We start from the raw sequence: 144,179 nt of genomic DNA, 5'->3' as shown, positions 1-144,179 counted from the left end.
ACAAATGAGCATTACATGGAGGGAACTGAGTGAGATGTGGAAGATTTATTGTGATATAAGAAAATGATTGTGCTGGTACTGATGTCAAATCAATGAACGGGAGGGGAAATAGTGACGTTGAAAACAAACCTCATTCACACATGTAAAGTACTTGATTTAAACAAATTTAAATATCTTGTTCTCCTCATCATGACAACAGTTCAAGTGACAGAAGATATCCTACTCATTAATTTAATGTCACTCTCCATTCTGTTTACTAACAGGAACTCACAGCACTGTGGCCTTGTTAATGGTGACGGCAATGGCTACCTTGTTTTATTTTTCACTTCTGCGATAGGAATTTGTCACTTTATTGACTGTCCTGTTGACCCTTAGACAATTGGGCTCTGGGTTTATTGCTCGTATGGTGCAACATATTCCCTACTACGCAACTGTATCGTACGTACCAGGGAAGGTTTCAGGGTTTTGTCCTTGGTCTGGACTAAGTTAGCTAATGTCCGTCAAGGTATCAATGGGGACACTCCAACTGGCCTCTGCCATCATCAGTTGGAGAAGGGGGGAAATTAGCCCACGTTTTAGCTCTTGAATTCTGACTCCTGCTGGCTACTTGCCTCAGTGTCAACGAGAACACACTGTCTCCATGGTCAGACTGCCTGCTGATGAGCACTGCTGAGGGTTACACATGAAGAATAGTTAATTAACTGAGGTACAAACATTTGTGGAACAGTCCCTTAGCACCACTGAAGAGGAAGGGAGAAAGTTCATCAACAATGATAAGCTTAATTTGGAGGCAGTTTCGCCAGCACCTAGGCTTGGGGGCAGGGTTAAGCAAAATGCGAATTCGGGGGAACCATAGATTTGAGCCAGGGAAGTGGGGTGGAAATTTTCGGAGATGGGAAGAGAAAAGAATTAGGACACTAAAAGATTTGTTTCTTGGAGGTCAGTTTGCAGGATTGATCAAGCGAAGAGCGAACTATGGGCTGGAGCAGGGAACCGGTGGAGGTGGGGGAGAGGGGTGCACAAACCACATTCATATGTTTTGGTCCTGTCCAAAGCTGGAGGATTACTGGAAGGAGGTTTTCGGGGTAATCTCTAAAGTGGTGCACGTGAAACAGGACCCGGGTCCTCAGGAGGCCATATTAGGGGTGTCGGGCCAGCTGGGGATGGAAACAGGTGTGAAGGCAGATGTTGTAGCCTTTGCCTCTTTGATCACCCGAAGGCAGATCCTGCTGGGATGGAGATCAACCTCTCCACCCTGTGCCCTGGTGTGGCGGGGGGACCTGTTGGAATTCTTGACTCTTGAGCCGGTCAAATTTGAACTGAGGGGAAGGATGGAGAGGTTCTACAATTCATGGGCATTATTCATTATGCACTTTCGAGAATTGGATTACATCAAACATTCGGGGGGGGGGGGTTGGGAGAGTTGGGGGGGAGGGGTATGTGTTAATGGTGACTATGGGTGATTCCTGATTCATTTTTGTTATTTGTTTATGTTAACATGCGGGCTAATATTTGGGGGTTTGGTGGGAGGATGGGATTGTTGTTATTGATATGGGGATTGACATTGCATTTGTTACTGCTTATTGGTTATTGTTTGTGGGTGTGAATTTGGGAGAAAATGTGTGAAAGGAGGAGAATAAAAATATTTTTAAAAAACAAAACAAAAATAAGCCTTTTGAGCTCCAGGGAGTGGGCCTTGTAACAAAATATGAAAACATTTTCTTTAGTCAATTACATTGCAAATTATTGTAATGACTGAATGTCCACAGTGAGATGAGCTTGTTTATGTGTGTGATAATATATAAGTGATATTCAACTCAGTGGTGTTAATGATCTCTTATTTACTGACTTGCTTTTCTCTCTGCGTACCGAATCAGAGTGGTCTGGTATAGTTTGCTTGCAGCATGTTTGGTAAGATATTTTAAGTCTGATGTTTCTTTAATGTGTTACTGTGTGAGTGAGGTGTTTGAATAGACGAGGAGACATCATCCACTGACTAGAGTGCAGCAACTCTTCACAAAGGGGCCAAAGATTATTCTGGTTATTCCTTTTTGCCTAGCTGGAAGATAAGGCCAGTCATTGGTAACTTCATTTCAAATGTTTAAGAGCCATAGATTAACTTGCCACTTACAGACCACAGGCAAGCTTATTGGCGGTAAGTTATAGGAAGGATTGGTCTCAACAGATGAACTTACAATCTGAGGTTGTTGCTCCATGTCTACTCTTGTTGGATGACAATGTTGGGAGATCAGCGCCAGGCAAACTCAGTATTGAAATCTTATATAATCTCTCTCATATCATGCTGACAAGATCTTCAAGGATCCATCTTGTTAGAGCACTGTAAAACAATTGGGGGGGTTAATCTTCACCCCTGAGGCAGTGAACTACTGGAATTGCTTTTTACAGAATTTTCTCGGTGTTAATTTTCACCAGAGGAATCCTCCAAAGGAGAGAACATGGGTCAATAATGATCTATGCTTCTCTCCATTTGTTTCCTGGCAGCCAAATTTCCAGTACTTCCTGTTTCCTTATTTTCTATGCTGAAGTGCTGCTGTTGCCTTTTGGTATAAGTTAGTGATTGTTGTACTTCCAGATTCTGCCGGAGATTCTCCCAGCGATATATACTTGCAATCCTGGTGATCACGAGATGCAAAAGATCTCTCAAACAGAATCCATGTTGAGCACTTACTAAAAACAAGACCAACAACAGTGCATTTGTGACTTACTCAGCACTACAATGTTTGTTTCAAGATGCATTTTGGCTGGATAGGCTCTTAGCCAAGCCTGATATAACAGATCCATCTTTTCCGCCCAGTCTATATACATTTGGGGACGATTGGAAGAATTGTTAATCTCCCGTTGCACTTGGCGAAGGTTCTGTTCAAGCTTGAGATACCCAGTGGTTATTGGGGCTACCTTCAAACAGCCTGCCTTCACCTCCCAGGAATGACACACAAGGCATCATCCGCCACTGATTTTGACTTCTATTCTGAAACACCGTCACAACTAGTTTGCAAAGAAAAGCTGCAACAACCTCTTTCAAATTGACATTCTGGTCAAGTTAATAAATTGAGGTTCATCCAGGAAGAGGCCTGTCAGGTTAGTTTGAGCAGGTCCATCAGAGAATCACTTGCTGCTCTGCTTAACAAACACAATGGTGTCTACGGTAATCCCCTCAGCGGTCAGGCACTGTGTGTGTTTTGCCTGATGAAAACTATTATCGAAGATTGATTTAACTGATGCAATGACAGCCACTGGTGCAGACAAGCCAGCAGGTATCAGTACAAGTCTCAAGCCCGGGTTAGCGGATGGGAAAGATTAGTGACAGGAAAGGCATCCAGCTGTGAACCATTTGCCAATCCAAAAAAAGATGGTTGATAAGAAAGATAATCAAATATGGGTGTGCTGACCCCATATAACATGGAAAAGCTGAAAACGAATGTCTTTGCTGAATGGTAGCGACCTTCACCGGCAGGCTGAAGGAAGATATAAATAATTATACCAGGAAGATTAACCGCCCATCCTCCATCTGTATTCTGCCCTACCCCACTGCCACCCCCCCCCCCCCCCCGCCCCCCAAACACCCCACCCACCCCCCACCCCTTCCACTGTCAATACGTTATGAGTTTACAATAGGGTACTCGCTTAACTTCACTTATTATTTTTGGGAGAATTTGACCAATCCCTAATTCTGTGGACCACTTCTGTATGTTGTGAAACTGGTCTCAGGAGAGAGGGGGCAGAGATTAAAAATCTGTTAAGACGTCTTGTCTTCTAATCATAGAGCGAATGAGCTTGTAGAGAGACAGTTAGTTCAAACCATTAAGTACAGAAGGATTTAGAGCAGGGGTAGACCGTACAGTCCCTTGAGCCTGCTCCATGATTCAGTGTAATAATAGCTGGTCTTCTATTTCAACTCCACTTTCCCACAAGCCTCCCATATCCCTTCATTCCTTTGGAGATCAAAATCTGTCTGTCTCAGCCTTAAATATAGTCAATGAAGCAGCATTCACAACCCTCTGGGGTAGAGAATTCCATAGATTCACAACCCTTTGAGTGAATGGATTTCTCCTCATCTCAGTCCTAGATGATCAACTTCCTATCCTAAGACTGCCCCCATGTTCTAGATTCACGAGTCGGGGAAAACAACCTCTCAATATCTGCCCTCTCAAGTGCCTTCAGATTCCCAGAGAATAAAGGTCCAATTTACTCACCTGTCATCACAGGGGAACGTCTCATCCCAGGAACCAATCAAATAAACCTTCACTCTACTGCCTCCAAGGCAACCCTCAGACATGAGGACTAAAGCTGCACACAGTACCCCCGGTGTGGTCTCTCCAAAGCCCTTACAATTGTAGAAAGACTGCCTTATTCCTGTACACCAATCCTCCTATAATAAAGGCCAACATGTCAATTTCCTTCCTCCCTCTCTTCTTAGGCAGCCGTCAGGATGGGAAAGAGGGAGTTCAGTAAGTTCTGAGGTTGCTGGACAAGTGCAATACATGATCTGCAGACTCTGCCTCATGTGGTTGGTGGTGCTTAAAAGGTTACGTAGATGGGTTGTTTCAAGATTTGTGTGTTCTCTCCAAAGCCTCCACTTGGCCTCTGCACCTTCCTGATTGAAGTCTTTATGTTCAGCGACTTCCCAAGTGAGCCTCCTCCATTTTGATTGGTCACAAGTCAGAGCCTCCCATGAGTCGGGGGATGTTTGATCTCTTCAGGGATGCTATGAGGCCGTCACTAAAGCATTTCCTTGTCCTCCAGGGAGTCCTCTGCCATGACTGAGGTCCGAGTAAAATAGTTCTTTCTGGACTTTGCTTTCAAACATACAAACAACAGGTCCCACATGTGGAGCTTGTTTTGAGTGATTTGAATGATCTTGATCCTGGGCAGATTGGTTTAGGAGAGGATGCTGCTGTTGCACCACCTTTCGTGTCAACAGATTTGCAGGATCTTGTGAAGGCACCGCCGGTGGTACTTCTCCAGTTCATTAGATGCCTGCTGTAGATTGACCAAGTCTTCAAAGCATATGAAGCACGGGGATTACTGCTGTCTGGTAGACTATGAATTTAATCTTGGGTTTTGATCCTGGCCCTTAGATACTCTTTTCCCCTGTCCGCCAACGGCTGAGCTGGCACATTGGAAGCATAAATAAAATTATCATTGACGTCTACCTTCGGTAAGAGGAGACTTGCAAGAAATGGAAAATGGTCCACTTTTCCCAGGATCTCACTGTTGATCTTAACCGATTTGGGGGAATTGTTGTGCTGGTTGGAAGAGGAGTTTAGTTTTCTGGGTGTTTAGTCAAAGACCCATTGTCTCACATGCTTCGGAGAAGGAATTAACAATGACCTGGAACTCAGTTACTGAGTGAGAGCACACACAAGCATCACCTACGCACTGAAACTTCACGAATGAGGTTGGAGTGGTTTTGGTTTTGGATTGAAGGTGGTGTAGGTTGACCAGTTTCCCATCTGTTCTGTAGATTATCTCCACACCTCTTGGTAATTTGCTGGAGGTGAGGTGCAAAACTGCAGTGAAGAATTTGGAGAAGAGGGTTGGTGCCCATTACAGTCTTGTTTGACCCCAGCCTTCACTGAGATCAGGTTTTGAGTGATTTGAATGATCTTGATCCTGGGCAGATTGGTTTAGGAGAGGATGCTGCTGTTGCACCACCTTTCGTGTCAACAGATTTGCAGGATCTTGTGAAGGCACCGCCGGTGGTACTTCTCCAGTTCATTAGATGCCTGCTGTAGATTGACCAAGTCTTCAAAGCATATGAAGCACGGGGATTACTGCTGTCTGGTAGACTATGAATTTAATCTTGGGTTTTGATCCTGGCCCTTAGATACTCTTTTCCCCTGTCCGCCAACGGCTGAGCTGGCACATTGGAAGCATAAATAAAATTATCATTGACGTCTACCTTCGGTAAGAGGAGACTTGCAAGAAATGGAAAATGGTCCACTTTTCCCAGGATCTCACTGTTGATCTTAACCGATTTGGGGGAATTGTTGTGCTGGTTGGAAGAGGAGTTTAGTTTTCTGGGTGTTTAGTCAAAGACCCATTGTCTCACATGCTTCGGAGAAGGAATTAACAATGACCTGGAACTCAGTTACTGAGTGAGAGCACACACAAGCATCACCTACGCACTGAAACTTCACGAATGAGGTTGGAGTGGTTTTGGTTTTGGATTGAAGGTGGTGTAGGTTGACCAGTTTCCCATCTGTTCTGTAGATTATCTCCACACCTCTTGGTAATTTGCTGGAGGTGAGGTGCAAAACTGCAGTGAAGAATTTGGAGAAGAGGGTTGGTGCCCATTACAGTCTTGTTTGACCCCAGCCTTCACTGAGATCAGGTTTGCAGTGGCTCCATTGGTGAGGATCACAGCTTGCATGTCATCCTGGAGGAGGAGGATGGTGACACATTCCTGAGGCCAGCCGAATTTGAAGAGAATAGTCCATAAGGTTTAGTGGTTGACAGAGCCAAAGGCTTTCATGAAGGCACAAAAAGATTGGTACTGTAAACTGTAAAAGGTTTGGTGAGGTTCCTTGCATTTTTCTTGAAACTACCACACAGTGAAAATCATGTCTGCTGTACCTATCGCTGGGCGATCCACACTGCAACTCTATAAGGCCACTGGGAGATGCCGAGTGAGGACGATCCTTGTATTGTTCTTCTCTTTGGCAAACAGAAGGAGGTGTTTTCATAGTTGCCACAATCAGATTTGTCCCCCTTCTTGAAGCGATTATTATATGGTCACAATCTGACCATTCCCGAGATCCCCGACATGCATTCTTTTTCCCAGATGAGGGGTATGAGGTTGCCTTCCTAATTGGCTGCTGTAACTTTATATTAACTTTCTTTGTTCCTTGCCCAAGTCATTCTGAGTATCAACATTTATAAATTTTACATCTTTTTTAAAAATATTGTACTTTCCTATTCTCATGACTAAAGTGAAACACCTCACACTTCCCCACATTGTACTCCATCTGTTGTCTTGTTGCTCATTCACTTAACCTGTCTATATCCCTCTGCTTCATAAACATAAAATACTGCTGATGCTGTAAATCTGAAATAAAAACAGAAAATGCTTGAAAACTCAGCAGGTGTGGCAGTATCTGAGGAGAGAGAAACAGTTGGCATTTTGACGCAAATATGAATCTTCTTCAGAACTTAATTTCCCTTTGCAGACATTTTGTGTCCTCCTCATAGCTTACATTCCCGACTAGTTTTGTATTGTCAGCAAACTTGGAACCATTACTCTCTGTCTCTTTGTTTAAGCCATCAATCTCGATTATCAAAAGCTGAGGCCCCAGCATTAGTCTTGCAGCAATCTCCTTGTCACAGCCTGACAACTTGAAAATGCCGCATTTATCCCTACTCCCTCCTTCCTGTCCATTAGACAATCCTCCATCCATGTTACCCCCAACTCGGTGAGCCTTTCTCTTGACCTTTTGTGTGGCATCTTATCAAATGCTTTTTGGAAATTCAAATATGCTACATCCACTGGCTCCCTTTTTATCAATCCTACTAGTTACATCCTCAAAAATCTCTATTAAGTTGTGATGAAGACGGTGTTGGAGAGCTATCCTGCCTCAGAAAGTAGAGAAATATCCAGCTGAGACTATCCAAGTAGGAAAGATGAAGAGGAAAATAGAAGAGGTCAAGAGCCTTCACTGAAATGGGTGTGAGTAAAGTTCCAATTGAGCAAAATATCTGCAGTTATTGTGAGAAGATATGCATCCATTTTACCAGACTTGCTGATGCTACACCACTGCCTTCGGCGGGAACGGAAGATCTCGCCGGGGCCAACGGTGGGCCGCCTCTGTCACTGGAAAATCCACCACGAGGGGGCCGGAAAATCCCGGTCTCTGTCAGCACTCGGTGCGCAGGATCTGTCACAAGAATATTAGTCACTGGGCGAGTTATCAGAGGAGTACCCAGACCAGAAGGGAAAAGAAACCTGGAAATGAAGGGTAGAAGTAAACCTTGTCTCAACTGGCCTTGTAAATCTTAAAATGGAACTCCAGCAATTCTGGTTCCAGTATGATTGATTTTTACTGGGATTTGAAAAGTGAACTGGTTGTTCCGACTGAAAGGAACCAGACCCCAACCAAGACTAAACAAGAATAGATAAACAGTCTAATTCAATATGATACATTAGCATTGCCTCCAGCTGAGGTGGACACTGAGGAATCAATTGGCCTATCTTCTCTTCTATCTCTTTTTATCGAATTAGTATTTAGAACAAAGTTTTTCAAAATCTGGTAATGATGTGATTAATTTGCAATGCTGACTGTCACCACACTGTGACTTCATGTCCCTCAAACTACAGTGAGCAGGTTAGAATCCGCAATACTGGAGACCTCCCGAGATGTGAAGCAAATAGGTAGGGGTAGCTTTCAAAAAGTGGAAGATGGGAAAGGTGCAGAACAGCCACAGACTGAACGATATAACAGGCCCAAGGCACTGAATGGCCTTCTTTTGTTACCTGGTAGGAATTGTGCAGTCAGAATGAGCGAGAGGACATTTGTAAAATCTTTCCACACCTGTAGGCAAGGACATCAACTCTCTGGGAGTTTTGCCTGTGTGCTCGGGGCAATGTGCAGAGCTCCCAAATGTGCTTTTGAAACAACAACAACAAATAAAATTGGGTCTCATTCTAGAATTAAATTGAACCCAGGAAATAACTTGCAAGGATTGTCGTCAATTAAACTAGGGCAGTCCCAATCAGCGGTGAACCACTCCAATGGTGATGCACTCACAATGGAATAGCACACTGGAGAGGATTTGGAGGGACGGGGAGTAAATTGGAAATGAAAGAACAAGATGAATGTACAGTGGCTTTAGCGGATCTGTACTTAAGGACCTGCTACCATTTTGAGAAAGTTCTGGTAAGTGAGCGTGCAGACTGTTGAGAAAGTCCATCTATGAACTGTTGTCCTGGTTTCTCACAACTGGTCGTCTCTCCCTTGTTTAGATCCCTCTAGCTGAGATGGAGGCTGTTTCTCTAACGTCTGATATTCAGTCTGAGAAATCGTGGTCGTTAGCACTGACGGATGACTCTTTGCCTGATGATGCTAACGTATTACTAAATACGCTGGAAAGCAATGTACATACTTCACACCTGTATTCCACTTATAACAGGGTTCGAAATACTCATCCATTTTACATTATGTTATCCATTTCTAATGTGAGTGAAAGCACAGGACTGCACTGAACTCTGACTGACCTGCATCTCAGTATTTTGCAGTTCTAGGGACTGGGGCAATTAGCACATTGCTCTCAAGCAGTTTGAAGTCAGCTCCAGAAATATCCGAGACACAACACGTGGTTAAAAGCCTCCTTTGAATCGTTTTATACAACATCACATAAAATCACCAGCTGAAATTCTAACCATGCTGTAATCCTACTTTGTAAATTTCAAATTCTACAATACGTGGATACAGAACTCAAAGCTGGCTGGATGTAGAAAGTTATCTGCTGTATGCTGTAAGTGCCATTGCAGTACAAAGGGATTTGTGCAAATTTATGGATGCCTTTGTTCCTGATGATTTGGTTGGCTCACCATCAGAATGCGTTTCAGACACCCACTACAAAGCTCCATATGTATCCTAACCAGTTACACCCTGACCATAAAAGAGTGAAAGGTTTTTTTAAGTTACGACTTATATTTGATATTTAGGTTGATATATGTTCAATTAATATGTGCCTGCGCAGGAGCTGGCTTTAGCATTGCCTCTGTGTTGGTGTTATTCATAGAATCCCTACAGCGCAGAAGGAGGCCATTCAGCCCATCGAGTCTGTACTGACCGGCCAAAAGAGCACCCCACCTAGGCCCAATGCTCCGCCCTATACCTGCAACCCCAGCCTAGACAATAAGGAACAATTTACCATGGCCAATCCACCTAGCCTCCACATCTTTGGGCTGTGGGAGAAAACCAGAGCACCTGGAGGAAACCCAGGCAGACATGGGGAGAAAGTCCAATCTACACACAGAGGGTCACCCGTGGTCGGAATTGAACACGGGTCGCTGGCGCTGTGAGGCAGCAATGCCAGCCGCTGTTATGAGCACAGTGACTCCGATACAAGTAAGCCAACCTGAGCTGCCACTGTTCGCTCAGTTATTGCACTGTACATGTCTGGCACTGAGATACTCAGATCTTCATAGACCTGAATTGATTGTTACCAGCTCTGTTTCATCAGGGATGACTCTGCATAGTAACACAGCCATTTTCTTAGAACTATTAAGCAAAATTGTTCAAAGGAAATTGAAAAAAAAAGTTTCTGAATATCCCTATGATTTTTGTCTGCCGATTTTGCTGTCTTTGGGGGATTAATCTTTAGGACTCCAGAACATCCTGCTCTGTGCTGGATTGCTGAACTCAGTATTGTGGGCACTCTAATTGGACTCGGTATTCCCCGGAGCCAAGTAGCCGCTCCTGCCCCTTGACCCCTGCTAGAAATGCTCATTCTTGCTGGGGACTGGATTGTTCTGTGAGGGACTGGATTGTCCAATAGCTGCAGAACAGGCCAGTGTTTCTTGTACAAATTTGAACAAGAGAAACCAAGCCAATCCCAGGACCTGTGGAATTGCCCTGCACAAGTCATCACTTTCAGGAGAAGGAGGATAAAACCCAGGATTTTCACAGTAACTTCATTGTACTGTTAATGGCAGCCTACTTGTGACACTAATAAAGATTATTTTTATTAAGAGAGAACGATGTTAGCTCACTGAACTGGCTTGAGGGGCAGTATAAGATGAATTGATCCTTATTTGAAAAATAAGACTAATGTAGTCTGGTGTAGATGTTCCAGAGAATCATAGAATTCCTACAGTGCAGAATGAGGCCATTTGGCCCATCAGGTCTGCACCGACCCTCCGAAAAAGTACCCTACCCAGGTCCACTCCCTATCCTCTTAACCCCACCTATGATTTTGGACACTAAGGGGAAACTTAGCATGGCTAATCCACCTAACCTGCACATTGTTGGAATGTGGAAAGAAACCGGAGGTCCCGGAGGAAATCCACGCAGACACGGGGAGAATGTGTAAACTCCACACAGTCACCCAAGATCGGAATCGAACCTGGGTTCCTTGCTCTGTGAGGCAAGAGTGCTAACCACTGTGCCACCAGCTAACCACTGTGCCACCGTTAAGCCAATAAAATGAATTGGTCATGCGGCTATCGTGAGGCATCCAAGGGACGTAGCTATGAGCAGATTAAGGCATGCACGGTTTGATTCAAGAGGTGGCTTTTCAGCACCAATGTAGAAGATTTCCTCTCATAGTGTATTGTAAATATGTTCACAATTTTAATACACAAAGCAATTCTTTCCACTTAGTTATTTGAATGGACTGCAGTTAACACTCACCCAATGAAATGTTCAGGAGAAAAGGGAAGTGACTCTATTCATCTGAGAACAGGTGCTGTTAGCGATAGGTTCTTCTATCTGATTCTAAAGGAAGACTTTTGAGAGACAGCTATGTTGTTACTCAAATACCGATCAATGATCACTTTGTCCAATCCCACTGACTATTGTGCTCCCTCTGACAGTTCTCCGCCCACAACAGGTTCGACAGTGGATTACTGAACATTCTTAAAACAAATTCTCCCGTCTCCTTTCTGGACTCTGGTCCCACAGGTGATGATCACCGTCCACCACTTCATTTACTGAACAATGATAACAAGCATCAGCCAACACTTCAAGAACAAAGGGCGTTAAAGTTGTCCCCATTCAGCATCCATCAGGAGCCTCTGAACAGCAATCAGGAGAAAGAGCTCTTTCATAGTTACAGAGGCGCAGGTGTGACAGGCACATGGTGCCCCATAGTTGGGTTCAGCTAGTCTCACCTCAGGTCAAGGTTTTTCTATGTTTGCCATGGTTCAACTGTTACCTGGAAAAACTGACCTTGGTATTTTGGGTCCAGCAACTTGGGATACTTAAAACACTTATTCAAAGAAACTTGTATCTTTTTTAAGTATATTCTGAGTTTGTCACTTCATGTTAACCACAGGAAAACATTGTTTAAAAATGACAACACCTGAGCCCCTGGATGGTAAGGCATTGATTAGACTCTACAGTGGAGACACCATTGTGTCAGGAGTTGACTGGTGTCCTCGTATTCCAAATTCATAAAGGAGGCTAAGGAACTCTATACTATCGACAGCTAACATGACGCTGGACATTTTAAACTAAAGGCAAAATGTTACGGGTGATGATCTGTGAGCATCAAATTCTATTAATGTGATATTATTATGCATTCACTTTGGTGGGAAGAGTATTTCTAGCCCTGATTTATATATAAAACCATCTGCTCCTCTCCACTGCCCAAGCATTCGACATTTCCAAGCTGATGTGTAGACTATTGCTTTCATCTGTCGCGCAAACAGTTCCTTTTTCTCAAGCCAACATTTCTGGATCTTGTATCTGTCTTCTGTTAGATCTGGCTGTGCTTCTTGTTGGTGTCATCTCATCGTTGACTATGTCTCTGTGGTACAGTGGCAAAGAAATGCTGTTGTGCTATGTTGTAGCCAGTGCCTATGACAATGAGTTCTATTCCTATCATGCCTCATGCAAGAGCACGTGACTAAAGCCAGCGTTGGTTCGAGTAGCCAATTTGTCCTGAATTAATGGATTGCGTTAAGCAGGGAAATGGTCCCTATTTACAGCTGCAATTTTTCCTGATAGTCACATGGCACAGATGTGCATTGGCAGGTTCAGGTGAATAAAGATTACACTGCCTAAAGGGTTGAAAGTATTTGAAATTTGCACACTGTTTCCACAAGCGTGGAATGATAATGGAATGCGTTTTTCTAATTCCTGTGTATTTTCTGTTTTTTCTATTTTTTGTAAACAATATTCGAGGTTAAACTTCTCAGCCTAGCTGAAGGGCAGGACAATTCTTTTTGAAAAGGTGGGAGAAGTTAATGCCACCTTTTTGTTACCATTCTTAGTCATTCTCATCAATTTTCCCAAATGTGGCTGCTGCTTCAGTTCATTGCTGAGGCGTAACCTTACAGCAGAAACAAATTTCTGTACCTGCTGGGAGTAGGTATAAATGGGCTGGGTAAGAACATAAAGCTTGGTTGTGGTACTTCCCTGTGATAGCCTATCCACTTGCAGCTTTGTTCTTGGACATTTGAGTGAACCTGATATCTGAGGACAACCAGCGCCTGTGGAAACCAACCCCTGCCAGGAGTCAGACCTCGAGGATTGGGGAGAATTGGCTAAGTGAAAAGTTGTTCATTTAGGAGAATCCCAGAATAACGTCACACAGGTGAAACATGACTTGATAACAGAAGGGAAACCTTTGAAGTGAATAATGCACGGGTTAAGTTGAGGATGTATGGGATAGCTGTTATGGTAGGAGTTTCGACATGAGTATGTGGCTTACCCTGGAGTTGGTTTTGGGACCAAGAGGTAGCACAAAAGAACATCATCTAACTGACAGGAATTTATGAGGTTAGCACCATCTATTATATGGAATGAGGTAGCACTAGGTAGCACATCTGGATGAACGAGCACCAGTGAATGGAAGTCACCCTCTAAGTCCCTGATGATAAGCAGTTTTCCAGTTCTTCTTTGACCAGTCTGTACAGAGCCTGAGTCAGGTATTTTGTTGAAAGCTTCTTCTTAAATTCCCCAAGCTGCTACTGGTACCAGCACATTCTGTCTCATTCAATTCCAACTTTCTCTTTACCCTTTCTAGTCAAAGGCCAATCGGTGGGTGGAAACAAGTTGAATATAAAGTGTTAACTTCTTCATCTAAACCGTTTGATTGGATTGCAGCCTGCACTTCAGTCCTTGACTCGGACTCATGCAGCTCCCATTTTATGTTGAAGAAACATCAATTAAAAAAAGAAAGGCGCAGATGGAGGTAGGAATTTGTCTTGGGTAGTTGGACAAAACTTAACCTGACCGACATTAACTTCAATAGAACTGAATGTCTGGCAGAGTAAGTCAATAACAGGCAAGGCAAGTTTCTAGCCCATAGTTCTTATTTTCAAATGTAATTCTTTCCCCCCCCCAGATTTTCATTTACAGTTTATTTTTAATAATTGTGCTTTGCTGTCAAGCATACCTTTCTGAATTTGTGTGACAGCTAGCTAGCTTGCTGTTTGAGGAACGTTTGAGGACTCTGGGTCTGTACTTGTTGGAGTTTAGAAGGATGAGAGGGGATCTTATTGAAACTTACAAGATATTCGAGGCCTGGATAGAGTGGACATGGAGAGGATGTTTCCACTTGTAGGAAAAACTAGAACCAGAGGACACCATCTCAGATTAAAGGGACGATCCTTTAAAACAGAGATGAGGAGGATTTTTTTCAGCCAGAGGGTGGTGAATCTGTGGAACTCTTGCCGCAGAAGGCTGTGGAGGCCAATTCACTGAGTGTCTTTAAGGCAGAGATAGATAGGTTCTTGATTAATAAGGGGATCAGGGGTTATGGGGAGAAGGCAGGAGAATGGGGATGAGAAAAATATCAGCCATGATTTAATGGCAGACCAGACTGGATGGGCCAAGTGGCCTAATTCTGCTCCTATGTCTTATGGTCTTATGCTCTTATCAGTAGCTTGAAGAGGTTGCTGGTCAGATGGCTAATAGCTTGTAGTCATTCATCTGGAGACACTGGATGAAGAATACTGCAGAGAGATTAAGATGTTTGCATGAAGCAGTCGACTGATGGAATTGGCATTGTCATGGTTTGTGTACTACACAGAATGCCCAATATTGTGACCTATCAATCTGCGACACACCGCTGTGTGTTTTGTGTTGTCGCGTAATGATATTGTAATCCATTGCCTTATCGCAAAGTGATGTAATGTGTCTCGCTGTTTTGAATTCTCCTTTTGTTGCATTTCTGTTGCTGTTATTGTAGGATGTTTTTGTGACGTCGGTGACCTCCTTGCATGAGTGTGTTTCACATTATCAACAGCTCAGCTTCCTTCAGTTCTCCTTCTTTCCCTTGTCCCACAAATCTAATGGTGCCTTTTCTGTCCTGCAGGGTGAGGACAACCAAGAACAGCAGACTAAGGAGGAGTTCCCAGAGAAGAACCTTCTCACTGTGAGGAAGCCTTTTGTTGGCCGGACACACTCACTACCCAATGATAGCTACATGTTTCAACCTGTCGACCCTGCTCCCTTGGAGGGTCTACAGAGGTCAGAGAACAATCATAAGTTACAGTCAGGTATGCCTCATCCACAAGTACAGTTTGAATCAGTTTTGGTTGGCTATCAACCATTTGTTTGATCTGGTCAATGCAGCACTCGCTATTGTCATTATATCTGGCAAAGGGAACTCAAAGTTGAAAATCATCGCATTTTCTATATCTGTCCAAACAAACTCACCCGAGCACAAAGTCCCATTTTGACATGATGGCAATTGAACCGAAAAGGAATTTTCCCCTGATTAAATCTGTCTTTTTCTCCATGCAGCTATGGCTGGCTTGTGTTCAGGTACTGCCCTTAGTGCCAACATGGTCATCTTCACCGCTGGGGTTACAACACAATTAATAGTCAATCAGTATCCTCTGTCAACCACAAAAGCAAAATACCGCCAATGCTGGAATTCTGAAATAAAAACAAAATTTGCTGGAAATAGTCAGCAGGTCAGGCAGCCTGTGAAAAGAGACAGAGTTAACATTTTCAGGTAAATGACCTTTCATCAGAACGGTGGCACAGTGGTTGGCACTGCTGCCTCACAGCACCTGCTACCCGGGTTCAATTCCAGCCTTGGGTCACTGTCTGTGCGGAGTCTACACGTTCTCCCCGTGTCTGCGTGGGTTTCCTCCGGGTGCTCCGGTTTCCTCCCACAGTCCAAAGATGTGCAGGTTAAGCGGATTGGCCATGCTAAATTGCCCCTTAGTGTCCAAAGATGTGCAGATTAGGTGGTGTTACGGGGATAGGATGGGGGAGTGGGCTACATGGGGTGCTCTTTTAGGGGGTCAGTGCAGGCTCGAATAGCCTCCTTCTGCAAGAATTCTATGGTTCTAGAAGAGTTCAGATGAAAGGTCAACAAAGATCATCATTACTCTTGTTCTCTCTCCACTGATGCTGCACGGCCTGCTGAATATTTCAGAGTTATTCTTGTGTGGCCGACATGGGTTCTGCTGATGTGTGCTACTATAACAGCTCTCACCAGTAAAAAGGCAGACCCAAAACAAAGTATTGTTCCCTTCAACAGCTTCCCAATTTCTATTCGGGAAAAAATGAATAGAAGGGATTGACTGCAAACTGGGAACTCATCTCAGGGCTCAGAGAGCATTCTAATCTCCAGTTATAATCATTGCTCATCTTGACCTCTGAACTGTTTGATTGGATTCCAGTCTGTCCTTGTTCATTCATTCTCATTCAAAGTATCAAACTCTTCAACTAGTTTCCAGCCTGAAACTCACTCCCATGAATCCATTGCAATTTTCTGTATATAAGACTCTGGGCCTTCAGATTAAATTGTAGCTTTTAGCTCACATTCATTACTATCATTATCCTACCTATATGAATTCCTTGATTAAATATCAATCAATAATTATTTCCCCCTGTGTCTAGGTTTAAGCCCCACTTAATGTAAACTGATCTGACACTTCAGTGCAATGCTGAGGGCATGCTGCATTGCCATAGGTGCTGTTTCTTGGGTGAGCCGTTAAACTGAGTTAAGCAATCTCAGTTGAAGCCACACTATCAAAAACAGACTTACTGGTTAATTATCAAGTTGCTGGTTGTGAGGGGCAGCACAGTGGCGCAGTGGTTAGCACTGCTGCTTCACGGCACAGCAGACCCAGGTTCGCTCAGGTCACTGTCCATGTGAAGTTTGCACATTCTCCCCATGTCTGCATGTGTCTCACCCCAACAACCCAAAAAGATGTGCTGGGTAGGTGAATTGGTCACGCTAAATTGCCCCTTAATCGGAAAAAAAAGAATTGGATACTCTAAATATAAAACAAAAGGTTGCTGGTTGGCGACGCTTACTTTGGCCAATTTGCTGCCTAACTTGTTTACAAATTAATAATGATTGCAATTCAAAAATAATAGGCAGCACTTTGGGATATTCTGCGAATGAGAAAGATGCAATATGAGTGCGAGTTATTTTGTTTGTTAATTTGAAAGGAATGACAGGAAAATATCTTGTGCACAGGTAAGGTTAGCAAATAACTGTTTGTTGGTTCAAAACATGGCATATAACTGTTTACTGCATATTGTTCCCCAGGTTCAACCACATCAGTTCAATCCCAGCCCACAGGTACCTCTGGCCACCTCCAGGTTCCTATCGAGCTTGTCCTCCCAGTCAGCCGTCAGAACAGTTTTGATCCTGAGAATATCCCGAAGATTCCTCCCCCGAGGAATCACAGTGCTCACAGAATGCTACGTAGGCAGGTAGGTGTCAGCGCCAGCAGGCACAGTTTCCTGTACCAGTCTTGGCATAAACTTTGATTTGCAGGTTCCCTGCAGGGTGTTTTCTATCTGCAGTATTTGCTTGTTTATACATTGCTAGAAATATGGCCATGTCTTTACACCGGCACTTATTCGTACTGTTTTTGACAGTGCTTTCATCCTAAAAGGCAAAACTAGAAGAGAATGGCTCTCAGTGAGAATTAATATTTGACTGGAAGTTTGGATTTCTCACCCTCTAACTGTTGCTGTGAATCAAACCTATGCAGCACTTTGCAATCTATGCCTGATCTTTCTTTGTGACTGTCATCTATACATTCCATTCTTTTTTGCCAATATTATGTACCCTTCCCATCATGTGTGCTCATCCTATCCTATGTCGTCTATTATCAACCAAGCCTACATAGAAACATGCAAATAGGAGCAGGGGTAGGCCATATAGCCCCTCGAGGCTGCCTCACCATTTAATATATCATTCTGATCCTTGACTTCAACTCCACAATGCCCATGTACCTTGATTCCCTCAGAGTCTAAATATCAATCAATTCCAGTCTTGGTTATACCCAAGGACTGAGCGTCTCTGGGTGGAGAATTCCAAAGATTCAAAACCCCTTGAGTGAAGAAACCTCTCATCTCAGCCCTAAATGGCCGTTCTCTTACCCTGAGCCTGTGGCCTGGATTTTCATCGACTCAGGGTTACTTGGGAGCCCTTTAAAAGTGACAGGCATATCCCGATTCCGGGAATCCCGCCCCATTCCCAGGCTGTTTGATTTTTGGAAGTGCCCTTAAAGGGTGCAAGCTGGTTCCTGTCAGAAGACCAAATCCAGCACTTGCAACCTAGCTGGCTCCATCTTCTACTCCTCTACAGTTTTCATGCTGATTCAACAAGCATAATGGTTGTCTGGGCCTCTGTGTCTAACCTGACACGCCCTCTCAGAATCTTACAATTTTCAATAAGATCACCTCTCATTCTTCTAAACTCTAGAGAACACAGGCCCAACCTGCACCATTTAACAGAATTCTGTTTTGGTGAGGCTTCCTACCAAAGTGTATAACTCCACATTTCCCAACATTACGCTCCCGCTGCCACCTTCTTGCCCATTTACTTAACTGATCTATATCCCTGTGCGACACTTTGTGTACTTCTCAAAGCTTGATATTGTCAGTAAACTTGGATACGATACCCTCAATATATCTCAGTCATTAAAATTAAATTGTAAACAACTGACACCCCAACACAGATCCTTGCAGCACCACTGGTAACAGCCTGTCAACTTGAAAATGGCAGGTGGGATTCTCTGTCTGTTCACACCAGCTGGATTTTCCTGTCCCGCTGCAGCGAATGGGGGATTGGGCTGAGCACCAAATTCTCCGTCCACGTTAGCAGCAGTAGTGGGGCGGATTTGCAATGGAGAATCCTAGCCGACTTATTGATTCATACTCTGTTGTCTGTCTTTAAACTGGTCCTCTATCCATGCTACACAGCCCCCAACACCATGAGCTGTTTTCTTGTGCACCTACCTTCTGTGTAACACCTTATCAAGTACCCTTTGATAATCCAAACATACTACATCCCCTGCTTTGACAAAGAGTCATTGGACTCGAAACATCAGCTCTTTTCTCTCCCTACACATGCTGCCAGACCTGCTGGGGTTTTCCAGCATTTTTTCTTTCGTTTCAGATTCCAGCAGCCACAATTTGTTTTTTTTTTACTACATCCCCTGGTTGCCTTTTATCTGCATGACTAGTTACATCCTCAAAGAACTCGAAAAGATTTGTTAAACACAATTTCCCTTTCATAAAACCATGTTGACTCTGGCTATTTATATTATGATTTTCTAACTGCCCTGTCACCACTTCCTTAACAATGGATTTCAGTATTTTCCCAACGATCAATATCAGGCTAATTGGTCCATTCCCAGCTTTGTTTTTACCTCCCCCCCCCTTTCTTGAATAGCAATTTTAATTTGCTACTTTCCAATCCACTGGGGCTGTTCCAGAATTATGGAGTCTTGGAATATCACAACTTATGCTTCTACCATCTATGCAACCACCCCGTTCCCTGCTATTTCTGGATATCTTTAATATCTTATATTATGACGAGAAATGTAAAATATTTGTTTGATGTATCTGCCATTTCCTTCTTCCCCATTATAACTTATCCTGCTTTCGCCTCAAAGAGACCCATATTTACTTTTGCTACTTCATTTCTAGATACTTATAAAAGTTCTTCTGATCTATTTTTATACTTGTGCCGAGTTTACTCGCCTTTTTTCTTTCCCCCATTAATTTTTGGTTACCCTTTACTGGTGCTTTAAAACTCTTCCAATCCTCAGGTTCACTAATGTTCTTGTTAATATTGTAAGCCTTTTCTTTTAATCTAATACTATCCTAACCACTTTACTTAGCCACGGTGGATTATTTTTCTTGTGGAATTCTTATTTATCACTGGAATGTAGACTTGTTGAGAATTCTGAAACATGTCTTTAAATAATTTCCATTGCTCATTTACCATTAGAGCTTTTAATCTAATTTTTTGATCTACCTTAGCCAGATTGTTCCCTCGTACCAATGTAATTTACTTTAATTTCAGTTCAATACACTAGTTTCAGATTAAATACATCACTCTCAAACTCAATGAGAAATTCTCTCATATTATGATCACTCTTTTCCAGAGGATTTCTTACTATCGGATTACTAATTAACCCTTTCTCATTACACAAAATAAGTTCTACAATAACCTGTCCCCTGATTGGTCCCATGACATATTGCTCCAGAAAACTTTACAAATGCATTGCATGAATTTACTCTCCATACAATTTTTGCCAATTTAATTTATTCCATGTGCATAAAGATTAAAGCCCCGCTACAATGACTTTGTTCAAAGCTCTTCCAAGACAGGACACTTTTCAGGCTAAGAATTACACAAATAACAAATTTAAGGTTAAAAGTTGGGTTTGAAATGGGGCTCAGCTGCGCTTGCTAGAAACTACATATATTCATACACGGGGATTTGTCCTGTGCATGCAAAAAGAACCTGTCCTAGCATTGTACCTTTACGAATTGAACAAAAACTTGTGGAACATTAGTTCCCTGGTGCAGTCACCATGGCACTGATGAGGCTGTCAAGCTGAGCATTTGAATTGGTCTAATGGAACTTGAGGTGACAAATATGATTAATAATAATAACCTTTTATTGTCACAAGTATCAATTTACTGTGAAAAGCCCCTAGTCGCCACATTCCAGTGCCAGTTCAGGTAAGCTGGTACGGGAATTGAACCCACGCTACTGGCCTTGTTCTGCATTACAAACCAGCTGACTAGCCCACTGAGCTAAAGCAGACTAACCAAGAAGCATCACACAAACATCACACTGTTTCACCTGCTCCCAATTGGTGGTACCACATCACAAAACAAAAGATCGCCCATGCTACGAACTGAAGGAAAAACAGAAAATGTTGGAAATAGGTCAGTTCTGATGAAAGGTCATCGACCTGAAACATTAACTCTGCATCTCTTTCCATAGATTCTGCCTGAGTATTTTCAGAATTTATTTACTAACCATATACTTAGAATCCCTATAGTGCAGAAGGGGGCCATTTGGCACACCGAGTCTACACCGACCCTCTGAAAGAGCGCCGCCCCTGACTTGCGGTGTCCAGCCAGTTCCATTATAAATAAAACTTGATTTATGACCTGAAAAGTCCTATTAACAACTGATTTATTTTTTGGAAAAAGATTATTTGTCGCCGTAGAAATGCCGTAACAATTTTTGTGTATGATGTAGTCAAAAGAACTCGAGTTACATTTTGTATTATTTGCTTTATTATTTCTGAATTCTTCATTTCTGTCTGATATTATCCCCCACCACCCCCTTCTCTTTTACGTTTTGACGGCACGCAGTTGAGTTTTTTTTATCACCGGTCTCTCAGTAATAACCCTGTTCATCACAGAAACTCTTGTTGCTAATCCATTCCTCACCAATCCCCTCCCTCACACAACCATACTGCCATCATGCACACGTTGTTCACTAAAGTGTGTTCACAATGAATGTGTTTACGTGTGGAGCCTCTTTCCCTTGTGCATTGAAGCAGGGTTTCCTGCATCTTACGTTCATCCACTTTCCTCAGTACAAATAATCACAAGTCTGATGTTTGACAGGCTTTTTTAGATTATTAGACTCCGATTTTGATGCAGAAAATGTTTATTTTTGAACATTTTTTAAAAATATTTCAATTTAAAGTAAGGGGTCATAATCAAAAAAATATAATTTGTACACAAATGCTCTAATTATGTTGAACAAAGGGCAAAATTGGTGAGGAAATGGAGCAACGGGCCATGAAAAATTTAGAATGAGGGCAACTGACTTTATGTGATAATGTAGAATATCTCAATCAGATGTCCATGTTATACGTCTCCCCATTGAGTTTATAATAATAATAATAATCTTTATTGTCACAAGTAGGCTTACATTAACACTGCAATGAAGTTACCGTGAAAAGCCCCCAGTCGCCACATACCGGCGCCTGTTTGGGTACACAGATTCCTTCAGTTCTCTGCCTGAAGGCAGGACCGGCCCCCGGTGCTGTAATCTCCACCACGGCTGGGGCAAAGGGGCAGGTCCTAAATCTACCCTAGCTAGAACAAGGATCGAACCCCATGAATGCAATCCACACATACCAACTGCACCCCTCCTCTGAGTTACCGTGGCAACATGCACCTTTAATTGCATGTCGTAGTCTGCAGCTATGAATAGTATAATAGAGGCTGCAATTTTCTTTCCATTACATGACTGGCCAGGAACCTTTAAGAGATATATAGGGCTCCAGAATCGATTTTGCCTGCTTCGTACATTTGCCAAGAATTAAATGTGCACCTCATTTGAATTAATGACGAAGCTTCTTTGGAAAAGTATCTCATTTGAAGTGCTCTGGCAATTAATCCAGTGGTATTGAGTGTATGGAAAGTTCTCCTGCGCTAACTAAACGGATTATTGCTGTAGTATTTGGCATGAAGGCATGGAGACCGAGAATGTCTGGACTTCATGTCCCAGTCTCTGCTGAGCTTGATGGCCTCAGTTAAGGTGATGGTAAGGGATTTATACTCGGCCTCAGTAGAGAGGCGAAGAACACTTCAATTAGGCTTACCAGTCCTGATCACAACACACATATTATGTGAGGACAAGATTGCAATTGTCTGCATTTGTATCTCTCCTCATCCAGGAATAACCTATCAAAGCTCACTGCTTGGTCAGTCACATGGAGAATAGTCTCTTCAGTGAAGGACTGTTGAATCCTAGTCTGTAAAGAACATCTTTGGTCGAGGTTAAGAGATAAGTGAGCGAAGGCAAAAGACATTGACAAAGACTAAAAATTGATATGGATATTTTGATATTCTCATACCATTATTAATTGGTTGTACATTATTGGTTATACACATTTTACGTTAAAATCAAGCATGAATCGAGTCAAACCTTTTAGGGCTTCCCTTCCTTTTCTACACTGACCTCACCCACAACTCTTCCTGAACCCAACTGGAACTCTGTGTCCAAGCTGGTAGTTTAGAATGGAACCCCAGAATAGGCATACCTTGCACTTGGAAGCAATGGAGCATAAATACAACCTGAGAGGCCTGAACCAGCAATGAAACATTTTCCGAACAGCAGCAAACCTGACTGACACACCTAAGGATGATGGCCAGTACCTGTAAAAGAAAGCTACTTACTTTTTTCCAGCTTCCATCTTGTTTTCTCTCTTAGATCCTCAAATTTGCAAACAGTCTTCTAGGTGCCACTCAAAATGGACACCATTTTGGTGTCTCTGCGTCCCCTCGGGCATACCCTGTAAAATTTCTTATCAACGTAAAGTAGTGAACCCGTCGTGTAATAGGCCCTTGTCTTTTTTTGTCCATTTTGTAACATAGAAGAGCAAAATCAGCAACTTTACCTTCCTAATTCGGCCCTTTAACCATTTTAACTTGGAGACATTGGGGGGATCATAGACCAACTCAAATGGGCAAGAACTGGAGTGCTGGTTGAACAGGACCAGTTGTTCTTTAGTGACCTGAAGTTTACAAGGTCGGCCAGGACAGAGCTGAGGTATTCTAATATGGCTGTGCTAAAGACATGTATGAGGATTTCAGCCACCAATGTGCTGAAGCAGAGGTGAAAAGGGTGATATTATGAATGCAGAAATAGGTGCTTTTTGGGAGGGAAAGAATTAGTAGCCTGACAGCAAAGAGAGAATGAAGGGGTCAAGAGACCGGGATTCGCCATTTCGGATTTGCTTCACGACCCCTGCCAGCGAGAATGGAGAATTTGGCGCTCGGCCAAGTCTCCATTCACTGCAGCGAAGCTGGAGAGTCCCCCCCCGGTGTGAAGGAACAGAGAATCCCATCTGTATTGTCAGTGTACATATGGAACCTCAAGAGGTATGTCAAGGGTCAGCATGTAGATAAGGAAGAGGAGGGAGCCAAGGACAAATCCCTCAGGGATTACACAGGAAATGATGAAGGGGTGAGAAGAGAAAGTGTTGCTTGAGATGCTGTGATTACAATTAGATCGTCCCACAAGGCTGGGCAAAAGTGGGGAAGCATTGGAGGAGGTGGTGTGGTCAACCATCGACGGTTGCATTGTTATTGAAAAAGATGAGGAGAGAAAGTGGACCACAGCCAGTCACAGATGATTGCTGAGATTCATATATTGAACTGCAGGAAGGCCAGTCATTTATTTGAGAGGTGACAACAGGGACTGGGACTTCTAACCCATACTCATGCACACAGTATTGGGTAGTGGAGACAGGAAAACTCTGTGAATAGCATAGTCTTAGCAATTACAGTAGCACTGGATGGCAAACAAAACTGTGGAAACTGGGGTAGTTTAATGATTAGGCCTCTCTAACTCTCCAAATAAGTCTCCTCAGTTGGAAAAGGTTCCAGCAAAGTATTCATTTGCAAGTATCTGTTCTGTTCGATCTTGCACACACCAGTCTGCCATTACGTGAAGGTAAAGTTACCCCAACATCAGCGCAGGAAGTGGCTGCTGAATCTGGCGCTCCTCTCACAGTCCAGGTGCAATCTACCCAACATCTGGCAGCCTCAATTATTCTTATAGGTTAAAAGCTCCCTGACATCTGGATGTGAGGAGAAATGTGTTATCATGGTATGAATACCAAACTAAAGTTACTATACTTTTCTAACATTAGCAAACTTAAAATCCCTCAATGTTAGTTAATTTTGTCAGAGGAATCTCCATTGTAGAATTGTGTACTGTCTGTATTTAATCATTACTGACTTTTTAGTGCTTAACCAGAACTGACAAGCACATGTGAAGTTAGATAAAGCTGTGTTGGGCACTGAATCGTTTGCTTTTTCATGAATTTGCACAAAGAGCATTAGTTGACATATTTTAAAATAATTTACTAAAGCACCAAATAGATCTATCAATTGTGAGCATGCTAACCTTTCTTTGGCTTATTCTTTTCCTCCCACACTTTTAACACCCAATTTAGGTTGCTGTAACAAATGACTCTCTGGATCCACTCTATATGGAGTCCAAGGAAAATTTGCAGATACAGCCTAATGAACCAACACCCTTGAATGTGTCTGTACCCCATGTCTCTGTTGTGCAACCATCTGTGGTGTTAGTGCCTGCCTCACCCAGCGCACCAACCAAGCATAGTGTTCACATCCAACAGCACAGCAGTAACCAATGCAACATTACTAACTATGTGACAATTTCACCACGTCACGCTCGGAACCCTTTCAGGGAGCTCCCTGACTCAGCAGACCAGGAAGTCTCTCAAATCAACAGTGGCAGCAAGAGAGCTTCCAAACCGCCCATGTGCCCGACACTACCCACGAAAATGTGCAGCAGCACAGGAAACCTCACGATGAAAGACGTCAAAAAGTTCTACAGTGTCGACACTCAAGGATTCTTGGCCAAGCCCACATCGTGGTTAGATGATCCTCGGAGACATTCGATTGAGATCTGCTCGTCCGTTGCCGCAGTTCCACAGCACCATTTCACCTCATCGTCCTGTTGGGCCATTGGTCAGACAGCGACGGAACTGGACAGTCAGCAAGCGGCACGGCAGAAGCAGAAAATGAGTCCCCCATGCATTTCTATAGACCCGCCAGAGGACCAGCATACAACGATGCAAGGCACTCATGGGCAAACGTCCTCCAGTGACATGTGTTTGAGAAGGCGTGCTCCATCCTGTGACTCAGCTCCTCACAAGGAGTCCGTGGACCTTGTGGACCCACTACCTACAGAAAGCACGCCCACCTCTCCTTCTCCAGCGAAGGATTTGCTGACTCTGTCCAGTTTTTCCTTGGATCAGCCCGAGGAGGACCACTGAACTAAATCGTTGAATGGTTTTTTGTTGCCAAAAAGACAATTTTTTCATCTTTTCCTAACATTAATGAAGAATCCTGCATTCTGACTGGCACTGGAGGTCAATACCCCACCAATCTCGCCCGAATCGAACAGGGTTATTGGAGCCCCCACAATGCTGCTCTGCCTTGCACTCAAGCAGATGACTGGCTGACCATTCATCCAGGCAATCCTGAACAGTGGAGCGTCACTTTTGTTTTAATGTGAAAGGTTTTTCCCTTTGGAAATTGGGAGGTAATCTGCCCAGTGGTAATACCAGAAAATGCCAGAATTTGCTTTGTAATTCAGCTTGGGGCAATAAGGGATGGGCAAATGCCAGCCATGCCAGTGACATCCGCGTCCCCAGAAATATTATTTTTTTAAACATTATTAATTGACACCCGTTTTATCAGAATTCAATTGAGTTAGCCTGGACATTTTCCTTGATCTCCAAAAGGCACAAAGCAAAGATTCAGCCATTAATATATTTAGGGAAGAAAAAGTAATATTTATAAATAAAATAAACTGCAATATTTACTCAATCTGTGTGGTTAACTGAAATTATTGATTGCCTGGCATCGAAAAATGGCACTCCACTGTAACTGTGACTCTGTGAGGTCATCTGAAATTCTAAAAGATAGCGTAACCAAGACATGATTTTAATGTTGTAGCGATTGTATGAGTTGCACTTCTGTTGCAGGATATTGCTGTTTCTGCTGTTTGTTTCCTGACCTGTTATCTTTACTTATTTATTTGTCAAATAGTTTGCTCCTCAGGTCATTGGTCAAACTATAACCACTCACATAAGTTAGGCTTGGTGAATAGGTCCCACTTTTCCACTTGTTTTCAAATTCCAAACCACCTGTGACTTCCTGAAGGCGCAAGAACGCTCCCCAGATTCTGAGGAATAATTCCGCAAACGCTGCCCTTAGTTAATGTTGCCCCAGAAACTAACTGAACGTGCTTCACTTCCGATCATATGGATTTCTACTGTGATGTAAGAGTCCATGAATGGTGCCATGATATGGCCAACAATAAATAACAACTCGAACCTGTGTAAAATATATTGAAAGCTTCCAGTCAGTTATTCACTTCAAAATGTCATAACCTATACTCTTAAGCAAAGGTTTTTTTGTTAAGTTTCAGGGGAATCAGTAAATTTTCTGGCCAGGCATTTTCCACATACTGGAAAATGTATCTCCAACTGCCATGCATCATTACATTTTGTTATTTTCCATGTCATTGTTATAGCAACTCAAAGATAAAGGGGATTGGGGTTGCTGAGGATGGTGGTGGTGATGCAGTGGCAGGTGGAATCCCAGAGCTTAATATTGACCAATGACAACCATTGGCCAGCTGCTTCCTAAAACTCCCCAGTACTTCTAAACAAAATGTTATTGCTTGAATTTGACCTTCTTCGACGAGGGACTACGCTATAGGAACTGGTATCTCTTTCGGGCAGCTCCCCCTACATATCTCCAGGTGTGATATGGAACCCTGAATATTTACACCCCTAAGACCAAATCAGAATTTTTATTTCTTTCCATCAAAACGGGGGCCAATGTTGTTTGGGGATCTAATTAATTCCAAAAAGGAGATCAGTATTTTGATTAAGATAAATTTCTTGCCCATTTTGAGTAAGCACCCAGTGATTCCTGTTCTTTTTGTAAGTGTCCTATATGGTGGAAGATGTAGGGCGCCGGACAAACCTCTCTGAGATATACCTTGCTGAAGTGCTTTCCCACAGCAACTTCAGTTACACTGTTCATGGCCTGTGGAAAGCCTTGGGTGTTGATGCTGTCAGAGGAGACCAGGTAAAGAACATTGGGAACAGTAAATCTAAAGTTCCTTAACATTGGCTGCTTAGACCACAGTGAATGCACGTTCTGTAACAATCTGTCAAGGCCTACGTTCTGGGTCATCTCATCAAAAGCAGCCAAGGCTAGATGAAATGATGCCAAGTATTTTGTAGGAGTGTTAATTAATTCTGATAATACCGATGGCAAGGAGCAAATGGTTCTATTGATGTCCAATACATGGAGCAGTATTTTAAGCCACTTAATTTCTTGGGGCACATACCCAGTCATGGGCTTTCCAGTGCTATACGTGTGCAAGATCTTTGTTCGAGAGCATTCTACATTGTACCCTCGTCGCTCAATCACATTGATTCGGTTAGTTCAAAGCACACCAGCACTTTAACATTGCAGATTACTGTATGCAGACAGTCTGAGCGTTACAGCGATCTCTATCATTGCTAGTTTGTGTGTGCATGGGCGGGTGTGTGTATGTGAGTAAGTGTGGAAACATTTGTCAGAATACTGTAGGTTCTCCATCTACAGCCATTGCACATACTTTATAGGACCACTCTTGTTAAGATCTTACCAGCTAAAGATGATGTTTATTTAAATGTAAGTATTTGTAACACGTTCCTTGGGCTTGAGTAGAATTCACTCCAGCACAAGGAGGAAATTACTGATAATGTAAAACTTCAAAGGTTTAAAAATAGCCACTGCTGCAACCTATTTCTTCCTATCCTGCTATCTTCCATATAGAATACATTGCAGAGAAAATACTGATCAAAATAGACACAGTGCAGTGCAATGTTAATATTTATGTAGTATATATTATAGAGAAATTGTATTTAATAGTTGTTGAATTCTAAGCTGTATTCAGGTATATTTTGGACCATATAGTGGGTCTGTGTGATCAGGGCATCAAAACTGGTGGCTCTTCATTAATAAACTAAATTAAAGTAAATGGATTCTTAGGGCAGAAATTAGTTAAGTTAGGGATCACCTAGACACCCAGAAATGTGACGTATGCAATTTTGTTGATCTCATTTTTGATGCTTTGGGATGCTTTCCAAAGTTCTGGCACTGAGGATTGCCATCACAATTGAACACCTGGATAGATTAGAAAAAATGGTTAAAGTACGATTGTTCAGCATCAATTATCAGAGGCAGTTGCCTGTTATCAGCACCTACTTGAAAAGCAATTTTCTGTCTTTTGATTTCACTCACTTTGTAGCCAAGATGTTAAATTTAAACCTGGTCATGAGATTAGATCACCAGGCCAACGCAATCAGAACCTGATGAAATAAGCCCTCTGCTGCCCAAGAGGAGAGAGAGACTATTTCCTTTAGTGGGGAAGTCCAGAACAAGGGGGCATAACTTTAATATTGGATCTAGGCTGTTCAGGAATGATAACAGAAAGCAATTATTCACACAAAGACTAGTGGACATCTGGAACATACTCTTCCCCCAAAGAGCTGCTGAAGATTTTTCGTTGGACAAGGGTATTAAGGGTTACAGAACCAAGTTAGGTAAATGGAGTTAAGGCACAAATCCGCAATGATCTAGATAAAGGACTGGAGAGCCTCTAGGGGGTAAATGGTTGCACCCTGTTCCTATATTCCTAATGTGATCATTTTGGAAGAAAAGCAAAAAATAAGATTTAACGCAAGAACCTAGAAAGATAAATGACCATCTTATTGATCCAAATTTTAGTTACATCAAATCGTCACTGCTCAGCCCAGTCTCTCAACAGTTAGTCACATTACTTCAATTGGCTGAGGACCTTTTTCCCACCAAAATGCTACATGTAGAATCATCTTAATAATAACCGCAGGGTCCTGAAATCTTAAAAGCAGTGCTTTCATTTATAATGTACCTCTCACCATTAGTGAAATAAAAATGTTGCAGACCTCAGACTGTATGAGTTCTTTCCTTTATACTCAATGCATCCAAAATCATTGGATTTGCTCCATTCAGTAACTCCATAGTTTAAAAATGTGTCTCATAAAATCACCCTTGTTTTAAAGAAATGGAGGAAAATGTCTTGGCACAACTAAGTGTTGCTAGCTGATGGTTACTGACAATTTGCTAAATTCTCATGCAAACAGTTCTATAAAAGGGTACATGTTGAACACTGCTAGTTGGCTCCCGCTTACTGGAGTGTGAAGGATCTCCTGATTTTTTTTTTCATTTTATAGGCGCACGTTAATAGATTTTGCCAAAGATAGATCTAAGATAGAATAAAGTCCAGTGTGAAAATCACTATTGGTTATAATGCAGAAAGATGATGGATGAATCAATGAATGAGTGAGTGAATGATGACTTTAAACACTTTCTAACTTTTTTCCATCAAAGTTGCCCTAGAAAATATTACAGTTCTGTAACAGAAAACAGGAACAGGTTTTGAGCAACCCTGTTCTTTTTTTAACCACATTTTGTTCATTGTTAAAACACGCAGACAAAAATTTAAATCTACATTTGTTTTATTTTAACCTTTCAAACATTTGTACTGAGGTGAAAGCTGAAAAGGTCAGTCAAAAGAGTCAATCCCAGAGAAGGTGGCGTTCTGCTCTAAGATTTGTACATCTGTTTAAAAAAATAAACTTTTGAAAATTGTTGAAACTGCAAAGAGACTATTTTTGCAAAAAAAAAAGAAAAAAAAATGAAAAAGTTACTTCATGACAGAGCTGTTTTATTTTCCAAAAAAAAAATGCTTCCATTTCATAGAAAGGTCATTCAGAGGTGATAATTCTGGTTTCAGGCATCTATTTCCAGTTAGACATTAGAATAATCAATGTTGTCATTAGGGGTTTCAAGTCAAATGCACACTGCTATATATACTAAAAATAGTATTTTACCAAAAAGTGAGGAATGCTAATTGTGATGAAACTGTATTCCTTTATCAGCCAGCAGGGACAAGATTTAGAATATTCAGCACCTTAATTGTGTTTACAAATCATGTGACATTCAGGTCACACAGCTACGTTTTGGGAAGAAGGGAGTTTAAAATTTAAAACAATAAAAGAAGTATTACCTTTCAAATGACAGTGTTATATTTATCAAACGAAACCTAACTGCTGGAGTTCATTGTGAGTTGATAATTATAATCATTATCTAGTGAGTGATAGATTGTTTGGCCCAGCCCCTCCCCATCCTATCCTCCCAAAGTTGTTCAAGATCCAGCAATATTTTTCTAATTGGTTGAATTACATTTCCTTTATCAATTAAAATCTGTGGGAATCAATGTAATCAATTTCCTGTAAATTTCATTTCTGTACATGGAATAGTATCTGGTCTGTACATCTCTTTAGTCAAGTACATTCTGGAAAATTGAACATATTTAACAATATATATTTATATATTTGTCATTACCAACATGAACTGAAATCCTCTCAATGGTAAATGTGCAACTTTTGAGATGAATCAATAAACACACTTACGCAGAGGAAGATCTGTATTTGTATGATAGCCAATACAGGGTAGGTACAAAGTATCACTCCCTACTTCTGTTCCTGCTGGCTTGTAAGCGGGAGAGATCTCCAGCTTTGCAGCCTCTGAAAGCAATGTCTGAAAATGTCCAAATTCTCTCTGAATGGACCGACACCCAATGGCTTCTTCACTGTTTTTCCCAGCAGTTTTGAAAGAGATGAGGGGAACCTTCAAAAGCAAAGCAGAGAGGATGTGTGTTCAATGGCAAACGTGTCTTGTATTACCACAATTTTGCTCCATATTCTTGTGCAGAACATTAGTTCCTTTTAGATAAACTGTGTCCTGATTTTCTCAAATGTTTATGCAGTAGCCCTACTTTTATGTAGATTTGAAAATGAATTTTAAATTATGCTTTAAAATAAATAGAGAAGATTCTCAGTGTGTTGATGGTGCCCTCATTTGCTGTGTCTCTTGCTTTGAAACTTATTGAGATTGAAACCTAATTTTTTCAGCTCGGCTCCTCTCGGACTATTTCCCCAGACTCAACCAGGTTCCAAATTAATCAGGTGAAGAGAAATAAAAAGCAAACAAAGTTTGTTTTTCTCAACTGGACTGCAGGGGAACTAAAGGACAAGAGAATAACCATTCTTACCATTAATCAAGAATGCATGTGTTGCCTTCCTGGATGTTTCAAACATAATGGGCGGGATTCTCCGATCCCCCGCCGGGTCGGAGAATCCCCGGGGGGGCGGCATGAATCCCGTTCCGACGCCGGCTGCTGTATTCTCTGGCACCGGTTTGCAGGTGGGGATGGGGTTTATGCCGCGCCGGCAACGGTCCCCCAGCAATTCTCCGGGCCCAAATGGGCTGAGCGGCCACCCGTTTTCGGCCAGTCCCGCCAGCGTGAAATGGACATGGTCCATCACGGCGGGACCTGGCTTGTCGGCTGTCTAGTGACGGACGGACGGGGACGAGGAGGGATCCGGCCGGTGGGGGGGGGGGGGTGGCCACGGTGGCCTGGCACGCGATCTGCGGGCGGTCCTGTGCCGTGGGGGCACTCTATCCCTCCGCGCCGGCCTCTGTAGGGCTCCGCCATGGCCGGTGCGGAGACGAACCCCCCTTTGCGCATGGGCAGGAACACGCCGGCTCTGCGCATGTGCGGGACCACGGCGACCCTTCGGCGCCGGTTGGCATGGCGCCAACCCCTCCGCCGCCGGCCTCGCTCCCGGAAGTGCGGAGGATTCCGCAACTTCCGGGTGGCCCGAAGCCGGAGTGGTTTGCGCTATTCTTGGTGCCGGCGTCGGGCCGTCCCGCCAATTACGGGAGAATCCCACCCAATACACTTGACCACAATTCTATTTGTGAGCCAATCCAAATAAAGACATATATGGCCAGGAATTTGTGCCCGTGTTCGCACAAACGCAAATGGCAACATGGGCACAAAACCCCACAAGAGTCAAAAAATGAGAATCGCATCAGCAAGAACTCGCTTTCTGATTTTCCCCACCCCTCACCAGTGGCATGACAGGATTTCTTCTGCCCAGGAAGGTCGGGAACCTCATTTCTGTACGTGGGCTTCCCCATGTATTGTCCCCCCACATTAGAAATTCACCAATGGAGGTTTACAACAGGTCTTGCAAAATGTGAAAAAGGTGAAGAGGACCTGCTGGGATCGCATGGTTAAGCATAACCCACAGGGGGAGGGAAATGCCTGGGCAGTAGTCTGGCACCACCCTGTCAGTGCCAGGGACCAACGGCAAGACAGGGGTCTCCTCTGGGAAGTTTCATTAGCGGGAGAGGGTTCCCCTTATCTGTTGGGAGGGTATCCCCTTATTTGTGGGGCATGGCCCTTATGCATGTGGAGGGGGTCTCTGTACGTGGTGGGGAGTTAGTTCTTTGTTTTTTGTCAGACATCGGGTGCCATTTTTAGTGCATAATTGTACTTACAATTGTACAGACTTAGTTTCTGTGTGGAACACTGTGCAGCACAAATCCACCACCAGCCCTGATCCATCGCAATTTCTCTCACTCCAGACCAGGTGGTGCCCCACTCTTGTAGGTCCTCCTTAACATGTACTTTACTGGGTCTTGTTTTACCAACCCTATCTTCTTTTTCCATGCCATTGGTGACATTCTGCTGCCACCGTTACATAATCAGACAACCCATTTCTAATTACGTGTGGTTGAGGGATTAATATTGATCAGGACACTAGAAACATCTCCCCTACTCTTTTTCACATAGTGCTTTTGTGGGGGGGGGGGGGGGGGGGGGGGGGGGGTGGGGGGGGGTCTTTTACATAAGGGAGCAGATAGCATCTCGGTTCAATGTCTCATCCGAAAGATGCAATCTCTAACATTGCAGCGTGACCACTCAGGCAAGCCTGGCATCTTAAGATAATAAAAACAAAAAAGTGCTGGATAAACTCAGAAGGTCCGGCCACATCTGTGGGGAGAAACAGAGTTAATGTTTGGGGTCGAAATGACCCTTCTACAGAATTTTGCTTTTACCGCACCTTAAGAGTCTGTCTCAGGGCGGCACGTGGCGCAGTGAACAAAGAACAAAGAAAAGTACAGCACAGGAACAGGCCCTACGGCCCTCCAAGCCAGCGCCAGCCATGCTGCCCATCTAACTTAAAACCTTCTACACTTCCGGGGTCCGTATCCCTCTATTCCCATCCTATTCATGTATTTGTCAAGATGCCCCTTAAACGTCACTATCGTCCCTGCTTCCACCACCTCCTCCGGCAGCGAGTTACAGGCACCCACTACCCTCTGTGTAAAAAAACCTGCCTCGTACATCTCCTCTAGACCTTTCCCCTCGCACCTTAAACCTATGCTCCCTAGTAATTGACCCCTCTACCCTGGGAAAAAGTCTCTGACTATCCACTCTGTCTATGCCCCTCATAATTTTGTAGACCTCTATCAGGTCGCCCCTCAACCTCCATCGTTCCAGTGAGAACAAACCAAGTTTATTCAACCTCTCCTCATAGCTAATGCCCTCCATACCAGGCACTGTGGTTAGCACTGGGACTATGGCGCTGAGGATCCAGGTTCGAATCCCAGCCCTGGGTCATTGTCTGTGTGGAGTTTGCACATTCTCCCTGTGTCTGCGTGGGTTTCACCCCCACAACCCAAAAGATGTACTGGTTAGGTGGATTGGCCACGCTAAATTGCCCCTTAATTGGAAAAGAAAAATAATTGTGTACTCTAAATTTTAAAATAAAAGGAGTCTGTCTCATTCCATCTTGAATCTTATTCAGCTTTTCTATTCCATCACGAATGTCAGTATTCTGCCTTACATGTTTACCACATTTTCGTCAAAAGGTTCCTCCGGGTTTTCCTTTGGTTTATAAATGTGAATTCTACTTAAAACAATGAGACTCACCAGCTCAGACTCGTGCTTCTAATTATAGCCAAAACACTCCACAGCACCTACATTATGGATTCCATTATTTCAGAAACTTGGATCATATTTCCACTCCGATAAGAACAGATTCAGCCTCCTCCACCTTTTCACAGCTTCTATGATCTAAAACCTGGATAGAACCCCACTGTTTCTGATCAGCTATGCTCTCTGTATCCATCCACAGCTGTTACAACAGAGCTTCAAGTGGCTAAATTGGGCGTGCTCTGGTTATGACCCCAATATTTTATTTGAACTTGGAAAGACAATTCATTTCTGTGAGTCATAAGAAATCAGTTCTCTAAATATTTGGCACCTTTCTTTTGTAAACCTTCCTTTCCTTATCCAAGCTGCAGCTAGGGTTGCCAACTGTGATTAAATGTATTCCTGGAGGTTTCATCACACAGTTTGCCCCCACTCTCCAGCCATTAGTCAACCAACCCAACACATCCATCCTTGTGACGACGACCTTCCTCTGCCAATTGAAAAATAAGAAGTTTGATTACCCAATTGAAAGATCAGCCTTTTCTCCCACTTCCAGTACTTGTCTATATGGTAAAGAGAAAGTCCTGGAGATTGATCTTCAATTCCTGGAGTTGCAACATTAAATAAAATGCGTATGTGATTAGCCTCATGACTAAATGCAAGATTTAGTGTGGCATTTATATCTATCCCTATCCTATATATCCTATATATCTGTATAATCTATCTAGCTATCTATCTATCTATCTATATATCTCTCATTCTATCTATCTATCCATCTATCTATCTATATATTCTGGATCTTGTCTACATTTCCTTCCCAATATTAGTAAAGTGGCCATAGCCCCAGGTGACCATAGGCCCCTCCATTTTGAGGGGGAGAGCTGACTGGTGGTGATTTAACCTGACGATCATCTCACCTCAGGCGAGCGGCAAGGCTGAGAAAGTGGGAGCTTCCGGAAGAACCTCAGATGGTACGGGAATTGAACCAGCACTGTTAACCTCACTCTGCATCACGAACCAACTGTCCAGCAAACTGAGCAATGTATATTTATGGCTTCTGTACTTTTGATCAGTGCTTAACCAGCAACTCTTAGGCAATGTCTAACACACAACACTTTTCATTTGGTCTCTATTTATTTTACATTAAATGCCCAAAGCCAGTTTTAGTGGCAATCGGAATCCTGTGCTTAATATGAGAAAACATGGAAGTTGGATAAACTGCTCACCTGTCAGCCCTTAAATTCACCGGGCCTGAAGGACCAGGGCTACCTGTTCACTGATTAGTGGAGTGAGACCAATCAGGGAGCAGCCCTTTTTGCACAAATCAGCTTTTCGGCTTCTGAGGTTTTAGAAAACAGGAACTAAATGTTTCTACTTTTCAAGCTTTAGGAAAAGGAAGAGATAGGAGTGAGGGCGGTAGTGGCAAGGACAAGGAACAGGAGTACAGCCTCGGGATTGTGAGAGAGAGAAGGGTGATGGCAATGTCAGGAATGGGATGGATGGCACTGATCAGAGGGAAAAGAAGGATAGTAGTGAGGACAGGGAAACAAAGTTGGTAGTTTAAAGGGTATGAAGAGGAGATGGGCGTCAACTATAAGAGGCAGGCGATTTAGAGCAGGTGTACGGGGAAACCTTTTCACCCAGAGGGAGGTGGGAATCTGGAGCCACATTCCGACGCCTGTTCGGGGAGGCTGGTACAGGAATTGAACCGTGCTGCTGGCCTGCCTTGGTCTGCTTTTAAAGCCAGTGATTTAGCCCTGTGCTAAACCAGCCCCCCGCCTTTACCAGTTAGGTACCAGTGCAAACATGATGGGTCAAAGAGCCTTTGTTGTGCAGTAAAACTACCTGGCGGGATTCTCCGTCAGCCGACACCAAAATTGGGAAAGGCGAATGGGTGGAGAATTGGTTTTGACGGCATAATTGTGGAGGACGCCGGGTTTACGCCAAAATCACCATTCTCCGGTGCCTCGAAAGCAGCGTCAATGTATTCCACAGTAAACAGCGTTTGCATATCATTAGCGGGCCCGACCTGGCATTCTCCGGGGCCTCTGCGATTCTCTGTCTCCACTGGTGGAATTCCCGACAGCAAGGTTCACTTGTGCATTAAAAATCTGTAAACAGGTGCCGTGGCTGATGAGGGCGAGAGAGGAAGTAGGGCACGGAGAGGCTTGACCATGGGCTGCCGGTCCTAACACTGGCTGGGCTGGTTGGTGGTGGGGGGGGGGGGGGGGGGGGGGGGGAGCGGGGGGGGGGGGGGGCGAGGGGGGGGGGGAGAGGGGATGGTATGTTGGGACGGAGGGGTGCACGAGGCCACTAGGACATGCCCAGGCACACCCCCCTTGCTGCGGCCTGAAAGGCAGCCACCTTGTTGCACCCCCGACTGACCACCCACCTTGGCCCCTGGTTCTGCAGTGCCACTGTCATGGGGTATGCAACACACTATCATGTCTCACTTTCAGCCCCTGCAGACAATGGATATTGGAATACAACCAGCAATGGTGGCCTTCCTCCTAGTTGCCCCAGCCCTGGGGGAGGCACTCCAACTGGAGCTGCTCAAGGAGGAGGAAGCTACAGCAGCGGATACTGCCCCAGAGGATCAGGAGGCAGCCGCTGATAGAACATGGAACAGTACAGGCCCTTCGGCCCACGATGTTGTGCCAACCATTTATCCTAATCTACCTAACCTACATCCCTTCAATTTACTGCTGTCCATGTGCCTGTCCCAAGAGTCACTTAAATGTCCCCAATGAATCTGACTCCACCACCTCTGCTGGCAGTGCATTCCACGCACCCACCACTCTCTGTATAAAGAACATCTCCCCTATACCTTCCTCCAATCACCTTAAAATTGTGTCCCCCTCATAACAGCCATTTCCAACCTGGGGAAAAGTCTGTGGCTATACACTCTATCCATGCCTCGTATCACCTTGTACATCTCTATCAAATCACCTCTCTTCCTTGTTCGCTCCAGTGAGAAAAGCCCAAGCTCCCTCAACCTTTCTTCAGTATGTCAGGAATGCGAAGGTGACTGAACAGGTAGACGAGGGTAGAGCAGTTGATGTGGTGTATATGGATTTCAGTAAAGCGTTTGATAAGGTTCCCCACGGTCGTCTATTGCAGAAAATACGGAGGCTGGGGATTGAGGGTGAATTAGAGATGTGGATCAGAAATTGGCTAGTTGAAAGAAGACAGAGAGTGGTAGTTGATGGGAAATGTTCAGAATGGAGTTCAGTTACGAGTGGCGTACCACAAGGATCTGTTCTGGAGCCGTTGCTGTTTGTCATTTTTATAAATGACCTAGAGGAGGGCGCAGAAGGATGGGTGAGTAAATTTGCAGACGACACTAAAGTCGGTGGAGTTGTAGACAGTGCGGAAGGATGTTGCAGGTTACAGAGGGACATAGATAAGCTGCAGAGCTGGGCTGAGAGGTGGCAAATGGAGTTTAATGTGGAGAAGTGTGAGGTGATTCACTTTGGAAAGAATAACAGGAATGCGGAATATTTGGCTAATGGTAAAATTCTTGGTAGTGTGGATGAGCAGAGGGATCTTGGTGTCCATGTACATAGATCCCTGAAAGTTGCCACCCAGGTTGATAGGGTTGTGAAGAAGGCCTATGGTGTGTTGGCCTTTATTGGTAGAGGGATTGAGTTCCGGAGCCATGAGGTCATGTTGCAGTTGTACAAAACTCTAGTACGGCCGCATTTGGAGTATTGCGTACAGTTCTGGTCGCCTCATTATAGGAAGGACGTGGAAGCTTTGGAACGGGTGCAGAGGAGATTTACCAGGATGTTGCCTGGTATGGAGGGAAAATCTTATGAGGAAAGGCTGATGGACTTGAGGTTGTTTTCGTTAGAGAGAAGAAGGTTAAGAGGTGACTTAATAGAGGCATACAAAATGATCAGAGGGTTAGATAGGGTGGACAGCGAGAGCCTTCTCCCGCGGATGGAGGTGGCTAGCACGAGGGGACATAGCCTTAAATTGAGGGGTAATAGATATAGGACAGAGGTCAGAGGTGGGTTTTTTACGCAAAGAGTGGTGAGGCCGTGGAATGCCCTACCTGCAACAGTAGTGAACACGCCAACATTGAGGGCATTTAAAAATTTATTGGATAAGCATATGGATTATAAGGGCATAGTGTAGGTTAGATGGCCTTTAGATTTTTTCCATGTCGGTGCAACATCGAGGGCCGAAGGGCCTGTACTGCGCTGTATCGTTCTATAAGGCATGTCCTCCAGTCCAGGCAGCATCCTGGTAAATCTCCTCTGCATCCTCTCCAAAGCATCCACATCCTTCCTCTAATGAGGCGACCAGAACTTGACACAATATTCCAAGTGTGGTCTAACCAGGGTTTTATAAAGCTGCAGCAAAACATCGCGGCTGTTAAACTCAATCCCCCTGTTAATGAAAGCCAACAGACCATACGCCTTCTTAACAATCCTATCAACCTGGGAGGCAACTTAGAGGGATCTATGTATGTGGACCCCAAGATCCCTCTGTTCCTCCATAGTTCCAAGAATCCTGCCTTTAACCTTGCATTCGGCATTCAAATTCGACTTTCCAAAATGAATCACTTCACACTTATCTGGGTTGAACTCCATTCGCCACGTCTCAGCCCAGCTCTGCATCCTGTCAATGTCCTGTTGTAACCTGGAACAGCCCTCAACACTATTTACAACTCCACCAACCTTCATATCATCGGCAAACTTACTAACCCACCCTTCCACTTCCTCATCCAAGTCATTTATAAAAATCACAAAGAGCAGAGGTCCCAGAACAGATCCCTGCGGGACACCATTGGTCACCGACCTCCAGGTGAAATACTTTCCATCCACTACCACTCACTGTCTCCTTTCAGCCAGCCAATTCTGTATCCAGACAGCCAAATTTCACTGTATCCCATGCCCCCTAACTTTCTGAATGAGCCCACTATGGGGAACTTTATCAAATGCCTTACTGAAATCCATATACACCACATCCACTGCCCGACCTTCGTCAATGTGTCTCGTCACATCCTCAAAGAATTCAATGAGGCTCGTGAGGCATGACCTGCCCCTCACAAAGCCATGCTGACTATCTTTAATCAAACTATGTTTTTCTAAATAATCATAAATCGTACCTCTCAGAATCCTTTCCAGTATTTTGCTCACTACAGACATAAGACTGACTGGTCTGTACTTGCCAGCGATTTCCCTATTCCCTCTCTTGAACAGGGGAACAACATCCGCTTCCCTCCAATCATCCGGTATTACTCCAGTGAAGAGTGAGGACTCAAAGATCATCACCAACGGCGCAGCAATCTCCTCCCTTGCTTCCCCTAGTAACCTTCGGTATATCCCGCCTGGCCCAGTGGACTTTTCTATCCTGATACTTTTCAAAATTTCCTGCACATCATGCTTCTTAATATCAACCTGTTCAAGGCTATTAACCTGGTTCACGCTGTTCTCATGGGCAACAAGGTCCCTCTCTCTATTGAATACTGAAACAAAATATTCATCTAGGGCGTCCCCTAACTCCTCAGACTCTAGGCACAAGTTCCCTCCACTATCCCTGATCGGCCCTATTCTTACTCTGTTCATCCTCTTACTTCTCACATAAGTGCAGAACGCCTTGGGGTTTTCCCTAATTATTCCGACCAGGGCTTTTTCATGCCCCCTTCTAGCTCTCCTAAGTCCATTTTAGAGTTCCTTCCTGGCTACCTTGTAACCCTCTAGAGCCATGCCAGATCCTTGCTTCCACAACCTTACGTAAGCTTCCTTCTTCCTCTTGACTGGAAGCTCCACTTCTCTTGTCATCCAAGGCGCCTTCACCTTACCGTTCCTTCCTTGTCTCAGTGGGACAAAACTATCCAGAACTCGCAGCAAGTGCTGATGGCGAGCCGGCTGCCCAACAGGTCAAGGAGGAGGTGCAAAGGAGGCACTGCATGAGGCCTCCTGTGTACTGGCAGTGCCTGTCATTCGAAAACCTGACGGATCGAGCATGCTGTTGAAGACTCTAGCTGAGCAGGGGGACTGTACGGCATATCTGCCAGATCATGCTACAACTGGCACCGCAGGTAAACGAGGAGGACACCCTCTCCCGGTGACTGTCAAGGTGACGGTCGCCCTGAACCTTTATGCCATGGGTCCTTCCAGGAGCCAAATGGGGACCTGTCTGGTATCTCACAGAGCTCGGTGCACAAGTGCATGTGCGCCATCAATAAGACACTGTATGCCCAGCACAATACATCCACTTCAATGTGAAAATGAAAATGAAATGAAAATTACTTATTGTCACAAGTAGGCTTCAAATTAAGTTACTGTAAAAAGCCCCTAGTCGCCACATTCAAGCGCCTGTTCGGGGAGGCTGATCCCGAAATTGAATCGTGCTGCTGGCCTGCCTTGGTCTGCTTTCAAAGTCAGCGATTTAGCCCTGTGCTAAACAGCCCCTGCCCCTAAACTAGCCCCTAAACAGCCCCAATGTGGACGGAGTCCACCAAGATGTCCGCGCAGGGGGGTTAACTGTCATTGCCGACATGCCTCAGGACCAGGGAGTGATCGACGGGATGTATGTCCCCCTATGGGCACCTGCAGATGACAGACCACTCTACACACATGGCCAATGCACCTCCTGCTCCTGCACCCGGTTGAACTCCTCCAACCACACCTGAAGGTGCTGGGTGTTCACCGACAACCCCTCATGTAGTCCCTAGCTCTGCGACTGCATCTCCACAATCGACATCCAGAAGCCTGAAACCTTCTGGATGGCAGCCCGTCTCTGTGGTCGACCTGCTCTCTGAACATCTACCCCTTCGGGAGTTCCTAACTCCACCTGCTGTACTGGAGCATGTGTGTGTTACGTACCAGATATTGCCCCAGGAGCCTCTTCACTAACATGCCCAACCGAGGTGAGTGTCTCTGGGATGGTGAAGGCTGCTGGAGACAGCTGTGATGGGAAATCTGTGTCACAATGAGACTCAAGCTCCGGGGTGTCCTGAGATGCGGGTCGATGGCTCCCGACCATGTCGGTGCCATCCTTGTTGCTGCTCAGCACCTGGGGTTCTGACTGTGGCTCGGGTCGGGATACACCAGATGGGCCCACCCCATCACCAGCAGCTCCTGCAAGACACAAGACAAGATATATGATTAGACCGTGGGTGGGGGAGGAGTGGGGCTGGTGGAGGTGTGTTGGGGAGTGGGGTGGGTTTGGAAGTAGGGAGTACGGATGTTGGTGGAGCGAGGGTGGTGTGGGTGGTGTGGGTGTGAGGGTGGGTGTGAGGGTGATTTGGGTGTGATGGGGGAGTGGCTGGGCAGAGGGGTGGGTGGGGGGGTGACACAGTTGTACGGAGAACCGCAACTCAGCGGTTCGTCAATTCGTCCGTTGCCGACCTGCACCCTGGTGACTGCCCTTTCCTCGGGTCCGCTGACTATGTCCAGGACGCTCTGCTCCGCTGCGGTGAAGGGCCGCAGGTCTGGCAGTCCCCCTCCAGTCTAACCCCGCTCCCGGTGGTTATGGGCAGCCTTCTCCTGGTTTGGGGGGGGGGGGGAGGCAAAAGAGGAAACGCACAGTATGAGACAATCTGACGCGTGCAGCCCAGGGAGTGGGTAGCTGGTGGCTTCAATGTCCAGGGCACCCTGCCAATGTGGCTGGTATGGGCGTCGGCATGCACTGCCGGGTGGGGGTTCGGTCACCCCCCGGGTAGTGGGGGTGGGGGTTGTTGGATACGGGTGTGTGGGACAGGGGTTGGTGCCCTGAGGTGTCGTGCAGTTTCGTCCGGCACTGCTAGCCGGTCCGGAGAGTGTTGTTCAAAGCGCTTACAACCTCTGCTACACGTGCTCAGGCCTGGTGAACGGCAGCGACTGGCAGCCTCCTACCCGGGCTGGGGTACAGTGTTGCCAGCCTCTCCTCCATGGCGTCTAGCAGGGTCTCAAGCTCAGAGTCTGTAAAACATGGTGCCGCTCTCCTCGCTGCCACCTTGTTGGCTGGGGTGAGGTGTGTTGATAGTGAAGCGTGGATATACGGCTTCAGATTGTTGGCGTCCTGTGGGTCAATCATGAACCCAGCACCGTTTCCCATTGGAATCAATTGTGTTCCACGTAGCGCCAGTGTTAGATTCTCAACGGTCATTGAATCGGTCCAGGTGCGCCGCCAGTTTTGCCGTCGTAGAAGTCCACAAATCCTGCCCCGGCGTCAGGAAAGGAGAATCCCGTTGCCTCTCTTTATTTTTTGTGCAAGGTCTTGGAATTTTTGTGTACGGGAACCTCTGTGTCAGCAGTCTGGCTTTTGATGTGAAATGCAGTTTGGCTTTTTAATGTATTAGTAATAAGCTAATGCTCAAGATGGGAATATTTTTTAATACGCGTCTGAATGTGTTTATTATAGTTCATTAGTATGAAAAAGATCCCTCAACATTCCCTTGATATATTCAAATTCCAAAAGCAGTGAAGGGAGATTAGAAAGTAGAGGTATCCTGGGAAACAGCAACACCAGAGGTTTATTAGTTATAAGCCATAAGACCATAAGACATAGGAGCAGAATTAGGTCATTCAATCCATCGCGTCTGCTCCACCATTCAATCATGGCTGATATTCTTCTCATGCCCATTCCCCTATCTTTTCCCCATAACCCCTGATCTCCTTATTAATCAACAACCTATCTGTCTCTGTCTTAAAGACACTCAGTGATTTGACCTCCACAATCTTCCACAGAGTTCCACAGATTCACCACCCTCTGACTGAATAAATTTCTCCTCATCTCTGTTTTCAAGGATCATCCTTTTAGTCTGCGATTGTGCCCTCTGGTTCTAGTTTTTCCTACAAGTGGAAACACCCTCTCCACATCCACTCTATCCAGGCCTCACAGTATCCCGTAAGTTTCAATAAGATCCCCCCTCATCCTTCTAAACTCTAACGAGTACAGACCCAGAGTCCTCTACTGTTCCTCATATGACAAGCTCTTCATTCCAGGGATCATTCTTGTGAACCTCCTCTGGACCCTTTCCAAGGCCAGCACATCCTTCCTTAGATACCAGGCCCAAAACTGCTCACAATACTCCAAATGGGGTCTAACCAGAGCTTTATACAGCCTCAGAAGTGCATCCTTGCTTTTGTATTCTCACCCTTTCGACATGAATGCTAACATTGCATTTGCCTTCTTAACTGCTGACTGAACCTGCACATTGACCTTGAGAGAATCGTGAACAAGGACTCCCAAGTTCCTTTATGCTTCCCACATGTGGAATGAATCTTGGATGAAATTCCTAAGGGCCTAGATGGTTGAAGTGAAGATGTTTGGGAGCCTCACTGGGGGTTCACAAGGGAAGAGCTGGAAGAATGCAGACTTTGTAGGGTTAGACGAGGTACGAGGCCCTGGGGAGATTTTAACATAAAAACGAGCATTTTAAACTGGAGGTTGGTGGTCCAGGAGACATGGGGCGGAATTCTCCGACCCCCCCCGCAGGGTCGGGGAATCGCCCGGGGCCGGCGTAAATCCCGCACCTGCCATGGCTGGAATTCTCCGCCACCCGGGAATCGGCGGGAGCGGGAATCGCGCCCCACCAATCGGCGTGCCCCCCGCGGCTATTCTCCGGCCCGCGGTGGGCCGAAGTCCCACCGCTGTCAGGCCTCTCCCGCCGATGTGGTTTCAACCACCTCTGTGCCGGCGGGAGCAGGCAGCGCGAGCAGGCCCCGGGGTCCTGGGGGGGGCGCGGGACGATCTGACCCCGGGGGGTGCACCCACAGTGGCCTGGACTGCGATCGGGGCCCACCGATCGGCAGGCGGGCCTGTGCCGTGGGGGCACTCTTTTTCTTCAGCCGCCACAGCCTCCACCATGGTGGAGGCGGAAGAGACCCCTCCACCGCGCTTGCGGCGGTGGTGACGTCAGCGGCCGCTGACGCTCTGGCGCATGCGCGGGCTCACGCCGACCGGTGAAGGCCTTTTGGCCAGCCCCGACGCCGGGCGGCATGGCGCCAAAGGCCGTTGGCGCCAGTCGGCGGAGCGGGAGCCACTCCGGTGCAGGCCTAGCCCCTGAAGGTGCGGAAAAGTCTGCACCTTTGGGGAGGCTCAACGCCGGAGTGGTTGGCGCCACTCCGCTACACCGGGACCCCCCGCCCCGTCAGGTACGGGAGAATTTTGCCTATGATGGGCGGGATTCTCCTGTACCCAGCGGGGAGGGGGGTTCCCGGCGGGACAAAGTGGCATGAACCACTCCGGCGTCGGGCCGCCCCAAAAGTGTGGAATCCTCCGGACCTTCATGGGCTAGGCCGGCGCCGGAGTGGTTTGCGCCCCGCCGGCCGCGTGGAAGGCCTTTGGCGCTGCACCAGCTGTGGCTGAAGGGACTCCGCCGGCCAGCGCGGGTCCGCGCATGCGCAGGGGGTTCACCTTCGCGCCGGCCTTCATGGAGGCTTACACGGCCGACGCGTAGGAATAGAGTGCCCTCACGGCACAGGCCCGCCCGCAGCTTGGTGGGCCCCGATCGCGCCCCCCCCCCCCCCTCCCTCCAGGACCCCGGATCCCGCCCACGCAGCCAGGTCCCGCCGGTAAGGGACCTAATCCAATTTACGCCGGCGGGACCTGCATAGAATGAGCGGAACTCAGCCCCATATCGGGCCGGAGATTAGCCGGGGGGGGGGGGCGTTCGAGCATCCGTCGACCGGCTTGGCGCAATTCCAGCCCCCGCCAAATCTCCGACACCGGAGAATTCAGCAGCCGGCGGGGGCAGAATTCACGCTGCCCCCCAGCAATTCTCCGACCCGGCGGGGGCAGAATTCACAATTCTCCGACCCGGCGGGGGAGGTCGGAGAATCCCGTCCCTGAAATCAGCGAATTTGGTGCAGGTGAAGGGTCCATCGTCAAAGCTTTGGGTGACCTCAAGTTTACAGAGAGTGAAAGATGGGAAGCTCGTTTCCTGCTGTATGACAACTCAAAATTCAGAATTATTTTCCACTAGCTGGGGTTATCTGGAGTGGGAACTAACCTTGCACATTTTGAATCAGAAGCAGGAATACTAGAGGCAGGAATTCTATCAGTAAACCAAAGGATCTCTTCAGACCTGTCCTTAAGGAGGACTGTTTTCGTAAGCAGTTATTCGAAAAATATTTTCAGTGCTTGCCCCTCTGAGCTCCCTATGCTCTCCGAGCAGAAACCTAACCTTCTGAGGACCAAGAACTTTGTTATTCATCATGAATAAAATTTTGTTTACAATAAAAGGACTGTTCTCTAAATTATCAAAGTTACTTTCAGTCACTTTTGGAATAAAAATGATCACTTGCCTACCTCGTCCCACTCTCCGTCCCATCCCCGTAACCCCACCCAACCTTTGGACATTAAGGGGCAATTTTAGCATGACCAATCCACCTAATCTGCACATCTTTGGTCTGTGGGTGGAAACCGGTGCACCCGGAGGAAACAAACGCAGACATGGGGAGAATGTGCAAACTCCACAGTCACCCAAGGCTGGAATCAAACCCAGGTCCCTGCGCTGTGAGGCATCAGTGCTAACCACATATGGAGGCCGTGAAACGATCATCGATTGTTGTAAAAACCCATCAGGTTCACTCAACCTCATTGGGGAAGGAAATCTGCTGCCCTTACTTGATCTGTTCAACACGTGGTTCAAGACCCACAGCAAAGTGGTAAACTAACTGCCCTCTGAAATTCACTTTGAGGGGCAATTAGAGATAATGAACAAATGCTGGCCTTTCAGTGATGCCCACATCCCACAAAAGAATAATATAGAGGGAAAAAAGTGTTTGAGATTTAATTCACGGGAAATGACCTGGAAGCATCTGCTTGACTCAACTGTAGAGCTTCCTGCTTCCAATCTTCGAGACTCCCTCCAGCAAAGAAGCTGGACTGATGCTTGAAGTGGGGACTGTCCCTTGGTTCGAGATGTCAAGCCCCGTCTGCCTATTTGGGCAGATGCAAAAAATAATGTGGTACTGTATGTAAACTAATTGAAGATGAGCAGAGAAAGAGCGGCTAACCAACACCCAAAAGCAGACAATCACATGTCTCACTTGCTGTGTTTGCCCAGGAAACAGTGACTTCACTTCAAAAATAATTAACTGGCCCTGAATCGTTGGGACACCCTAAACACATGAAAGTTGTTCTGTAAATGCAAGTTTTTTGAAAATTTCAATCATTTTACTAACCAATAAACTGCTCATTCATCCATATTCAGGTTTTATTCTGCCAGGACCACTTATCTTCAGACCTAATCATATCCTTGGTCCAAGCATGGATTTAGTCTAGGTGGGAGTGACTGCCTTTGATATCAAAGTGACATTCAACCAAATGTGGAACCAAGGAATCTGAGTGAGGCTAAATTCAATCGGTATCAGGGACAATGAAACTCCAGTGGCCTACGTCATACCTGGGACAATGGAAGATGGTTAGAGCTATTAAAAGCCAATCACCTTAGCCCCAGAAAATTGTCAGAGTTCCTCAGAGTAATACCCTCGGCCCAACTATCTCCAGCTACTTCATTAATGTCTTTAATGACCCTCCATCATCATGTCAGAAGTGAAACACTTTGCTGATGATTGCATATCATCAATGACTCTATCCATGGTCCCTCAGATGGTGAAGCAGTCCATGCCTGCATGCAGTGGTGGCTGATAGAATTTGTAGCACACAAGTACCAGGCAATGACCATCTCCAGCCTGTGCTTGACAGTCAATGACATTATCATTGTCGATTCCATTACTACCAACATACTGGGGGTCAGATTGGCCAGAACCTTAACTGGACTTCCAGGTAAATGACATGTTACAATAGCAGATGAGAGGCAGGATATTCTATAGCAGGTGGCTCACCTCTTGACTTCTTAAATCCTCTGCACCACCAACATGGCACAAGTCAGGAGTGGGAGGAAGTTCGCACTATTTGCCTGGATGAGTGCAGCTGCAACAACAGTCAAGAAGTTCAACACCTATCCAGAGCAAAGCAGCCCCACTTAATCAGCATTCCATCCACTACCTTAAACATCTATCCCTTCACCACTGGCATACCATGGCTGCAGTGTGCTGTGTCTAAAAAAAGCACTGCAGCAACTCACTAAGACCTTTCCAGCAATACCTCCAAACCCAAAACCCTCTACCTCCTAGGAAAGCAATGCTGACGGATGGAATTACCATCAACTCCAAACTCGAGGAAATAAAACTTAAACCACCCTGACTCAGACATATATCACCTTTCCTTCATCTTCACTGGGTCACAATCCTGGAACTCCCTGCCTAACAACACTGAGGGAGCACCTTCACTTACACAGACTGCTGTACTTCAACAATAAGATGCACCACCACCTCAAGAGGCAGCTGGAAATGGCTCACAAGTGCTGACCGTGTCAGATTCACCCATAGAGAGTGAACAAAGTTTTTAAAAACTGGATTGCTGCAGCTAAACCCCTCATTCCATAACTAACTGATGCAGCCGGTCAGTTATATCTTGAAACTGTATATATACAGAATAAAATTCCGTGACAAATGAATACATGATTATGCACAGTGGAAGATGAATAGGCACATAGCATGTGTATCATGGATGGGTCAGTATTTATGAAATTGCCAATATGTCATTTAACAGAACATTGTGTCATAGTAAACATTTTTAACCTTTTTACCCGGTTGAGGATTACATTGGGTTGGCGGGGCTGTATGTGAATTCTATCACAAATGCACTATCAAGATATTTTGAGCTGATTCTCATCACTACACATTTGCCAAAGGGGTTATCAAACCGGCAGTGCCTCTTTAATGGAAACATTAATGAGTTAGCAGCACCATCTTGTGGGGGAATATATGTTGCTCATGTGTGAGGATACGAGAAATAAACTGACTTAATAGAATTGCAAAATCATATTGTTCTTGGTAGCAGGCAAGTTAATAGTAATGTGGCAAACCATGTTGGTAGAGCTTGTATAATCGGCACTGCACATAATATTAAAAATGTAATTAGTACTGAGATATAGAATCATAGAGGTGGACAGCACAGTAAAGGCCCCGGCCCATCATCTCCAGAACAGCTTGATAGGGACCTTAAGAGTTTCAGAAAACTTAATATGAAAATCTGTCAACCACAGAGCTGCAACAACAAAGCTAAGCTGTATAGCCCAAACAGTAGAACATAAGTCAAACAGCAATGATCAAATTCTAAATGCTCTGATCAGATCTCACTTTGAATGACATGTCCAGTTCTGGCCACTGTGGTGATATGCATCACTGTAAATACACAAGGGGTTAATGTAAATACACGTAGACTAGCTAGACGCTAGAGGGAGCACCAGAGACATGACACACAGGCATTCAACCAATAGGTCAGTAAGATAGGACACGACCAATGGGCATTCACGATACACACAGAGGTGACACTACCACAGGAGGGCATTACACCAACCCATATAAAAAGACACAGCACACATGATCTTCCTCTTTCCAGTGGAGACACTCAGTGTGTACACAGGGTTGATTTGAAACACATCACACCCACCACGTGGATTGTAGCAGACTGGTTCGTCAGTCTGAGTAGCTACAGCAGGATTAACAGTAGTGGCGAATCCAAGTAGGAGAATTGGTAACAGTTTAATAAATGTGTTAAAGCTATCTCCAAGTCAGGGCAGCACGGTGGAACAGTGGTTAGCATTGCTGCCTACGGCGCTGAGGACCCGGGTTCGAATCCCGGCCGTGGGTCACTGTCCGTGTGGAGTTTGCACATTCTTCCCGTGTTTGCGTGGGTTTCACCCAAAAGATGTGCAGGGTAGGCGGATTGGCCATGCTAAATTGCCCCTTAATTGGAAAAAATAATTGGGTACTCTAAATTTATTAAAAAAAGAAAAAAAAAGCTATCTCCAAGTCTGAACCTTCCTTTGTCAGAGTGCACATCAAGGAAGCAGCTTATGCTACGTCAAGAGCATAACAAAGCAGTCACAGGCATTCAAATCCAGTGCAGTGGAGATTGTGCCTAATCAAGGATTGAGTGATAAGGAAACTTGACCTTTACAGGTGATCTTACAGAGATATAGGTCAGCAAATGGTACAGAAAGGCTCACTATGGAACGTTACTTTAACCAGTGAGGGTAAGACAAAGGGACATAGGTTCAAATTAAGGCAGCTTTATGACTCATGCCAGAAGCTTATTTTCGCAGACGTGCTCTCGGACACTACAATGTGAGACAGAAACCCCACATGAGAAACATGCAGCAGTGGGGAAAGCACATTCATGAAAGAGGCTGGACTGAATGGCCTTCCTCATCTGGAAGCATCGTGTCATTTGAGGCACCATTACATCTCAGCCTCAGAGCCATTATTTAGAACAAACAGTAGGTTCCCCCTTACTGTTCTTTCGCTTATCAATCTTTCACTTTAATGTCATTAATAAAGTAGTGATAATACATTCAACATCCATTTAACGCTGCGAGTTTCACTTTAACATAATTGGCCACTGACTTCCTGTTCTATGCCTTGTGCACACATGACGTTTGTCCTAGTGTTTCGACTTTTGCCCTCAGTCGTAATCCCCTCTTTCCCAGGCTCCGGTTCCTACCCTCCATAAGGCGTAGGAGCAGAAGTAGGCCAATTGGCCGATTAAGTCTGCTCCGACATTCAATGAGATCCTGGCTGACCTAATATAATAATCCTCAACTCCACTTTCCCGCCTTATCCACATAAACCTTGATAACCAGCCTCACTCCTGATCGTAACCCCAGCCTCACTCATGACCGTGACACTAGCCTCGCTCCCGGCCATGACCCCGGCCTCGCTCCCGAACATAACCCCAGCCTCACTCCTGGCCATGACCCCAGCCTCACTCCTGGCCATGACCCCAGCCTCGCTCCCGTCAATGACCCCAGCCTCGCCCCCGGCCATGACCCCAGCCTCGCTCCTGGCCATGACCCCAGTCTCGCTCCCAGCCATGGCCCCAGACTCGCCCCCAGCCATGACCCCAGCCTCGCTCCCGGCCATGACCCCAGCCTCGCTCCTGGCCATGCCCCCAGCCTCACTCCCGGCCATGACCCCAGCCTCGCTCCTGGCCATGCCCCCAGCCTCACTCCCGGCCATGACCCCAGCCTCACTCCCGGCCATGACCCCAGCCTCGCTCCCGGCCATGACCCCAGCCTTGCTCCCGGCCATGACCCCAGCCTCTCTCCTGGCCATGACCCCAGCCTCGCTCCTGGCCATGCCCCCAGTCTCGCTCCTGCCCATGACCCCGGCCTCGCTCCCGGCCATGACCCCGGCCTCGCTCCCGGCCATGAGCTCAGCCTCACTCCCGGGCATGACCCCAGCGATGACCCCAGCCTCGCTCCAGGCCATGACCCAGCCTCGCTCCCGGCCATAACGCCAGCCTTGCTCCCGGCCATGACCCCAGCCTCACTCCCAGACATGACCCCAGCATTACTCCCAGACATGACCCCAGCCACACTCCCGAGCATGACCCCAGCATCGCTCCCGGTCATGACCCCAGCCCCGCTCCCGGTCATGACGCCAGCCTCGCTCCTGGCCATGACCCCAGCCTAGCTCCCGGCCATGACCCCAGCCTCGCTCCCAGCCATGACCCCAGCCTCGACCCCGGCCATGGCCTCAGCCTCGCTCCTGGTCATGACTTCAGCCTCGCCCCTGGTAATGACCTCATAGAACATAGAACATAGAACGATACAGCGCAGTACAGGCCCTTCGGCCCACGATGTTGCACCGACATGGGAAGTCAAAAACTAAAGGCCATCTAACCTACACTATGCCATTATCATCCATATGCTTATCCAATAAACTTTTAAATGCCCTCAATGTTGGCGAGTTCACTACTGTTGCAGGTAGGGCATTCCACGGCCTCACCACTCTTTGTGTATAAAACCTACCTCTGACCTCTGTCCTATATCTATTACCCCTCAATTTAAAGCTATGTCCCCTCGTGCTAGCCACCTCCATCCACGGGAGAAGGCTCTCACTGTCCACCCTATCTAACCCTCTGATCATTTTGTATGCCTCTATTAAGTCACCTCTTAACCTTCTTCTCTCTAATGAAAACAACCTCAAGTCCATCAGCCTTTCCTCATAAGATTTTCCCTCCATACCAGGCAACATCCTGGTAAATCTCCTCTGCTCCCGTTCCAAATCTTCCACGTCCTTCCTATAATGAGGCGACCAGAACTGTACGCAATACTCCAAATGCGGCCGTACCAGATTTTTGTACAGCTGCAACATGACCTCATGACTCCGGAACTCAATCCCTCTACCAATAAAGGCCAACACACTATAGGCCTTCTTCACAACCCTATCAACCTGGGTGGCAACTTTCAGGGATCTGTGTACATGGACACCGAGATCCCTCTGCTCATCCACACTGCCAAGAATTTTACCATTAGCCAAATATTCCGCATTCCTGTTATTCTTTCCAAAGTGAATCACCTCACACTTCTCTACATTAAACTCCATTTGCCACCTCTCAGCCCAGCTCTGCAGCTTATCTATGTCCCTCTGTAACCTGCAACATCCTTCCGCACTGTCTACAACTCCACCGACTTTAGTGTCGTCTGCAAATTTACTCACCCAACCTTCTGTGCCCTCCTCTAGGTCATTTATAAAAATGACAAACAGCAACGGCCCCAGAACAGATCCTTGTGGTACGCCACTCGTAACTGAACTCCATTCTGAACATTTGCCATCAACCACCACCCTCTGTCTTCTTTCAACTAGCCAATTTCTGATCCACATCTCTAAATCACCCTCAATCCCCAGCCTCCGTATTTTCTGCAGGACCTCAGCCTCGTCCCTGGCCATGACATCAGCATCGCCCTGGGCCATGACCACAGCCTCGTCCCTGGACATGACCTCAGCCTCGCCTCCGGCCATGACCACAGCCTCGTCCCTGGACATGACCTCAGCCTCGCCTCTGGCCATGACCTCAGCCTCGGTCCTGGCCATGACCTGAGACTTGCCCACAGCCATGACCACAGCCTCGTCCCTGGACATGACCTCAGCCTCAACCCCGGCCATGACCTCAGCCTCGCTCCTGGTCATGACCTCAGCCTCGTCCCTGGCCATGACATCAGCATCGCCCTGGGCCATGACCACAGCCTCGTCCCTGGACATGACCTCAGCCTCGCCTCCGACCATGACCTCAGCCTCGCTCCCGGCCATGACCTCAGCCTTGCTCCTGGTCATGACTTCAGCCTCGTCCCTGGTAATGACATCAGCCTCGCCTCCGACCATGACCCCGGCCTCTCTCCTGGCCATGAAACCAGCCTCGTTCCCGTCAATGACCCCGGCCTCGCTCCCGGCCATGATCCCAGCCTCTCTCCCGGCCATGACCTCAGCCTCGCTCCCGGCCATGATCCCAGCCTTGCTCCCGGCCATGACCTCAGCCTCGCTCCCGGCCATGACCTCAGCCTTGCTCCTGGTCATGACTTCAGCCTCGTCCCTGGTAATGACATCAGCCTCGCCTCCGACCATGACCCCGGCCTCTCTCCTGGCCATGAAACCAGCCTCGTTCCCGGCCATGACCCCAGCCTCGCTCCCGTCAATGACCCCGGCCTCGCTCCCGGCCATGATCCCAGCCTCTCTCCCGGCCATGACCTCAGCCTCGCTCCCGGCCATGATCACAGCCTTGCTCCCGGCCATGACCTCAGCCTCGCTCCCGGCCATGGCCCCAGCCTCGCTCCCGGCCATGACCCCAGCCTCGCTCCTGGCCATGACCCCAGCCTCGCTCCCGGCCATGGCCCCAGCCTCGCTCCCGGCCATGGCCCCAGCCTCGCTCCCGGCCATGACCCCAGCCTCGCTCCTGGCCATGACCCCAGCCTCGCTCCTGGCCATGACCCAGCCTCACTCCCGGACATGACCCCAGCCTCGCTCCTGGCCATGACCCCAGCCTCACTCCCGGCCGTGACCCCTGCCTCACTCCCGGCCATGACCCCAGACTCGCTCCTGGCCATGACCCCAGTTTCGCTCTCGTCCATGACCCCAGCCTCACTCCCGCCATGACCCCAGTCTCGCTCCCATCCATGACTCCAGTCTCGCTCCTGGCCATGACCCCAGTCTCACTCCTGGTAATGACCCAGCCATCCTCCGAGTCGTGCCCGCAGCCTCGCTCTCGTCTTGCTCTCAGACGCACTCCCCTTAGCTGCTGTTCCCACCCTCTGTTCCATAGAAACCTATAGAATCCCTACAGTGCAGAGGGTGGCCATTTGGCCCAAGGAGTCTGTACTGACCCTCCAAAAGAGCACCCCAATTTAGGCCCAATCCCCCGCCCTATCCCCGTAATCCCACCTAATCTTTAGACAGTAGTGGGCAATTTAGCATGGCCAATCCATATAACCTGCACTTCTTTGGACTGTGGGAGGAAAGCAAAGTACCCGGAGGAAACCCACGCAGATACGTGGAGAACGTGCAAACTCTACACATTCCCAAGATCGAAATTCAGCAGTGCTAACCACTATGCCACCGTGCCATTAAGGTGCCAGTATCTGTTGCCACCACAAGCGACTTTTTCAGATACTTATCTTCTTCTAGTTGCCTTTCATGCTTTGAACTCACACTGAAATCCTGGGGCTTCAGTTACTATCTGCACTGATCAACTTCTACCACTAGCTGGAATCCAGTCAATCAGAAACTCAGAGTGTATTTTTTTCAAATATTTATCTACCTTTACAGTAAAGTATATTGTATTTGAGGGCAGCACGGTGGCGCAGTGGGTTAGCCCTGCTGCCTCACGCCGCCGAGGTCCCAGGTTCGATCCCAGCTCTGGGTCACTGTCCGTGTGCAGTTTGCACTGTGTCTGTGTGGGTTTTGCCCCCACAATCCAAAAGATCTGCAGGGTAGGTGGATTGGCCACACTAAATTGCCCCTTAGTTGGAAAAAAATTAATTGGGTACTCTAAATTTATAAACCAAAAAAAGTATATTGTATTTATTTTATATCTTTACATTTCTTTATTTTCATTATGTATTCATTTATGAATATTGATGACGTTCTGGTGGCGGCCATGGAGGAGCAGATCGCACATTTGATAGCTCCTGTGACTGATTTTTGGACCTTTTTCCTCCATTTTTTTCTGGATTTTATGGGGTAAATCTGGGAAGAGTGAGACAGTGAGAAGAAATCCCTCTCCGGTGTATGGAGAATTGGACCAGAAGAAGCCGTGTGAGAAGACAAAGTCTTATAAGGAAGACGCAAGCAGAGCTAGCATCACGGGAAAGCACGGTGGAGAAGCAGGGCCAGGGGGAGACGGCACAGTGGTCGACAGGGCAGCTGGTGGAGTGTTTTGAAGGCTGCTTCGCCAAGCTGAAGAAGGACACGCTGGACCCAATGAAGGCTTTGATTGATCAAGTTTTGCGGAATCAAGAGACCCACGGAAGAGCGATCCAGGAGGTGGAGAGAAAGGTGTCCGAGCACGAGGAATACATAACCGTGCTGGAGACCAAGGTGGAGATGATGAATGATCGCCAGAAAAGAATGCAGGAGAAGCTGGAGGATCTGGAGAAGGTCCAGGAGGCAGAACCTCAGAATTGTCGGCCTCCCTGAAGGCAGTGAGGAATCGGATGCGAGGGCTTATGTGACGGACATGTTGGAGAAGTTGATGGAGGCTGAGGTGTTCCCTCGGCCCCTGGAATTGGATAGAGCGCACAGAACCCTCGCGAAGAGGCCCCGAGCGAACAAGCCGCCGAGGGCGATGGTGGTACGCTTTCACCGATTCCTGGATAAGGAACAGGTTCTGCGGTAGGCCAAGAAGGAACGGAGCAGTAAGTGGGAAAATTGTGAGTTGCGCATTTATCAGGACCTGGGCGTGGATCTGGCCAAGAGGCGAGCTGGGTTTAATCGGGCAAAAACAGCCCTTTTTAAGAAAGGGGTGAAGTTTGGGATGCTGTACCCAGCCCGTCTGTGGGTCACACATGGAAGCCCCCCGACCAGGCTGATTACATGGAATGTCAGAGGGCTGAATGGGCCGGTCAAGAGGGCTCGGGTGTTTGCGCATTTGAGGGGGCTGAAGGCGGATGTGGCAATGCTACAAGAGACACACCTAAAGATTACAGACCAGACGAGATTGAGAAAGGGGTGGGTTGGCCAAGTATTCCGCTCGGGGCTGGACTCAAAGACCAGGGGGGTAGCAATCTTGATCAACAAATGAGTGGCATCCGAGTCAGGGAGAATCGTGTCAGACAAGGGGGGTAGGTACATAATGGTGAGTGAGAAGCTGGAGGGGGTGCGGGTGGTACCCATGAACATATATGCTCCAAATTGGGATGATGTGGAATTTAGGTAAGATCCCAGACTTAGAATCACATAACTTGATCATGGGAGGAGACTTTAACAGTCATTGATCCGGAATTGGACCGGTCAAAATACAGGACAGGGAGGAGGATGGCTGTGGCAAAGGAATGGAAGCGGTTTATGGAACAGATCAGGGGAGTAGACCCATGGAGGTTTGCACGGCCAAGGGCGAAGGAGTTTCCCTTTGTCTCACATGTCCACAAGGTATACTCTCACATCGACTTTTTTGTTCTGATAATACCGCTAATACCGGAGGTGGTGGATGCTGAGTACTCGGCAATCGCAGTGTCGGATCACGCCCCGCACTGGGTGGATCTACGGGTTAGTGTGGAGAGAGGGCAACGCCTGCTGTGGAGACTGGATGTGGGGTTGCTAGCAGGTGAAGCGATCTGTGGGCGGGTTAACAAGTCCATCCAGAACACCTGGAAACAAATGTTACAGGGGAACTCTCTGCAGCTACGGTTTGAGAAGCTCTAAAGGCAGTGGTCAGAGGGAAATTAATCTTGATACGGGCCCACAGAGAAAAGGCAGAACCAGCTGAGAGGGATAGGTTAGCGGAGGAGATACTCCAGGTGGACAGGAGATACTCGGAGGGCCCGGACGTGGGGCTACTGAGGGAGCGGCGGAGGTTACAGGTGGAGTTTGGGCTGTTGACTACAGGGAAAGAGGTGGAACAGTTGGGGAAGGCAAGGGGGGGCGATTTATGAGTATGGGGAAAAGGCTAGCAGAATGTTGACGCACCAGCTCAGGAAAAGGGAGGCGGCCAGGGAGATAGGGAAAGTAAAGAGTAGAGGCGGGAATACTGTCCTGGACCCAGCGGGGGTGAACAAGGTGTTTAAGGACTTCTCTAGTAAATTATATGAGTCGGAACCCCCAGCTGGGGATGAGGCAGTTTTTGGATCAGTTGAGGTTTCTGAGGGTAGATGAGGATCTGGTAGAAGGGCTGGGAGCCCCAATTGAGATTGAGGAAATAATCGACGGGCTGGAGGGCATGCAGTCGGGCAACCCCATTTCTCAAAACTGTGCCCCACACCCCATTGCTGAAAACTGTGCCCTACCCCCACTCCCACCCCCCAAGTCCATCAGCTAATGGAAACAGCTCTTCTGTGTTTACCTTCCTGTCACAATCTGGCACTCCTCTATCAAATCTTCCCACAGTCTCCTTTGCTCAAAGGGGAACAACCCCAGCCTTTCCAATCTAACCTCCTTGTAGTGACAAGAACATAACACCCTCACTGGGGCCGAACCAGGGTTTTATAAAAGAGCGGACTCGAAACGTTAACTCTGTCTCCCTCTCCCCAGATCTGCCGTGTTTTTCCATCATTTTCTGTTTTTGTTTCAATGAAATTTCCCCACTTTTGTACAGATCACTACTTACAAAGCCTAAGATTCTAAACAGGGAGGCTACCAGCTACAGAGCCACAGTACAGGAATAATCATTCTATCGTTATAGAATGTGAGCAAAAATTAAGCATGCTTTGGGAATTCTTTTTTTATTATTATTTTTAATAAATTTAGAGTACCCAATTAATTTTTTCCAATTAAGAGGCAATTTAGCATGGCCAATCCACCTTCCCTGCACATCTTTGGGTTGTGGGGGTGAAACCCACACAGACATGGCGAGAATGTGCAAACTCCACACGGACAGTGACCCAGAGCCGGGATCGAACCTGGGACCTCGGCGCCGTGAGGCAGCAGGGCTAACCCACTGTGCCACCGTGCTGCCTTGTTTTGGGAATTCTAGTGTCAACATGAAATTAAACAATATCATTGGTTAGTCAGGCTACAGCAGCGAAGCCACTGGTTGGCTGCTCAGATCCTGCTGAAGGGTTCAGTTCCTTCCTGATGCTCTATACATTCCTGGTTTTTGTTCTTGGTTTTGCTTCTGAGCAGGATGAAATCACTCAAACCCAACTCTGCTGGATGAGACCTAACCCCAGACTCCAGTCGTAGCAGGAGACTCGCAGGGAGCTCAGTGGAAACACTTTAGGGGTGTCTTTAAAGCATCCCCGAATAGGCCAAGCAGCACCCCCAGCCACCCCCTGCATGCACACACACACTCTGACTCACGAGTGGACCAGGGTTGTGACTGACCAAAATGGCAAAGGTTCATTTGGGAAGGTCCCGAATACATCAAGATGCTTTGCCAGGAACATGCAGGGATGAAGTCAAATTCATGGAGAGAGTGCGCACAAACCTCCAAATAACTCACTTCCCCAACCCTTCTAGCACCACATGCCCCGCACATGGCAGAATCTGCAGATCTCGCATTGGAATCTTCAGCCATCTCAGAACCCATCGAACCGGAGGGGAAGCAACTCATCCTCAATCCTGAGGGACTGCCTAAGGAGATTACTTTGCTTCATAATACCATTAACGAGTAAGTGAGAAGGAATCCTGGAAGAGAAGTTGAGGCTGAAACTATAAATAGTGTGAAACCACAGCAATGCAATGTAAATGATCAAGAGACTGTGCGCTGTGTTGCCACATGCGGAGTCACTGCTGTATATAGAGCATGAAAAGATCAAGCACCAAGCATTACGCAGCAGGAATTCTGCTCTAATTAAGTTGTACGATCCCATTGTTTTTAGGAAAGCGCCATTAGTGCCTCAATGGGGAGTTTCCAGATGGCTGTATTACCTGACAAAAATACACAACTTGCTTCAACCAACATAATCAAAAACAGATTAACTTGTTATTCACACACTTGATATTTGCAGGACCTGGTTGTTCACAGATTGGCTGCTGCATTTGCATACAGAACCATGGTGATTGCACTTCAAACGCAATTCAGAGGTTGTAAAGGAAGTCCTGAGGATGTGCTGTACAAATGCAATTTTATTCTTGTAATCCTGGCGCTTTACAAGTCACATTGCAACATCAGCAAGAATGAAGCTGTTAGTATTCATTTTGCGCAATTTGTTTTAAGCTGCTCACTGAAAGCTTGAAAATAAACTGCAATTTAAATAATGTTTCTACACTCATTTTGGCTCTGAATGCAATATCATTGGTATAGGTGGCATAATGCTAATGGCGCTGGACCAGTAACCCCAGGCTAATCGGGAGGCAGTGGCCTGGTGGCATTGTCACTGGATTAGTAATCCTAAACCCCAGGGTATGCTCTGGGGTCCCGGGTTCGACAGCAGATAGTAAGATTTGAATTCAATAAAATGATATCTGGAATTGAGATGATGGCCATGAAAACATAATTTTTATTTTTTTTTAAATTTAGATTACCCAATTATTTTTTCCAATTAAGGGGCAATTTAGCATGGCCAATCCACCTATCTGCACATTTTTGGGTTGTGGGGGCAAAACCCACGCAGACACGGGGAGAATGTGCAAACTCCACACGGACAGTGACCCAGAGCCGGGATCGAACCTGGGACCTCAGCGCCGTGAGGCGGTTGTGCTAACCACTAGGCAACCGTGCTGCCCCTGGCCATGAAAACATAGCCAATTGTCGTAAAATCCCATCTGGCTCATTAATACCATTCAGGAAAGGAAATCAGCCATCCTTACCTCGTCTGGCGTACACATGACTCCAGAGCCACACATCAACTCCTAACTGTACCTCCACCCCCAAAATGGCCGAGCAAGCCACTCAGTTCAAGGGCAATTAGGGATGGGTAAAAAATGCTGGCCCAGCCAGCGACACCCACATCCCAAGAATGAATAAAAGAAAATGCTCTGGGGACATCCCACATGGCAGCAGCTGGTGGCATTTCATTTCAGTCAATAATGAAATCTGGAATATAAAGCTAGTCTCAATTATAGCGATGATGAAGCTATTGTGATCATCATACAAACCCATCCAGTTCATGAATGCCCTTTCAAGACTTGTTTGGTCTCCATGTGACTCCAGACGCACAGCCATGTGGTGACTCTTAACAACACCACCCCCCTCCACTCCGAACCCCCGAAATGGCTAGGAAATCCACTCAATTCTAGGAAAATTAGGGATGCACAACAAATTCTGGCCTAGCCAGTGACACTTACAACCTCAAAACATTTTTATGAAGACAGTAAAACAACAATGTTCCTTGCTATCAATGTTTACAGTTGTTTTGTGGTGAGGGGGTGGGGGGCACGGTTTTAAAATAAAGGGTTTCCCCATTTAGGACAAAGGTTAGGAGAATTTTCTTGTCAGATGATTGACTCTTCAGAGTTCTTTATCTGTAAGCAGAGTCTTTGAATATTTTTAAAGCAGATTTAAATAGATTCCCGATAAGCAAAGCCCCCCTATCAGGGTTATCAGGGGTAGGCAGGAATGTGCGGTTGAGGTTACAAACAGATCAGCCATGATCTTATTGAATGGCAGGGAGGGTTCGGTGGGCCGAGTGGCCTACACCATCTCCTTACTCGTATGTATGTTCATATGGGGTGTGCATGTTGAAGTGTCAGTAACACGATGCAGTAGCCGCCATCACTCAATAGCACAGAGTGCAGGGAAGGACACTAGTTCAAATCTCAGCTGATTTGGGTCACAGTCTGACTAAGTCAGCACGGGCTGACTAGGGCAGCACGGTAGCATGGTGGTTAGCATAAATGCTTCACAGCTCCACGGTCCCAGGTTCGGTTCCTGGCTGGGTCACTGTCTGTGCGGAGTCTGCACGTCCTCCCCGTGTGTGCGTGGGTTTCCTCCGGGTGCTCCGGTTTCCTCCCACAGTCCAAAGATGTGCGGGTTAGGTGGATTGGCCATGCTAAATTGCCCGTAGTGTCCTTAAAAAGTAAGGTTAAGGGGGAGGTTGTTGGGTTACGGGTATAGGGTGGATACGTGGGGTTGAGTAGGGTGATCATTGTTCGGCACAACATCGAGGGCTGAAGGGCCTGTTCTGTGCTGTACTGTTCTATGTTCTATGTTCTAAGTGGATTGGGAAAGCTTCAGCACAATCCAACCACATAGATTACGAATGCCAGGATCAAACAGGAAACACAATTGAGAAAACCACATCCACCGTTCTCATGTCAGTAACCTAGGGCAAGTTCAGTGTGGAAATCTACTGGATTAAGAATTGGCTCCATTCTTGTTGCCAAATAAAAGTGTTGACCAGCCTGGAGGTATGTTACTAATGGTGCTCTGGGATGTATAGTCAGAACATTTGCAGACAATGCCAAACTTCGTACAGGGTACAAGATTAAGACAGCAAAGGCATGGAATCCAATGCAAAGTAATTTAGATGTGCAAGAGGACTGAGTTACATGGTACTTAACCTAATTACAGCATTGCATACATCGCAGGGCTCAATGTGGAGGTCAGGAGAGAAAATAACAAAGTTATTTCTCTCCTCCCAATCAACCCAGTGTCCCAGCTATCCCCTATTTATACTCTTGTTTTAAAGTTTCCAATTAAGGGGCAATTTAGCATAGCCAATCCACCTACCCTTCACACCTTTGGGTTGCAGGGGTTAGACCCATGCAGACACGGGAACCCTATTTATACTCTTAATATGAACAAAAACTAGGGGGGCTGTCAGGTAATTTGTAATAGGTAATTTGGACATTCTGAATTCTCCCTCAGTGTAACAGGCGCCGGAATGTGCGGAGTCTGCATGTTCTCCCTGTATTTGCGTGGATTTCCTCCAGGTGCTCCGGTTTCCTCCCACAAGTACTGAAAGATGTGGATAGATAATTTGGACATTCTGAATTCTCCCTCTGTGTATACGAACAGGCGCCGGATGTGTGGCGATTAGGGGCTTTTCATAGTAACTTCATTGAAGTGTTAATGTAAGCCTACTTGTGACAATAAAGATTAGCATTATTATTACTGGTCTATTTATAATTATTCCAGTTTGACAGATTGCAGAGGACCAAGAGATATGAATGTTAACTTCTCGAATAGGGGGGACTTTTGGAGGTGGGATGGGGGGACTTTCGGAGGTGGGATGCGGTCCCGCTGTCATTGGCGGGGAGGATACAGACAGTGAAGATGACGGTGCTCCGTTTTCAGAGCCTGACAATTTTTATCTCAAAGGTGTTCTTTAAAAAAGTTAATGCGGGGGGCAGCACGGTGGCACAGTGGTTAGCATTGCTGCCAACAGCGCTGAGGACCTGGGTTCGAATCCCGGCCCTGGGTCACTGTTCGTGTGGAGTTTGCACATTCTCCCCGTGTCTGCATGGGTTTCACCCCCACAATCCAAAAGATGTGCAGGGTAGGTAGATTGGCCACGCTAAATTGCCCCTTAATTGGAAAAAATTATTGGGAACTCTAAATTTTTTTTAAAAAGTTAATGCGGTGATCTCATGTTTTGTGAGGGCAGGTAAAACACCGCCAGTGAAGAAGGTGTAGCTGGAGCCGGGTCGGGGGGGCGGCTGGCCTTTCCGAACTTTATAAATTATTATTGGGCGGCAAACATAGCAATGGTCAGGAAGTGGGTAGTGGAGGGAGGGGTCAGTTTGGGAGCAGGTGGAGATGGCCTCATGTCGGGTCACAAGTCCTGCCTACGGTGCTGAGGACATGGATTTGACTCTCAGCCCTGGATCACTGTCCATATGGAGTTTGCACATTCTCCCCGTGTCTGCGTGGGTTTCACCCCCACAACCCAAAGATGTGGTTAGGTTAGGTGTATTCTGGCAGCACGGTGGCACAGTGGTTAGCATTGCTGCCTACGGCGCTGAGGACCCGGGTTTGAATTCCGGCCCTGGGTCACTGTCCGTGTGGAGTTTGCACATTCTCCCCGTGTCTGCGTGGGTTTCACCCCCACAACCCAAAAGATGTGCAGGATAGGTAGATTGGCTACTCTAAATTGCCCCTTAATTGGAAAAAATAATTGGGTACTCTAAATTTATTTTTAAAAAAGGCTAGGTGTATTGGCCACGCTAAATTGTCCCTCAATTGGAAAAAACAATAATTGGGTATGCTAAATTTTATTTTATTTTTTTTAAATGTAGGGCCACAAGTTTAGGGGCACTGTTAACTCTGCCGTTCTCGCCGGCCAGGTACTCCACAAAGCTGGGTAGCAGTGGTGGAGTGGCAGCAGCACAGGGGGCTGGAGGGGGCGTCGGTGTTGGCACCGATATCATTCCAGGGAAGCTGGATGAGAGGTTCTGGAGCTGGCAGCGGGCGGGAATCGAGAGATCTGGAGATCCCTTTATCAATGAGGGCTTCCCGAGCTTGGAGGAGGAGCTTGAGCTGCCAGGTGGGAAATGGTTCCGGTTTTTGCAGGTGAGGGCCTTTTTTACTAAATGTATTTTATTACAAGCATGTATCAAAACAGGTTAAGATGAATAAACACCCCGGGAAACATGCTTCCCAACAATCAACTATACAGTCTGTACAGATTTTTCCCCTTTTTCACCCCCCCCTCCCCCGTGATCAACAGCCTCTCAAACACGGTCACAAACATCCACCACCTTTACTCAAACCCCCAAAGAGCCCCTTAGCACATACTTTATCTTCTGTAATCGCAGGAAGTCATACAGGTCACCCAACCAAGCCACTACTCCCGATGTCGACTGCCACTCCAGCAAAACTTGCCGCCGTGCAATCAAAGAGGCCAAGGCCAAGGCCAAATCATGGGCCTTCCTCCTCTCCATGAGTTCCGGCTTCTCTGAAACCCCAGACATCACCAAAAATCCACCTCCTCCTCCACTATCCTGGCTAAGACCGCGAACACTCCCGGCCACAATCGTCTCAATTTTTCGCAACCCCAAAACATGTGCGCGTGATTCGCTGGTCCCTGCCAACACCTCTCACACTCATCTGCTACCCCCTGAAAGAACCCACTCATTCTCGCCCGAGTCATATGCACCCTGTGCTCCATGTTAGACTGTATCAGGCTTGCATAAGAGGTCCCGTTTACCCTACTCACTCCATACTCCCCAATTGATCTCCCCTCCCAACTCCGCTTCCCATTTCTCCTTGATTTTCACCACCCACTCGCCTCCCTGTTCCCCCAGCCACTTGTATATATCCCCCAATTCTTCCCTCCCCTTCCACATCCGGAAGCAGCAGTCGCTCCAGTAGGGTGTATCCTGGCAACATAGGAAACCCCCTCCAGACCTTTCGCGCAAAGTCCCTAACCTGCAGATACCTGAACTCACTCCCCCTCGGTAGCTCTACCCTCTCCCTTAGCTTCTCCAGCCTGGCGAACCCCCAATTTGTTATGGGCTGGGGTTTACAGAACCCCAAAGTGTATCATGGAATTCACCTGACCCACAACTTTTAATAGATTGTGATATGGGGAGCACACGGCCCACTCTCCAGGTGTGGTACAGCAGAAATGGAAAAATATTTTTAGTGCAATACAATGTTTATTCTATGAACTCAAATTAACCTTTTTAAAACATACAGTGAACATCCTAGCAACCATTAATTCAAATACAAACCCCCAAAGAATACAACACTAAGTAATCCTTAAGCTGTCCTTTTAACATCCATAAGACTTAAAAAAGAACTTTTAACAGAAGCACATCAGGTTAAAGTCACTACTGAGAGCAGTTATTAGTTTTAAATCACCAAAGGATCGATTTACAGGTTTTAGATTACAGAGACTTTAAAGGTATTCTCACATGACAAAATACAGTTCCCTCACCTTGACCAGCCCCACTTCCCTCCACCTCCTGTATACACTATCCATCCCCCCCCCCCCCCCATTCAACCCCATGATTCTCGCACTTCGGTGTTAGCACCAACATCCCTTCCACTCTAAAATGTCTCCTCAGCTGATTCCATATCTTCACCATGGACTGCACCACGGGGCTCCCTGAATACCTACTCGGAGCCATTGGCAATGCTGTCGTCAACATGGCCCTCAATGTTTACCCCTTACAAGATTTCTACTCCATCCTAACCCACTCTTATCACTTCTCCTTCCCACCACCACCGCACTTTGTCCATATTCGCCGCCAATAATAATGAAGCAAGTCGACCTTCCTGCACCTTTTGCCCCAGAGGCTACAGGGTAAGGTGATGTCGAGAGTAGGAGTAGGGGAGGGGAAGGTTTCAGAGATCTACAAGGAACTTATGGAGTTGGAGGGAGCCCTGATTGGGGAGGTGAAGCAAAAGTGGGAAGAAAAGCTGGGTGGGGAGATGGAGGCCGGATTATGGGCAGAGGCCCTGAAGCGAGTCAATGCATCCTCGTCATGTGCCCGTGGACCTCAATTCAAGGTGGTCCACATAGCGCACAAGTGGCCCGGATGAGCAGGTTCTTTGAGGGGGTGGAAGATAGGTGTGGGCGTTGTTCGCGGGGACCTGTAAACTATGTCCATATGTTCTGAGCATGTCTGAGGCGGAGGAGTTTCTGGCAGGGGTTTGCTGATGTCATGTCAGAGGTATTAACGGTGAGGGTGGTATCGAGTCCAGAGGTGGCGATCCTTGGTGTCGGAGGATCTGGGAGCCCGGGGTGAGAGAGGCCGACGTTCTGGCCTTTGTCTCCCCGTTGGCCCGGAGACAGATGTTACTCGGATGAAGGGACTCAGAACCCCCGAAGTCAGGAGTATGTTAGCGACATTGCGGGGTTTCTCAGGCTTGAGAAAATCAAGTTTGCCGCGAGGGGATCGCTACAGGGGTTTGGCGCAGATGGCAGCAATTCATTGACTTCTTCGAGAAAAATTAAGCTGCCAGCAGGAGAGGGGCATGGGGGTTTAGGTTAGGAAGACCAGTAGAGAGGGCTTGGGGAAGCAGGTCCTGTTTGTGTACACCTTGTTGGCTGGGGTTTGTTACTGGGTGGCTATGTTGTTCATTTTGCTACCTGATGGTTAAAATTAAGAAACGCCTTAATAAAATATTTTCTAAAAAATAACTTCAAGTAGGGCTTGACTGGTCTTTTCCTGGAAACTAGTGAGCCTCTGAACATGTTGTCATCAGATGAAGGGTGTACACCTCCAGGAGGAAGTGAGATCAGTCTGGACTGGGACAGAATTGCATCATCTTTTTTAAAAAATAAATTTTATTGAAATTGTTTACAGAAAATATAAAAATATAACAAGTAATAATATGCATCTAACTGCCCCATAACACCCACCGTAACATCACATGTATCACACTCCCCCCCCCCCCCCCACTCCCCCAACAAGAAAGCTTAACCATAAATTAAAATTAAATAAATCAAATTTAAATAAAATAAACAACCATAGTCATCGTCCGTCGTCCCCCCCCCCCCCCCAAGGTTGCTGCTGCTACTGTCCCAGTACCCTATCGATGAGCCAGAAAGTCGAGGAAAGGTTGCCACCGCTTAAAGAACCCTTGCACCGACCCTCTCAGGGCGAATTTGACCATCTCTAGCTTAATGAACCCCGCCATGTCATTGATCCAGGTCTCCACGCTTGGGGGCCTCGCGTCCTTCCATTGTAGCAAAGTCCTTCGCCGGGATACTAGGGACGCAAAGGCCAGCACACCGGCCTCTTTCGCCTCCTGCACTCCCAGCTCTACCCCAACCCCAAAGATCGAGAGTCCCCATCCTGGCTTGACCCTGGATCCCACCTTGACACCGTCCTCGCCACCCCCTTCCAGAACTCCTCCAGTGCCGGGCATGCCCAGAACATATGGGCATGGTTCGCTGGACTCCCTGAGCACCTGACACACCTATCTTCACCCCCAAAGAACCTACTCATCCTCGTCCCAGTCATGTGGGCCCTATGCAGCACCTTGAATTGAATGAGGCTAAGCCGCGCACACAAGGAGGAAGAATTTACCCTCTCCAGGGCATCAGCCCATGTCCCGTCTTCGATCTGTTCCCCCAGTTTCCCCCCCCCCCCCCCCACTTCATTTTCAGCTCCTCTACTGATGCCTCTTCCACCTCCTGCATAAGTTTGTAGATATCGGATATCTTCCCCTCCCCGACCCCCGAAAGCACCCTGTCACTCACCCCCCTCGCGGGGAGCGCAGGGAATCCCTCCACCTGCCGTCTAGCAAATGCCTTTACCTGCAGATATCTAAACATGTTTCCCGGAGGGAGCCCAAATTTCTCCTCCAACTCCCCCAGGCTCGCAAACCTTCTGTCGATAAACAGGTCCCTCAGCTGTCTAATGCCTGTTCTGTACCATCCCTGAAATCACCCATCCATGTTCCCCGGGACGAACCTATGGTTCCCCCTTAACGGAGCCTCCATCGAGCCCCCCACTTCTCCCCTATGTCGCCTCCACTGCCCCCAAATCTTGAGGGTAGCCGCCACCACCGGTCTCGTGGTATACCTCGTGGGAGCGGCCACGGCGCCGCTACCAGGGCCCCCAGGCTCGTATCCCCACAGGACGCTCTCTCCATCCGTTTCCATGCTGCCTCCTCTCCCTCCACCACCCACTTACGCACCATCGACACGTTGGCTGCCCAGTAGTACCCCGAGAGGTTGGGCAACGCCAGCCCCCCCCCCCCCCCCATCTCTCCCCCGCTCCAAGAAGACCCTCTTCACACTCGGGGTGCCATGCGCCCAAACAAATCCCATGATGCTGCTGGTCACCCTTTTAAAAAAGGCCCTAGGGATAAAGATGGGCAAGCACTGGAAGAGGAACAAGAACCTCGGGAGAACCGTCATTTTGACGGATTGCACTCTGCCTGCCAGCGATAGCGGCACCATGTCCCACCTTTTAAATTCCTCCTCCATCTGTTCCACTAGTCTGGTGAAGTTAAGCTTATGGAGAGCCCCCCAACTCCTGGCCACCTGCACCCCCATGTACCTGAAACTCTTCACTTCCCTCCTGAAAGGGAGCCTCCCAATTCCCTCCTCTTGATCTCCCGGGTGCACTACAAATACCTCGCTCTTTCCTAAATTTAGCTTATATCCCGAGAAGCCCCCAAATTCCGCTAACAGCTCCATCACCCCCGGCATTCCCCCCTCTGGGTCCGCCACATATAACAGCAGGTCGTCCGCATACAGCGATACCCGGTGCTCCTCCCCACCCCGCACCAGACCCCTCCATTTCCCTGACTCCCTCAACGCCATGGCCAGCAGTTCAATCCCCAGTACAAAGAGCAGGGGGGACAGGGGACACCCCTGCCTGGTCCCACGATAGAGCCTAAAGTACTCCGATCGCCTTCCATTTGTGACTACACTCGCCATCGGAGCCGTGTAAAGCAGCCTCACCCATTTGATGAATCCCTCCCCAAATCCAAATCTCTCCAGCACCTCCCACAGGTACCCCCACTCAACTCTATCAAACGCTTTCTCTGCGTCCAGCGCCACCACTATCTCCGCCTCCTCCTCCACTGTCAGCATCATGATAACATTGAGCAGTCTCCGCACATTCGTGTTGAGCTGCCGCCCCTTGACAAATCCTGTCTGATCTTCGTGAATTACCTCTGGCACACAATCCTCTATCCTGGTAGCCAGGATCTTCGCCAGCAACTTAGCGTCTACGTTAAGGAGCGCGATAGGCCTATATGATCTGCACTGCAAGGGGTCCTTATTCCATTTTAGGATCAAAGAGATCAGTGCCGCGACATCGTCGGGGGCAAAGCCCCCCCCCCCCCCCCCCCCCCCCCCTCCCCCGCCTCATTGAAGCTTCGCACCAACAGGGGACCCACCAGGTCCGCATATTTTTAGTAAACTTCCGCCGGGAACCCATCCGGCCCCGGGGCCTTACCTGACTACATTTGCCCGCTCCCCCTGACTAGCAGAATTGCATCATCAAATGCAAGTGACTTCACAGCTAATACATTGCCCATGTGATTTCCAGGATGGATTTCAATCACCCAAGATGAATTTGCAAGAGTATTTATCCTCTTATTGGCACAGAATTTGCCTTGGCTTGCACGTCCCAGGAGAGTTTTCTTTATTCTGTGGAATGAGAGTGCTGCTAGCTGGGTCAGCATTTGTTGCTCATCACTAAATGCCCTTGAACCCAAGTGACTTGCTAGGCCATTTTGGAAGCAGTTAAGTCAACCACAGTGCTGTGAGTCTGGAGTCAGACCAGGTAAGGATGGCAGACTTCCTTCCCTAAAAAGGATAATTAATAATAATAATCTTTATTGTCACAAGTAGGCTTACATTAACATTGCAATGAAGTTAGGGTGAAAAGTCCCTAGTCGCCACATTCCGGCGCCTGTTCGGGTACACTGAGAGAGAATTCAAAATATCCAATTCACCTAACACGTACGTCTTTCGGGACTTGTGGGAGGAAACCGGATGAGGAAACCCACACAGACGTAGGGAGAACGGAATGTGGCAACTAGGGGCTTTTCACAGTAACTTCATTTGAAGCCTACTTGTGATAATAAGCGATTTTCATTTTTTTCATTCATGTGCAGACTCCACAAAGACAATGACCCAAGCCGGGAATCGAACGTGGGACCCTGGCGCTGTGAAGCAACAGTGCTACTGTGCCACCCACAATTAATGAACCAATTGGATTTTTAAGACCATCGCCAATGGTTTTGAGGTTATCTTTCGACTTCTAGATTTCTTTTTTAAATTGGTGTTCAAATTCTGCCATCCGCCTTAGTGGGATTTGAACCCGGGCCCCCAAAGCCTGATTATTGGATTAATCATCCAGTGACCATACCAATTCACCACTGCCTCCCCTAGATTTCATGGCGGGGGTGCTATAGGAAGTGTCTAGACAAGATGCTCCAGCTAATTATGAAGCAAAGCAGGATTAGTTGGCCTTTTCCCATTCATCCTTTTCAGAATTTCATATCTCACATGCAAAAAAAAAGAAATGGCCAGTTCATCTATTTGTCATGGCAATAATTGAGAGAAACATGGTTCAAGATTCCCACTTTCCTTCAAATAGTTACTATCAAGAGGCAAGCAAGTTTGAACCAGCTTTTGTGCCCCCTTTCCAGTGGAGCCTTTGCCCACTTACTTCCAATCTTGATTACCAAGTAGTCCAGCACCTCCACACAGCAAGCAATAATTTTGCAATATTGACAGGAAACCTTGTTAAATTTATACACTATGCAATCGAAAAAGGAATCTTTGAGGAACAGTCAAACTATCAGGTAGCAGTTGCAATTTTGCTCTTATTTTATTAAATAGTACTTCCGTAAACTTGATTTTGAATGTACGAGTTTTGTACAAAGTTGTACAGTTTCACCGAAAACACTCCACGTTATTGTATTTCATACACTAAAAAATTGTATTGCTTACACTAAAAAAAATTAAATTAAAACAGCATTAGGATTACTAAAAGGCACTGTCAATAAGAGTGACAAATTGCAAAACTTAATTCCAGGATTACAAATAGCCACGCCTTTCAAAGTCCATTGCCCCTCGGCCTGATTCGTCGTTAATGGGTAGCTGTGAGACAGCTGACTAAACAGGAGCAATACTGCAGTACGCTATAAATCTCAGGCCCAAAATCCAGTGGTCTCAGAAAAAAAAACAATTTGGCGCAACATCACAGAACGCTGTCCACTGCTCAGAGCCAATTCAAGCAGATCAAAAAGGACAGAGCAGGACCAGGTTTATACTAGGTTAGTACACACAATAAAACCTCAGCAGAGGGGAATCTTATGAATATTCAAAGATGTACGTACTACACATAAGCCTGAATTGTTTTGCCCGTTGGGCATGCGCACTAGGCAGGCCCGGAAGCACACTTCTAGTCCCATGTTCACGATGGCTGGCCAATTGATCGACCGGCAGCAGGAAACATGCTATGGGAAAGGCTCAGCACTCGCAGGGACAGTCGGTGCCAAGAAAAGGCACTGGCGCTTCTACTGTGCTCCATCAGGTAGGACAGCCACTGCAGAGCTGTCTCAGGGAGTTGCAGACCAGCAAAAAGAAACAAAGACAAAAAAACTATAGTGTCCGGGAAGCACATTCAAACACAAAGCTCCGTCCCCACACACCTTTTAAAATTTTTATTTCAGCCCGGACAGTTTAACCCTCCCTGGATCGAAGTTGAAGGTAAAGGCGGCCTGGCAATCGGCCCGCACAACAATCATAAATGCAGGCGGGCCACGTAACATTGCACACAATTGGCCCCAATGAACTAAATTGTCTGCTTGATTGTCGAGTGCCTGATAAGGTCGGGAAGCACACCCAACACTTCTCGTTCTATTTAACGCGTTTCCAGATCAGGAGTACATTGTCCAGGCAACGTAAAGTTCTGCCTATGGGATTACTCAAGAGTCAATGGTGGTTTGCAAAAGGAAATCAGAATCACCTACACTTCTGGTCTACTTGTCACAGCACTTTTATCAGCAACCCCCTTTTCAAATGTTTCACCATTCTATTAAATGGATTAGTGACCCACCACAACAAACATTCCAGTCCTTCCAAACTGGAATCCTGAAGCTAATGCATGTCTGTAACAGCCAATTGAACCTGTTTACTTTTTAAAAAAAACATGTAGCTAGTCAGTTCAGGTTCGCCAATGCATCAGAATCAAAACGGTGTACAACACACACCCAAACACCCACTCGTGTACACAGATTCGTTCACTGTTCCTAAACCTTTTCTAATGTCGCAATGGAGCTTCTCAGGCATGTGAAAGTCTGGCTCAGCCATACAGCCCCACTGGATTTACTTCTCCATGCTGTAAAGTCTTCTGTCTTTCCTCAGTAGAATGTTTGTAATCAGAAACTCTGGGTAGGGACCTGAATAATGATAAGACAATGGACCACTTGCGGGTACCCGCTGTATCTATCAAGCACCACGGTCAGGTATCGTCTGTTACATGCAACAACAACAAAAAACATAACACTCCCTTCACTGCACTGCAGGGACTGTCACCACATCCTCAGGATAGGCTCCCCACTGTACTAGTGCGATATTTTCATTTCTCACTTCAGGCATTATGGGCAAGACTGGCAAGTTAATGCCAAATTAAGAGCTATTTTGTGCTGTTGGCAAATCTCCACCAGAAATGAACTAAAAACTACCTATTTGCACACAGCAGTCAGCAGACACAAAGTACTCGATTTTGTCGGTTTGGCTCAATTTCAATGCTGGTCCGGGCTCCACGAAAGGGCAATGTCCAACACACTGAAAGCCCTAGTACCAAGAGGAGATTACAATGTTCTACTGTTCTGTAGTAAAAGGTTATTAGGGACGGGAGTGTTTCTGCAAACCATGTTGTGAAACGCTCTAAAACTATTTCACACTTTTGTTGCAGTCCAGAATACATGATAAATTATGTACATTTTGGCATTTTTACACAACATGTAGACATACTGTTAGCAGTGACGAGTTAGCAAGACACCAAAAACCTCTCAACTCAAAATTGAGAAATTTATACAAAAATTCAATGTTATACAGTAGTAGTAAAATGGCTTAACTGTGTTAACTAAACTAACCATAATAATACTGTTGACCTTTTAAGGCCCAAACTCAGTGGTAAAATTTCTTATTGAAAACAAAGTGTTGCCTTTATTCTCAAGGTCTATATCGGCCATTTATCTTGGGGTTTAATTAGATTGCTTTTAATCTGTAAAGGAACCTTTCTACATTTTAAAATTGCTTTCATATCTTCCTTAAGGGGAACGTTTGGGCCTTTGCAGCACACAACTTGGATGGAAAAACCAGCAGTAACCTCAATGCTAACTTGCTAAGATCAACTACCTCCGGAGCTTACGATCTCGATCACTAATCTGCAACTTGTTAATCAAGCAGCTACCATTCGAAACTAATTCAAATCTAACCTTTAACAAATTGCATTCCCATTGAAAAATCCCCCCCCCCCCCCCCCCCCCAACCCACAGATTCATAAATCTTCTAATATCTTCTATATTCAAAATTGTAGTTTGACCCCTACAGGTCTAATTAGCAGTTACAGGATATGCCCGTTAACCATTTTTTAAATCAAATAATGCAGAACTGAGGAATAACAACACGTTTATTCCACTATATTTTTACCAGCACACTTGGGTGGATTCGATTCAAATCAGATGATATAATTTCGTTCCAACAAATTTGGATTTTTAAAAAACATGCAAAACTAGGTTTTGCACTGACCATGTATAGCAAATATAGTAGGATACACAAATTGGTTTACATTACTTGCATATTAACTACTTCCCAGCTAGTCCCTCCACTTATTTATTGATTTACATCCTGCGATCTGTTGCAATTTTTCTGGATTTCACTTGTGTCCAACGAAAGGTGCATAAACATTCCACTTCCGAGATTAAACTCTCTGGTTATGAGGAAAGATTAGAAAACAGTAAGAATCTTCAATCTTGAGTGAAAGAGAAGGGGACCTTCAGATAGAGAAAGATCAGAAATGGATGATTTTCTCACCAAGACATTTTCTCTACCAAACATTAGGTAGGCATGGGCAGAACAGATCATAATGCAAGATGAGTTATGAGCAGCTCCCACTGACTTAATCATAAATCCAAGACATGGAAGCGTTTAAGACATGGAAACATGAATGCTAAAATAATGTATGGCCAGGACAGATAACAGGAAGCACGTCTTCGCAAAAAAGTGATTAATACTCAGAATGCTCTTGCGAATAAGGAAACGAAAATTCAGCAATCATTGAAGAGCCGATTGCCTGGCATAAGAGGTAAACTGAAGGTTTCTATGGAAAGATTAGTTAAGTGGACAGGAAGACCTCCAATCATCTGTGGTAATAACGACAAAAGCTGAACTATATCGGAATAGGTGGGGACTGGGTTGAGATGGGACAAATAGTAAAGACAAAGTAGTAGTTGTAGTTGTTTAAAGGTTGAAAACCTTTGAAGGGCAGCATGGTAGCATTGTGGATAGCACAATTGCTTCACAGCTCCAGGGTCCCAGGTTCGATTCCGGCCTGGGTCACTGTCTGTGCGGAGTCTGCACATCCTCCCAGTGTGTGCGTGGGTTTCCTCCGGGTGCTCCGGTTTCCTCCCACAGTCCAAAGATGTGCAGGTTGGGTGGATTGGCTATGATAAATTGCCCTTAGTGTTGGGTGGGGTTAATGGGTTATGGGATAGGGTGGAGGTGTTGACTTTGGGTAGGGTGCTCTTTCCAAGAGCCAGTGCAGACTCGATGGGCCGAATAGCCTCCTTCTGCACTTTAAATTCTAAAAAAAAAAACCAGAGTACATGTTTAAATTAAAAAGGGAGAGAAGTAGAAATCCAGACTCATTAGGGTTACCAAATTGTGCTTCATTAGGCTCAGACGGGAGGAACAAAGAAGAGTAGACCTGCATTGTACGGGGGCCCCTGATGTCCTTTATTTACAAAAAATGTCTTTGGGCCCAAGCCAATACAATCTGATCAAAAAAGGAGGGAACCAAGTAAAGTCTGGCACGGCAGCCAAGGACAGCAAAATGAACTAGACAATGGGTTAATGGGCAATACGGCGTGCGATGAATCTAGGAATTTCAGATATATATGTATTTGGTGAGTAAGGTTAAAAGACTGGGTTAGTATGTGCTGCTGCAGTAATTTTAAAAAAAATCTGAATTGAAGGCTTTGTGGCTATAAAATGGACAATTAAAACATTGTAAATGTTAAGCTATTGGAACTTTGTTCATATGATCATGGACGGGCATGATCCAGAAAATGATACTTAAACATCCGGATGCTGCATGCACCTGGGAGTCAACGGCCGCATCTGCGAGGCCACAACCAGGCACCATTTAGCACTGGTTTCCATAAGCGTGGACCAGATGTGGTGGCACCTCGTGGTGAGAGTCTCGCAGGCTATTAGAGACCCCCGCCCCTCTGGTAATAGGGGACAGGGCAGGGTTTTACCCTGGCACTCTGACTGTGGAACCCAGGCAACACTGCCAGGCTCGCAATGCCAAGGTGCCTAGGTTCAAGTTTGGCACTGCTACAGGTCAGGGCCTCAGGGGCCATTCCCAAGAAAAGAGAGGTGAGGGGGCAAAAAAAAAAGATTGGAGGGGGTGGGGGAGGGGGTCATCATGAAAGCAGGACGGGATCCAGAGATTGGAGCAGTTGTTAATGGTGCCCGGATCTATGATGAGCCAATCCTGCTGGCGAACCCGGCTCCCCAGTGCAGGAAAACTGCCCAAGTGTGGCCTTGATTGGGGGGGGGGGGGGGGGGGGGGGCTCAAGCAGTCAGGTGTTGAGTTTCAGTTTCAGTTCAGTTTGAGTCGAGGATCTGAACAGACATGCAGCTTTTTCCCAAATAATGGGAAATTATTTGATTTTGACCTAAGAGGGGTTTTTGTTCGAGTGGTTATAATAGATAGCAGTTAGGAGTTAGTGTTTCATTGTCACTATTAAACATTGTTTAATGGGTAATCCTGTGTTAGTAATAAAGTTTGTTTGAATATACCATATCCCTATTTGTGCGTGGAATCACTCCTGGATCGAAGTATCCTTTCACCTCAGTCTGACAAATTAAATTAAATATTGGGGTTTCTGTCCGGTACCCTAGCAACTGTTGGGGTCTGGACCAGGATTGTGATAGGTGGCAGATGAAACAGAGTGGAATGTGCAACCATTCTAAGAAATGGATTACATACACACCGTTCCAATGGTGTCAGAATAGTTACGCGAGGTGAAATTGAAAGATCCAGGGTAGTTAGCAAATTCAGTACTCAACACCTCCAGTCACTGTGGAGCAGTAACCAACAAAGCAAGTGGAATTATGATGTTAAATCATAGATGTCAAAGGATGCCATGCAGAAATAATAGGGCTCTATCTGGACCACACCTTAAAATGATGTGCTCAGGTTTTCACAAAACATAAAGAAACGTATTCAAATCACAAGAACAGTACAGATTCTTGTGCACGTTGGCTGGATTATGAAAAAGCTCCACTGATTTACAGGAAAGGGCCAGACGGGCGGTGAGGTGCTGGACATCAGAGTCCTCACCCCCTACGGAGAACAAGCCTTGGAGGTTGAGGGGTTGACCAAGGACAGATAGCACCAATGTCGAGATTGGCCTGCGCTGCAGAGGTGAGTATACACTGGCCCCCACCTAGATGACCTGTCACATGTGTGTTGTTCATGCAGACATAATGATGAGACAAAGATTGGCCAGGTGGTTGAGTGTTTTGGGTTACAGAAAGATATGAATGGGATGATCAAATGGGCAGAAAAGCGGTAGATGGAATTTAACCCTGAAAAGCGTGAAGTGATACACTTCGGAAGGAGTAATGTGACAACGAAGTTTTCAATGAATGGCATGACACTGGGAAGGTCCATGGAACAAAGAGACTGTGGTATTTTTGTCCATAGATCTCCGAAGGTAGAAGGGCAGGTGAATAGGGTGATGAAAAAGGCATATGGCAAATTTGCCTTTATCAATCGAGACAAGCCCAGGGAGGTCATGTTGGAGTTGTGATTGCACTGGAGGAAGTCCAAAGGCGATCCACCAAGATGTTGCCTGGGATTGAACATTTAAGTTGTGGAGAGATTTGATAGCTTTGGGTTGTTTTCGTTGAAGCAGAGAAGACGGAGAGGCGACCTGATTGAGGGGCATGGACAGGGTGGATAGGGAGCAGCTTTCAAGGCTATGGGCCAAATCGGATTAGATAGACAGGTCAGGTGTTTTTCATGTGTCAGTGCAGACTTGATGGGCTGAAGGGCCTCTTCTGCTCTGTATTATTCTGCGATTCACAGTGACTATAATTATCAGGATTTTTGCTGGTGCTTTTAAGGACCATGTTCTGCAACTCAATGCTTTTATGCGGTATAAATCATATATAAAGTGGCTCTCATGGAAGAAAAACAGAAGAAACTTGGACTCCTCCAATCGGAAGGGAAACCTGATAAAAGGGGCTCAAGAGAGTAGATGGCACACAGAAACAACAAGTTAGAGATAACACTTCAACATAAACATTAGAGGAAAGAACTGGGCCTATTTCCACACTGACAAAATTCAAATTTAGGACTGACAAGTTCTTCATGCAGGGAACGAACTTCAGCAAAGACAAAAATTTAACTTGTTTAAGAATCAGCTTATTACAGTGATTCATAAAGGGAACAGTAGGTGTTTCGACACGGGTGACTCGAGGTTGACGAATTGGGCTTCCTCATTCAGATCAATCTTAGTTTCCTGTTGAGACAGGACCACGGAAGACCTGTTCTGCGTTAAACCAGGTGCCGAGAATGGATGGAACACATCTCATCTGTGTAACATTTGATCTCAAGTGTGGACATCTTCATCTTCACTGACTGGCCACCTCTATCATTTCTTCCACATCAAGCAGTTTCTCCCTGGGCTTGCCTGCTTTTTCTCCATTTGCCACTTCGACATCGTCAATCTTTTCCCATCCAGAAAATGAAACTGGGCGTATACCTAGAACCAGATTTTAAAACCCAGTTACATACATATCCACAAAAATCTTATTTTTAAAAAAATCAGTTCAGAATATTAGTTTTGCCACAGTAACGTACAAACAGATTATAAAATAGTTGTGCATTATACTCTTAACTAACAGCAGAATATGTCAAGGAAAGTAAAATTAATGATTTTCAGGGCACATTGTAGGATCACACAAATATCTATGAATTGAATAACCAATGGAGTGTTTGTGGTTGAGGGAGAAAATCTGGTCAGGACATAGATACATAGATTTTACAGTGCAGAAGGAGGCCATTCGGCCCATCGAGTCTGCACCGGCTCCTGGAAAGAGCACCCTACCCAAGGTTAATACCTCCACCCTATCCCCATAACCCAGTAACCCCACCCAACACTAAGGGCAACTTTGGCCACTAAGGGCAATTTATCATGGCCAATCCACCTAACCTGCACATCTTTGGACTGTGGGAGGAAACCCACGCACACACGGGGAGGATGTGCAGACTCCACACAGACAGTGACCCAAGCTGGAATCGAACCTGGGACCCTGGAGCTGTGAAGCGATTGTGCTATCCACTATGCTACCGTGCTGCCCCCAGAGGAACTCCTTGTTCTTCAAGTAATCTCATGAGCTCACTCATATCCTCCCGAATCATTAGAACAGAGTTTTGAGACCTCAGTTTTGCCTCTCATCTAGAGGGACAGTTCTTCCAGTGCTGCAACATGCCCTCAGCACTATGATAGTCCATCATTTTAGGTGTGCAAATCCTGCAGTAAACCCTCAACCTTCTGAACAGAGACAAGAATACTAACCTACTGGTATTATGCACTAACTCTGGGTAACTGCGTCTTTAGGAGTTTAGCTTTCTCAAATCATGTGGCTTTTCACCCCCAAATCTCTAAGTGATGAATCAGCACTTTGATTCAAAAGATACCAAGATTCAGCACACACACAAAAAAAAATTCCTTATCAAACTGATTTGGTTCTCCCCTGAAGCACAGAACAAAAATTGAGGCTATGGGTGTGATTCTCCAGGAACATGACTATGTGCTCCTGCAGCGTGAAAACCAGAGAATCCCACTGGAAGCTATCCCCATGTGCCATGTTCTAGCATTCTGAAATTGAAATTTGCTTTTCCTGCTATTCCATGGCACACTGGGGTCCACAATGCAACTGGGGGGGAGGGAAGAGAGACGGGGACGGACCTAATCTTTGCCATGTTCCTCACCTCAGATTAGAGAGATATTTTTAAAAGACCCTCCGATCTAAAAAAAACTGCTGCCCCACCCTAATCGCTGGCAAGGGGCCTCCTTCAGAAACTCCAGTCCAGCGCCCTACTCCTCCCCAAATCCTCCCATAGGCGGTGTCAACCTGGCACCTTGCAGTCCGAGGGGTAGCAAGGGGGTACCCTTCTAACAATGGTTGCCAGGGGGGGTCTCATTTGGCTTCTCCTCCCCATCTGCGGTCTTAAACAGTCAAGCAGTTTGCAAAATTTAATGTTTTTTCAGAATAAAGTGGAAGTATTCTCATCTGCACAGAAAGGGCAATCAAGCTGCACTTGAAAACAAAAAGGCAGCCTTAAATAAAACTGGTCAGGAAAACACCTGTTGCCCTGAGTTAATAGATCCCTGCAGAGCTATATAAATAAACAATCTGAATCTCTCCTTTGAAACTGCTTTGACCTTTCAGCAGGTATTGGGACATGAAAACTGAATATAAACAATGCAGATCAAAGCTTTCAGCTTTCTTAGGATACACGCAGAATTCTATACTTTGAAAAGCAATGACACATGCTGACTGGGCGTCAGCGTGGTCACCGATCTGTGACAACCAACCCCGGGGGGGTTGGATGGGGGCTTAATTTGGGGGCCTATTCATCCAAGAGGGCTTTCTGACCTTGGAGGCATTAGAGGATAAGTACAAGCTGCTGGGTGGAATGGGTTTCGGTACCTTCAGGTGCGGAACTTTGTACAGAGGCAGGTTCCAAGCTTTCCTCGCCTCCCCCCCGAGGGGACTACAGAATAAGGTGATGTCAAAAACAGGGGTTGGAGAGGGGAGGGTTTCAGAGATATACAAGGAGTTGATGGAGGGGAAGGGGCCCCTATCAGGGAGGTGAAGAGGAAGTGGGAAGAGGGGCTGGGAGGAGAGTTGGAAATTGAACTGTGGGGAAAAAGCCTTGACGAGAATCAATTCACCCTCGTCGTGTGCCAGGCTTAGCATGATCCAGTTCAAGTGGTCCACAGCCTGGATGAGCAGGTTATTTGAGGAGGGGGAGGATAGAGATGGGCAGTGTGGTGGTATTACAGCGAACCATGTACATATGTTTTGGGCATGTCCGAAATGGAGGGGATTCTGGCTGGGACTTGTGGACGTTATGTCAGAAGTCCTGGAAGAGAGGGTACATGTGAAAACAGGAGGCATGGTAATGTTAGATAAGGACAGGGAAATTAGGGGATAGGTCTGGGGTAGTAGGAGACGTTGTTTACTGTTTTTTAGGTGTTTTGCATGTGTTGGCCCACACACTTGTTTAAGAAATGTTAATGTGTCAAATGTTAATGTGTTAAACTGTGAAAATTACAAATGCTTTAATAAAATATTTTCTTAAAAAAAGGTAATGACATTGACCGTGTGAAAACCACTTCAAAAGGTTTCCACCACTTTAAAGATATTGCTTTAACCTTAATCTCACACACCTTAACTTGGCATACTGACGGACATTTTAAAGGGTTTAGGGATACAGATGTGAACACTTTCACTTTATTATGAGAAAACTTTAATTTCTATGAAATAATTGACTACCTAAAAGGTTTAAAGTCTACAGATGGAGAGATAATCAAATGGCCCCATTGCATGCGGATCGCATTACTGAGCACCTCCAAACTCCACTGCCCCCCCCCCCCCCCCCCCATCTCACATGAACAACCACCAGGAGGTAATTTTTGGGAGGGTACTTACCCCCTTTTCCACCCTTGGGACTGCAAGCTGCTAGGTCACGTTCCTCAATACTTGCACCAAATTACATCAGCATGACTCCTGGATCTGTGTGTCTTTGGGGGGGGGGGGGGGGGGGGGGGGGGGAGGGAGGACGGGGGGGGGGGGCGTAGAGGTGGACAGGTGGTGAACCGGGCTTTCAGCCCACATTCACATGAATGCTTATTAGCGGTTTGTATGTTCCTGCCCTCATGGGGAGGTATCCCGTTATGGTCAGCGGGCTCGGAGACTCGTGATGATTCTGACACCCAGCCAGAATCCCAATTTTGGCCCAACTCACTATTCTGCGGCTGATCAGGAATCCTGCTTCCAGAGGCAGCAGACCTGTAGGATTCCGGCCTATGTTCTTGCATGTGTGTTACTGTTTCGAGACTGAATTATATAAATCACAGAAAAGAGGTATTTCTGGCCACAATATGGAGGAATATCTTTTAGAATTGCTCAATACGTTATGAAGAATGTGTTTCAAACTACACACCTCTCTGTTTAAGCAAAGCCTCCATTATTTCATATCCTCCTTTTGAAGCAGACACATCCAGTGCTCCTGACCGTACATCCTCCAGCACCGAAACCGCTGTTTCAAAGCCATCATGCATAGTGGTCACAATAACTCCTGTTGGTCCCCTTTTCACCCAGCCACTGCAGTAAAGGCCTGAGAAGGTTGGAAGAGCAAAGATAATGAAAAAAACATAACTAACCTATCGAGAATTATTTCACATACATAAAATATAAATATGCTCAAACCCCACCTTATTAGCTTAAAAGAGATTCAATTATACATTTCCTTTCCTTCTTCAGCAAGCCCACTGAATTACCATGACCAATTACATCTAATAACATTTCTACTTCATCCACCTTGCAAATACCTACCTGCATAACATGTAAGTTTGTTTAATCTCAGGAGGTAAATGTCACTGGCAATGCCAGAATTTATTATTCACCCCTAACTGTCGTACAGGGTTAGGCTCCCTCCTTATTATAACAGAGTGGTTTGCTGGGTCACTTTTCAGTAAGCAGCACTTCAGAATCAACCACAATTGAATTTGGGTTGATATCGCATTTAAGCTGAGCCAAATGAGGTTGGCAGATTTCCTTTCCTGAAAGACCATTATTGAGACAGGCTTGTTTTTCATTAAAGTGACAATTTAAGATCATCATGGTTACTTTTACAGATTCTAGCTTTTTAAATCTCCTGATTTTCTTTTGGAGGGGGGTGGTGGGGGGAAAATGAGGGGGTTGAGAAAATTATTTCTTTTAAAGTCAGGGTGGGATTTGAATTTTGAAAAATCTCTGCATTCGTTCAGCAATATAGCCTTTAGGCTAATATGCAAAGTTTATGAACTACAAAGTTTAAGTAACATTAGATTGGAAATAAAATATGGTTTCATTTATCATGAAGTGCTCTTAGCCACACTATCCTGAACACCTGCCAGAATATTTTTTTTAAATAAAGTCTTGACTTTCCACCTTCAACAGTTGCAGCAAGAGTTTTAAAATTTACATGAAGATAGTCTATTGTGAAAAGGATACAGTACACTGGTGCTCTGATGAGATATACGTTTCTTAAACAAATGTAGATAATGTCCAATGTAAAGTTTGTAAACTAGTCAACAGTTAGATGCGCAGAAACATATAACTAAACGTCTACATCTGTTCAAAGTCAGTGACCTTCAGACTGGCTTCTTGATGATGTTTGGTCCCTGCTTGTTGAGTATACTTCTGCCATATTGCAAGTTCCTCCAGCACATGTTTCCAAGCTGCCAATTAATTAATATTCATGCCAAAATGAAAGTTTACACTATAAATAACTGGATAACTTAATTATGCTGCTGGTGTAGCAGTGGAGCGATCTTCAACCTGTGTCACTGCAAAAGAAAAACCCCTCAGTGCTATGTGCTGCAGGCTGTTCCCATGACATGAATTTCATGAGGTCAGACTTTGCAGGCCTCAGATTACCAAAATGACCTTGATTTGTGCGATATGATCAGTTCTGTAACCCTCGAGAAATGACAGCAAATCCTTGAGGATATGAATCCCATTTACAAAACAGCCTACAAAGGTTCTACAGCTGAATTTCTTCACTATAAATCAAAAGTCGCCACAAACACAATAGGGAACCACAGAATTTTAGTCTAATTTCAAGCTTCTCCAGGTGTGTGTGCGCGTGTGTAAATCATACTATTAATTAAAATGTGCAGCAACCCACAAATCATAGAATCATAAAATTTACAGTGCAGGAGGCCATTCAGCCCATGAAGTCTGCACTAGCCCTTGGCAAGAACACCCTACCTTAGCCCACACCTCCACCCCATCCCTGTAACCCCACCTAACCTTGAACACTATGGGCAATTTAGAATGGCACATGTTTGGACACCGTGGGAGGAAACTGGAGCACCCAGAGGAAACCCACGCAGACACTGGGAGAACGTGCAGACAGTGACCCAAGCCAGGAATCGAAATTGCGATCCTGGAGCTGTGAAGTAACTATGCTAACCACTGTGCTACCATGCTGCCCTGAGTGCAATAAACTATATGCAGAATATGTTCTGATGTACAACATCGCAGTAGGAATAGTTAAAGCATTAACACAGTGTACTACTTGCTCACCACTACTAAAGCAGGCCAATACAATGCAAAGAGATGGGCCCATTCTTGGGAGTCTTGGAGATAGTGAACTGCAAATGTTGAAAATGCACAGAAGATCTTACAGCATCTGTGTAAGTTAAGTGGGTTAACGATTCATGTGCAAGCCTCCTGCCTGCACTCTGGTTCAGACAACAGGTCCGTACCTGAAACCCCTCTCTACGGACGCTGATGGGCTGTCACTTAAGAACAAGCTCTACATAGCTACCAACTAACCTGGTGCATGCAGGACCCGGCCCAAATTATTTGGAATAATCCCTTGTTGATGATCAAATGGAACGGAGGGGTCAATTGGATAGCTTTTGTAGCCAATGCTGCTCAGCATTAATCCACACTCCAGGTCTTCAACATCTTCTGTCTGAACGAACTTTGCAGACTCTCCTAAACCCTCAGAGAAGGGAAAAGTTCTCCAGTAGTCAAACCAAACACATACAAGTTCAGTAGCCTGGTCTTCCAGCATAGAAGATGCAGAATAAAGCACTCTTCAATTGGAACATCAATTGTTTAGTTACAAAAAGAACAAAAATAAGCAGCATTTAAACGAACATTTGATACATGATTGTGAAGTTATGCAGTGTCTTTAACATAGTCAAGTGACGGGACTTCCGGTGTGCATCATGGAGTGAGTGATCACACAGAGGCAGTTCCTGCCTAAGGTTGCAGAAAAGAGCTCTTTTTTGGGCAGCACGGGTTGGAATTTCGATGAAAAGGCGTGGGTGAATGTTCAAGGAGTATTTTCCCCCAGGAATAGGATGTTTCTTGGTTATCAGACCCTCAGAAACAGTGCAAGATTTGGCTGAGGCAGCAGCAAACAAAAGCCTCTGCAAGCATGCAAGCGGGGGAAGGGCCAGCTTATAGGTCTCAAGCTGACCTGAAAGCCTTTGTGAAAGCTGAATTCTAGCAGCAGCGGGAAGAAAGGTGAAAAGATCTCACCAAGGCCATTGAAGAAGCGGAGACGGACTTCCGGTAGCGGTGATGCGGAGCTAAGCCGCACGTTCGGTGGCTCCCACTATTTTCGGACTTTGGGGCTCTTTTAAGGGCTTGGAGTGGTGCTGTTTGGACTTTTCCCCGTGTGGGAACACTCCTTCTCAGATTCTCCACCGGTGGATGGCCTGGACTAGGAGTGGAGCGGTCAGAAAATCGGCTTTGCAGTTGCGGCTACCGCAGCTCCCGCTACTTAAGGACTTTTGGGCCGATTTGAGGGCCCCAAACGGCGCTGTCTCGACGAATCCCGGTGGAGGAAGGTGTCTAGAGGAACATTCCCCATAATTTATGGTGCTCACCCGGAGTGGGGCAAAGGAAAAAGCTGCAGCAGCTCCCCAAGAAAAGCGAGGGAAGAAGGACAAAATGGCGGCCGGCGGAACACCCGAGGACTGGTGGAAGTGGGCGCAAGAGCAGCAGGCCTCTCTTCTGCGCTGTTTTGCGGAGCTGAAGGCTGAGTTGCTGGACTCCCTGACTGCGACTACCAACAAGCTGCTTGGGGCTTAGGCGGCCCAGGAGGTGTCCATTAGGGAGTTGCAGCAGCAGGCCGCTGAGCGGGAGGAGGAGGCCGTGGTCCTCGTGGGGAAAGTGGAGTTGCACGAGGCACTTCACAAAAAGTGGCAAGACCGCTTGGAGGAGCTGGACGTTCGCACAAGGCGAAAGAATTTGAGGATCCTGGGCCTGGCGGAGGGGTCGGATCTCCCGTCGTACGTGACCACGATGTTGAGCTCGTTGATGGGAGCGGGGTCCTTCCATTTGCCCCTGGAGCTTGAGGGAGCTCACAGAGTGCTAGCCAGGAGGCCTAAGGCAAATGAACCCCCGCGGGCGGTGCTGGTGCAGTTCCATCGATTTAGTGACCGGGAGTGTGTGCTGCGCTGGGCCAAGAAAGAGAGGAGCAGCAAATGGGAGAATTCGGTAGTGCGAATCTACCAGGACTGGAGTGCGGAGGTGGCAAAGCGGCGGGCCGGGTTCAACCGGACGAAGGCGGTGCTGCATGCCAAGCAGGTCAGATTTGGAATGCTGCAGCCTGCGCGTCTGTGGGTGACATACAAGGACCGGCACCACTACTTCGAGTCCCCAGAGGAGGCGTGGGCCTTTGTACAGGCGGAGAAACTGGACTCGAACTAGGGTCTGGGGACACACTATGGCCGTTGCTGTTTTCGCTGTTGCTGTTCTTCAATTTTGACACGTGTTTTTTTTATGCTGGTTTTCTTTTTGCTCTGTTTCCGGGTGGGTTTGTCTGTTGGGTATGGGTGTGGGGTATGTGGGGAACGTTGGGGGTATGTGCTTTATATGTTCTCTTCTGTACGGGGTTGGGGGTTGGGGTGAAACTGGATTTTGAGGAGCTGCGTCAGAAGGGTGGGGTGTGGCAGTGTGAAAGCGCGGGCTTTCCTCTGGTTGTCCGTGCTGCGGGGCAGGGGGGGGCGGAGCTGGAGGTGGGGGTGTGGCCTCTACTGGTTTTCTTTACTGCGCTGAAGCAGTGCCAAGGAGGTGTGGCAAGAGGGGGATGACCCCATGCCGGGAGGAGATGAGTTTTGGCAGGAGCTGCCGGGTCAGCAGAAGTCAGCTGACTCACGGAAGTACCATGGAGGGTGTGTCGCGGCTAGGAGGGGTCCTAGCCTGGGGGGGTGGGGGGAATACCGGGTTGCTGCTGGAATGGCCAGGAAGGAGCTGGCGTGGGCCGGGGGGGTCGGGGAGAGGCGTTATCGCCATGGGAAACGGGTCAGGCGGGGCGAGCTGGCCTGGGGTGAGCAGTTGATAAGCTATGGCTAGCCGGCGGGGGAGAGGGGCAGGTTGCCCTCTGATCCGGCTGATTACCTGGAACGTGAGGGGGCTGAATGGGCCGGTTAAGAGAACTAGGGTATTTTCTCATCTGAAGGGGCTGAAGGCGGACGTGGCTATGCTCCAGGAGACCCACTTGAAGGTGGCGGACCAGGTTCGTCTGAGGAAGGGGTGGGTGGGGCAGGTTTTTCACTCAGGATTGGACGCGAAGAACCGGGGGGTGGCGATTCTGGTGGGGAAGAGGGTGGCGTTCGAGGGGGCTGAGGTGGTGTCGGACAAGGAGGGCAGATATATTATGGTGAAGGGTAGGCTGCAGGGAGAGAAGGTGGTGCTGGTTAATGTATATGCCCCGAATTGGGATGATGCCGGCTTCATGAGGCACTTGTTGGGCCGCATTCCGGACCTGGAGGCAGGGGGCCTGATCATGGGGGGAGACTTTAACATAGTGCTGGATCCCCCACTGGACCGGTCCAGTTCAAGGACGGGTAGGAGACCGGCGGCGGCCAAAGTGCTGAGGGGGTTTATGGACCAGATGGGAGGGGTGGATCCTTGGAGGTTTGGGAGGCTGAGAGCGCGGGAGTATTCCTTTTTCTCCCATGTCCATAGGGTCTCTTCCCGAATAGATTTTTTCATCCTGAGCAGGGGATTGATCCCGAAGGTGCAGGATGCAGAGTATTCGGCCATAGTGATTTCAGACCATGCTCCGCACTGGGTTGATCTGGAGATGGGGGACACGTGGGACCAGCGCCCGCTCTGGCGCCTGGATGTGGGGCTGCTGGCTGATGAGGTGGTGTGTAGGAGGGTCCGGGGAAGTATTGAGGGGTATCTTGATACCAACGACACGGGGGAGGTCCGGGTGGGGATGGTCTGGGAGGCTCTGAAAGCAGTGATCCGGGGGGAGCTGATCTCCATCCGGGCCCATAGGGAAAGGAGGGAGAGGAAGGAGAGGGAGAGACTGGTGGGGGAGCTCCTGGATGTGGACAGGAGATGCGCGGAGGCACCGGAGGGGGGGTTGCTGGGGGAACGGCGTAGTTTGCAGGCCAAATTTGACTTGTTGACCACCAGAAAGGCGGAGACACAGTGGAGGAGGTCGCAGGGCACGGTATACGAGTACGGGGAGAAGGCGGGCAGGATGTTGGTGCACCAGCTCCTCAGGCGAGATGCGGCTAGCGAAATTGGTGGAGTGACGGATAGGGGTGGGAATGTAGTGCAGAAGGGGACAGAAGTAAATGGGGTCTTTAGGGACTTCTATGAGGAACTGTACCGGTCAGAACCTCCGATGGGGAGAGGGGGGGATGGAGAGCTTCATGAACAGGCTATGGTTCCCAAGGGTTCAAGAGGAGCTGGTAGAGGGGCTGGGGGCGCCGATAGAGTTGGAGGAGCTAGTCAGGGGGATTGGACAAATGCAGTCAGGTAAGGCGCCGGGGTCGGACGGGTTCCCGGTGGAATTTTATAAAAAGTATGCGGATCTGGTGGGCCCCCTGTTGGTGCGAGCCTTCAATGAGGCATGGGAGTGGGGGGCGTTGCCCCCGACGATGTCGCGGGCACTGATCGCTCTGATTCTGAAGCGGGATAAGGACCCCTTGCAGTGTGGATCATACAGGCCTATCTCGCTCCTCAATGTTGACGCTAAGTTGCTGGCGAAGATCCTGGCCACCAGGATAGAGGACTGTGTGCCAGGGGTGATACACGAGGATCAGACAGGATTTGTCAAGGGACGGCAGCTCAACACGAATGTGCGGAGACTGCTAAATGTTATTATGATGCCGGCAGTGGAGGGGGAGGTGGAGATAGTGGTGGCGCTGGATACGGAGAAAGCGTTTGATAGAGTTGAGTGGGGGTACCTGTGGGAGGTGCTGGAGCGGTTCGGATTCGGGGAGGGATTCATCAAATGGGTGAGGCTGCTCTACGCGGCTCCGATGGCAAGTGTAGTTACCAATGGAAGGAGATCGGAGTACTTTAGGCTCTACCGTGGGACCAGGCAGGGGTGCCCCCTGTCCCCCTTGCTCTTTGCACTGGCGATTGAACCTTTGGCTATGGCGTTGAGGGAGTCAGGGAGATGGAGGGGTCTGGTGCGGGGTGGGGAGGAACATCGTGTATCGCTGTATGCGGACGACCTGCTGTTGTATGTGGCGGATCCAGAAGGGAGAATGCCGGGGGTGATGGAGCTGTTAGCGGAATTTGGGGGCTTCTCGGGCTAGAAGTTAAATTTAGGCAAGAGTGAGGTATTTGTAGTACACCCGGGTGATCAGGAGGAGGGAATTGGGAGACTCCCATTTAAGAGGGCAGTGAAGAGTTTCAGATACCTGGGGGTGCAGGTGGCCAGGAGTTGGGGGACTCTCCATAAGCTTAATTTTACCAGGCTGGTGGAACAGATGGAGGAGGAATTTAAAAGGTGGGACATGGTGCCGCTATCGTTGGCGGGTAGAGTGCAGTCCGTCAAAATGACAGTTCTCCCGAGGTTCTTGTTCCTTTTTCAGTGTTTGCCCATCTTTATCCCTAGGGCCTTTTTTAGAAGGGTGACTAGCAGCATCATGAGCTTTGTTTGGGCGCATGGGACCCCGAGGGTGAAGAGGGTCTTCTTGGAGCGGGGTAGAGATGGGGGGGGGGGGGCTGGCGTTACCCAATCTCTCGGGGTATTATTGGGTGGCCAATGTGTCGATGGTGCGCAAGTGGGTAATGGAGGGGGAGGGGGCAGCATGGAACAGATGGAGAGGGCGTCCTGTGGAGATACAAGCCTGGGGGCCCTGGTAACGGCGCCGTGGCTGCTCCCTCCTACGAGGTATACCACGAGGTACAAGGGTTCTTTAGGCGGTGGCAACCTTTTCTCGACTTTCTGGCTCAACGATAGGGTACGGGGACAGTAGCAGCAGCAACCCGGGGGGGAGGGGGAGGGAAAGGGTGAGGGGGGGACGGACGGACAATGACTATGTTTGTTTATTTAATTTAAATTTATTTTTAAGTTCTTTTGTTGTTCATTGGGGTTGGGGGGTTGGGGGATGGGGTACATGCGTCGATACGGTCTGGGGGTGTTACAGTTATTATGGGTTATTTTGTTGCATTTCATTGTTTGTCGTTATGTTTTATATTTTCTGTAAAAAATTCCAATTAAAATTATATTAAAAAAAACATAGTCAAGTGACTCAGGGGTATGGGTTAGCGACATGGTTGGTTTTCGCAGGATTGAGAAAATTAAGTTCACCCTGAGAGAATCAGTGTTAGAATTCGTTCGGAGGTGCCATTGACTTCTTTGGGGGAAACTAAACTGTTAGCAGATTCAATAAGGGGAGGGGTTAGGTTAGTTATGTTTCGGCAGGAACAGTGAGAAGAGATGGAATGGTGTGTTTACATTTATATTTGTATCTTTTGTTATTATAAAGCCACAAATGCCTTAATAAAATGCAAAGTGACTCAAGGAAATTCACAGAAGTGTTACCCAATTATACGAGACAGAGTCACATTAGATGATCATTTTTGGGTACCAAGGAAATCAAGACAGAGCAGGATAGATCCAAAATACAGTAGTCCCCCGTTATACCCCACCGCAATACCGCGGTTCGCGATATACCGCGGGGGGGGCTTATGGACCCCAACTGTCAGTTGTGTCAATTTCAGCGGCCCGCTGATTATTTCAGTGAGAGCAGCTTCCCTCTCTGGATCAAAGTGAGCCGGCCGCTGAAATTGACACTGCAGGCTGCTCTCTCCCTCCAATCAGAAACATTAAAACTTAAAAGTTGGATTGGAGGGAGAGAGCAGCGGGCAGTGTCAATTTCAGCGGCCGGCTCACTTTGATCCAGAGAGGGAAGCTGCTCTCTCACTGAAACAATCAGCCGGCCACTGAAATTGACACTGCCGAGGGGGGGGCGGGTGTTGGGGGGGGGGGGGGGGGGGGGGGGGGAAGAGAAGAAGAGGGGGGGGCGGGTGTTGGGGGGGGGAAGAGGGGGGGGCGGGTGTTGGGGGAGACCCCCCTGTGGGTGTGGGGGAGACCCCCCCTGGGGGTGTGGGGGAGAGAAGGTGGACCTGCGGGTGTTGGGGGAGAGAGGAGGGCCCTGCGGGTGTTGGGGGGGGGGGGGGGAGGGGAGAAAGAGGAGGGGGCGGGTGTTGGGGGGGGGGGGGGAGAAAGAGGGGGGCGGGTGTGGGGGAGACCCCCCTAGGGGTGTGGGGGAGAGAGGGGGGCCCTGCGGGTGTTGCAGGAGAGAGGGGGGCCCTGCGGGTGTTGGGGGACGGGGGAGGAGAGGGGGGGGGGGGGAAGGAGGAGAGGGGGGGAGGGGGCGAGCCGGAGGGTGCGGGGGGGACAGGGGGCAAGCCGGACGCTGTGGGGGAGAGCAGGAGGGTGTGGGGGAGAGGGAGCGAGCCGGAGGGGGTGGGGGGAGAGGGTATGAGCCGGAGGGTGTGGGGGGAGAGGGGGCGAGCCGGAGGGTGTTGGGGGGGGGAAGAGGGGGCGAGTCGGAGGGTGTGGGGGGAGAGGGGTCTAGTTGGAGGATGTGGGGGGGGGGGGGGAAGAGGGGGCAAACCGGAGGAAAAAAAAAGAAATTGACACTGCCGGCTGCTCTCTCCCTCCAATCAGAAACATTAAAACTTAAAAGTTGGATTGGAGGGAGAGAGCAGCGGCCAGTGTCAATTTCAGCGGCCGGCTGATTTCAGTGAGAGCAGCTTCCTTCTCCGGATCAAAGTGAGCCGGCCGCTGAAATTTTAATTTGATCCACGATGGGGGTTTTAAATTTATTTAAAAATCTATGCTAGCCCTTCCCATTGTGAGTCTACGGGGGTCTGACCTCTCCCCCCGCCCCCCCCGTAGACTCACAAGGGGAAGCGCATGCATAGATTTTTAAATAAATTTAAAACCCCCATCATGGATATCCGCGGCTCGGTTGCAACGCGGGTGGCTGTCTTGGACCCCAACACCCGCGTTATAAAGGGGGACTACTGTAGTAGCACACCTTCACTGTCAAGAGCAATGAAGGACGAGCAATAAATTCTGGCCATGCTAGCAACCTTCACTGCCAGGCAGAATTTTTAAAATCAGCCGTGACCTTGTTGAATAGCAGCACAGGCTTCAAGGGTCAAATGTCCAACTCCTATTCCTATTGCTTGAAGTTCCCAGGCGGATAAGTCACCAAAAGCCTGGTCAAAGAGGTAGGTATTAATCAGCATTTTAAAAAGGAGAGAGGGGTAAGAGTTATAGAGATTTAAGGAAATAGAGCTGCAGGCATAGCCAAAGGAGCAGCAATCACAAGAGGCCAAAATAGAGGAAGCCAGAGGTGCAGCAGTGTGGTAAGCATTACCCAATTACAAATCGGTAAAGCTGTGGTATTTGCCTTCACTTCTGTCCTCCAACCCAAATAAACCATGTAAATTATGAATCCTAGTTTCATGCCCATCAAAATAAGGTCACTACTAAACCTGGATGCATCGCAGATGTGGCACACAGAATCCAAAGCAGTATCTACCTCCAGTTTGTTAACAGACAGCCGAATCCCAGCTACCCACTTGCCATCGTTACCGGGTATAACTTCCATGGGGCTCCGCAAGAACTGAAGGCCCCATTCTTTGCTGGCTGCTGCTCGGCGCTCAGCTTCATTCCCAGAAGGCTTGTCAAGAGCAGTTTTTATCATAAGCTCAGACAGCCGCTTCCTTGGTCTTGGCAAGTCTGGAAAGACAGAATTTAGTAAAGATATTAAGGTCAAATGGTTTCTTAATGACTAAAACAGGCAAAAGCGTCTTTTGAGAGGCAAGGACCAATCGGTTAAAGATAGGGGGCGAGATTCTCCCAAAACGGGAGAAATCGTAAAGCTGCCGTAAACCCGGGCGGGTTTTACGGCAGCGCGCCCCTTCCCGACCGGGGACCGATTCTGGTCCCCGGTCGGGGCTAGCAGCCCGACGCCGTAGGCTCCGGCAAGACGGGCTTAACGAAAATCGTTAAGCCTGCTTGCCGGAGTTAGCGCCGGCTGACGCGTCATATGACGTCAGCCGCGCATGCGCAGTTTGGAAGACTCCAACCCGCGCGTGCGCGGGTGACGTCATCGCGTTTTTGCGCCTCAGCCGCCTCAGCCCCTCAGCCGCGAATGGATACTGCGGGGCGGCGGAAGGACAAGTAGTGCGCGGGCATCGGGCCCGCTGCCCGCGATCGGTGCCCACCGATCGTGGGCCCATGGCACCCTTGGCACGGCCGTGCCAATCGGTGCCATGGTTATTAATAGCAAGTTTGTGACGCCGTTTTTACGAACGGCAAGACCAGGTGTGTTTGCCGTTCGTAAAAACGGCGGAAACGGCTGGGACTTCGGCCCATCTAACAGCTGAGAATCGCTGCCGGCCGTAAAAAAACGGCGGCAGCGATTCGGGTCGGGACTTCGGCGGGGGGGGTGGGAGAATAGCGGGAGGGCGGCAAAAATGTCGGGAAGGCCCTCCCGCTATTCTCCCACCCGTCGTGGGGGGCGGAGAATTTCGCCCTAAGTACCTGTCTGGATCTTTTAGCCTCTACTTTCTAGACAGGAGTGCTGTTCGATGATCCATTAGTTATAAATGCAACACATAATTTGGTAGTCCCAGGTAATTCCCTCTCTAAAATGATGTCATTGTGTGTAGTATACCCATTTAAACGCCTGGTGCCTTTACATTCTTTTGCACAACCGTGCAACCACCCCCCTCCCCAACACCCCACGGATTCCAAGTTGCCTAAACCATCTGCCTTTAAACATTGTGGAAAGGAGATTCCAGATTTACAACAGAGTCTCACCAAACTTTCTTCTTTAATGAGCAGATATTTTCCTAGAATGAAGCCAAAGTGTCAATCCCACTTATAAATCTGGATACCACAGAATCATGGTATTAAGGATGGTCAAGTTAAAAAAATATATTTTTCTCCTTGAAATAATAAGAAGAATCTTTAGTGTCACAGGTAGGCTTACATTAATGATGGAATAAAGTGACTGTGAAAATCCCCTAGTCGCCACACTCCAACACCTATTCGGGTACACCGAGGAAGAATTCAGAATGTCCAATTCACCCAACAAGCACGTCTTTCAGGACTTGTGGGAGGAAACTGGAACACCCGGAGGAAACTCACGCAGACACGGGGAGAATGTGCAGACTCCACACACACAGTGACCCAAGCTGTAAATCAAAACTGGCACGGTGAAGCTACAGTGCTAACCACTGTGCTACCGTTGCAATCAGGTGATGTTACGTTCAAACAAAGCAAGTTACCTACATTTGCCACGGTCTTCAGCTTCAAACAGTTATAGTGAAATAGACATTTATATTTAAATGCTTGTTCCCAACACTATAATTTTAATTATCCCAGTTTTCTATAGATTACACCTTGACAATGCAATACCAACATTTGAATCCTATACTTACATTGGAGTGTACATTGCCTTTGCAATTAACTCAGCAACTTATTAAATGAGATCTATAACCAACAGATCAGAACCAAGGTCTGTAATCCTGCCACATCCAGTCATGAATGGTGGTGGACAATTGAACACTCACTGGAGGATATTCCACAACTATCCCCATCCTAAAATCTAACTGTGCCAATTATCGTCCCGTTAGTTTACACTCAATCATTAATAAGTGATGGAAGGGGTCAAAACAGTTCACGCTACCATTTCCACTCAGCTTCTGTCCTTACTTCACCTTGGTTCAAACATGGATAAAAAGAGAGCTGAACTCCAAGGGGAAGCTGGGGTGGATGAGAGTGACTGCCTTTGACATCAAGGCAGCATTTGATCGAGTATGGCATCAAGGTGCCCAAGCAATACTGGGGTCAATGGGAATCAGGGTGAAACCCTCCACTGGAGTCATACCTAGCACAAAGGAAGATAGCTGCAGTTGTTGGAAGTCAATCATCTCAGTTCCAGGCCATCACAGAGTTCCTCAACAAAAAAAGTGTGAACGGATGGTGGACCACCTCACCATCCTCTATCCCGGAGTCCCTGCATATTAACAATCTCTCACTATGCCAGAGGGGTTGGTGACCTTATCATGGTACAGAGATCTTCAAACAAGAGGAATGCCTTTGGTGCATCAGCTTGAAAATCAGAGGAATGGTTCCAAACAAAGTGCCACTGATTTGAAGAAATGCAAAGCAGATATTGAACTACCTCTGCAATGTTTTGCAATGATATGCAGCCTGGATTTGAGACAAAAGAACTGGCATTACTGCCTAGCATAGCCACAGATATCAAAGTGGAAAGATGGTGGCATAGTGATTTGCCAGTGTAATAATTCAGAGACCCAGACTAATGTTCTGGGGACAAGGGTTCACATCCCACCACAGCAGCTGGTGGAATTTAAATTCAATTAATAATGCCTGGGATAGTTATGGAGAGGATGGGGACCCAGTAAAGCTGGAAAAGAGGAAGGGAGGTACAGACGAGCTTTGACCGACTATCTACCAGGAAGGCAGTGCGCCAACTGAGGCGAGCTAGGGGTGCAGTTTACGGACATGGAGAGAAGGCTGTTAGCAGGTCATCTCCGGAGGGAGGCAGCGGCAAGGGAAATTGGACAGGTGAGGGATAGGGCAGGGAAGATGGTAGTGGCGCCGGATCTGATTAACAAGGTTTTTGAGGAATTTCATGAGAGGTTGTACAGGTCAGGGCCAACTGGGGGGGGGGGGGGGGGGGGGGTGTTGCCACAAACCTTGGGGCAGGCATCAATCTCCCTGTTGCTAAAAAAAGATAAGGATCCGACAGAGTGAGGGTCGTATAGGCCCATATCACTTCTGGATGTGGACGCAAAAATATTGGCGAAGGTACTGGCGGGTAAGCTGGAGGAGTGCCTCCCGAAGGTGATAGGTGAAGATCAGACGGGATTCGAGAGAGGGAGGCAGCTCTTTTCAAACATTAGAAGGGTATTGAACGTCATTATGGCACCAGCAGAGGGGAAGGAAAGAGAGGTGGTTGTGGCACTGGACACTGAGAAGGCGTTCGACCGGGTTGAATGGGGGTACTTGATGGCAGTTCTGGAGCGGTTTGGGATTGGACCAAGATTTGTGAATTGGGTAAATACAAGGAGCCGAGGGAGAGTGTCCGCACAAACAACATCAGCTCAAGATACTTCTCTCCACCGTGGGACTAGGCAGGGATGTCCTATGTCCCCCCCATGCTGTTTGCACTCGCGATTGAGCCGTTGGCCATCGCATTAAGACGTTTGGGGTAGGGAAAGGAATAGTGCGTGGGGGAGATAGAGCAGAGGGTGTCGACCGAGTGTGTCAATAGGGGGAATATTGGAGCTGCTTCGACTGTTTGGGTCTTTCTCGGGATACAAGATGAATTTAGACAAGAGTGAATATTTTGTAGTATCTCAGCCAGGTGTGGGGGCAGGGGTGGGTGGCTGCCATTCCGTAGGGCAGGGACTCTACGGAATGCCTGCCGATTTTCCTGCCAAACGCTTTTTTCAGAGAGATTGAGGGAAGGATTACATCGTTCATATGGGGAGAGAAGGTGGCCAGAGTTAGAAAGGTGCTACTACAGAGGGGAAGGCAGGCAGGGGGTTTGGGCCTTCCGAACCCGATGTATTACTACTGGGCAGCGAATGTGGAGAAGGTGCGGAGCTAGGTAAGAGGGGTTGATTCCCAGTGGGTCAGAATGGAGGAGTGTTTGTGCAGGGGGTCAAGATTGAAAGCACTAACAACGGCCCCGCTCCCGATAGCTCCGGGAAAGTAGCTTCATTGAAAATTTGGAGGCAGTTCCGCCAACACTTTTGGTTGGGGGTAGGGTCAAGGGAAATGCCGATTCGGGGGAACTACAGATTTGAGTCAGGGAGATGGGATGGAAATTTTCAGAAATTGGGAGGAGATGGGGATTAAAACACGAAAGGATTTGATTCTTAGGGTCGGTTTGCAGGATTAAAGGAGCTGGAAGTGAAGTATGGGCTGGAGCAGGGGAAATGTTTCGATATATGCAGGTTCGAGATTTTGCTAGAAATGAGATACAGAATTTCCCAGAGGAGCCGGCCTCCACATTGCTGGAGGAGGTGCTGACGACAGGGGGACTAGAGAGGGGGGCTGTGTCAGCGGTCTACGGAGCTATTTTGGAGGAGAGGGCACCACTGGAAGGTATCAAAGCAAAGTGGGAGGAAGAGTTGGGAGAGGATATGGAGGGGCGGCTCTGGTGTGAGGTGCTCCGGAGAGTAAATGCTTCCACCTCGTGTGCAAGGTTGGGGCTGATACACAGGAAGGTGATATACAGAGCACACCTCACGAGGGCGAGCAGGAGCCGATTTATGAAGGATGTGTGAGCACGTTGCGGGGGGGGGGGGGGGGGGGGGGGGGGGCTAATCACGTTCATATGTTTTGGTCCTGTCCAAACCTAGAGGACTACTGGAAGGAGGGTTTTAGGATAATTTCTAAAGTGGTGCACGTGAAACTGGACCCGAGCCCCCGGGTTGCCATATTCGGGGTGTCGGACCAGCCAGGGTTGGAAACGGGTGTGGAGACAGATGTTGTAGCCTTCGCCTCGTTGATCACCCGAAGGCAGATCCTGATGGGTTGGAGAGCAGCCTCTCCACGCTGTGCCCTGGCTCGAGATGGTTAAGTTTGAACTGAGGGGAAGGACAGAGGGGTTCTACAATTCATGGGCATTATTCATTATGCACTTTCAAGAACTGGATAACATCGAACATTAGTTGGGGGGGGGGGGGACGACGACACGATGGGTGTTAATGGGGGCTATGGGGGATTCCTGATTCCTTTTTGTCAGTTGTTTATGTGAACACGTGGGTGAATGTTTTGGGTTTGGTGGGAGGATGGGATCCTCGTTATTGCTTTGGGGATTGGCATATTTGTTACTGATTATAGTTTATTGTTAGTGGGTGTAAATTGAGGAGAAAATGTGAAAAAGGAGAATAAATAAATACTTAATAACATCTGCGATAGTTTCATGGTCACCATTACGATCATAGATAGTTGTAAAATTCCAGCTGGTTCACTAATGTCTTTTAGCAACAGAGTGTACTCACATTTCATAATGCAGCAAGCAATCGGTACTGCTCAGGCTGCAACTAGTTATCGATATTACATTGGCAAAGGGCTGCACTTTCGAATGTGGAGAATGCAACGGCGCACAGTGCAAACAAGAGCTCATGACTTAATTTGCTCTATGTATGCCTTCTGTGATTCAGCTAGGCCATTGTTCAATATTGCACCAGAGTGGCTTTGCATTGACAAGACCTTGTCCATGCTTCAACAAGATTCCCCAGCCTTTATTCACAGTAAGGAGATTTTAATTTTAACTATCCATTAAATATGTTGCCACCTGCAGAATGCCATGAGAGTCTAAATTGATAAGAGTTGATAAGATCATAATTTTATAATTCCAAATAAGAATTTGGAACACTTAATTCTGGTCTAAAGCAAATTAATTTCAAAGGGGATTGGGGAAAAGAAAGAAATGTGCCCTGAATTTTCATTCCCACAAAAATATTGATGTGCTTCAACGCATTGTGGAAATTCCACCCAATTTTGATTAATTATAGTAGCATTTTTGTTTGGTCTCACGTGGCCATAGCAGAACGAGAGTGCCCCTTTCCGATCACAAAATGCATGATTAAACAAAATCAAAAGTAGACATTGATGAATATTGCTCACTCGAAGCACAGATACGTAATCAAATAGAAATTAAGCATTGCAAGTACGTTATCTTGCATAACAAGTCTGTACAGTTCGCCTTGAGTATGCGCTTCGATGTGATCGGTGAGTAGGGCCTTCCTGCTTGCATGCATTATTATTGCAAAATATTGTGCATCCATGAAAACAGTTATCACATGGGTAGATAGCAAGCGCATGTCATTTACCAAAGATTAATGCCCAATCAAAAGCATGCTACATAGTAATGCCTTAAGTACGGTCTCCCGCAATTGAGATTTTCAACGCATCAAACAGAAGCAGTTTTAGCACAAGTTGTTTCTTTTTCAAACCTGACTTTTTTCCAAGACCATAGGCCTCAAGACTTGTACGACGAACCCAGTGAAGGTTCGACAATTCTTTCACCTAATTAAGTGCTTTGGAAACATGAAACAATTTGCATTGATAAAGAGCTTTTTTCTTCAGTCTGCACTCCTGTCAAAATGGGATATCTGCATTGGAAATCTGGTGGATTCTTCATTCTCCTAGTGATCAATAATAGAATGAGCTTCAACATCTGGCACAGTGAACCTTTCACTTGCAGTAACCTCACATCAGCATGCTACAGAAAATCACATTTGGACAGAAAGTAAGAAATCCAGACTTTATTGGCCTTCACTTAAAAAAATACAACCTTGACTGTTTATGACATGATTTAATAACCCAACCCAGATTTCAGACCTTGAGAAAATCTCATTGGCCATGAGAAGATAGCGCTCCAAGGATGAGTTATCCATCAGAAAAATAAAAAACAAATGTGGAAAAATTACAACACATACCACTAAAAACATTTTTGGATTTGAGCAGTGGTTTATACAAAAGAAAAGCAAACCCTACTAGGCTTTCTGAAGCAAGGCTAGCCATTTAAAAGTCAATTAACGTGCTTAAGGGAGGGAATAAGATACCAGCAAAGTAACTACTAAATAAGTGATTGTAGGCCTCACCTTTAACAATCTCTCTGATCCCTTCAAAGTCACTCAGATGCAGCAATGGACGAGCACCAGGCAAATTAATCATCTCTCGCAACTCCTAACGGAGGGAAAGAAGAGAATAAAGCTGCTTTACACTCAAATCATGAATGCAGCAGTTATCATGACAAATAATGAATGAATATTAATTTCAAGGCCTTTTTAAAGAATCAAGTTTGTCACTCTATAGTTTTAGAAAAATAAATCCTGCAAACAGAACTCATCTCCTGTAATCAGAAAACTACTTTTGCAGTAATTGGCTCTTCAATTTTATAACTCATTATTGGTTATCGTATTTGCAGAAATTTCATACTAATATCACGGTCTAAATTGGCAAATTAAAAGCTCAACCATGGCTCATATTGGTGGCAGCTTACGGGCCTGGTAATTGACAGCATTTCACTGAAAAGCCTTTCTGAAAGACTGCACAGAGGCCTAATTAAGTAAACATTGAATCTATGGGAACTTTCACTCCATCTCCATCCACAATCAATATCAGACACCGTCCAGAAGTAAAACGGGAAAAATATTAGTGGACATTAAATTGCACATCAACAAGTTTGGTTAAGTTTACTGGTTTTAGCACATAATCCAACTCAAAGATTGACTGGCGAGAGAAGACATAATTTCTAAATGGAGGGAGCTTCTGAACAGTCAGCTGTAACAGGTGGAACATTTGCACCATGAATCGAGACATTTTTGACACCTGCAGATCAGTGTCCTGGAGTCGAGTCAAGTCGCGCTGCCCCCCCCTCTTTCTTCTCCCCCCCCCCCCCCACCCCAAAAAAAAGTTTGCAGCAGGCTGCCTTGCCATCTCAACGGGTGAAAATCGCAAAGGATGCACAAACATCTCCTGGACTGGCCTCGCCTCACATCACTCAAAGTACGCAGCAGACTAATCAACCTGGGCCACATTACACAGTTTGCATTAACAGAGTCAAAGATATATTATACCAACACACACTATGTAGTATATCTGGCCTGTAAGTGAAAAAAACTTGCAAAATATAACATTAAAAAGTTCAGTGTTCAAGGTATCAGTACAGATAAAGAATAAAATATTCAATTTTGAAACACTGATAGGTGCTTGGCAGACCATCTTCTGAACTGAAGTGATACATAAGTAGATGCATCAGGCGAAAGGTAACAGCATACTTACACAAAGCGAAACCATTCATTTATTCTTTAATGAGATGGATGCAACTTTATATACCATACCTTTATGGTAAATGCCACCTGGAGAGGTCCTCTTCTCCCAACAAGTAGTACCCGCTTTACCTTACTAGCTGCTATAGCCTCCAAAGCATGTGCTGCGATATCAGTTTTCTGTAAGAATATACACAGCTATAAACAATAATTTGATAATTCTGAAAACAGGGTGATATTTCCCAAAATTCATTATCTGTACAAAAAAATCATTTGAATACATGCTATTATGAATGCATATATTTACATTTATTGGAAACATATCAAATTTACCATGTTGCAATTTCATCCTCCCACCAGTGGAGACACTATCTCCTCAGTTTTGCATTTGTAAGCTGCTCAGCCTACACAGCAGAAAACTCCTATATTTCTGTCAACTTTACCTCTCTACATCCCAAATTACAGTTCAGTATTACTATTTTACACAATTCTATTTATTTATAATAAATATAAATGAAGTTGATGGGTAGGAAAAGATCAGCTGGTCCATCAACCCCGCCCCACACCACAATGGGCAGAGAATCATGACTAACCACTTCCATGGGCAGCACGACAACACAGTGGTTACCACTGTTGCTTCACAGCACCAGGGTCCCAGGTTCTATTCCTGGCTTGGGTCACGGTCTGTGCAGAGTCTGCACGTTCTCCCTGTGTCTGCATGAATTTCCTCCGTGTGCTCCGGTTTCCTCTTACAAGTCCTGAAAGACGTGCTGTTAGGTAATTTGGACATTCTGAATTCTCCCTCTGTGTACCTGAACAGACACCGGAGTGTGGTGACTAGGGGCTTTTCACAGTAACTTCATTGCAGTGTTAATGTAAGCCTACTTGTGACAAAAAAGATTATTCCTTCTATGTATTTCAAACTATTGGAAGATACAAGTTGTGCAAATTAATTTAAATATTCTCTTAAAAATGCTGCAATACAATGACAATTAGGGCAATAAATTACTCATGAATGAAAAGCTGGATGAAATTTAAGACCAGAATTCACAAACCCTAAGCAAGTCAATGGGAGAAAGGAGAATCCTGGCTACATCCAATGCCACATTTCCATGTCCTAGGACGATCGCTGTCTCACTACTCAACTCAGGGTTCAGCTGCAAACGAAAACACAAGATTTAAGTTCCTTGCATCTAAAAGGCAAACTCATTAAACAATACTCAGTCGACAACCAGCACTCTATTGGAAACGTACAACATTCCTGGCTAAAGAAAGCTTTGCAAAGAGCTAGCTTTCTCAAAATTATCCCTCCTTAATGGCATTTACTCCAGAGGCAAACTTGTAATTCAACATTATCCCTCCTGTACACAGCAGCAACGAGTAACACTAAAACAGAAAACAAAGTAGTTTCTTGGTCGAGGGAAGGAAAATGGCAGGGTTGGAAAAAAAGTGACGGCTTTTAAATTCATACTGGGGGAACAACAATAACTTTTTTTTTCTATTTTGTTTGGTCAAGTTAAAATCTTTCCAATGGCTTTCTTCCTTTTTTATATTTGTCCAATAAATTATTTGGTGGCAAAGCTTCAATTTGGGCTCGAGAGAAACAAAATGGGGAAATCAACCTTTTCTGTTACCATAGATTACATGTTCCTGCTATAGAAGTGTCTGTCTGTATACAAGCTCTGTTTTGGCGGTCATTGTGCATGTTTTCTTTTTTTTCCCCCCAAAGATGATGTTTTGATGTGATGTTAGGGATCCAGTTTATATCAGCCACTGGGAGGGATTGATGGAGCAGATGTGGTTGGTTTAGTGAAGGAAAGAACTTTAATGGTTGTTGGTTTAGGAACATAGGCATTAGGAGCAGAACTAGGCAATTCAGCCCTTCGAGCCTGCTCTGCCATTCAATCAGATCATGGCTGATCTTTTCCTTGTCTCAAATCCACCTCACTGCCTGTTCCCCATATCCCTTCAACCTGTTTTTTTTTTTAAATCAGAAATATATCTGATATATTCCTGGCCACCTGCCAGCACCACGTCTCTTGTTTTAATAAAATATCCTTTAAATGAAGGTAACAAAACAGAAAATGCTGGACAATCTCAGTAAGTCTGATAGCATCTGTGGGGAAAAAAGGGAGCCAACACTGAGTCGGGATGACATTTTGACAAAGTAATGGCGACTCGAAACGTTAGCTACCTTTTCTCTCCACAGATGCCGTCAGACATACAGAGGTTGTCCAGTATTTTCTGTTTTTGTTTCAGATTCCAGCATCCGCAGTAATTTGCTTTTATCTTTAAGTGAAGGTGTAGGGAGAGTCTGCAGATACCTACAACTTCGGTACGTTTTGTTTCCAACTTAAACCTTTTCATCTATGGGGTCCCCAAAAACCAAAATATAGCTCCTGAAAATCAAGTATCCCTTGAGAAAAATCTTAAAATGAGCCCGACAATAGAAAAAATATATTTTGACACCTAGGAAAGCATATAACGTAGCAAACAGAATTTATGGCTGAAGATATAGCAATGCTTCCCCCATAACAGCAGGATGATTTTGATTAGGTAGGATAGTCACATGATACAAATCCCAGTCACTTCAATGGGCAATTGACAGAGGACAAAACTCAGCGATGTAGTGTCACTAGACTAGTAATCAAGTCCAGGCTAAAGCCCTGGGGACATAGGTTCAAAAAAAACATTTAATTCAACTATTAAAGGTGGAATATAAAGCAGGTCTCAGTAATGGTGACCATGAAACGATTGTTGTAAAAACTCAACTGAGTTAGGGAAGGAAATCTGCCATTCTTACCTGGTCTGGCCTTTATGCAAGTCCAGATCTACAACGTTGTGGTTGACTCATAACTGCCCTCTGAAATGGCCTAGTCAGCCACTCAGTTATGGGGCAATTAGAATCAGGGATGGGCAGCAAATGCAGGACTTGCCAGTGAAATCCACATCTTGTGAAAGTATAACAAAAAAAAAGTTCTCGAGGAATAGTTTGGTGCCGCTATGTGCAACCATGCTTTACTCACTAACAGAGAGTACAAATCGATGGACTACAAATAGAAGGACCAAATATGTAGAGGGGAAAAAGAACATAATTTTTCTACAAATAAAGCAAGGAAGGAACCTAGATTTCTTTTAGCCCAACATATGTCAAGGAATGCCATAATTGGCAACTTTTTAGGTATTTGTTAAATAGTTGCATTTTTTTTAAAAACACAAAACCTCATTCAAAACAGCCCATGATTTCACATTCAATATTTTCCTATGCCTAGATACTGTAATTCTGTATGTGAAGAGTCCTAAATACTCTCTTTACCTTGTACTTTTCTATTTCCCCAGATAGCACTCTGTAGCAAGATCACTGCTGTACATTTATGGACCTCGACATGCTTATAAAACATTAAATGTAATGAAGGCATGCTAGCCTGTGTTATTTTTCTGACCAAGTAACTCAAAAATAGCTGTTGCACATTAGGCAACTAGCTAAATTGCTTTTAAGGCATTAAAATATTTGTATTAGACACATTGGACTTTTAGCACAAACAGCGGTGAGTCCTAAAAATTCAGAAATGGGGAAAGGAGGTACTGCTTTAAATCATTAGAATTCTTAGAAGTAGGAAATGATCATTAATTTTATCAAGCTAAGCCTTCTTCCCTACTGTTGGATTTTCTCAATAATTACAATTGATGGGGTGTTTATTTTTTGTCCCAAATAAAGCAAGGAGAAATCTGGATATCTTTTATCTAAATTTTTTACACAGCTTTTCCCCCCAACTTGAAGTCCATTTGCTTACCGACCAACTTTCTGATACCAAAAAAAAAATGGATCCAACAAAATACCCCCAAAATAATTTTAAAGAATCCTAAAGAGAGAGTTTCAGAGCACTCTGAAATTAGATCCAGCTTGCAAGTTGACTTACATTTTTGTTTTCAGGTAAACCGTTATACCAGCCTACAAACGTTCTTGCAGAATAGACACCCCGTAGATTCTCCCCAGGAATGCCAAGAGTCCGATTAGCTTCAGCTCCATAGGTCTGGGTTGAGGAAATGTTTTATAAACAGCTTATTAATTTAATGTTTGCCTTTATGTGATAAAACAGCTAGTAGAAATACTGCACAACACCAAATACAATTAGTTGCAATAGTTGGCACCTAAACCAATAAATACAAGAGAGATGCACCAAGGATCAAATTCAGACCATGAAGGAGACAAAGACGCACATCAATTAAAATTTTCGGTAGAGATTCTTAGTTCAGTATTGCCAAAATATTTCACTGTTTACATTTGGACACTGGCAAATATTCAGCAAGTTGTCTTACCAATATCAGAGCATGGTATGCCTGTTTCAGCTCCTCGATGCTTATATCCTTCCCAACAGTAACATTGCCATAAAACGAACAACGGTCATGATGAGCTGTCTGGGTGAATGCATTGATGACATTCTGTGGGGTGGAAACATCATGAACACATCGACACCTAAAAGCAGTTATTACACAAGCGATATTTCATGCAATACTATCTAGTGTTAGCATAGGATGGCTGAATTTGTTTTGTATGTGTGTATTCGTGCCTTACGCTTCGCAAGCATAGGTGGGAACAGCAAAGATGTTTAATTGCCACCATATCCACCTCTGCATTAAATAACAAAAAAAAAAACTGGCCTTTTCTGTAATGCAGTGGGCACTTCCCAATACCGCCCTCCCCACCCCAGCCATTAGAAAACAATTAATTGCATTGTGTATTCTACGTGGATACAAAAAGAATTAAAGGTTCTTTAGATTTGTTTTACTTCAAATTCTACAGGTCAATGTAGACGTCTGCAAACCGGCACATACAACCTTGTAGATAACATCCACGAGGAGTTTTAACCATGGGTTGGCCCACTGAAGGATAGGCAAGGGAATCTACGTGTGGAGCCAGAGGAAATAGGTGAGGTACTAAATGAATACTCTGCATCAGTATTCACCAAAGAGAACAGTAAGAAGTCTTACAACACCAGGTTAAAGTCCAACAGGTTTGTTTCAAACACGAGCTTTCGGAGCACGGCTCCTTCTTCAGGTGAATGGAAAGGCTTGTTCCAGAAATGTTTATATAGACACAGTCAGAGATGCCCGGAATGCGAGCACCTGCAGGTGCTCGCATTCCGGGCATCTCTGACTGTGTCTATATAAACATTTCTGGAACAAGCCTTTCCATTCACCTGAAGAAGGAGCCGTGCTCCGAAAGCTCGTGTTTGAAACAAACCTGTTGGACTTTAACCTGGTGTTGTAAGACTTCTTACTGTGCTCACCCCAGTCCAACGCCGGCATCTCCACATCATGGCCACCAAAGAGAAGGAATTGGTGGATGTTGAGTCTGGAGAAGGGTGGGTAGATAGCCTGGGTCACATTGAGATCCAAGAAGAGGAGGTATTGGGCGTCCTGAAAAGTATTAAGGTAGATAAGTCCCCAGGGCCGGATGGGTTCTACCCCAGAATACTGAAGGAGGCTAGAGAGGAAATTGCTGAGGCCTTGACAGAAATCTTTGAGGGGCACAGACGGAGTGGATAGTCAGAGGCTTTTTCCCAGGGTAGAGGGGTCAATTACAAGGGGCCATAGGTTTAAGGTGCGAGGTTTAGAGGTACGAGGTGAGTGCCTGGAACTCTCTGCCGGAGGAGGTGGTGGAAGCAGAGACGATAGTGACATTTAAGGGACATCTTGACAAATACATGAATAGAATGGGAATAAAGGGATACAGACCCAGGAAGTGTAGAAGATTTTAGTTTAGACGGGCAGCATGGTCAGCACAGGCTTGGAGGGCCGAAGGGCCTGTTCCTGTGCTGTATTTTTCTTTGTTCTTTGAGATGCAAGCTTCCAGCACTGAAAAATTCCTGGCAGTTACTCATAAGATACAATGTGCGAATGGTATAACCCACTTTTTATTTTTTAAAAAAGGTTTTCCATGCAACATCTGTATGGAGAGCAGATACAGGAATTCAACAATCTACTGCAGCCCTCCTTTGGAGGGACTGTACCCTTCCACAAATTGCAACCACATCAATAGATGAACAGTAAATGTATTACTGAAGGTTTGAAATTAGCCATACTAAGGGGAACTTCTTCAGTAAAAATTACAAGTTGTGCTAGCACCTGCTCTTTGTAATGGTTTTTAAAAGAAAAGTTGAAATGAGGTCGAGACTATCTTAGTTTCACCAAATAAATAGAAACAGCCATCAGTTTTATTCTACTTGAATGCCAAAATACTTCAATTGATGAAATATTATGTTCAGGGCAATTTTAAACATCAATTTTTATCTTTTCATTCAATTGCATATGTTTACTAAACTATTTGACATAAGGCATTATTTGAGTATATACACGAATGGAACAGAATTCTACAAATGGCTCAATTTCCCTCCCCAGCGAATAAGGATGGCAGCTGAATTCTGCCCAACGTGGTTCAGACACCAGACTAACCTTCACTTCCGGATGGTCAGGAGCAACACCAAATCTCACAAGGCCAAATGGGACTGGCAGCTTTTCGTAGATGTCAACCACAGCCGATTCATGGTACTGGAACACAAGAATACAGTCAGCAAACTATATATATAATGTACTGCCTACTAAACATGTACAAATTTGAAGGGTCAATATGTGGAAATAGACCACCCTATAGAGATAATGCAGAAAACCCAAGAGTTCACACAATATTAAAAATTGAATAGCTTCTGCCCCGCCACTACTTGGATAACTGCAAATCCTGGTTCTATTAGAAAGCAAAATACTGTACACACTGGTTTCTCTTCAACATCATCCCGTGCCAGGATGAGCCTGGTACAGTTTACCATGGTGCACAGGGCTCATATGATGCAGGCTCATATGAGCAGGTTCTTCCCAGAGATAGAGGATATGTGTGAGAGATGTGAAGGGGGAGCAGACAAATCATGTCCATATATTTTGGTCATGTCAGAGATTAATGGGTTCTTAGCCCCCGATTTTTGAAGTACTGTCAGAGATCGTGAGGGTGAAGATGTCGCTGTGCACACTGGTGGCGAACTTTGGAGTTTCGGAGTTGCCGGAGGGGAGAGGGGGGCACGATATTGTGGCCGTCGCCTCTGATTGCCCGCCGGTGAATTGCCCGGGTGGAGGATGGTGGTGTTGGCATGGTTGAGGGATGGGGTGGAGTTTCTTAAGGTGGAAAAAATTAAGATTGAGTGATTTGTGCATTTTGCTTAGGAATCAAAAAAGGTTTTTTTTAAAAAGAAAGCAAAATACAACTTTGAAAGTCATCCAAATGATAAATTAAATAATTATCAGAAATTGTCAAGTCTTTCACCAAAATTGATAGGCGAGGATCAGACGGGGTTCTTGAGAGGGAGGCAGCTTTTTTCGAACATTAGGAGGGTTTTGAACGCCGTTATGGCACCGGCGGAAGGGAAAGAAACAGAGCTGGTTGTGCCATTGGATGCAGAGAAGGCATTTGACCGGGTAGAATGGGGGTACTTGATGGCAGTTCTGGAGCGGTTTGGGATTGGACCAAGATTTGTGAACTGGGTAAAGCTACTATATAAGGAGCTAAAGGCAAGTGTCCGCACAAACAACATCAGTTCAAGATACTTTTCTCTCCACCATGGGACGAGGCAGGGATGTCCTATGTCCACCCTGCTGTTTGCACTTCCGATTGAGCAGTTGGCCATTGTATTAAGAAGTTCGGGAGCATGGAAAGGAATAGTGTGGGGTGGGGGAAATAGAGCATATGGTGTCCTTATATGCCGACGACTTGCTGTTATATGTGTCGGAACCGAGTGTGTCGATAGACGGAATATCGGAACTACTGCGAGTATTTGGGTCTTTCTCGGAGTACAAGCTGAACCTAAACAAGAGTGAGTATTTTGTGGTGTCTCGGCCGGGGGTTGGGGGGGGGGGGGGGGGGCTGCCATTCCGTAGGGCAGGGACTCACTTTAAGTATCTGGGAGTACAGGTTGCCTGGGAGTGGGGGAGGCTTCGCAGGTACAACATCTTTAGTTTGGTGGGGAGAGTGAAAGCCGATCAGGCAAGGTAGGATGGTCTCCCTCTGTCACTAGCGGGTTGGGTGCAGGCGGTTAAAATGAATGCCGCAATTTCTGTTTATTTTTCAATGCCTACCAATTTTCCTGCCAAAGGCTTTTTTCAGGGAGATTGAGGGAAGGATTACCTCGTCCATATGGGGAGGGAAGGTGGCCAGAGTGAGAAAGGTGCTACTACAGAGGGGAAGGCAGGCAGGGGGTTTGGGTCTTCCGAACCTGCTGTACTACTACTGGGCGGCGAATGTGGAGAAGGTGCGGAGCTGGGTCAGAGGGGTTGATTCCCAGTGGGTCAGAATGGAGGTTTGTGTGCAGGGGGTCGGGATTGAAAGGACTAGCAACAGCACCGCTCCCGATAGCCCTGGGAAATACTCAGGGAGTCCGGTAATAATAGCTTCATTGAGAATTTGGAGGCAGTTTCGCCAACACTTTTGGTTGGGGGCAGGGTCAAGGGAAATGCCGATTCGGGGGAACCACAGATTTGAGCCAGGGAGGTGGGATGGAAATTTTCGGAAATGGGAAGAGAGGGGGATTAAGACGCTAAAAGATTTGTTTCTTAGGGGTCGGTTTGCAGGATTGAAGGAGTTGGAAGCGAAGTATGGGCTGGAGCAGGGAGAAATGTTTAGATCAGGGGTGGGCAAACTTTTCTGTGCAAGGGCCACATTCAGAAATTCACAATTTTAAAGGGCCGCATAGTATATTAAGTAAAATAATTATTATTTAAAATTGCCAAAATAAAAGGTTTTTAAAGAAAATTTTATTAATTAATATTTTAAAGTAGAAACTTTACATGAAACATATTTATTTGAAAAACAAAGTAACTCAGTTTAAAGAAAAAAAGCAATTAATTTTTATTAATTAATATTTTAAAGTAGAAACTTCACATGAAACAGATGTTGTGCCGAGCAATGATCACCCTACTCAAGTCAACGTATCCACCCTATACCAGTAACCCAACCCCCCCCCCCCCCATTAACCTTAATTTTATTTTATTTTTATGACTTGATACTGGTGGGCTGCATAAAGACCTTTGGCGGGCCATAGTTTGCCCACCCCTGGTTTAGATACATGCAGGTTCGTGATTTTGCCAGAAAGGAGATACAGAGCTTCCCGAAGTAACCGGCCTCCACATTGCTGGAGGAGGTGCTGGCGACAAGGGGGTAGTGTCAGAGGTTTATGGAGCTATTTTGGAAGAGGATAAGGCACCACTGGAAGGGATCAAAGCAAAGTGGGAGGAAGAGTTGGGAGAGGTTATAGAGGAGGGGGTCTGGTGTGACGTGCTCCGGAGAGTAAATGCTTCCACCTCATGTGCAAGGTTGGGGCTGATACAGCTGAAGGTGGTATACAGGGCACACCTCATGAGGGCGAGGATGAGCCGATTCTTTGAAGGAGTGGAAGATGCTTATGAACATTGCGGGGGGGGGGGGGCTAATCACGTTCATGTTTTGGTCCTGTCCAAAGCTAGAGGATTACTGGAAGGAGGTTTTTAGGGTAATTTCCAAGGTGGTGCATGTGAAACTGGACCCGGGACCCCAGGAGGCCATATTCGGGGTGCCGGGCCAGCCAGGGTTGGAAGCGGGTACGAGGTTATAGCCTTTGCCTCGTTGATCGCCCGAAGGCAGATCCTGTTGGGATGGAGAGCAGCCTCTCCACCCTGTGGCCTGGCGTGGCAGGGGGACCTGTTGGAATTCTTGACTCTTGAGAAGGTTAAGTTTGAACTGAGGGGAAGGACGCGGGGTTCTACAAGTCATGGATATTATTCATTATGCACTTTCAAGAACTGGATAACGTCAAACAATAGTTGGGGGGGGGGGGGGTTGTGTATTTAGGGTGACTATGGGTAATCCCCGATTCCTTTTAGTCATTTGTTTATGTAAACATGCGGGCTAATGTTCGCGGGTTGGTGGGAGGATGGGATCGTTGTTATGGGCTTATTTGTTGCTGATTATTGTTTATTGTTGGCGGGTGTAAATTTGGGATCAAATGTGAAAAAGGAGAATTAAAAAATTTTTTTAAAATTCTTTCACCAAAATTGACAAGAGGTTTTCAGAATCTCACTTACATCAAAAGTAACAAACAAGGAATCTCAACATCCCTTTGCTTGACTCCAACAGGGTGAGCGAAGAGATTGCCTGCGTGCATTTTATGTACAAAACTGTGCCCATTCATTGCGCACATTCTTTATAAACAGGTTTAAAATTTTGTTATGCAGACATTAAAAAGAGGAATATCTTGTTATCTTATTATCATGGAACTGACACAGAGTTAACATGTAGATTTGGAGTCAGAGCACTGGATTAAATAAGCATTGCGGCTGTTACTTCAGTTTCCCAAAAGTACAAGTCACAGTCACTTCTTTAAACTGTTTCACCCAATTAGGTCATAAACTCCTCAGAATATCATTAAGAAAAAAGAGACAATATTATAATTGTACTTCAATTCATAAAATGGTCAATAAATAGTTGCATTATCAATTTAATGGACAGAGTAGGTGGGAGAAACTTAGCTCGCTCGGAAAGCGATCGAGAAGAAGAGGGCACAGATTTAAAGTGGTTTGCAAAATGTAGTGAGAGAAAAAAAGTGTTTCACACACCAAGTGGTCTGGGTCTGGAATATACTGCCTGCAAGTGAAGTGGAGTCATGTTCAATTGGGGTATTCAAGAGGGCATTGGATGACAAGACAAATAGAAACAATGTTCAAGGGTACAAGAATAAAGCAGGAGAATGGCACTAAGTCATGATGGTTTATCACTGCACTGAATACAAGCAGCAATATCCACGTCATCATTTCACTTGAAAATCACAAACAAATGTACAATTCAGTGTTATTTTTTTGTTTTAAATTGTCCCCATCCAATTGTCAGTGGTCCTTTTCTAAAACCACTCAAAACCTTGTTGTGCTGATGCTTTGGCTGACCTGTACCCATCCCACATTTCTGCGCTATAGATAAGCTAAGACACCAAATGTCAACATGTTATTCATTTCAGGGTTCTGATCCTGTCCTCTCTCAACATCTGTACAAAACCTTTAATCAGACTGCAACCAGGAGGAGCAGTCTGACTGCTTCTATTCTGTCCCCCACCCAGGTGGATTTGGTCATTAATATCATCCAACCATCAAATACCTTACAAATTCACTCTGCAGACACCACAGGTGATGACCCTTCCATCCATGTGGTACCACAATAAGCCATGCACTTTCAGTTGAGACGCTGGTAGGAACAGGAGTAGACCATTTAGCTCCTCAAGCCTGTTGCACTTTTCAATTATATATTTTTAAATAAATTTAGAGTACCCAATTATTTTTTTCACAATTTAGCATGGCTAATCCACCTACCCTGCATATGGTTAGATTGTGCGGGTGAGGCCCATGCAGACAAGGGGAGAATGTGCAAACTCCACACAGACAGTGACCCATGGGCTGGGTTTGAACCATGGTCCTCAGCACCTTGAGGCAGCAGTGCTAACCACTGCACCACCCATAGCTGAACTACATTCACTCACTCACCTCAATTCACTTAAAAAGCATATCGAACAACAATCGATTAACCACCTTAGTTTTGAAGTATTCAACTTTTTAAATTTCAATGACCCCCGATCTCAATAATGGAATCACAATCTTGTGAAGAATTCAACAAGTGGAGGTGTGTAAGGAAAGCAAAATATTTGGACACAATTGTTGCCCACCAACCGGCTCCAACCCCCTTCCCTGGCAACTGATCAAGACTGAACCAACCGATTCACAAACTTGCCGCCACATTTAATCCGGAGAAAAGAGCCTCCTAGCTCATACTCCTGCCATCACTATTGAACCTGGGAAACACCTTGTGACCGCTTTCAAGATGCTATAAAAATAAGTTACTGCTATCTTTTAAGCATTTACTTAGCCAGGCTGAAAACAGCAGCAAAAATCTTCACGATATGTTCCTTTGTGGAAATCTTTACCACTACATTTTCCTTTAGACAAGGTTACCTTGAGTAGGTGTTGGGCAGTGTAGAAACCCGCAGGTCCACTACCGATGATACAAACTTTAAGTTCAGGACCTGTTTTTGAAGACAAACCCCGCACTCCTAAATTGAAAACATGAGACACACATTATTACAGTAAGTCACAGTGAATCCAAGGCTAACTTGTGCTGCAAGAATTAGATCCAAGTTGGCATGTTTGAAAAAAGCACAACAATGCATCTTGTATAGGCAGTGACAAGACAAACATTTACAATGCTAGCCCATTCTTAGGGAAGCGGCCTCCTCCCACCCAAAGGTACCGCTCTCCTGTATATCTGGTATTGGACTTCTGTGTGAGCTGTTACACAGCGCAGAATACAGAAACCAGAAATAAACATTCTGAAGTGGGATAAGCACCTGCATGTAAGCAAGCCAAAAAGGAGACAGTCGGCTCAATTCAACCAAATGGGAGCAATGTCCCACAGCAAACATGTTTAGTTGCATGATTCTGTGGCCACACACCACTCACATTAAATAAGAGACCTCAGCAGGCAACACACAGCCGAGGCCACACAAAGCCCTGTTTTCTACACCGAGGAGCTCCAATTCACCTAACAGCACATCTTTCGGGACTTGAGAGGGGAAACCAGAGCACCCAATGGAAACCCACACAGACACGGGGAGAACGCGCAGACTCCGCACAGACAATGACCCAAGCCAGGAATCGAACCTAGGACCCTGGCATTGTGAAGCAATAGCGCTGACCACTGTGTTACAGTTTAAGCCATAGCACAGCCAATTTGCAGCCAGGTGCAAGGGCCACACACCAGAAGCTGAGAATGACTCCTGTCCTTCCAGTTCATCCGCACCCCCCTCCCGTGACCATCCGCCACTTTCCAATGCGCCTCCCTTCGGCAGACCCTCTCCCACTCAGCACGGGGCGGAGCTGCTGTCTCACCAGGTAACGCCTGCCTGCCGCCGCTCGCCTTGCGATAAATCCCGGCGAGCCAAGCCCCGATCAGCCGAGACATCCTCACACCGACCGGCACTCACCCTCTACCACCACCACCGTACCCCCCTCCCCTCTGTGCGACGTCATCCCAGACCGAGGTCAAAGAGCAGCCTCACGGTCACGTGGCTCGAGTCCCCACCAGTCAGAACGCGCCGTTCCTGAACCTGAGCCCGCCTCTGCCTGTGTCTCTGTGGGCTGGGAGGCGAGGAGGGTTATGAAACACGAATTGTGTTTGGCTGGACGGTCTCCCGCCCACTGTCCTCCACAAGAGCTGTCTGTGTTCTCCAGCTCAGCACTGAGGGGAAGTTTAATAGAGGTGGGAATCCAGATAGAGTGCATACCGATTTCCTTTAGCTGGCAGCACAGTGGGTGGCACAGTGACTAGCACAGCTGCCTCACAGCACCCAGTCTTGGGTTCAATTCTGAGCTTGGGGGACCATGTGCAGTTTGCACCTTCTCCCTTTGTGTGGGTTTCCTCCGGGTGCTCCGGCTTCCTCCCACAGTTCCAAGATGGACCTGTTGGACTTTAACCTGGTGTTGTAAGACTTCTTACTGTGCTCACCCCAGTCCAACGCCGGCATCTCCACATCACAGTTCCAAGATGTGCAGTAATCCCACCTAACCTGCACATCTTTGGACAGTGGGAGAAAACCAGAGCACCCGGAGAAAACCCAGGTGAAAAAGTGCAAACTCCACACAGTCACCCAAGGCCAGGTTCGAACCCGGGACCTGGCTCTGTGAGGCAGCAGTGCCAACCATTGTGCCGCCCAACAGGCTCGTCCTTTCTGCAAACCACACACCAATTAGAACCAGTGACCTATCCTTATAAACTACCTTAGTGCAATCCAGTAATGTAAATGTTATCACTGTTCCAGGGATCCCCAAATTGAATTTTGTTAATCCTTTATACAATCTTGAAGCTCATGATACATTCTTCCATGGAATGGGATGTAGTTGATCAAATTCTGACCATACCTGGTCCATACCAAATTCTGACAAGCATTACCCAAAAACTGTAATAGAAAATTCAACCTTTCATCCTTGGCAGCACGGTAGCACAAGTAGATAGCACTTTGGCTTCACAGCGCTAGGGTCCCCAGGTTCGATTCTCCGCTGGGTCACTGTCTGTGCGGAGTCTGCACGTTCTCCCCGTGTCTGCATGGGTTTCCTCCGGGTGCTCGGTTTCCTCCCATAGTCCAAGGACGTGCTGGTTAGGTGGATTGGCCATGCTAAATTGCCCTTAGTGTCCAAAAAGGTTAGGAGGGGTTATTGGGATAGGGTGGCGGTGAGGGCTTGGGTGGGGTGGTGTGGACTCAATGGGCCAAATGGCTTCCTTCTGCACTGTATGTTCTATTTTCGATTACTATCCCTCACACAAATTACTTTTGATTTTACTCCTTGTAAAAAACATCATTGCCGTACCTGTTTGCTTTTTGGTGGGATGTGATCCATGTCCACATATCTATTTTAGATTTGCATTGGATATATGATTCAGACTTTGAGAATATTGGAGGATATTCCACAATGGCCACCAGCCTTGTAGTTCTCTGTCTAATTTTTTTCCTTAGTTTCCAACTTTCACCTTTCAGCAACTGTCCTCAGCTACTATGTTACATTCCAGAAAGCCAATTGGTGAAGGATAGAACTGGAGCCAAGCTTTACACACTCCTTATTAAACTTTCCTTTAGAATTGGTTAAACATTTGTAATTGGGAAAACTTGAATTGAAAAAGAAATCACTAAATATGAAAATAAAATAATTTTAAGCAGCAAACATGGATTGCAAGGATGGCATGCCCGGTTTCTGCGTAATTTCTATGTAAAACAATCCTCCGACAGCATTGCCTGCACCACTTCCAAGTCATCAGTGGTTATAGTTCCACTTGGTACGAGGCAGACAAAAAAGAAAGAAATGCATTAGTTTCTCAATAGATCCAAGAAAAAGAAGTGTTGACTGCTGTTGAAACAGTCAATCAAGGGATGTATATTTCCAGCTGCAAGAGAACTACACATTTACTGTCAGCTGTGGTCATAAGCATAAAAAGGTCCTTTGGAGTCTGGATGATTTACAATCGGAGGGGACTAGCCGTGTGCAGGGATGATCACTTCCCTTTCTCAACACTGTGTGAACAGAGAGGGAGATGCTCCAAATCATCAACAACCAAAAAACTGCACCATAAACAGCAAGGGAGCAGCGCTTCAGAATAATGCAGTGCTTTCTGAGTGAGAGAGATCATTTAAATTTAAATAATAAAACAGTAACTTCTTCACATGGAATACAAACATTGAAACACCAACTATAAAAGTATGAGGAAGGATTGAAGGTAACATGAGCAGCCAACGAATGCATTACAGCTTTGACAGACTGAAGAAACTGATGGTTCTGAAAGCATCACACTGTTTTAATAAATATTGCCATATTTTGTTGAGCTTTATTTGTTCCTTTTAATTAGATCCAAGTATTTCAGTAACTTCAGCTTGTGAAATGCCTTGGTCTGCATTTGATATCTCACCAATTTAAAAGGATTGAATTTGCAGCATGCGACCACAGTTAATCTGGTACATAAATTACTGCAATAAAATGCCAGCTTTGGACTGGGGTGAACACAGTAAAAAGTCTTACAATACCAGGTTAAAGTCCAACAGGTTTGTTTTGAATCACTAACTTTTGGAGCACTGCTCCTTCACCTGAGGAAGCCTTGAGTGCCTCTCACAGCATGGCGGCAGACGCCTCCCCCGTTGTTCAACTCCACATAGCCCCGAATGACAGCCCTCACCCACTCACAAATCCCCTCATCCGCCAACAGCCCCACATCCACAGCCCCACATCCAGCCTCCACTGCAGCCGTTGGGCCTCCCCCTGAACCACCCAAAAATCCACCCAATGAGGCGCGTGGTCAGAAACCACAATCGCTGACTACTGTGAGTCGACCACCCCCGCCAGCAGCACCTTGTCCATGATGAAAAAAATCAATCCGGGAATACGCGCGGCGCTCATGGGAGAAGTATGAAAATTCCTTTGCCCACTGGTTCCCAAACCTCCATGGATCCCCCCCTCTCAATGCGCTCCATGAACCTCCTTAGCTACTGCCAACGCCCTTGACGGCTTAGGACTCGACTGGTCCAGACTGGGTCCAGGACCGTATTGAAATCACCCCCGTAATCAATTTGATGCGTGTCCAGATCTGGAATCTTCCCCAACACCTGCCTCATAAAGTCCATGTCATCCCAATTCAGGGCATAAATGTTTACCAGGACTGCTGGTATCCCCTCCAGCTTTCCCACTAACTATCACATACTTACCCTCGGATCAGCCACAATGCTCCCCACCTCAAATGCCACTTTGTTTTTAACCAACACCACCATTCCCCATGTCTTCATATCCAGTCCCGAGTGAAACACCTGCCCCACCCATCCCTTCCTCAGACCTCGTCTGATCCCTGATGGAACCATCAATTCACCAGACACGTGCTTTCCGATATGAACAGTGGTTTTAATCTATTACTACAGAGCCAACCTGTTACCCGTTGATGAACTTTCGGTGAACTGCAGGCTGACTCTGGACAAGGGTATTTATACAGCAGCACAAGGGGGAGGAGTTGTGGGCGGAGCCAAGGGTGGAGCCGTGTACAAACTCCAGAGCATTCCCAGAGCTACACCCCTAGTGGTCGGATAACGCTACTGTGCTTACAAAGATACAGTGTGAATTACCAAGTTACATTCACCACATTCACCCCCTGCAAAAAAAAAATCAAGTCCGGCAGGGGTGGTGGTCTACAAAGTCAGTCTGTCCAGTGGTCGAACTGTCCGCTGTGATCTGCGGAGCACCGGGGTTGCAGCCTCTTGCGGTGGCTGGATGGGTGTTGTGTGCTGGGGTACGATGGCGGTGTTGTATCCTAGCTTCATACTCTCCTGGTTCGACCGGGGACTGGGGGCGCTGGGGGCTGGCCGGCGCGGGTGCGCGGAACTGGTGGAGCGAGCGCGTGTGCTCGGGAGCGTGAGGGGGCGGCAGCATGGAGTGTAGGGTGAGGGGTCCTTCTGTGGGGGTAGAGGGGGTGCTGGATCCGGCGGGTGCCAGATCCCGGAGGGATACAGTGTCCTGACGGCCGTCAGGGAACTCGATGAATGCGTACTGGGGGTTGGAGTGGAGCAGGCGCACCTTTTCAACAAGAGGGTCGGTTTTGTGTGCCCTGACGCATTTCCTCCAGAGTACGGGACCCGGTGTCCTCAGCCATGCCGGAAGTGAGACCCCCGTGGTAGTGCCCCGGGAAAAAATGAAGAGCCTCTCGTGAGGGGTCTGATTGGTCGCTGTGCACAAAAGGGACCTAATAGTGTGGAGCGCGTCTGGGAGGACTTCCTGCCACTGGGAGACTTGGAGCTTTCTAGACCGGAGGGTCAGCAGGACGGTCTTCCAGACCATCGCATTCTCCCTCTCCACCTGCCCATTCCCCCTGGGGTTGTAGCTGGTAGTCCTGCTCGAGGCAATGTCCTTGTCGAGCAGGTACTGACGCAGCTCGTCGCTCATGAAGGACGAACCCCGGTCGCTGTGTACGTAACAGGGTGAAGATGCTATGCAGGGCCCTAATGACTGTGTGGGAGGTCATGTCGGGGCACGGGATAGCAAATGGGAAACGGGAGAACTCGTCTATGACATTTAGAAAGTAAACGTTCTTGTTAGTTGAGGGGAGTGGCCCTTTGAAATCAATCGCGAGGCGTTCAAAGGGCCTAGAAGCCTTGACCAGGTGGGCCCTGTCTGGTCTATAGAAGTGTGGTTTGCACTCTGCACAGATCGGGCAGTCCCTGATGACCGCTTTTACCTCCTCGTTGGAGAAAGGCAGGTTTCGGGCTCTGAAGTAGTGGGCAAGCTAGGTGACCCCCGGGTGGCAGAGGTCATTGTGGATGACTTTCAATCGGTCAATCTGCGCGCTGGCACATGTCCCACGGGTAGGGCATCCGGAGGCTCGTTGAGCTTTCCGGGTCGATACTTAATATCGTAATTGTAGGTGGAGAGTTCGATCCTCCACCTCAGAATTTTGTCGTTTTTAATTTTGCCCCTTTGCGAGTTCTCAGACATGAAGGCAACCGATCTTTGGTCGGTGATGAGGGTGAACCTCCTACTTGCAAGGTAGTACCTCCAGTAACGAATAGCCTCCACAATGGCTTGTGCTTCTTTCTCGACTGAGGAGTGTCGGAGTTCTGAAGCGGAGAGGATACGGGAGAAAAATGTGACTGGTCTCCCTGCCTGATTTAATGTGGCTGCTAGAGCTACCTCTGAGGCGTCGCTCTCAACCTGGAATGGAGTGGATTCATCCACCGCCCGCATGACCGCTTTGGCGATGTCCTCCTTGATGCAGTCGAAGGCCTGGCGTGCCTCAGCTGACAGGGGAAATCGTGTGGCCCCAAAGAGTGGGCGGGCTTTGTCCGCATATTGAGGGACCCACTAGGCGTAGTAGGAGAAGAAACCCAAGCACCGTTTGAGGGCCTTGGGGAAATGGGGGAGGGGGGAGTTCTAAGAGGGGGTGCATACGGTCCGGGTCTGGGCCCAGGACTCCGTTTTTCACGACATAGCCCAGGATGGCTAGCCTGGTTGTGTGGAAAACGCATTTCTCCTTGTTATACGTGAGATTCAGTTTCTGTGCCGTCTGGAGAAAACGGTGGAGGTTGGCGCCGTGGTATAGCCGCAGATGTTGGCATTGTCCAAGTACGGAAACGTGGCCCGCAGCCCTACTGGTCCACCATTCGGTCCATCGCTCGTTGGAACACCGAGACCCTATTAGTGACGCCGAAAGGGACCCAGAGGAAATGGAAGAGGCGGCCATCGGCCTCGAATGCCATGTAGTGGCGGTCCTCCGGGCGGATTGGGAGCTGGTGGTATGCAGACTTCAGATCCACCGGGGAAAAGAGCCGGTACTGGGCGATCTGATTTACCATGTTTGCAATCCTGGGGAGGGGATACGCGTCAAAGAGTGTAAATCTATTTATGGTCTGACTATAGTCGACAACCATGCGGAATTTGTCCCGTGGATCGCACATGGCGGGCGGCGAGGATGATGGCATCCAAGATGGCGGCCCCCATGAGTCGCACATGGCCAGCCGCGTGGTGTAGGTTTGCCAAGATGGCGGCCCCCATGGATCGCACATGGCGGGAGCGGGCGGAGTCAGGGCATAGGCCGCAGTGTTTCGGGCCCCGTGGGCCTGTGGGTGTGCGGGGCGATTACTTCATGCCGCTGGGGAGTTGGAAGCTGGGGCCCTTTTTGCGAGGCACACTCTTGCGGAGTGGCCTTTCCGCCCGCAGCTGCTGCAGGTCGCGTTGCGGGCCGGGCAGTGCTGCCGCGGGTGCTGATTCTGGCTGCAGAAATGGCAGGCTGGAGCAGCATAGTGGCTGGCTGGAGCAGCATGGTGGCTGGGCGGCCGCGTAGCACAGGCCTGGGGGAGTCGCTGGTCGGGGGCCCATGATTGGGTCGCGGGGTCCGCGGGGAACGAGTTAAGGCTGCGGAAGGAGACCTCCATCATGGTAGCAGCTTCCACAGTTGTTTCTAAGTCTTGGGCCCCCTTTTCCAGCAGTCGTTAGCGCACATAATTAGACCTGAGGCCCGCTACAAAAACATCACGTACAGCAAGTTCTCTGTGTTCAGCCGCGGTAACCGCTTGATAGTTACAGTCATTTGACAAATTATTGAGTTCTCTTCCCTACTGCGACACACCAACCAGTCCCATATCAGCAACCCCCTCCTCTCCACCCTCCTCCATCAAACAAAGAACTAACCCAACCCAGCCCCACCCCCCACTTCACAATCACCCTTTCAAGCCTTAATGATCGGAACATTTACTATGGTCGGGAACCCAGGCGAGAGATACAGATTGCTTGTCAAAGATCATGTGGAGAGGTGGGAGCCTGCTCCACCATTCAACAATAACATGATTGATCTGCTTGCTTCACACTCTAAATTCTGACCTACCCCGTTAATTTTTGATTCCCTTGCCTAACAAGAATCTATCTACCTCTGCCTTGAAAATATTCAGTGACCCCACTCCCACTGCCTTCTGAGGTGGTGAATTCCGAAGTTGCATAGTTCCAAAGCGGCGCTGCCTGAATGACGCGGCCGGCAGCGCCTACATTCGTCACCCATGCATGCGCAGGTTGGCCGGCGCCAACCCGCGCATGCGCGGTTGCCATCCTCCCCTCCGCCGCCCTGCAAGACATGGAGGATTGATCTTGCGGGGCGGCGGAGGGAAAAGAGTGCGTCTTTCAGAGATGCTGGTCCGACGGTCAGTGGCACTGATCGCGGGCCAGACCCCTCCCGAGCACCCCCCTGGTGCTCGATCCACAGGCCTCACACGCAGCGGTCGCGTGCTGTTCACGCCGGCAGCGACCAGGTGTGGTTGGCGTGGCGTGAACCGGTCGGATTAGGCAGGCCGCTCAGCCCATCCGGGCCAGAGAATCGCAGCTCGACCGGAGCGCCGATTCTCCGAGCGGCCTGTCGCAAAACGCAACACGCCGTTTTGGGGGGGTGGGAGAATCGCGTGGGGGTGCCAGGGTGGCGTGGCGTGAATCGCCCAGCACTCCCACGATTCTACCACCCGGCGTGGGGGGCGGAGAATCGCGCCCACTATGTTGCATAACTATAAGCATGAACACTGAATAAGTATAGAGTCTATTAAGTAAGATTAGGTATTGTAATTTGTTACTGTGCACAAAATATAGATGCTACTGGAACTACATTGACTAAATAAACATTGGCTGGTTTAATCGTCTGCTTTATGGGGAAGGATAATGAAGGGTGGGACTGCAACAGCCAGACATCAAATTTGTAGTTCTCAATTCTAATTGCTAAAAGATGAGTGTTGCAGTGGGCTAAACTATTTGTTTGCCTCTGGGTCTTTGATTCCACCATAACCTACACCAAAAGTCTCCATTAGCTATTCGGATCCGATGTAAAATTTATTTGTGTAATCTGTATTTGGTTACTGGTGGGTGCCTCTACACGCCATGAAGCTTGCTATTTTGATAATCACAAGGTGTAAGTGAGTTAAAAGTTAGAACTCTACGATCTCTCCATTCTGCACCTATTATTACATGTACAGCCAAACACATCAATCTCAATTGGGAATTCTAACAATGGAGCAAGGCTCATGTTGCAGAACATTACCAATGCTGGAAGGAGTAGCATGCCGACAATGTGCCTCAGAAAGCTGTGATTAGGTGGTGGGTCAGAATTGTGACAAGCTTAGTTTGCTGATTGTACAAAGAAGAAAAGACCAAAGCAAGTGAGGAATTCTGACAGGTAACTTTAAAACCATGGAAAGGAGGAAAATAGAGTAGGGAGCCATACAACAAGTCTTGATTTTAATAGATTGGGAATATCAGAAGGAGAAAGAATGTGTGTATTGTTATGACTCCCTGGGCCAGTGCAAAGTCAACTTCAGCCCCACTTGACATGGAGTGGCAGCACAATTGAATTAACCAATAATTAAAAAAAATAAATTTAGAATATCCAATTTGTTTTTTCCAATTAAGGGGCAATTTAACGTTGCCAATCCACCACCCACCCAGCACATCTTTGGGTTATGGGGGGTGAGACCGACACAGACACGGGGAGAATGTGCAAACTCCACACGGACATTGACCTGGGCCCGGGATCGAACCTGGGTCCTCGGCACCGTGAGGCAGCAGTGCTCACCACTGCTTCACAATGCTGCCCTGAATTAACCAATAATACTTCAAAAATACCTAAAGTCTTTGGCCCTTGGGTGCCCAATAATTGCAGTCACCAGGCTTGTAAATTTAAACAATATTACTTTTTATTTATAACAAAACTATCATGAGTTATACTCTCTTAGAGAGAGAGGTTCCTCCTTTTCTCTGCTGCTTGATTCAAAGATACATGACCATTTAGCATCCACAGATCAAAATAATAATAGAAAAAAATAAAGAAAGGGGAAATAAGGGAATCATAAAACCATAAGACATAAGACATAGGAGCAGAATTAGGCCACTCAGCCCATAGAGTCTGCTCCGCCATTCAATCATGGCTGATATTTTTTCATCCCCATTCTCCTGCCTTCTCCCCATAACCCCTGATCCCCTTATTAATCAACAACCTATCTGTCTCTGTCTTAAAGATACTCAGTGAATAGCCTCCACAGCCTTCTGCGGCAAAGAGTTCCACAGATTCACCACCCTCTGGCTGAAGAAATTCCTCCTCTTCTCTGTTTTAAAGGATCATCCCTTTAGTCTGAGATTGTGTCCTCTTATTCTAGTTTTTCCTACAAGTGGAAACATCCTCTCCATGTCCACTCTATCCAGGCTTAGCAGTATCTTGTAAGTTTCAATAAGATCCCCTCTCATCCTTCTAAACTCCAACGAGTACGGTCTGTCCTCAACCGTTTCTCATACGACAAGTTCTTCATTCCAGGGATCATCTTTGTTAACCTCCTCTGGACCCTTTCCAAGGCCAGCACATCCTTCCTTAGATACAGGGCCCAAAACTGCTCACAATACTCCAAATTGAGTCTGACCAGAGCTTTATACAGCCTCAGAAGTGCATCCCTGGTCTTGTATTCTAGCCCTCTTGACATGAATGCTAACATTGCATTTGCCTTCTTAACTGCCGACTGAACCTGCACATTAACCTTGAGAGAAACGTGAAGAAGGACTCCCAAGTCCCTTTGTGCTTCTGCTTTCCGAAGCATTTCCCCATTTAGAAAATAGTCTATGCCTAAATTCCTCTTTCCAAAGTGCACAACCTCAGACTTTTCCACATTGTATTTCATTTGCCACTTCATTGCCCCTCTCCTAGCTTGTCCAAGTCCTTCTGCAGCCCCCTTGCTTCCTCAATACTACCTGTCCCTCTACAGATCTTTGTATCATCTGCAAACTTAGCAACAGTGCCTTCAGAAACTTCTTCCAGATCATTAATGTATATTGTAAAAAGTTGTGGTCCCAGCACAGACTCCTGAGGCACACCACTAGTCACCGGCTGCCATCCTGAAAAAGGCCCCTTTATTCCCACTCTCTGCCATCTGCCAGTCAGCCAATCCTCTATCCATGTCAGGATATTACTCTGAACACCATGAGCTCTTAAAACTTATTTAACAGTCTCCTGTGCGGCACCTTGTCAAAGGTCTTCTGGAAATCTAAATAAATCACGTCCACTGGTTCTCCGTTGTCTAACTTCCTTGTTAACTCCTCAAAGACCTGTAACAGATTTGTCAGACACGACCTCCCTTTGACAAAGCCGTGCTGACTCAGTCCTATTTTACCATGCACTTCCAAGTGCTTTGCGATCTCATCTTTAATAACAGACTCTAAAATCTTAATAACCGAAGTCAGGCTAACCGGCCTATAATTTCCCACCTTCTGCCTCCCTCCCTTCTTAAACAGTGGTCTTACATTAGCCACCTTCCAGTCCTCTGGGACCCTTCCTGCCTCCAGTGATTCCTGAAAGATCATCACTAATGCCTCCACAATTTCCTCAGCTATTTCTTTTAGGATCCTGGGGTGTAGCCAATCCGGTCCAGGTGACTTATCCACCTTCAGACCTTTCAGTTTCCCCAGAACCTTCTCCTTAGTAATGATCACTGCACTCACCTCTGTCCCCTGGTTCTCCTGGAGCTCTGCAATCCCACTGGTGTCTTCCACCGTGAAGTAACTACTCAGTTCATCTGCCATTTCTTTGTTTCCTATTATTACTTCTCAAGCCACATTTTCTAGTGGTCCAATGTCTATTTTTGCCTGTCTCTTACCTTTTATATATTGAAAAAATCTCTTCCAATCTTCTTTTATATTACTAGCTAGTTTGCACTCATACTTAATCCTCTCCCCCCTTATTGCTTTTTTAGTTGTCCCCTGCTCCCTTTTAAAGGTTTCCCAATCCTCTCATTTCAGCAGGAAGGACCCTTACAGTATGACATGCTAAGTGCTGAGAGGAACAAGAGAGTAATTGTGAGAGTAGTAACATTGAGCAAGATTACTTTATGATTATACCATTTACATGTAACCACAGTAGTACAGTGGTTAGCACTGTTGCTACATGGCACCAGGGACCCTGGTTCAATTCGGACTTGAATGACTGTGAGGAGTTTACACATTCTCCCTGTGTCTGCGTGGGTTTCCTCCAGATGCCTCGGTTTCCTCCCACAGTCCAAAGATGTGCAGGTTAAGTGGATTGGCCACGATAAATTGCCTTTTCATGTCCAGGGCTATGCAGGTTAGGTTACTTGGATGGGATGGGTGGGTCAAGGTAGGTTCTTTCGGAGCGTTGGTGCAGACTCAATAGACCAAGTGGTGTCCTTCTGCACTGTAGCGATTCTGTGATTCTATCATCTTACCCAATGATGTGGGAGATGCCAGGGTTAGACTGGGGTGGACACAGTAAGAAGTCTTACAACACCAGGTTATAGTCCAAAAGGTTTGTTTGGAATCACTAGTTTTCGGAGCGCAGCTAAATTCTTCCACTTACGTGTAATCCTCAGAAATCTCTCAAAGTGTTTCATACAAAATAATTACATTGAAATTCCGTGATTATTGATAATTGGAACAGCCATTTTACATACCGAAAATGCTCCTAAATAGCTGGTTTTGCTCAGTGGGCTAGACAAGCTCGTTTGTGATGCTAGAACAAGGCCAGCAGTGCAGGTTCAATTCCCGTACCAGCTTGCCCGCACTGGTGCCGGAATGTGGTGACTAGAGGCTTTTCACAGTAACTTCACACTTGTGACAATGGGTCAGCTGAACATCATAAATAGGAGGGAATGTGGTCTGAGTTGCAATCACAATGTGGTGAAAGAAATCAACGGGGCCGCTTGCATCCGAAAGAACACAACATGCAGATGCACCTGAATTTCAAAGAACCGTGCAAGTGATGCCGAGGAGACAGGATTATGACCACGGTGGTGATGGAAGAAGAGGAGGAAGCACAAGCCGTGAATATAATTATATTCACGGCTTGTGCTTCCTCCTCTTCTTCCATCACCACCGTGGTCATAATCCTGTCTCCTCGGCATTACTTGCATTTATGACGCTCATGCCCACATGTCCATCCTTGGCCTGCTGCAATGCTCCAGTGAAGCCCAAAGCAAACTGGAGGCATAACGCCTCATCTTCCAGTGAGGCACTTTAAAGTCCTCTGGACTCAACATTGAATTCAACAATTTCAGACTGTGACCTTTCTCCTTTGAACTTTTTTTAATACCCCAAACATTGTTTGCCCCAATGCAAAAACCCTCCCTGCCACTCGCCCACTAGGCTATCTGTCACTTGTTCTTAAGTTTTGCTTTCACCTAGCATTGACCTATGCTCTCATCTTGACATCTTTGTTGCAATCTGTGCTAGCTCCCACCAATCAGTGACTCTGTTCCAACAACTCCACCCCCTCTTATACAGTATATAATCCAAAACATTTCTCCTCTTTAGATCAGGAGAAGAGTCATGCAGACTTGAAACATTAACTCTGTTTTCTCAGGGTGGCACGATGGCACAATGGCTAGCACTGCTGCCTACAGCGCTGAGGTCCCAGGTTCGATCCTGGCCCTGGGTCACTGTCTGTGTGGAGTTTGCACATTCTCCCCGTGTCCACGGAGTCTCACCCCCACAAACCAAAAGATGTGCAGGTTAGGTGGATTGGCCACGCTAAATTGCCATTTAATTGGGGGGAAAAAATAATTGGGTACTCTAAATTGTTTTTAAAAACTCTGTTTTCTTACCCTGTAGATGCTGCCAGATGTCCTGGATTTTTCTAGCATTTTACGTTTTTATCCAATTCTCCATCTTACAAATGGGATGTACAAGCTCTGGAGAAGGTGCAAGAAAGCTTTCCAAGGATGATATCAAAACTGAGAGGGTACAATTATCGGGAAACACTGAACAGACTGCGGATATTTTCTCAAGAAAAGAGGAGGCTGATGGAGGCCCTTGAAATTATGAAGGCATCCAATAGGGTAGAAATAGAAAAGATGTTTCCATATGTGGTGGTGTCCAAAATTGGGGCCAGAAATATAAAATAGTCTCAATTGAATCCCATAAGAAATTTAGAAGTAACTTCGGAATTTAGGAAGTGGTAAGAATGTGGAACTCATTAACACATGAAGTAGTTGAGTTGAGGCAAATAGCATGGATGGATTTAAAAGGAAGCTAGATAAGGACGTAAGGGAGGAAGAAACAGAAGGGATATATCAACATGGTAAGATGAAGAAAGATGGGAGGAGGCTTGTGCGGAATATAAACACAGCCATAGTCCAATTGGACCACTGGCTGAGGCTCTCCTGCTGCTGTACACGAGGGGTTGGAAACCTCAGGCTGTATGTTTTTTTTTGACATAGAATGAACATTGTAAAGAGAAAGCTGTAGTTACAAGTGTGGCGAGGTGTCTCAGCGTGACATCCTGTATTCAAATAAACTAATCATGTTTGCACTTTGTAAAAGCAACTTAGAACAACAATATTGTAATATTCTATGTAAATCTAGCTCAGAAAAAGACTGCTACCCGATGCCAGCACTGACTCCATAGCAGGTGCAAAGAACAATTCAGAGAAATTATGACAAACAACATTGGCAGTAGGTCTTTATAGAACTGCTGTTTCAAGGCTTGAAAGCCACCAGTTAATGCTTCTTTCCATTAAGGATGCTTTAATAACTTGAATGGGTTTACTTATACAGATAACATTGCTAATAATTTGGCAGAGCCATTTTTTTTGTAAGAGTTATTACAATTTTGCTGCAAGAATGCCAAGTATTTTTTTAAATCCTCAAATTATACACTGTTTGCATAAAATCAACAAAAGCAGGCCTTGGCTGTGATCTAGCAGCACTGATCTTGGCCTTTCACCTACGTTTCCAATAAAGAACACTGAAGGTAATAGATTATCTGCATTCTGCAGGCTGCCGCGTCCTTGAATTGTTCCCGATTACATCTGAGACATACTGCAGTTTAAAATGCAATTGTATTTTGATCAGGTCACTCCTAAAAAAAAACCTTAGCTTCTTGCATATTAAAGTTGTGTTTTTCAATTGCAAGATTTACCATCAAACTCACTTTTGAAGAATTGTACAACAGATAAAGATACTAAATTAAACATGCTGTTTTGTGTACATGGTCAGATGCACCTGGTTTTGTGCAAACTGGGGGTGGGATTAGGTCCACTCGTCCTATTTGTTGCCTTCCATCTATAGGCCTTCCATCTGCTGAACCACTCACTGAAACTTGGGGCAAAACTTGGGACAAAGGCGAAAAGAAGGCCACTGCCTAAGGCCCTGGGTGCCATAGTGCACCTAGGGGTTCGCGAACATTTGGGCTGTCTGTCTGACATGCAATGAGTGTTGCATTATGAGTGGAGGGAGGCAACTCAGAGTGTGATCTGCTGAATTGAAAGAAAGTGATCTGGTCTACACTACATGCAAAGGCAACTTTGAACAGTCAAATCATGTACATTTATAAATTTTCTGAATCAAATATATATGGGGGATGCCTTTCCATCTATAGAATATGTCACGGAAAAGGAAATTTGAGGGTGGAGTCTGACTGAAATTAGGCTCTGAAGTCCAATTTGCCAGAAATATTTGGTTTATCCTGTTGGATATAAAGCAGAATAATTAACAATTTGCTCAGAATAAGGGGCGAGGGGATTTGTAAGCGTAAAACTCTGCTGGGGGCCAGGAGGCAGCAGTATTAAATAACAAGAGGCAAAGCCTTTAGCTGCCATGGCGACGGCCTCCTGAGTGACAGGCAGCGAGGTGCTGCCATGGCGACTGCCCCCCTTCCCCTCCACCCTACCCCCGACTGACAGCCGCACGGCGTTTGCCATGGCGACGGCCATCTGAGTGACAGCCCCAACTCCTGGCCCGGCCCGGCCAGCCAAGGCGCTTAGACACCGGGGTGGATTCAGGTGAGACAGAGAGAAACTCCCTCGGCCACTGTGAGCGGGGGGGCGGGGAGAGAGGAAGCAGAGTCTGATCCGGGCCCCTGCCTCCCCCCGTCCGCACTTCTCGTCCTTTGTTTCCAAACACCCGCGAGGCCTAGTTGGCGGCCTACGCAGCCTGGGACTCGAGTGAGTGAGTCAGCGAGCCTGTGCGGCCTAGCGCGAGGAGGTGAAAGGAGCCAGGGCCCGGTCGTAGGCTTTTGCGGAGAGGGTCTTGGTTTAACATCTATATGTAGAGAGAGAGTGAGTGAGGACGTTTTGAGGGAGGTGATGACGGGCGGCACTTCCTTGTTTGGATCAAACCCCCATGTGGACCTGGCCATTTATTTTGAAAACTGGGCACACGGAGTGCTGCCCCCGGCGCGTCATCCACTCCCCATTCTAGGCCGCTGCCGGGTTATTGTTGTTCAATAAAGCCACCCTCAACCTTTAGCTTTCATTGATGAGCCTTGTGGAGGTAATTTTTCGATTTTAAGATCTCCGGCTGTCTTTTTTGCACTTTAGAGTTTTAAAGGCGTCTTATCCAACATCGAGCTCTAAGTGGACTACTGTTCACCATAAACTCTTTTGTTCCAGGTCCTTGTCTCTCCACCCCCTCCTCCCTTTCATACTATATTAGACTGGTTACTGCGGTGACTTGTGCATTTTTACCATAATACTAGCTTTTAATGACAATTCCACGCAACGTGATGATCCCTTTGAAAGCATCAACGTTGTAAAAAAAAAATCCGACTCTGATTCCTGTACTACTGCAGCAACCAGCTGTTAATGAAAAGTTTTGTCTGCTACGATGGGATGAGATGCCTCTATATATTAACGCAAAAGAAGCAAAAAGGATTCAGCCACCCTCCTCCTACTCCCGTGTTTATAACTAAATTGCTTATTCACAAACTGTCACAGTATACTTTGGAGTGAAGTGGATTAGAAACTTTACCCTCGCTTACAAATGTGGCAAAGTATGTGAGCTAAAAAGCCTGCGAGGAATTGAATGCCTTTATTCTGATAATGTCATCGATGAATATTGTTTTGAACAATAAAAGTTTTAAAATTATACTTTGACCTCTATCTTATAATAGCCCTTTTTAAGGGGAAAACAACCCTCCATTGTCCAAGGTGAAACACATTGTGTTTAGAAGTGCCCCTTCTGCCCCCCCAATCTCGAGGTGCAGTTTTATTTCCTGCTCTGTGGCTGCACATGTACTTCATGTCTGCTGTGAGATCACGTGTGCTGCCTTGTTCCATCCACTTGGGATGCGGCTCTTCTGTGCGCTATGGTAATTAGTAGAAATGAATGAGACTGTGCATGCAGCACTAACTGAAGCGACCGTCTTTGTGTTTGATGAAGCTCCTCCTAAGAACAAAGGATAACGCCTTAGCAGTGTTCTTCTTTTACAGTCCTACTATTTAAATATTGGTAACCTTTGCATATATTGTATATATATGTGTACATCTATTCCAGATATTGGTTGCTAAACTTTGAGTCTTAACTGTCTTTTGATGTTCTGTCTTTGTCTGTTATGTTGGGGCTTCAGTGTTGGTGGGGGGCAATGTGGTGTGTGGCACCGATTTAATAAGAGCCCCATCCACTGTTGTTAGTGTAAAATGTTATTAATTGGGTACCAACTGCAGTTGGGACAGGGAGTTTTTCATTGACTTCATATTTCCAATACATGCATGTCTCTTTCCAAAATTAATGTAACTAGGTAGTTTTTATTTATGTTTTTAAAAAACATTTTTAAAACATTTTTTTGTTGTTTTGACAACTCATGATTTTTTTACAGATCTGTTGGAACCTAGCTCTGGACTCTTAGATGAAGTTATGGACACTCTTAGCATGCAGATGATTGTTCCTGCAAGGCACTTTATGATGAGGTTTCAAATAAGGGAATCAACAGTCAACAAATTCGTATTTGATAGAAGTTGCCGGTTCACATTTGTGTTTAAAAATAAAAATACTCGATGTATTTAATGTTTTAAATAATGCATATGAAGTCATAACCTCATGTATAAGCTTCTGTTTTGAGAAGAAAGGTGTACTAATGGAAGAAATTGGAAGGAAAATGTGAGAAAGGAATAAAACGGGTGTTGCATGTAATAAAAATGTGCAACTAGTTAATAATGGTACTTGGCTATACTGAGTGAGGTCAGCCCATCTTGGTCAACAAAAATCATTTCCCATTCTAAAGAGTTAACCAGCCTCACAACAATATATTCAATTTGGTCTCAATGCCATAGATGAGTGCTTTTCTTTCAAAGAAAGCAGTAGGCTGATTCAGTTTCTTCCCAACTAAATACTTTGTGTATGCCCTCCTGTATTTGAGTATGTAAAGGAAGCCAGTAATCGGGTAATGCTGCATTGTCAAAGCTGCCACTATTCTTCACAGGCTGTCATTTTTTCAAAATTCAGGCAGATGTTAAATAATATCATGATTCTTTTCAAAGCAGTGGGAAATTCTCCCAAGGTCCTGGCTCTCCAGGACCAATTCGCTCCATTAACACCATGAAAATAGATGAACTTGACTTTGACGTGTGGGATTCTGCTACACACTAAATAGCCTACTTAATCTATTGACCCAATAACGGGATCTTCAATTATGTATAAGAATGTTACTGAACATGTTCTAAGATATTCTGTCAGAACATCTATTGATGTAAGAGACTACATAACTTTTGTGAAATGGTTTTTTCTAATTTTATACACAAAGATAGTGTTGATTTATTACTAATTGATACTATAAATAGTTATATACTTTTTTTCTTTGTCCCCCAAGAGCAGAGTGACGTAGAAAAGGTCCTGTGATGGAGTCGGGACAGGGCCAGGCTGATGGCTTACAAAACAGAACAGATGACATAATTAATTTCAGCATCCCTGTGGATTATTCTGTTGATTGTTCAAGAAATGAAAGAGAGGAGCTCAGGCAATGACCCTTTAGAACTATTGCATAGTGGGACCATGGATATGCAATACAATTGTATACTAAAAACACAGCTGATGATTTGGAGACCAAACCCTGGGTCTACTGTACCTCAGACTGACAAAGTACACCTTGGATGATGCCATCTCAAGTACCACAGTCACCGTCTCTTATGTCAATCGGCCTCACCTGTTCTCTTCCAACGGATATTGCAGCATTCCTGCATGAGCAGCCATTGGCATCGCTCTTTATTCCATCTGTTTGTGTACAGTCGCAGCAGATGTGCCAGCCTCATTAGATTCATGCATACCTACCAATTTTGTTGACTCATCATTTGAGAGCTCTGTGTTGGCACAGCCTGGTGATCTGGAATCCATAGAAGAGGCCTGAAAATGGAATAGACTGTAGTCTTAAGAACCAGCACCGATTCAAAACATTGGACTTAGATTTACATTAGCTGCTCTGCAGACCTTGAAACCTGAATCCTTTAATAGTCCACTCGAACAGACGTTAAATACTGTGAGGAAACCTTGTACGAACAGTCTAGTGTTTCTTCTGATTTGGAAGCGCATGACTCTGTATGCCAGTTTTTCTGAAGAAGTACATCAGGAAAATGATTGGCTTGATCCTGTAAGTCCTGCTGAAACTGAACAAGACTCCAAACTGCTTGTAATAGAACTAACTGGATCTCCGACACCAGAGAACACTCCAAAAAACAAAGAGCAGTGTGACAGTGGAAATCAGCTGGGTAGGGCGGACCTCTTTGAAACACAGAATGGCTTCGCTGGTGTTAAAAGCTTGAGTCACCAGTATGATGAGAGAGAGCTTCAGCCTATCTGTGACTTGAATCGAAACTGCAAAGACCAGGCAACAATGACAATAAAAGTAGAAAATGTCATTGAATGTTCAGAACTCACAGTACCCGCTGAATCCGAAGAAAGGTCGAGTGAGGATGCATTTGATAAAACATATCCAAAAGATTTAATAGAAGGGGAGCATAATGTTTCACCAGTTTGTGAAGGAAGTGGAGTATCTTCAAATTCAGTACAACCATTGCAAAGTTTAATAAGCCCAGATGGTTGCCAGAGAGCATATACGGGAAAATGTCGGGACCAATGGTGTTATCAACTTGCAGCGATGCACCCAATGCATGTAATGTGTTGCAAAATTCAGATAAAGCGAGACTTGCTACAAGTAACATTACAGTCCTTCAACATGTGCAAGAAAATTATATCTTATCACAGCAGGGTATGAAAGCTGCAGAATGGCCATGTGACCAAGAAGTGGCTTTAAACGTCTGACCTAAGTGACACCCAAAGTAACAGCCCAGTTCAATTTGAATATAGCTCACCAGATAGTGTGACTTCTGCATGCAGTACAGATCTGACACCAAATCTTGAAATAACTAAACAACTTCTAAGTAATGATGATAGCTGTATGGAAGCTCAAAACCAAATTTCTAGTAATGATGCAAATGATACCCTCTCTGCAGCCAAATTGGATTTGAAGGAGATCCCTGAATCAGTGCACATAATTGACAATGTGTGTGAGAACAGCAGAAATTCAGCTTCATTTAGCGAACAAATATCTCCTTCCTTGCAGAAGCCATCAGCTTCAGAAAGTAGCCATCCCAGGATAAAGCCTTGCTCTCTTGAATTGCACAAACTAAATGTTCTTGAAGCAGAGGGGAAGTGTGACATTCGAGGATATGTATTAGACTTGAAAAAAAATAATGTTGCATCGATGTCGTGCAGCATTTCTATGAGTCTCTCTTTAGCTAAGTCTGGAAAAAACATTGATCCAGGAGAGGAGGGAGACCCTGATACGAACTCTGAAGGGGAAAGTGGTCGGAGCTCCAGCAGTGACAATGTGTGCGAAGCCCAAGCTGCTCAGGCAGTACCACAAATTCCTAACCGAAGGAAGCAGACCTTGGTGGCCAAGTCCGAGGACAATGATGTAGTCTACATCTCTGATGAGGAGAGTGATAGCTGTTTGGTTTACAGAAGCTGATCTACACCAGGATCAGGCTCAAACTCAGGATCTTAAGAATTGGAGGACGGCAAGGTCAACAACATGTGAATCAGAAGAAATGTTCAGATCAATCTCTCCAAAATGACGGTAGTGCTGAACCCAAATATTTTGAAAGGAAGATTCTTCCGCCAAGACAAAGAGGAATGAAACTGGAGCAGATTGTGCAAAATATTGTAACTCAACCCAAGTCGAGAACGTCTAGCAGCCTCAGTGAGAGACTAAGAAGAAGCAGGGATGCAAAGACTCCTACCAGGTTTCAACCACCAAGAAGCAAATCATTCAGCTCCACTGCAGAACAGAAGTCCAGAGTGGTGCTGGACTCTCTCGCTGCAGCAGAGATTCCTCACAAAAAATGAAGTTTGAGTGTAAAATGCAAGAACAGAATGAGGCTAACCACGGAGAAGCAGGCACAATAGCTGTGGAGAAACTGAACAAAAATAAATCTACCTCAATTCCAGGCACTTGCCAGGAACATGCAAAAAAAACTGAGCACTTCTCTTTCCCCCTGCCACGTCTTTGTGCAGTGCCTCTTCATCTTCAAAGCAGTTGACAGATATTTCCTGGAAGGGACATACTTCGGGCAGTAAACAAGAGTTTGGTAAAGCTGACCTCAAATGTTAAACAGGAGCAGGAGGAAATCAGCTGGCAAGCAGTAGGAATGCCAGGCAGCCAAGACTGCATATCGCCCCGTCAACAATCTTCGCAGCAGAGGACAAGGGGCACAGCAAGGAAAAGAATACGCAAACCGGCAGGTAAAAAGCGACAGACACGGCGGGGATTACCTTCGACATTCTTTGCTCCTGATGAACCTGAGATCAAGCTCAGAGCATTGAACTCTTAGACTGAGGACGACGTGATAGATATGATAGTTTTTCACCTTACATTAGGATAGAGACAAAGGGTTATTCCATGTTGCACAGTAATAAACTACGCCGAGGAGGATAGTAACAATCTTAAACAAAAAAAACATTCCAGCAGCAGTCGCATGGTGCAGTTCCAAAGTCCTCTTGCTTGACATTGGGTCCTACAATTAATGAGGCCTCTCAGAAAAGCTTTCTAGTCTGTTGTCTTTGTGGTCAGTCTGCACAATGCTATGGAGCAAGGTGATCTTTTTGGGCCGTCTATCCTGGAGGATATACACCTTTGAATAACCAAACTGCCCGGTCAAAAGATATCAAGATTGATCAAGCTGGTACAGTTGTCTCTAGCCCTAGTTGTAATTTCTATTAGGAATGCGGTAAATAAAACTCCAGGACAAAATCAGGAGTCTAGAACAAGGGAAGGGGCAACAACCCGTGGCCAGAAACGCAGAGGTTTGGACAGTGTTGAAGAGGCCATAAAGGTTCCGATAGTAAGAAGCCCAAGAGTGAGCTGTCTTTGGAAGAATGGTACCAGCCTCCATTAGTCCCAATGGACGTTAATGAATACTGGATGCATGAAGACTGTGTGACTTGGTGTGCTGGTGTATTTCTTGTAAGAGGGAAGCTGTATGGTTTGCTGGAGGCTATCAGTATCGCACGGGAGACGGTAAGTAAAATGAGGAATTTTAGCGTATTGTACAGGTCCTGAACGTGTAAACCGTATAAATCTTTTTGATCTTTAGTGAGAGTGAATGAATGGCAGGCACTGTCTTTAGACCAATATTCTGTGGAAATTTATTACATCTTCAGAATATTCAGAAATGATCAAGGAGTGGAAATTGTGATGACCATCTTTTATTTCATTGCAGTAAATCATTTCAACAGAGCAGGCAGAAATAAAAGCACTTTTTAAAAATTAGTTTTGGTTAAAGCATTCCAGACCTTAGAACCTTCTATGGACATTTTCTAATCGTGTTGTATCAGAAGTTTGAAGGAGGTGTGCTAGAGGGGTCCAGTAAACTACTTGATGTGTTTGCAATTCCAGTAAGAAAGCTTAGGAGAGGCAAGGGAGGTGAGCCTTTTCCAGTGGATAAAATATAAGTTAATTTGTACACCCAAGATTGACTAACCCGCCGTTAAACAACACTGGTACTTAAATGAGAATTAGGGGAACCATGGTTTCTGTCTGGGGCAGAGAAACTTCCTATTTGAAATCGGCTTTTCCCTTTCTAATGAAGCAAATGCAAAGAGATTGCAGCTGCATGTTCCCAGTTGCACACAGCCTGATCCCTGGCTGCAAATTCTATACGACAGGCATTATAAGGTTATTTAACAGCTCTGATTCATTTTGTTGCTGATTTGAATGTCTAAGTCCTCGCTAACTCACTGCATTACCCAGTCGTCCTCTATTTGTTTCCTTCGATGTTGTCTCTCATACTGCCCAGCTGATACCAGCCATCTTGCTGAAAGGAAATACACATGAGTAGGCCAGCTGATTCTTACTTCCGCACTCTTGCCCATTGCCCCATGACACATCTAAACATTGTCAAATTTGTGTCTTCCTGTTTCAATCTACTGCTGTTGACTGTGTCAGAAACTTAAAATATCAATTTAAAATGGGTACATTTATTTATGAAAGTCTTGAGTTGGATAGTGCTTGGAGCTCCAAGAGAACGTAAAGCTGAATGCTCATTAAAGACCAGATAATTGCCCAGGAGGTGCAGATGGACTTGGCATTTTTGGAGGTGGACGTTGCATCACATTGCACAGTGCAACCTCTAATTTACTTAATAGAGTGAGACCATTTTATTAAATGTTTTTAAGAATTTGTTAGAATAGTTCCTGGTTTGTTGTAAATTTGATTATAATTAATACAGGAGCTCAACCTCTGATGCAAAGACACTCAGCAGCACGGTGGGCCAGTGGTTAGTACTGGTGCCTCACAGTGCTAGAGATCTGGGTTCGATTGTGGCCTCGGGTCACTGTCTATGTGGAATTTGCATGTTCTCCCCATGTCTGTGTGGGTTTCTCGAGATGCTACGGTTTCCTCCCACAGTCCAAAAGCCTGCTTGTTAAATGGATGGGCCATGATCAATGCGTGGGGTTATGAGAATAGGGTGGTGGAATTGGGGCCCAGGTAGAATGCTCTCTTGGAGTGTTGGTGCAGGATCAATGAGCCGAAGAGCCACCTCCTGCACTGTAGGGATTTGGTGGATTCTCTGATAGACCGTAGCAGTCCTGCAAGGTTGTGGTAATGAATTTTGACTGTTCACACCTGTGCGTTTATAATTAAACACAACCGCCAGATTTAATCTCCAATATGGAATTACTGGAGTACATTTTCAGCTGTCCGGGGGTCAAGTTAGCTTCATTTTGTAATATTTGCATTATTGATCAGTTAACATAAGAATCATGTGACTCTCACCTACCCTTTCATGTTGGATGGTTGAAACTTCCTATTTATCATTCTGAGAACTTGAATTTTGTATACGTAAGAAAGAATTGATTTGTCTGTGGCCCTTGTATGAAGCGGGTAGTGCATCAAGCTTCTGATTGCTTACTCACCTGGGGCAGTAACTAAATGTATTTTATGCCTGCAGCTTTAACATGCTTTCCAACATCTGTTTCTCTTGTCTCATTCCTTTGATATTCCTGTTGTTATTTCAGGATGTGCTCTTAATGTTTTTTCTTCAGTATGTGGTTTTTGTATCTTCAGTCTTCCCTTGGAGAATAGCGGGAGGATTCTCGGGCTAATTGACAGTTGTAGTCCACCATATGAATATTCCTGTCATGGTCATCACCAGACCAATGAATGGTTAGTGCATCTGAAATGGTGAGATCGCTTGCAGGGGGAACTCTCCTGCTGGACATGATATCCCACTGAATACCCTGAAACTAGAATTCAGAGCCAGGAACTGGTAGAGTTCAGAATTCAGAGCCCAAAAACCCTATCTGGGCTGAGGATAAAAACCTGTACCTTCTGACTCTGAGGTGGGAGTGCTCCCACTACGTCGAAGATTTGTCCTATTATGCGATGTGTCTTATCCTAGTCATCTCCGTTTTTGACTTGCTCGCTGCACATTTCACACTATTATTCTCTGCTTCCTCCTTTTTGATATTTTCAGTTTCTCCCTGCATGTGTTTAGAATCATTTGCTTTTCAGCTCCTCTGAAACCCTTGGCTGCAAGTTAAGCTATTCGCTTTCTCAGTTGAGCCTCCTTTACAGTTTGCAAGTTTACGATGGTGATTTTTACTGTGCTCTAATGCCTTATTAATACTGTGCTCCAATGCCTTATGATGCAATACACTCTGTCCAGGGAAAATACTCTGTTGTATTCCACTTGTTGAGAATGAAGTATGTTTGGTTCATCTCCATCTAAATGCATTGTAATTAACCATTTTAAATCACAATTTAACATGAACGTGCATCATTAAAGTTATCTTGACAATGGGAATATGTTGCACGCTTGGATGATTTTGTTTTTAAATTTAAAATATCCAATTCCTATTATTCCAATTAAGGGACAATTTAATGTGGCCAATCCATCTACCCTGCACATCTTTGGGTTGTGGGGGTGAGACCCACGCAGACACGGGGAGAATGTGCAAACTGCACACAGACAGTGACCCGGATCGAACCCGGGTCCTTGGCGCTGTGAGGCAGCAGTGCTACTTCTGTGCCCCCGTGCCGCCCCTATCGTTTTGGTGATTTTAGCAAAATGGCCTCTTCGCAAGCTCTGACACTGGCATGTAAGTTTCACTTTTATTTCAGTCAAAATATATTGTAGTATCAACTTTATAGATTTTCCTTAAGCCCTTATGAAGAGCCTTGGAATGTTTTTTTTTACTGTGTTCAGGGTACAACATACATGCAAGTTTAGTTTACTACTATTTACGATATGTGGCTAATAATTCTCATGTAGCTGTAACTTGAAGAGTAAAAACCGGTTGAGATCAAAGGGAGCACAGCCTAGGTCCTATAGCAGAGGAAACATTTTAGCCCCTCCTTTTTCCTACTAGTTTCTACTCTGACCTCTATTTGACCTAAAAGCAGTGACACCTTGCTGAGGCAGGCTCTATGGTCAATGGCAGCACCTAGTGTCCCAAATGGTGCTAATTCTGCCCATGTGAACTTTGCGAATGAGTCAGCAGGCTATTGAAATTTGTAGGACTTCATGTCTATTTGATCCACTTCACCCAAGAGCTACACAACTGCTTTCCAGTTGGAAACATGGCAGCCTTTGACATTTTTTTTCTTCCCACTCTGACTCTTTAAAGTATGAACGGTGGTATGTCTGCTACACTATCTAATCTGATATCAGTTAACACAGCACAGACAAAGGAGCGACCCTGGATCTTCCTTGATCGATATGGCTCGGTTCTACTTGGTGAATCTTCAGGGATGGATGACTTGGATCTTGCGACTGAGTAGCATGGAGGTACCAAAGAAGTATATAGTGTTTAATATATTCATAGAATCCCTACAGTGCAGAAGGAGGCCATTTAGCCCATCGAGTCTACACCGACCCACTGAAAGAGCACCTTACCTAGGCCCCATTCCCTCCATCCCACCTAACCGTTGGAACACTAAGGGCCAATTTAGCGTGGTCAATCCACCTAACCTGCGCATCGTTGGACTGTGGGAGGAAACAGGAGCACCTGGAGGTAACCCACGTAGGCACGGGAAGAAAGTGAAAACTCCACAAAGACAATATTGAGCCATTGGTGCACCTCGTACGTAGTATACTCCGCCCATGGAGAATCATCAATCTGCAGGATGTTCCGTTAAAAAAAAACACTATCTTGACTTGTTTCTCCCAACCAAAACAAGTATCTGTCTCAACTTTGTTATTTATCCTTGGCCAATTCCTTTCCATATTTTAATATCCCCATCACTCCAACAACCAGGAGCTGGTGCAACTCTGTAAGATGCGATTGCTGCCTTCTAAAACCACAATCCCACTCCTAACTAGATAATCAGCAATTGTTTTATTCCCTAAGGTGCTAATCAGTGTTATCTGCTTTAGATGCTGGTTCATTCCATATATCCTTACTCTGGAATGGAAAAAAATAATTCTCCTCATCTTGAATATTAGTTGAGGCTGGTTAATCTTGTATCATGCCGAAGTTAATAGCCTGCTTTACATCTACATTAACTGTTCCTCTGAACATTTTAAAGATTTGGATTATATATCTTTTAGTTTCAGTAACGATCAACAAATTCCGCAGTTACAATTACATAATCATTTTGATCCGTGAAAGTTTTTTTTGGTACCAAATGAGGTAAACCCAAGAAATGGATCTGACAACATTTTACTGTTCTTGTGGAAAGGAACCAGAACATAAAAATCTGCAGAGAAAACAAAAGCGCCCACCAGAGTGTGTTTAAACTGTGCATCTTTATCATACATAATTTTTATCTTATTTATCACAAAACAGTCATGACAGCCCAGCAAGGATGCCCGCTGAATGCAGAGCTACAAACCAGCACAGCATTAACTACTGCATTTGCAGCCTGACAGCTTGTTGTGGCAGGTCTTCAGTTGCCTCGTGTCCGTAGCTGCTTCCTGGACTTGCTGCTGTGTTTTAAAAAACAAACATACGGTTTATATTGAGCAACTTTGTAATAAACAGATTAGTCCTTTCAGAAGAAGACTGACTGAAGTAGCCTGGTGTTTTTTAACCTGCTGTTTAGGGCAAAAATTCAGTTTTCCTTTTAAAATTGGAAAATAAATCTGAAATCAAGATAACTTTGACGGCCAATGTGGCTCCACTCCATGGGGATTACCTTATTCCCATTTTTGTCTGCCCCAGCATAGCAAGTGCACACAGCCTGACGCCAGTTAATTATTGGGAGTGCAATTGATTTAAAAGAAAATTTAGCTACCTGAGACGGCCTTAACTTTACCCCGGACAGTAAGGGTTTAGTCTAAGATAATGGCTCCTTTATCTTTGACAAGATTTAAAGTAATTTTTTTTTTCACTTAGCATGTATGATTCGCCCTTTTGATTGGGGACTTGATCTGCTACAGACCTCTTGTCGAAATTATTTCAGTTAGTACCAGCCGTTTGTGATTTTCCTTTATTCTCTCCCTCTTGTGCGTGGCTTGCCCTCCTCTGGAGAATTCTGGCCTTTCTAGAGTGCATATTATCGACAATGTAACAAAAACCCATTGTTTTAAATGCTCTAGTTGAAGCTGCATTTTTACAAATTCTGTGTTGGACATCAAAACACAGTTATGATTCTGTGCTCTCAATTAATGTTGGCATCTACAGATAGAAATTTAAACGCCTTCAATCCTGACTTTTTTGACCAAAACATGCTCATTTCATTGCAGTGACGTCTTGTGTAAGTGATCTGAGTTTCTATGAAGTGATTAAGTATGCGTCATATGGTGGGAAGCGAAAGTCCTTGCTGAGCACTTTGCCTCTAGTTTTCAGACTAAACAAAATTCATGAGCATAAGCAGTCTTGAGTATCAGACCTGCTGCCACACTGCTGACTACTAGTTCCCACTTTCTTTCTTGGACCCATTCATCAGTCTTTTGTGAACTCTCTTCTTTGTTCTCCTCTGTTTATCTGAACTGATTTTTTTCCACATTCCGGCTTTTGCTGTTGTACGTTAGGCTCATTTTGTACAATCTGTATTTTTAATTGATCATTAAATCTCAAGCCTTTATTTAAATGTAAATCTAATTTTGTTTGATGTACAGTAATGGATGGGTGAGAAAGATTCTTTCCCAAGTCTTATTTAATTAACTCATTTGTCAATATGTGTGTGTGTGTATATGTGTCGCCATATTTATGTTTCTGTGCGCCATATTCTTGGCAGTCACATGTTCAAAGTAATTTGACAGGCAGTTTAGTTAAAGATAATACAGTACGTTACTGTCCCATTGGTAGAAAATGGAACTTGAAGAATTGTTTCATTTTTAATATTTAGTTTAAGATTTTGGATTAAGTTGCACTTCTAGGGAATGCAGCAGATCTTACTAATGCAGCTATCTTGCACTGCACCCCTGAACGTCAAATGCTTCATGCTGATACTCCTATGGAAGGGCTTTTCTAGTTTGCACATTTTCCTTGATGGAGAGACTGGCCCAGACCTTCTAATCTCTAGATCTTCGGAGAGCGGGCATATCCCCCAAGCTGTGCTAGTGGATCCCTCATAAGCCCCAATGCACTGACTCTGTGGCAATTGCCCTGGAAGTTTAAGCTCCAATGGGCAATTCCCCTCCTCCACAGAACCCTCTGAAAAAGCCTCTCAATCAAAGATGTCGGTTGTTTTCGACTTAGTTACCTGAATAATTATCTGGAGAATCTTGCGCGGAAAAATCCCTGGGTAATGAGTCAACTGATATCCCCAACACCTGACTGCCCCTTGCCCAAACCAGCCCTCACCTGACCTGTCCCGACCTCACCATCCTTACCTGCTCCTCGACTCCCTTACCCACTGACCTCTCAAAGCCTATCCCTTTTCCCGCCAACATCAGTCGAGTGAACCTTCTCTGAACTGCTTCCAACACGTTTATATAGTTTCTTAAATAATGAGTCCAAAACGGTATACCGCACTCTAGATTTGGTCTCACCAACACCCTGTACAACTTGAGAAAAGCATCCTTGCTTTTATATCTATTCCCCTTGCAGTAAACAAAGTCCCATTTATCTTCTAAGCACTTGCTGTACTGCATACTGACTTTTCTTGATTCAGGTTCAAGACAACCCAGGAGCCTCTGTGCCATCATGTTCTGCAATCTCTCTATTTAAATAGTATACTGCTTTTCTATTCTTACGAAAGTGAACAACAAGTTCATATTTCCCAAGTTATGCTGCTAATTTTTTGCCCATTCACTTAACTCATCTGAATCCCTTGCTGACTCCTGAGGTCCTCTTCATAACTCATATTACACACTCTTTTCAGCTGTGATATCTTTGATTGTGTGTAGGGTAGTCCACTTTTAAACCATTTGTGCACCACCCATATGCACATTCTTCCCTTAATTTTCAGTTTGAATAACAAGTGACCTCATGCTTGTTTTACAACCATTTAACACCCGTCTATCTCCTCTGGCATTTAAGGCTGTGATTAGGTTGGAGGGTGGTGGATATTGGACCAGGGTGTACAGACCATATTGTGTTCTCATTTTGGAGCCCCATTTTGCAGCCATAAATTTTGTGGTTTTGTATTTTCTTTAAAAGTTCTGATGTTTACATTTAAATTGGAAACTGTAGAAGTAAATTTTCTTCTTTTCTAGACAGATATATGAATGGGCGGGGAACAGAGGGAAGTAGATCATGGGAAAATAGGCGACAGGTTTTAGATAAAGGATCTGATCGGCGCAGACTGGGAGGGCCGAAGGGGCTGTTCCTGTGCTGTAATTTTCTTCTTTTGTTCTTAAATGTTTCACACTGTATTACACCTATGCTCCAGTGGGCCTAACTGTCCACTGCAAACTGAGTGTGGGGTGTGAAGAGAGTTAAGGAGGTTAATTACAATTCTCATGTGCCATTTCAACTGTAAAGAAGTTGTAAGATTTTATTACAACAATCTTTTTAAAAATATGAAGCAAGCAAATAATTTCACTTCTGACCTGGAGCCTGAAATTTATAAGCAGCTACAGCTTTGCAGTTGTTGATCTTGGAGTTTACGAGGAGCCACCACATCCTGGGTTTGCCTTTAAAACCAGCCTCCTCCGAGTGCTTGAGAAAATGGCACTAATGGAGCCAACCAGGTTTAGCTGGCCCACATACCAGTGCTCACAGATGCCGGAGTACCATTGACTAATCCCACACGGAGGTCAGCAATTCTAATAGTGAGAATTCCAGATCTCAGTAATTTGCAAGATTTATTTTTATTGTTGAGAAAAATTAACTGTTCTAAAATAACTTTAAGTAGAGACCTTATTTCTTTCTCTTCATCTTTGGCAGTCATCTGCTTGTTTATAGTAAAGACTTAAAAGAAAAGCTGCTTCATTTCTCGCTTCTAAACAAAGGGAATCTAATATACTCTGTGAGACAAGACTACGTTAAAAATCATCCTTCCTCAGTTAACCTAATAATGAACACTCCTAGAACAACTTAATATAAATTGGACTGTACTGAAAGAAGGAGCACAGTGGCATTGATTTGAACTTCAGCCAACAGTATAGCCTTGTACGGTAACCAGAAGCTCCATATGAGACCCATGTGCCCTGGCAACGTGTCTCTCACAACCCAATCAATTCCGTGCTTTTTGTCCTTCAACTCTGCTATTTGCTGATAGAACTGTTGAGAAAGGTTGTACCATTGGAGAATAGTGTCAGTTGTCTGCCAGTATCACCAGCCTGAGCTACGTGTAAATTAAGAAGATCATTGTATTACATTTTGAGACTCCATAGCCCTGAAATTAGATAAGTTCCAAAATGGATATTAAGATCTCAAGGTTTGATTGACCTCTCACCCAATGCTTTCAGTACAGGCAACATGTAAACATTGAGCTGCCTACTCATTTAAATGATTGCAGCGTGCAGTCAGAGCTAAGCACACTGCTGAATGGCTGCACACCTGAGCTGCAGGGCAGAAAAGTGTGAGATGCTAGCACAAGTTAAAGCCAGCCAACATTACTCAAAGGTTAAGGGGGGGGTGGGGGGGGGGGGGGGGGGGGGGTTGTTGGGTTACGGGTATAAGGGTGGATACGTGGGTTTGAGTAGGGTGATCATTGCTCGGCACAACATCGAGGGCCGAAGGGCCTGTTCTGTGCTGTACTGTTCTATGTTATATGTTCTATAACGTTTATAGCTTCACTTCACTCACACAAACTTGGCACTGCTGCATATCTTGCACTTGCATCTCACAGCTTGCACACAACGTCAGGTACTAAATCTACCTTTTGACCAACCTTTTGGCCATGTGCCCTAATATTTGTCTTGGTGTCAAAGTATGCTTTACAATAGGAAGGGCCTTGGGATGTTTTATTATCTAAATGAGCAAGTTGGTTTTTATGATGGCCACATCAATCAAACACGGCACCACACTTGCTGACATGCTCCTTGCAGGACAGGGTGGTGCATAACTAGAGGCAGAGTACCTAACTGGTCAGCTGCATGCACATAACTCTTACAGAAGCAACAGTACACACCATAACCAGGGCAGCACGGTAGCCTTGTGGATAGCACAATTGCTTCACAGCTCCAGGGTCCCAGGTTCGATTCCAGCTTGGGTCACTGTCTGTGTGGAGTCTGCACGTCCTCCCCGTGTGTGCGTGGGTTTCCTCTGGGTGCTCTGGTTTCCTCCCGCAGTCCAAAGATGTGCAGGTTAGATGGATTGGCCATGATAAATTGCCCTTAGTGTTGGATGGGGTTACTGGGTTATGGGGATACGGTGGAGGTGTTGACCTTGGGTAGGGTGCTCTTTCCAAGAGCCGGTGCAGACTCGATGGGCTGAATGGCCTCCTTCTGCATTGCAAATTCTATGATATCTATAACCATAAGACACAGGAGCAGAGTTAGGCCACTCGGCCCATCAAGTCTGCACCATCATTCAATAATGGCTGATATTTTTCTTATCCCCATTCTCCTGCCTTCTCCCCATAATTAACCCCTGATCCCATATTAATCAAGAACCCATCTATTTCTGTCTTAAAGACTCATTTATTTGACCTCCACAGCCTTCTGCAGCAAAGGGTTCCACAGAACAGATTCACCACTCTCTGGCTGAAGAAATTCTTCCTCTTCTCTGTTTTAAAGGATCGTCCCTTTAGTTTGAGGTTGTGCCCCCTGGTTCTAGGTTTTACCGTTTGTGGAAACATCCTTTCCACATCCACTCTATCTCGGCAAGTTTCAATAATGTCCCTCCCACATCCTTCTAAACTCCAGTACAGGCCCAGAGTCCTCAACCATTCCTCACATGGGAAGCTATTCATTCAAGGGATCAGTCTTGTGAGCCTATTCTGGATTCTTTCCAAGACCAGCACACCCTTCCTTAGGCCCCAAAACCGCTCACAATACTCCAAATGGGGTCTGACCAGAGCCTTGTGCAGCCTCAGAAGTACATCCCTGGTCTTGTATTTTAGCCCTCTCAACATGAATGGTTACATTGCATTTGCCTTCCTAACTGCCGACTGAACCTGCATGTTTTTAAAAAGATAATTTTTATTGAAATTTTTACAAAATATAAGCATCACAACAATATTAACAAAACAACCACGGTAACAACCCAAGAACAGCACCCACCCAACTTCAAAAGCAACTACAAACAAAAGAACACCCAAACAACGAAAGGGAAAGAGATAACACCCGCCACATCCCACAAACCCATGTACACAGTTCTCCCTCCCACCGAACACCCCCCCCCCCCCCCCCGGGTTGCTGCTGCTGCCGGCCTATTTCCCTACCGTTCCGCCAGGAAGTCCAGGAAAGGCTGCCACCGCCTAAAGAACCCTTGTACTGATCCCCTCAGGGCAAATTTCACCTTCTCCAATTTAATGAACCCCGCCATATCATTGATCCAGGCCTCCACACTTGGGGCCTCACATCCTTCCACTGGAGCAAGATCCTCCGCCGGGCTACTAGGGACGCAAAGGCCAGAACACTGGCCTCTTTCGCCTCCTGCACTCCCGGCTCCATTGCAACCCCAAAATTTGCGAGTCCCC

The 144,179-nt window shown here is 46.1% G+C and overlaps 3 protein-coding genes across 7 annotated transcripts in view; 2 read left to right on the top strand and 1 right to left on the bottom strand.

The window, feature by feature from the left end:
• cacna1g (calcium channel, voltage-dependent, T type, alpha 1G subunit) overlaps window positions 1-31,432 on the top strand; it is an 827,599-nt gene extending 796,167 nt beyond the window's left edge. For 3 of the 4 annotated variants that reach the window (XM_038776397.1, XM_038776396.1, XM_038776395.1), the window contains 4 exons: window positions 8,981-9,112; window positions 15,007-15,190; window positions 17,206-17,372; window positions 24,896-31,432. In XM_038776397.1, coding sequence (XP_038632325.1) covers window positions 8,981-9,112; window positions 15,007-15,190; window positions 17,206-17,372; window positions 24,896-25,744 — 1,332 coding nt within the window. In that variant the 3' untranslated portion in view covers window positions 25,745-31,432. The remainder of the gene's footprint in view (window positions 1-8,980; window positions 9,113-15,006; window positions 15,191-17,205; window positions 17,373-24,895) is intronic. The other variant, XM_038776398.1, reaches the window with a different exon arrangement.
• A 44,875-nt stretch (window positions 31,433-76,307) lies between these two features.
• Window positions 76,308-111,896, bottom strand: fdxr (ferredoxin reductase). Its single transcript, XM_038776904.1, has 12 exons — window positions 111,776-111,896; window positions 110,843-110,940; window positions 105,284-105,379; window positions 103,148-103,270; window positions 102,748-102,861; window positions 99,883-99,984; window positions 98,900-99,007; window positions 97,658-97,742; window positions 90,538-90,737; window positions 82,541-82,712; window positions 80,160-80,333; window positions 76,308-76,686 (listed from the first exon to the last, which is right to left on the bottom strand). The coding sequence occupies exons 1-12, from the start codon at window positions 111,846-111,848 to the stop codon at window positions 76,556-76,558; spliced, it is 1,476 nt and encodes a 491-aa protein (XP_038632832.1). The 5' UTR covers window positions 111,849-111,896; the 3' UTR covers window positions 76,308-76,555.
• A 14,660-nt stretch (window positions 111,897-126,556) lies between these two features.
• On the top strand, window positions 126,557-132,443 carry LOC119953107. Of its 2 annotated transcripts, none has more exons than XM_038776957.1 (2): window positions 126,557-126,711; window positions 129,521-132,443. In XM_038776957.1, exon 2 carries the CDS (start codon window positions 130,230-130,232, stop codon window positions 130,911-130,913), a length of 684 nt encoding a protein of 227 aa, XP_038632885.1. In that variant the 5' UTR covers window positions 126,557-126,711; window positions 129,521-130,229; the 3' UTR covers window positions 130,914-132,443. The 2 variants fall into 2 exon arrangements, with proteins under 2 accessions (XP_038632885.1, XP_038632884.1); XM_038776956.1 differs by having other exon boundaries at window positions 129,516-132,443.
• Window positions 132,444-144,179: the final 11,736 nt, after the last annotated feature.

This window comes from Scyliorhinus canicula, chromosome 18 (assembly GCF_902713615.1).
Source record: "Scyliorhinus canicula chromosome 18, sScyCan1.1, whole genome shotgun sequence".
Classification (NCBI taxonomy): Eukaryota; Metazoa; Chordata; class Chondrichthyes; order Carcharhiniformes; family Scyliorhinidae; genus Scyliorhinus; species Scyliorhinus canicula.
The sequence above is the reverse complement of the archived record's forward strand: the minus strand, read 5'-3'. Positions and strand labels throughout refer to the sequence as shown.

Bases quoted from the DNA above. Each gene is read 5' to 3' on its own strand.
- fdxr (XM_038776904.1), bottom strand. From the start codon at position 111,848: ATGTCTCGGCTGATCGGGGCTTGGCTCGCCGGGATTTATCGCAAGGCG. The intron at 105,380-110,842 runs GTAACCTTGTCT...CTTGTGTTCCAG, and splicing joins CTGCCCAACACCTACTCAAG to TACCATGAATCGGCTGTGGT. The intron at 90,738-97,657 runs GTGAGGCCTACA...CTGTCTTTCCAG, and splicing joins GATCAGAGAGATTGTTAAAG to ACTTGCCAAGACCAAGGAAG.
- LOC119953107 (XM_038776957.1), top strand. From the start codon at position 130,230: ATGACTCTGTATGCCAGTTTTTCTGAAGAAGTACATCAGGAAAATGAT.